General features: G+C 35.6%; 8 protein-coding genes, 1 long non-coding RNA gene and 3 pseudogenes across 17 annotated transcripts; 3 read left to right on the top strand and 9 right to left on the bottom strand.

Moving 5' to 3' along the window:
- Positions 1-28797: 28797 nt before the first annotated feature.
- Positions 28798-33974, bottom strand: LOC142549129 (uncharacterized). The gene is made up of 2 exons (XR_012821076.1): positions 33663-33974; positions 28798-29022 (listed from the first exon to the last, which is right to left on the bottom strand). It is a non-coding gene; the product is annotated as an uncharacterized LOC142549129 (long non-coding RNA).
- Positions 33975-34549: 575 nt separating this feature from the next.
- On the bottom strand, positions 34550-44783 carry LOC142550020 (glutamate receptor 2.2-like; annotated as a pseudogene).
- A 9591-nt stretch (positions 44784-54374) lies between these two features.
- On the bottom strand, positions 54375-55040 carry LOC142549128 (uncharacterized). The gene is made up of 3 exons (XM_075657918.1): positions 54996-55040; positions 54769-54891; positions 54375-54677 (listed from the first exon to the last, which is right to left on the bottom strand). Exons 1-3 carry the CDS (start codon positions 55035-55037, stop codon positions 54477-54479), a joined length of 366 nt encoding a protein of 121 aa, XP_075514033.1. The 5' UTR covers positions 55038-55040; the 3' UTR covers positions 54375-54476.
- A 21-nt stretch (positions 55041-55061) lies between these two features.
- On the bottom strand, positions 55062-101718 carry LOC142549125 (uncharacterized). 7 transcript variants are annotated; one of them, XM_075657910.1, is made up of 11 exons: positions 101440-101718; positions 100710-100768; positions 76950-77495; positions 75824-76105; positions 74803-74908; positions 74391-74723; positions 74110-74310; positions 72491-72613; positions 72223-72399; positions 71678-71742; positions 71128-71389 (listed from the first exon to the last, which is right to left on the bottom strand). In XM_075657910.1, exons 3-10 carry the CDS (start codon positions 77384-77386, stop codon positions 71689-71691), a joined length of 1713 nt encoding a protein of 570 aa, XP_075514025.1. In that variant the 5' UTR covers positions 77387-77495; positions 100710-100768; positions 101440-101718; the 3' UTR covers positions 71128-71389; positions 71678-71688. The 7 variants fall into 7 exon arrangements, 4 of the variants coding, with proteins under 4 accessions (XP_075514029.1, XP_075514028.1, XP_075514030.1 ...); XR_012821073.1 differs by lacking the exons at positions 71128-71389; positions 71678-71742; positions 72223-72399; positions 100710-100768; positions 101440-101718 and adding exons at positions 72776-72981; positions 73080-73186; positions 73276-73368; positions 78466-78524; positions 79195-79391 and having other exon boundaries at positions 72536-72613; XR_012821075.1 differs by lacking the exons at positions 71128-71389; positions 71678-71742; positions 72223-72399; positions 100710-100768; positions 101440-101718 and adding exons at positions 72776-72981; positions 73080-73183; positions 73276-73368; positions 78466-78524; positions 79195-79391 and having other exon boundaries at positions 72536-72613.
- LOC142549124 (uncharacterized) lies at positions 89371-91813 on the bottom strand. Of its 2 annotated transcripts, XM_075657908.1 has the most exons (7): positions 91660-91813; positions 91198-91415; positions 90932-91108; positions 90628-90852; positions 90304-90432; positions 89608-89828; positions 89371-89524 (listed from the first exon to the last, which is right to left on the bottom strand). In XM_075657908.1, the coding sequence occupies exons 1-7, from the start codon at positions 91781-91783 to the stop codon at positions 89452-89454; spliced, it is 1167 nt and encodes a 388-aa protein (XP_075514023.1). In that variant the 5' UTR covers positions 91784-91813; the 3' UTR covers positions 89371-89451. The 2 variants fall into 2 exon arrangements, with proteins under 2 accessions (XP_075514023.1, XP_075514024.1); XM_075657909.1 differs by having other exon boundaries at positions 89371-89828; positions 90300-90432.
- On the bottom strand, positions 94267-95443 carry LOC142549127 (uncharacterized). Its single transcript, XM_075657917.1, has 4 exons — positions 95314-95443; positions 95009-95214; positions 94724-94846; positions 94267-94631 (listed from the first exon to the last, which is right to left on the bottom strand). The coding sequence occupies exons 1-4, from the start codon at positions 95314-95316 to the stop codon at positions 94622-94624; spliced, it is 342 nt and encodes a 113-aa protein (XP_075514032.1). The 5' UTR covers positions 95317-95443; the 3' UTR covers positions 94267-94621.
- LOC142549126 (uncharacterized) lies at positions 96339-97093 on the bottom strand. Its single transcript, XM_075657916.1, has 3 exons — positions 97030-97093; positions 96630-96950; positions 96339-96550 (listed from the first exon to the last, which is right to left on the bottom strand). The coding sequence occupies exons 1-3, from the start codon at positions 97078-97080 to the stop codon at positions 96500-96502; spliced, it is 423 nt and encodes a 140-aa protein (XP_075514031.1). The 5' UTR covers positions 97081-97093; the 3' UTR covers positions 96339-96499.
- A 10690-nt stretch (positions 101719-112408) lies between the features above and the next one.
- Positions 112409-114514, top strand: LOC142548064 (uncharacterized). The gene is made up of 3 exons (XM_075656426.1): positions 112409-112523; positions 112752-112911; positions 113007-114514. Exon 3 carries the CDS (start codon positions 113312-113314, stop codon positions 114212-114214), a length of 903 nt encoding a protein of 300 aa, XP_075512541.1. The 5' UTR covers positions 112409-112523; positions 112752-112911; positions 113007-113311; the 3' UTR covers positions 114215-114514.
- A 66-nt stretch (positions 114515-114580) lies between these two features.
- On the top strand, positions 114581-115927 carry LOC142548062 (uncharacterized). The gene is made up of 3 exons (XM_075656425.1): positions 114581-115445; positions 115522-115557; positions 115659-115927. The coding sequence occupies exons 1-3, from the start codon at positions 114627-114629 to the stop codon at positions 115782-115784; spliced, it is 981 nt and encodes a 326-aa protein (XP_075512540.1). The 5' UTR covers positions 114581-114626; the 3' UTR covers positions 115785-115927.
- A 2363-nt stretch (positions 115928-118290) lies between these two features.
- On the top strand, positions 118291-128115 carry LOC142550018 (protein MANNAN SYNTHESIS-RELATED 1-like; annotated as a pseudogene).
- On the bottom strand, positions 118735-120363 carry LOC142549123 (transmembrane 9 superfamily member 11-like; annotated as a pseudogene).
- Positions 128116-129197: 1082 nt separating the features above from the next.
- LOC142549122 (GATA transcription factor 28-like) lies at positions 129198-133732 on the bottom strand. Of its 2 annotated transcripts, XR_012821072.1 has the most exons (9): positions 133537-133732; positions 132985-133419; positions 131640-131723; positions 131426-131559; positions 131190-131321; positions 130241-130346; positions 129592-129666; positions 129349-129514; positions 129198-129313 (listed from the first exon to the last, which is right to left on the bottom strand). XR_012821072.1 is itself a non-coding variant. In XM_075657907.1 (8 exons), exons 2-8 carry the CDS (start codon positions 133282-133284, stop codon positions 129443-129445), a joined length of 903 nt encoding a protein of 300 aa, XP_075514022.1. In that variant the 5' UTR covers positions 133285-133419; positions 133537-133732; the 3' UTR covers positions 129269-129442. The 2 variants fall into 2 exon arrangements, 1 of the variants encoding a protein (XP_075514022.1); XM_075657907.1 differs by having other exon boundaries at positions 129269-129514.
- Positions 133733-144179: the final 10447 nt, after the last annotated feature.

Genomic DNA, 144179 nt, shown 5'->3' with positions numbered 1-144179 from the left:
GCTTCGGAAATTCCGGGTTCTCACATCACACCCTCCTTATTGGAAGTTTCGTCCTCGAAACTTGGATCAGCTCCATGTTTTGAAGAGATGAGGATATTGTGTGCGCATCTTCTCTTCTAGTTCCCAAGTTGCTTCCCGTTCAGTATGATTTGACCACTATATTTTGACACATGGGATTGTTCGGTGTCTCAACACTTGTTTTTTGGTGTCTACTATTCGAATAGGGACTTCTTCATACTTCAGCTCTTCGTTCAAGTGTCCTTCGATCATCAGCGGTGCAACTTTAAGGATGTAACTTGGGTTTGGGATATATTTCCTTAGTTGTGATATGTAAAAAACGTTGTGAATTATGGACATATCTGGTGGCAAAGCCAGTCGGTAGGCTAGGGTTCCCACTTTCTCCAGTATTTCGAATGGTCCTAGATATATCGGATTTAGCTTTCCGAACTTGTTGAACCGAACCACTCCTTTCATAGGAGAGACTTTAACATACGTCTTTTCACAGATCTCAAACTCCAATAATCTTCTCTTCAAATCTGCCCAGCTCTTTTGTCTATCTTGAGCTGTCTTGAGTATTTCTCTGATTATGGCGACTTTGTCAATGGTTACTTTAATAACCTCAGGTCCAGTGATAGCCTTTTCTCCTACTTCATCCCAATACAGAGGTGATCTACACTTTCGACCATACAGCGCCTCATACGGAGCCATTTCAATACTGTTGTGATAACTGTTATTATAAGCAAACTCTATCGGAGGTAACTGCTCGCTCCAATTTCAATGAAAATCCAGAGCACACGCCCTCAACATGTCTTTGAGGGTTTGAATTGTTCTTTCAGTTTGGCCATCAGTCTGTGGATGATAGGCCGTGCTGAGAGTGACTTTGGTCCCCATAGCCTTTTGAAAACTTTTTCAAAATCGTGATACGAATCTTGGATCTCTGTCAGACAGCATACTCGCCTGAACTCTGTGTGATCTCACTATGTTGTCCATGTACAGGTTGGCTAATTTATCAAGTTTGTAATTCATTCGAACCGGTATGAAATATGCAGATTTGGTGAGTCTGTCAATGATTACCCAAATCCCATCGTGACCTTGCCTAGATTTTGGTAGCCCTACTACGAAGTCCATGGAGATGTTATCCCACTTTCATTTTGGTATTTCTAATGGTTGTAGGAGTCCTCCAGTCTGTTGTTGTTCTGCCTTGACTTGTTGACAGATTAAGCACTTGGAAACAAAGACAGCTATGTCTTTCTTCATTCCGTTCCACCAGTAATTATTTTTCAGATCTCCGAACATCTTAGTGCTTCCGGAATGGACTGAAAATGTCGACTTATGTGCTTCAGCCATCACTTCTTCCCGAATCCCATCGACGTCTGGCACACACAACCTCCCTTTCATCTAGAGAACACCATTTTCATTAGTCTGGAATTCTTGGCTTTTCCTTCTCGAATTTGTTTCTTAATTTTTGTGATAGAAGGATCTTGGCTTTGTTTTAATTTGATTGCTTCCCTAAGGCATGGTTGCGCTGATAGAGAAGATGCGGTTGATAAGGCAGTTCTTTAAATGTTATCTTCAATGAAGCTCTGGTGCAGATGAATTTGCAGGGGTATCAGTTAGAGCCAGTAGGAATCGCTCTTTTCAATTTTGCTGGTCATGTTGTTTATCCGAGGGGAGAGATCATTTTGCCCTTGACTCTGGGCACTCTGGAATTGTAGAAAACTGTTATGACCACTTTTACGATTGTGAATGCCCTTTCATCATATAATATTATTTTGGAGCGATCGGCTATGAAGAGTTGAAGGCTGTACCTCTAACTATCACCAAAAAATCAAGCTTCCAATCGGAAATCAGGTAGGAAAGGTTCGGGGAGATCAACCATCTTCTCGGAAATGCTATATAGAGAGTCCGGGTGGATCAGAAGAGAGCGAGGCGAGAGGAGAAGTGAGGGAATCGTGTCAAGGAAGTGGAGAAGATACCAGAAATTGGGGAGGTTCATTATGTAGCAGAGGAAGAGCAGGAGGTGGTGGAGATTGTGCTAGGAAAGGAGATCCGGGTGGCTCGAGATCTTGACTTATCCACCCGGATAAGTTTATTAAACTGTTTAAAAACTAACATTAATATTTTTTTCCTGGTCACAGCAGGAATTGGTTGAGATCTCACCCTTGATGGCTGAGTATCATCTGAATATCCTCCCGGTGTCTCATTCTGTTAAACAAAAGAGAAGACACTTTGGTCCAGAGAAGGACAGTGATTGATGTACAGGTCCGAGAATTGTTGCAAGCCGGCCACATTCGAGAAATACAGTTTCCTACGTGGCTCTCGAATGTAGTGTTGGTTCCAAAAGCTACTGGAAGTGGAGGATGCGTGTAGATTTCATGGATCTCAACAAGGCTTGTCCCAAAGATCATTATCCTCTGCTCCAGATTGATCAGTTAGTGGATTCCATCTCTAGCTATGAACTGCTCATTTTTATGGATGCTTACCAGAGGGTACCACCAAATTCCCCTGGCCAAGAATGAGCAAGACAAGACCAGTTTCATTACCTCGGGAAGTACATTTTGTTATGTAGATATGCCTTTTGGGTTAAAGAACGCTGGAGCTATATATCATCGTTTAATGAATAAAGTATTTGAGAAGCAGTTGGGAAGAAATGTGGAAGTATATGTTGATGATGTATTTGGTAAGTCTCGAGAAATTTCTTGTTTTATCTCTGATCTGGAAGAGACGTAACCTGACCAAGTGCATCTTTGGCGTGAAGAGTGGTAAGTTTTTGGGTTTTGTGGTAACTGATCGAGGGATCGAGGTAAACCTCGAAAAAGTCAAGTCAATATCGACTATGTCATCCCCTCGGTCCATCCAAGATGTACAGAAACTAATCGGTAGGATTGCTGCACTTTCCCGATTCATATCCAGATCTGCACAAAGAAGTTATCCATTCTTTCAGATCCTGCGGAAGGCACAACAATTTGGTTGGAATGAAAAGTGTGAACATGCTTTTAAAGATCTCAAGAGTCACTTAACAGAGCTTCCAGTTTTGGTAAAGCCCGAGCCCGGGGAGAAGTTATTTGTCTACTTATCCAATACAGAGTATGCCGTTGGCTCAGTGATTATACAAGAATAAGGCTCCGATCAGAAGCCTGTGTATTATGTCAGCTATGCTCTCAGGGGAGCTGAGCTATCATACAATGAAGTGGAGAAGATATCCATGTACCTGGTCATGACTGCTCGGAAATTGGCCTTATTTCCTTTCGCATCCGATTATTGTGCTCACCAACAATCCTCTTGGGAGGATCATGAGTCATTCAAAAGTTTCTGGAAGGGTGATAATGTAACGTACCGTACTTTTTACTACTTAAAATTTGCGGAAAAAATTAAAAATTTTCTAAATTATAAAATAACTCTCGATTTTGATTTAAAATAAACTGTACGTCTCGAAAGTAGATGCAACAAAAGATCTAAACAATAAAGTTTGACAAAAGTATTTGTTTAAAATCTCATAACCAGTAGCGTGAAATCAGAGTGTTGACATTTCATAAAAACTTAAAAACTTGGACGGTCCTCGGGTCTAGCCTCCTGCTCAGTCCAAGCCAGCTCCTTGGTCCCCACCTCTAGTCTCCTCAAAATCATCCTCACCTGCATCGATCAAGTCTAGTGAGTCTAAAGACTCAACACGTGTAAACTGGAAGTAACGAGTAATACATAATAAAATCACATGCAGCTTTAAAATAGAACATACATACTTGAACTTGAACTTGCAAAAATAAACTTGAACATACGTACATACATACATCGACGTGACATAACGTGAAAACTTCTCATAAACATGCTTGCATACTTGTACATACATAACTTCATCATTTTGCGTAGAGGCATGTTTCAAAGCAAGTGACCCATAACATAAATCGCCTGATCAGACTAAACCACTGTACTGGGCTGACAGGGATGAATCCACTGCCACATACATGAGATCCTCGTTCATGCTTTAACGAGTGGATTGGTCCCCGTTCATGCTTTAACGCTTTTCAATCCTGATCTAAACCCGTTCATGATTTAACGGGGTGGATTGGTCCCTGGTCATGCTTTACCGCTTTCCAATCCCATACATAAATTGGTCACAAGACATTTAGCATACCTCAAAAACTTGAAAGTATTTTCTTTGCACATCAAACATACTTACTTGGCGTTGAGGGATTCGTTGGATCTCGTTTGGGGCCGCTGCTGCAACATACTAACAAGAGTTCAAGCACTTAATTTCCATACTTAGACATAATGATCATGCTCACCACCCAAAATGGTAATTTTCTTATGACGTTCTAACTCGCTCGGGACTTGACCTCCTTTAATCATTGTACTAAGCCATGACATCAACTTCCGGAACAAATCCTAACATGATGTGTGAATATTTCCCAAAACATCGAAGACATTAGCCTAAAATAGTGATTTTAAAAAGTTATGGACGAGAACCTAGGCGCTGGACAGTACTGCGCTGCAGCACTGGCTAGCACCTAGACACTAGGAACTAGCGCCGTGGCGCTAGCAATGCGGTAGGCCAAGCACTGCGGTGCCACAAGGGCAGCACCGCGGCGCTTGGCTTGCTCAGAACGGGCGCTGCGGCGCTCCCTGGCGAGCGCTGCGGCGCTAATCCTGCGCACAACCAACCCAAAAATGACACATTTTGATGCAATTTTAAAAGTCACACTTAAACGACTCGAACCGATGCAACGAGACTCATCTTTGGATGCTATGACATGGATTCAACTCAAACAAATATCCCCAAAACAACGACACACAACAACTACGCAACAAAATCCGTAAACATGAATTTTCACACCAAAATACTTTATACGACTTCTAATATAACCAAGTGCCTATTGACACAAGACTAAGCACCGAAATTTATCTCAATGTCATACTTACAATACCCAAATTCAGCAGCGATCCACCAACGGTTCCCAACGAAGCTTGCAACTCAAAAACTTCAAGAAAGCGTCAATAACATAATTTTCAGAAAACGCAGTTTGAGAAATCCCACAAAAAACACCATAACTCACTCAATTTTTATCTAAATATTTCGAGTTTACTGTCAATCGAAGGTATCAAAAAGTTCTACGTTTTATATGGTGAAAGTTTTTCCAAGAAGTCGACCGAAAAGTCGCAGTATTTAATTGGACAGCAAAATTCGAGTTTTAGATCTAAAAATTATTTCAAAATCAATCCAACCATGTTTGCTCAAACTTCTTCATACGTGCCTTATGATGTTTAATGTTACCGAAATGACGACTCCGACGCGGGAAGGAAGCGAGGGAAGATCCGGGACGAACGTGGCGCGATTTCCTTGAATGAAAGTGACGAAAATTTGCTGAGAATTGTAGGGAAAGGGGGCGGCTACTCTATCCTCTAAGAACCCTAGGATTTTCTTCTCTCAAAAATAAAGCAAAACAATTGACATATGTGGGTGTGTGTGTGTGTCGGCTGTGTAGTGTGTGTGAAAGTGTGTGAGTGCATGCGTTTTGTGTTAACGTGTGTGTGTGTATAGTTAGGAGTAATTAGGGATAATAAAATGCTTAATTAAAAATAAAAGTGTTAATTAATTAAAAAGTTTACTCTCTCATTTTTCACAAATCCCCTAATTAACAAAATAAAACACACAAATGCTAACTTTAAAAGTTTTAAAATTCTAAAATCACTAAATAAATCAATTAGACTTTAAAATGCTTAAACTTAATAAATTATTTAAAATGCCCAAAACTTAACTTAAAATAAAATACCACATTTAAAAATTGCCAAACTCGTCACCGGTCTCTATTCCTCGATCTCGCCTCGAATAATCGCCTGAAACATGAAACTCGAAACACATTTTAACGTGCATCACATAAACATAAATAATTTAAAATAATGCATTTAAATAATTTATGCACCACTAAGACTCGTTTTAAAATAAAATAAATGCTTTAACAATTAAATAAATACATGAGATTTACGTGTACTGGTTTTGGGCTCTATAGATAAAGTGGACAGTCGAGCTTGGAGATTATGATATCGAATACAGGCCCCAGATTGCTATCAAAGCACAAGCCCTGTCAGACTTCCTTTCAGAAATGATTCAGCCGGACGAGGAAGAGGTATACAGAGTATTTGTGCATGGAGCATCGAGTATAGCCAGATGTGGAGTGAGAGTGGTGATAACAGCACCCTCGAGAGAAAAAATTAAGTAGGCTTTGAGAATTGACTTCCGGGTCACCAACAATGAAGCAGAATATGAATCTGTTCTCACCGGCATACGTTCTGCCCGGGAAATAGGAGCTTCCCGAATCATTCTATACTCCAATTCACAATTGGTCACTCAACAGATAAAAGGAGTTTATGAAGCTAAGGATGACAAAATGTTCAAGTATCTAAAGATCATTAAAGCCCAGACAGAGTCTTTTGTGGATTGGAGTATTGAGCAAATCCCCGAGGTGAGAATGGTGAAGCAGATGCCTTAGCTAAAATGTCCGCCTCCTTGTCAGAAGTCAATACTCGAGAAGTATTGCATGTTAATCGGCTAATTCTTTCTACCGAGGAGGAGGTGCTGCCAGCGCAAGAGGATTCATAGATGACACCTCTGATCAAATTCATTGCCCATAATGTATTACCTGAATATCGAGCTCAAGCCCAAACGATAAAATACAAGCTCCCAGGTCTGTTCTTTTAAATAACATCTTATACAGGAGATCATACCAGGGACCTTTGTTAAAATGCTTAGAGTATGTCCCCAGGAAATACATGAAGGACGTTGCGGGGAGCATCTCGGAGGAACTGTGTTGGCCCGAAAAGCAATGCTGGCTGGATTTTGGTGGCCGAGCATAAGCCAAGACTCTTCTAGGGTGGTTCGAGTCTGTGAAGGATGTCAACATCATTTTAACTTTCAGCACAGCCCGGCTACTCCTATGAAGCCTATTTGGGCATCTTGTTCCTTCGACCAGTGGGGTATGGATATTGTGGGACCTTTCTCAGTTGCTCGAGCTCAAAAGAAGTTTCTCCTGGTGGCAGTAGACTATTACTCCAAATGGATTGAGGGTGAACCTCTGGCGAGAGTCACTGAGAAGGAGGTGCTGAAGTTTCTGTGGAAAAACATTGTATGCTGATTCGGGGTTCCCAGGAGATTAATTTCAGCTAATGGAAGACATTTTCAAGGAAAGGAGATAACGTCCTTGGTGCCATGAAATGAAGATCACTCAGTCTTTCACCTCTGTTGCTTACCCTCAAGCAAATGGGTAGACAGAAGTAATAAACATGATTATTGTGCATGCTTTGAAAACTCGGCTGCAAGATAAAGGAAAAGACTCGGCGGAGGAGTTGCCTAGTGTTCTCTGGGCATACAGAACTACCCCACTGATCATTCACTCAAGAAACTCCTTTCAATTTGGTAAATGGTTCTGAAGCAATCCTACCTGTGGAAATTGGGCAATCCTACGCCCGCATAGAATCTTACCCGAATGACAATGATCAAAGTTGGGCAATGGAAATAGATCTGGTGGAGGAGAAGAGAGAGCATGCAACAATTCGGATGGAAGCCTATCGGGGCCTAGTTATGAAATCATATAACAAGCGAGTCCGGATCCGAGACTTTCATATAGGTGATCTGGTAATGAAAAAATCCAATCCAGCTGAAGATGTGGGCAAATTGGAGACTCGTTAGGAAGGACCTTACAAAATTATTCAGAAAGTTAGCTCTGGAGCCTTTTACTTGGAGGATGATCAGGTATGCGCTCTTAGGTGACCATGGAATATTTTTCACTTGAAAAATATTATACTTAAAATATATCTGTTATCTGAAGTGACAATGAAGCTCTTTTCTTCTCAAAAAAAAATTTGTGAAATATTATATCTAAACCCGGGAGGCATGAGGCCCCGGTTATCTATAAGTCCAGGGACTCGTACCCTGGCCCGGGGCTCCATACCCCGGTTATCTATAAGTCCAGGGACCCGTACCCTGGCCCGGAGCTCCGTACCCTGGTTATTTATTAAGCCTAGGGCTCCGTACCCTAGCTCGAGACTCCGAATCTCGACCATTCATTAAGTCCTGGGACTCGTACCTTGGTCCGGGGCTCCGTACCCTAGTTATTTATTAAGTCCGGGGCTCCGTACCTTGTCTCGGAACTCCGCACCTCGACCACTCATTAAGTCCAGGGATCCGTACCCTGGCTCGGGGCTCCGCACCTCGACCACTCATTAAGTTCAGGGATCCGTACCCTGGCCTGGGGCTCCGTACCCTGGCTCGAGGCTCCGCACCTCGATCACTCATTAAGTCCATGGATCCGTACCTTGGCCTGGACTCCGTACCCTGGCTATTCATTAAGCCCAAGAACACGTACCCCAACCATTTATTAAAATTATGAACTCATACCTTAGCTCCAAGGCATGAGTCCCCGGTCACTTGTTAAAAATACCAGTTATTTTCAACCACTTGGAAAGAAAAAATTTGAGATCTAACATTCAGAAAAAGTATACGAATTAGAAGAATCTAATAATTTCTAAGGCAGGGTACTTTGGAAATATTCTCATGCAATCTATGAAAGACACGATGGGTAAAAAGAAGAGTATTTTATTAAAGAAAGCTCGAAGGCAAAGATTACAACAAAAAAAAAAGAAAGAGAAAGAGATCAGGAGGACTTACAGAAAAGATCCGATTTGATCCCTCGAAGAGCTTAAAGGTCAGAAGGGAGCTCTTCAAATGTTCCTCCTCTGCAAGAAGAAGCATATGCCTTGACTCCGGTTGGAGTGGCTCCCTCCAAGAAGAGATTAGCTCGGGCTTCTGGCAGGCCGGATTGGATGGGCTCATTAAGTGGCTGATTTTGTAGAGGAGGGGTGGATTGGTTGCCCGGGAGGTTTCTTGATCTCCTCCTTTGTTGCTTTCCAGAAGAACAAGCTCCGAGCTTGCCACAGTTTTTCTCTTCCTCTGGAAAAGAGGAATGATCCGCTGAATCTTCCTGAGAATCAGCCTGAACCATTTCCCTCTCTTGCTGATGCTCCACCCGGGCAGAGTCCTCCATCCGGGCCACCTCTTCCTCGGATGCAGATAATTGGGTCCCGGAAAGCGTGGGCAACATCAGTTTTTTCTTCTCAGTAGTTGGTTTCCAGGATGCCAAATTTTTCTCCTTGGCCGCCTTCTCGGCCGCCCACTTCTTGGCGAAGGCCTCTTGTATTTCAGAATTGTCAAAGCTGAGTTATTGAAAATCAAGTATACAATAAAAAGAAGTAAAGGAAAAGTTCAGAGTTGGAAATTACCAGGTTGAACGCTCGAGCCAGCCACTTCATCTACAACCCGGTAGAGAGGGTCCTCTACCCATGCACTCAACCATAAGCAATCAGATTTTCCTCTGAAATGAGGGTAGAAGAGGAAAACTTTTGCCCCTCCACCAATTCTTGGCTTCGGAGGTAAGGCTCCTCAAATTTGTAAGATTTGGGAAGAGAAGGTTGTGAAGAAAGAGTGGGGAGGAAACCTGTCAAGCAGGGAAGAGAATCGCGAGGCGAATGAAAAAGAAACGTCATTTCCATCCCTTCTGGGTAGAAGGGATATCATCAAGAAATCGAGATTTTAGCCGGGCAGATAATGAGAAGGTATTATCTCCCATCCGGAAAACGAAAAAAGTAGTGGATAATAAGGGGGTTGATGAGTAAATTGTGCGTTTTAAAGACGATATAGGCTGAGGCCATATTCTAGAAAGATTTCGGGTAGAATTGGTTTACTGGTACACCAAAGAACTCGGCAACCTCAATATATAAAGCAGGAATGGGGAATCAAAGACCATTCTTAACCCAATCCCTGAAGAAATTTGTGAAGCCAGGCAGAGGATTATAGGCCCTCTCAGAGGGGCCGGGAATCAGAAGGGGGAAAGAAGGAGGAATAAAGCTGAGAGCCCTAAGTTCCTCGTCCGCTCGTGAGCGTAAAGTGCTGCTCATTGAAGCAAACCAAGGAGCTCTCGGATTTACAGGGGGATAAGGGCTGGAGGCTCAAGCTTTGTCCTTCCCTTGCCCTTTTTCAGAGCTCGGGACGGGCCAGCAGAGGAAATCTTTGATTTTAGTGTTTTGGTTTTTAGAGAAAGATGGGTGGAAAAACGTTTTGGGGGAGGAAAATAAGGTGAATCGGAGCGCATCGCGGTGGAATCGTAACTAAACGAGCCTCGCGCATTCGCTCCGGAGGTAGAAGAAGTGGAATGTGACATAATTAAAGATAAATGGAAGAAAGAACTTACGAGAATAAGTGATTGAAGGACTTGTTGGTTGGAAATCGCCGGAACGGAAGAGCGCGATACGCCGGAGATGCGAATGAAGTTTTGGAGAAAGCGAGGAACTGTAAAAGTGGCAAATGGAGTGGGTTTGTTGTTTTATATATGTGAGGAGAATGAATCTCAATCGTTGATCTAAGGATAAATCGGACGACCAGGAGGTGTCTCGGAAATTGTGCGGGTAGATGAAAGGACAGGCTCGAAGATCGAGGTATCTCAGACTGATATAATTCTCGGAATTCGAAGTGTTTAGGGCCATTCAAATTTTAGGGCATGCGTGGTCATGACATCAGCCATACCGCCTGGGAATATGAAACGACAAAAATGTTCTAAGCCCGGGAGACATGAGGCCCCGGCATCTTATTCTAAGCCCGGGAGACATGAGGCCCCGACACCTTATTTCATGTCCAAGAGGCATGAAGCTCCGATGCTTTTATAAGAATTGATTATCTTTTATTGAAGTCCAAGCATGACTGATCGGGACAACGAGTGAGACTCTAGCCTGAATATTTAAGGGAGGGGTGGTGATACCCCCAGAAAATCCCGGGTCATGGATGACCCGGGACATTAGATGGGTCGCCAGAATCGTGGTGAGTTTGCAGCAGGAGCTTATGAGTAGCCGGGCAGATGAATGCCCGAGACATCTCACCCCAGACTTCTAGAAACCCGGGCTTTCACAAAAGCTCCCGGGAGGCTTTCTACCCGAGCTACCTCGAAAGTAGCACCTCACTCGAGTGTATCAGTATGTAATACCTTATGCTTGACAATCATTATTGTCAGAATCACAGGGGTTTGGCTTGTCAGAAAATAGGGTATGGGCATACATCTTGCCCTAATTGGTAAGTAGATACTGGAAATAAGGTAATCATGGATTATTCATGGACACTCATACACACGCTTACGCAACCATTTTCATTTGCACCTGTTGACTTAAGCATCGGAGTGGCCATGCCGGACACCCCTCTGGTGCCCATTCACGAGTTCATATTCTTGTTTGCAGGACATAGTTGTAGCAGCCATATCACAGAGATATACTTTCTCTTCAAGATATACTTTCTTGCTCATTTTCCCTTAACAAAACTCTTATCTAATTCGGTGGATTGCCCCGACCCTGCTCACCCAATTCATTCGGATAACATCAAACGCCTTGCATATAAGAATCCACAACATGGGAATACGGTATTTTATACGATCCATGCATAGCCTTCACCCATCATTCTTGCTTCTTTTGATTTTAGGAAAAGTTTTGAAGCGAGATAATTTGAAACGTGCACCACAAATACCTCGTTTGCATATTTTTCATCTTATATAGCTCTTGCAGCAGAAAATCATGGGTTGCTGTGAGAGGGATGATGATTCTTTATGATACTCGAGCATTTACATATTGAAATAAGGCATTAGACAGAAATGGAACTATCACATTGCAATAATCCGAATCTTTGTATACGAGAACAACTTGATACCAGGGAAAATATCCAACTCTGGCAGCAATAGCACCTACTTGAGCTACGTCAGTCAGGCCTGTTTGAACTTTGAACAAAATATCGAGATCTCGGATGGAGAGAAGGACTTGTTAGCAGAGAAACAAATTATTGAAACATTTGCTCTATATCCAAGACCAATCACAAAGCTTGCTTGTGCAGATTTTTGAGGACCAATGATTGCGTCAACTTCAACATCCTTCAATAAACTCTGAGCTGATGCAAGATGATACGTCCGATGAGTAAACATCAATATATAAAATAACTAGAGGATAAAAATATTGGATGTGGCAAGTCGAGAATTGGAACCATCGATATCTGGGTAGTCCGCGGTGAAAATCGAACAGACTATTTTAGTATATCAGCGTATATAATCACAAACACACCCACATTATAAATATATTTATATAGACACCGAGACACACACAACACTCTCTGTAAAAATGGAAAGAATTTGCACAAGGTGTAAATGGTCATGTATTTACCTTTGGCTGCCACAGCAATGATTTGTCCCTTTGAGTTCATTAGATGAAGCACGAGTTTAGTAGTATAATTGGGGTTCGCTGCATAGAAATCGGCTATCACCAGAGATAAAGCTGGCCAGTCCTATACGCCCAGTACTGCATGTGTTTTCTTTCTTGATTTTCAAGGGACTATGAATGTAAATGTTATGCTATTTAATGGAGCAGTAATATGTACGTATATGCATGGTGAAAGCTCAAAAAAAATAAGATACTTTTATACAAATTGTTCCTTGCAAACTGTGATAATACTTACAAGACTACAAGTCATCTTTGAGGAAAAGTAATATCACAAAACAATTAGTTGAAATTATCCATCAAAGTTTAATTTATTCGGGAATAAACTGAATTGGTAATTGTTCAATTTTATAATAAAAAGTCTGAGGAAGACTTTACTCGTATTTCAAGCGAAGAATTCTATGGAAATTAAACCACATCGAAATTATTTCGGTAGAGGTGTTGAAATAAAGTAAAGTTGGGATAAAAATAAATAGTAATGAGTTTAATACAAAATTCTGATGATATTATTCCGTGTTCGATGACATACATTACTTTTATGCAACATGGTTAACATCCGGTGTTTAATGGAAAAATTAATTTAGGTCGTTCAATTTTAAGTTTTAATTTATTAAATGATCATACTTTCGTTTTGATAACTTTTAAATTTCACCTATTTCGGTCAAACTGCTTATGGGACACCAAACACGTTTACAATTTTCGGTGTCATGTCACAACTTTCTGATGTAACGTCAACACTCCGACAAAATAGAATTAGAAACAAAAAAAAATCGAATTTACTGAACTAAAACAAAACATTAAACGCTTAGTTGAACAAAACTCAAAATATAAAAAATTAATTGAAAAGTTATTTTCCCATATTTAATTTAGCATGTTTTTCATCCCCCACTTCTTTAATATCCAAGATGCAAGCTGTTACAATGATGAAGGATCCATATATCATATTCGTCGCGATCCATTTAGATCATGAATCTGACCCGTCAAAATAATTATACTTATAAAATATTTTGACATACTTAATATTTACTAGCACATATTAACAAAAAAATAAATGAAAATATTTAAGAATCAAGGTATTGTAATTTATAAATGCTTTGAAAAATTGGACTTTTATGTATTTATAAATATAGATTAAAAAGAACCCATAAAGAATGGGAGTTCATATGCTACAGAGGCAATAGACGAATAGAAAAAGACAGTAGGATGTGACCTTCCACATGTCCAAAGTGATGGTTCAATTAGTCTTCACGTGGTCAACGTTTATCCACGATCAAGAGTCACTTTGGTGCACTCTATTGTCATTTTTTACGCAATAAATTTGTTCAATTTTTTATCTCTTCCTTGGCTGTATTTTTTGTTTATTTAGGAACTTCTTTGAGCTAAAGTTTCGAGTTCCTGAGCTAGGTGTTTTCTACTCCGATCAGCAATATTTCGGTCTTTGTGGTTTTGCGACGTCTCAAGCTCCATTATGTTATGTGAAAGAATTGTTGTGCATAAACGTACAGAGAGTAAGTATATTAAAAAACTAGTTTATCAGAATTTTGTGTTGTGTCCGGTGTTGTCAACACTGTACATAACACGGCAACGGAAATTTATTATTTAACACAAATATAACTTTACTAAATAAACACTTGGATTAAATTTTGCACAAGTACAACGACTTGTGCGACGCCTCATGGCAAAAATTTCACAAAAAAAATTATGTAAATTGTTTACATCCTAAAACAATACTAGTGAAAGTAACAACACTAAATTTCTTGACACTCCAAGGAATTAACACGCATCAAACACTCAAAGTAAATACTAGATGCATGAAACAAAAAGCATGTTGCATAAAACCAAACGAAGTCCACTCCTCGATCAACACTCTGCGTCACTGTTGTTCTTGAGTTTTGGAAACACCGATCAACAACACAGTCACAAGGTAGACGGACCACCCTTGGTCCTTGTGCCAATCTTCAAGAACTAAAAATGCTTCACCAAAGCTCCTGCAGCCGTCCGAGTACTTTCCTCCGACTTCCACCCTTTTATTTGATAATTGATCCACTTTTATATAGTCCCTATTTGACCTAGATCTTCATAGATCTTTCCCACCTATAAACAAGGAAACTAGAGTTTAATAGGAATCAAATTCTTATTCAAAGCAAATATCTTATATCTTATAGATAAGTTTCTAACTTAATTAAATAATTCCTAATAATAGGATTCAGTATATCTTGGAAAAAAAATCTATTAAATTTGTCTAGAAGTACAAAATCGAAATAATATCTTAAATGAATTCGGAACACAATATTCCTTTCATTCTCTCTCTTTTTGCATTTCTGGACAAAACTTCCAAAAAAATGACAAATATAACACAACTCTCCCTGAGTTACGACTCCCCCTGAGTTGTAAGTTGCTTCTCCCCCTGAATTGAACAAGCTGGTTCAGTTAGTGCAACACATATCAAGACACGATAAGAGAAGACAAAGCTTATCATGAGTTCATTATTTCAACAGCATATATGGAACAAAAATAGAGAACAAAGTAAAAATAAAGCAAGAACAAAGCATAAGCCTAATCAGCTCGTTCATCAGTGTCTTCCTCATTATCACTGTCTTCCCGATTAGCATTCGAGGGACCAGCCTCCGATCCTGGTGCAGCATCTCCATATCCCCCTTTTTGGCCAGAATGTACGCCTACCTCGAGGAGCAGCCGATAATCCGCAATCAGTTTTTCATAATAGGAAATTGTGGCATTGGATTGGCTGATCTGCGTGTTTACATAGGCAATGGAATCCCGGGTCTGTTGAATCTGTTGAAGACCGAAAGCAATTTGTTCATGGACCTCGGGGACCATCAATACGATATAGTCTTCAGAGTCAGAGAGTGAAGAAGTGGTGGTGTTGCCAGCACCAGGGGCAACACCAGTAGCAGATGGAGGACCAGATGAGGGAGCAGGGGGGACAGTACGTGGTGTAGCACCTGTCGCAGACCAAGGAAGATCAACTACCATGTTTCCTTTAAAGTATGCTAGGGCAATTTTCAATGGTTCTCCTATGTCAATCAACTGATCCTCGGCATCAGAGACAAAACCTTGGGATTCCAGAATACCAAAAATCAAGGAAGAAAACGAGAGCTTCGTCGATTTCAAACCACCTTCTGCAAATTGAAGAACAGTGGTGAATACCAATTGTCCAAAATTGAAGTTGCGCCCTGTTCCAATAGTGAAGAGAGTAACTGCTTGTGGTCTAGTGACCACAGTGGTGTTGGAAGACGGAGTCCAATTTCGAATAGCAGTTTTGTGTAGGACAGAGTAAAATGAGGTCAGATTTGCCGCAGCAAGGCACTTGGGTAGACTAGGGAATTCAATGATGAGGCCCCCCGTTAGTTCAGCTGTAATATCGTCAATGTGCGGGAGGTCATCCTCATATTCAAGAGTGGGAGTGTTGTAGAACTCATTTATGGTGTAGGGAGAGAAATCATATATGGTGTCTCATACAAACACCCTCCCATACTTAGCAGATCTCCGATCACCAGCACTAGAGACCAAATTGCAGTAGAATTCGAGGATGGGTCTTCGTGTATAGGGCATCACTGAGTTAATAGTGGTACTCAATCTGTGGGACTGAAGGAAGGGAGTCAGATTGTATTTCCCGTATGCTTCGAAATCGATGTTGCGTTCCTCGATAAACTCTCTGTGAGCGCATAGATACCATTGAGCCACAACCGTCTTAGTGTAGAACTTCGAGAAGAAGGAGGATGCAAGATTGTAGTCATCCAAGTCAGTGTTGGCAGCACCTGGTTCAACACGTGGCTCAACACCGTCAGTATTCTCCTCAGTCCTACATCCTTGATCAGAACCATCCTCAAATTCTTCGGCTTCAGTCTCGGATTCTGATAGGCTATTCTCGAGGATCTCCGATTGAATATCGCCACCTTTATTCTCAGATTCTTGTTTCTTCTTTGATTCGCGCAAGCTGTTAAGAAAATTCTGCCAGCGCTTTTTCTTCATCAGATGAGAAACTGACCTCTGGAGGGTGGTCAGGAAATTTGGCAGGCGGAGCAGCAGGGGTAGAGGTGGAAGCAGAAATCTTTTTCGAGGGAGTGGGCTGCTTTCGAGCAACTAACTCAAAGTTTTCATCACTTGAGTCATCTCCTGATGAAAAATCTGGGTCGAGAGTAAAATAGGTGGCCATTCGTGGTTTCTTTGGTACATCGAAGTTTGGGCTATACCCTGCTTGTCGCTTTGATTGCCTTCGAAAAACTGGAGGTTGAGTGGGAAAAGCCCTTTGATAAATCTCGTTATCAATGGGGTTTTCAACATCCAATGGATTTCTAGGTTCTCCAGGGAGAATTTCGTCCAGTGGAGTCGGCTCAGGGGCAACATCCACTATCTGTAATGGATTCTCAAGAGGGCTTTCAGACGGTGGTGTTGTTGGTGGTGTTGTCTCTAGAGGAGAAACACCGCGACTTGCCGCCATTTCACTTCGTATATCCTAAGGATCCAAATGATGATCTACCATTTTTTTTTCAAGAAAGAGAGTATTAGACGATTAATTTGAAAAGCAAGTGTCGCAGATAAGGGAGGAAACAGGGAGCAGTAGTCAATATTGTGAAGTCAGAGAGAAGAGGGCAAAATGAAATTGTTCATGAATCAATGATTTGGTATAAAAACCCTCACAGTAACGGTAACAAATATTCTGATTCCGGAACGTTGCAAAGTAACGGTAAAAAAAAAATCTGGACTCAACGGTTATTTTTTTTTTTTTTTGAAATATACCACAATTTTACCCCTTACAATATATGGTAAAAGACAATTCCAGTCACATCAATTTCAAAGAACAGCCAAATCAACCCCACATCGAGTACACCTCATATCCATAAGAAGTCACTTCTTTTTCAACCTGGTCAATTAAGGTTTTTATCAACCATCATGAGTCAACACTGATATGTCACTGTACATGATGAATTCACGAAACAAAAAAAATCTATATGCATATCCTACATATGCCTCCAATATGATGAAGTTTCAAAATGTTAGGTAGTGTATAAATTGTGCAGCGTCTGAACTTGGTGTTGGCAACACCACTGAGTTTTATTCAAACGTCCATAAAATTTTATTTTGATTCAGAATTGGTAGCTCCCACACTAGAAGAACGGTCTTCAATAGACTCCCCTAGGTAGCTTTTTCCATTACTATTTTTACTTAGAAGTGGTAGCTCCCACACTAGAAGAACGGTCTTCAATGGACTCCTCTAGGTAGCTTTTTCCATTTTCTTCTAAACAAATTTTTTTTATTTACCTCTTTTCTGTTTTTCTCCTTATGCTCACATTTTCCAAGTCACTTTTTCACATTAGACAAAATCACGATTTCCATGAATATCCTGGACTCCTCTGGGTAGCTTTTTCCATTTTCTTCTAAACAAATTTTTTTTATTTACCTCTTTTCTGTTTTTCTCCTTATGCTCACATTTTCCAAGTCACTTTTTCACATTAGACAAAATCACGATTTCCATGAATATCCTCAACTACTCGATGCCTTGGATTGAGCATAATTTATTCCTCAACATTTGATTGGAAGTATGAACACTCAGAAGGTACCTTTCAGAAATTTTCCTACACTATTCAGTCATTGCACAAATAAATAGGATGATTATGAATATGCAGTATGCCTAATATCCTAATAATAGTCATGCACAATCGGATGTTGTCTCTGGTGTTGGCAACACCACTGACAACACTGAACAAATTTTTTTAAAGTAGACACATACTGAGAGATTTCCGAAGATTGGAAAATCTCTCAAAATCCAACGGTTTTGTGAAGATATCGGCCAGCTGGTTTTCAGTCCTGACAAATTTCAGTCGAATAATATCTTTTTCAACCAAGTCTTGAATAAAATGATGTCTTATATCTATGTGTTTAGTTCAAGAATGTTGAACAGGGTTCTTAGAAATGTCTATGGCATTTGATTTGTCAAAATACACAATCATTATGTCACTATGAAACCCATAATCATTAATCATTTGATTCATCCACATAAGTTGAAAACAACAATTGGCAGTTGCCACATATTCAGATTCAGCTGTGGACAGGGAGACACAGTTTTGTTTCTTGCTAGCCTATTATACAAGATAATTTCCTAAATAAAATCACCTTCCCGAGGTGCTTTTTCTGTCGTCTAAATCACCAGCCCAGTCAGAGTCAGAAAAACCTACCGGGATTTTGTTTGTGTCATGAGTGTACCACAAGCCAAATTCTAGCGTACTTGCAATGTATCTTAGTATACGTTTCACAGCTTTTAGGTGCGAAATTTTTGGATCTGCTTGGTATCTAGCACATAAGCACACACTTAACATAATATCGGGTCGAGTAGCAGTTAAGTACAAAAGACTCCTAATGGTGCTGCGATACATGGTGTTGTCAACACCTTCGGCAACACCATCCTTAGACAACTTTTCACTCGACCCCATAGGTGTTTTCACATGTTTTAAGCTGTCGGTAGAGAATTTTTTGATCAAATTTTTAGCATACTTGGACTGACACAAGAATATACCATCATGCAATTGCTTAACTTGTAATCCAAGAAAGAAATTTAGTTTTCCTACCATGCTCATTTCGAATTGAGACGACATGCAGTCCACAAACTTATTCACAAGTATTTGAGATGACGCACCGAAAACAATATCATCAACATATACTTGACATATCAAAATATCAATTTTTAGTTTTTGAATGAAGAGGATTTTGTCAACCTCACCTCGTTTGAACCCCAATTCTATCAGATAGTCAGCTAACCTGTCGTACCAAGCCCGTGGAGGCTGTTTCAATCCATACAGGGCTTTTTTTAGTTTGTAGACATGGTCCACGTGGTGAGGGTCTTCTAATCCCTTCGGTTGACAGACATGGGCTTTCTCATTTAAAATTCCATTCAAGAAAGCACTTTTCACATCCATTTGATACAATTTAATACTCATATGACATGCAACAACAAGTAACAATCGGACAGACTCTATTCGTGCCACAGGTGCGAAGGTTTCATCAAAATCCACCCCCTCAACCTGTGTATACCCTTGAGCTACCAATCGAGCCTTATTTCGAATAATGTTACCGGGTTCATCTGTTTTATTTTTAAATATCCATTTTGATCCAATAACATTGACGTTCAAAGGTCTGGGGACTAAGTCCCACACATCATTGCGGACAAATTGTTCTAGTTCTTCATGCATGGCATTGACCCAAAATTCATCTTTTAATGCATCATTAACGTTTTTGGGTTCAATCAAAGATATAAACACAAGAGTGACCTACTTGAGAAAACGTGGAGCTCATGCACACCAACCCGATCATTTTTCGGTAGTCAACATTCTCTTTTTTCCTTGTCTACATATCTTCATACACTTCGCCAATGATTTGTGATGATGGGTGATTCTTCTGAATTTTACTGGGAATCTCTTTCCCTCTGTTGATTAGTTCATCATCATCATCAATATCTTCATTTTCCATGACTTCAGTTCTGTTAGGAGTCGGTGTTGTCCCTGGTGTTGTTTCACTGGTCCCAACACCAGTTTCAACACCAGTAATGGTCATTTGCTCTCCTATTTCCAGTAGTCATTTGGTGTCATCCTCCTTTGTTTTTCCTGTTAGACCTGCAAGATCATAAAAAACAACATTAATAGATTCAATGGTTGTTCTTGTTCTTAAGTTAAACACACGATAAGCCCAACTATTCATTGAATATCCGATAAATAAGCACTTATCACTTTTGGAGTCGAATTTTGCAAGATGTTCTCGATCATTTAGAACGTGGCAAACACATCTGAAAACATGAAAGTATTTGAGGTTTGGTTTCCTCCCCATGATGTTTTCATAGGAGGTCATGGTGGAACCACTCCTTAGAAACACATGATTGGAAATGTGACAAGCTGTGTTCAAGGCTTCAAACCAAAACCTTTTTGACACACTCTTTGAACTTAGCATGACCCGTGCCATTTCTTGAAGAGTTCGATTCTTCCTTTCGGCTATTCCATTTTGTTGAGGAGTTTTAGGAGCAGAAAATTCATGAGAGATTCCTTTCTTTTCGCATAGGGAAGTAAAAAAAAAAATTCAAACACTTTACCATGATCAGTCCATATTTTAACTACCCTCACATCATGCAAATTAGTTATTCTGGCATGCAATTTCTCGAAGACATCAAAAGTATCTGATTTTTCTCTTATAAAGCTTACCCAAGTGAAACGAGAAAAATCAACACAAAAAAGTGAGTATTTCTTACCACCCAAGCTTTCAACATCCATTGGACCCATTAGATCCATGTGCAGAAGTTCAAAACATCGTGTTGTCCCAAAGTGTTGCAACACTGGGTGTGCAACACGGGTTTGTTTACCTTTTTGACACGGTCCACAGACATATGTATTACCTGAGCTCAGATTGGGTAAACCTCTCACAACATCAAACTTACACAAATTCTTCAAGGTCTTGAAACTCACATGTCCCAATTTTTGGTGCCATAAGTCCAGATCACTCACCTTGGCACTTCGGCACTTATCACCTTCTCCCACCAGATAGCAATTGTCAGCAGACTGAGTACCTGACATTACATAAACATTTGCATCATTAAGAACTTCAAAATTATTTTTGTTGAACTTAACATGTAAATCATCGTCACAAAGTTGACTTATGCTTATTAAGTTCGAATTAAGTCCTTCAACGTGCAGAACATTATGAAGTTCAGGAAGGCCATCAACATTCAGTGTTCCTTTGCCTATTATTCTTCCTTTGGCACCACCACCATAGGTCACACGCCCAGATTTTACTTTAACATAATCTGTGAGGTGTTCTTTGGATCCGGTCAAGTGGCGTGAGCACCCACTATCAAAGTATCATGCTCCTGGCAATGTTAGTTTTTAAAGAAGTATAAACGACATTGCATTGAATAACAGTTTTGAGTACCCATATTTTCCTTGTGGTAGATTTCTTGACTGATGTGTTGTGCTTGGTGTTGTGTAACACTTTGTGCAACACCCAATTTGATTGCCAATTCAGGTAGTCATCTCTGAGTTTGTAGCAGAAAGGTTTGATGTGCCCAGCCTTGTGACAATAGTGACAAATGAAGTGACGCTTTCGTTGCTTAGGTTGAGAGGTTGGCACAGTCTTCTTGACTTGAGGCTTTTTTGATGAATAAAGACCTTTTGAAGGTGAGAACACTGAACTAGGTGTTTTCAGCTTCTGTTCAGTGGTCATTTTTAAAATTGGGACATTTTTCATGGGTGGATCTAAAATTGAGGGGACAGAGTAGTCTTCTACACCTTTCACAAATATTGTATTCTTTGAACCAGCATTGGACGACTCATCGTGTTCATATATACTTTCAACATATCCAAGACCGGTTCTTCCATCCTTTCCCATAGTTAGCATTGCATTAAGTTTAGATGAGCTTGAATTGAATTTAGCAAGTGTCTTCGATGCCTTCTCAAGATCATCCTTGACTTTACATAGTTCAAGATCCTTCTTACTCAGCAAGACTTCAAGGCGAGATATACTATTTTTTAGATCAGTGTTTTCTTTTGAAAGCATTGTATTTGTTTTATTTCTCTTGAGCCAATCACCATACAGTTCTTCGTACATCATCTGCACAATCTCAATAGTGAGTTCTTCTTGGTCAAATTCCTGGATTTCTTCAACTTCAGGATTCTCCATTGATTTGGAATTAAGACACAGTGTTGCGGCCTGGTGTTGCAACACCAGTGGCAACACCAAAAGGATTGACCTGCAGTTTGCATATATCTTTCTGAATGACAGACAGTGAAGTGCAGTCATCTCCTTCCTTCAACTCGCGTTCTTCATCGGAGTCATCGTCACTTAAGGAGACTGCCATGTTTTTATTTTTTTGGAGTCGGTTTGCACAATCATTTGCATAATGGCCAAATCCAGAGCATTCTTGACATTGGACTGAATCAAGTTTGTTTGTTTCTGTTCGACCTGATGAATCATTTCTTGATCTGAAATTTCCTTGGGTTGGGGAGGTTATTTTATTCCTTTCAAAATGAACAAACTGTGGTCTTGATGTTGGTACAATCTTCTTCTTATCTCTCATTCTTTTTAGGTAGTCGCCGAACTTCTTTGTGATTAAGAAGATTGATTCCTCACCAAGATCAGAGTTCTTTGCCTCTTGAATTAGGCTATTCACAGAATCATCAGTGGTTTGTAAAGCAACAGCCTTCCCAGTATTTCTTTTCTGTAGGTCTAGATTCATCTCAAATGTTCTGAGAGAGCTAATTAGATCTTCCAAATTAAGTGTAGATGTGTCCTTGGATTCGTCAATAGCACAGATTTTGATATTATAATGCTCAGGAAGGGATCTCAGGACCTTGCTAACCAGTCTTTCATTTGACATAGGATCACCGAGACTAAATGCCTCATTTGCAATATCACGCAGTCTACGATCATATTCCACAATAGTCTCGTTCTCCTCCATCCTTAAGATTTCAAATTTAGAGGTTAACATCCTGAGTTTGGTTTTGCGAACACTTTTAGACCCTCAACAGTGCTTTTGAAGTATATCCCAGGCTTCTTTGGCAGAGACGCAGTTGGTAATTAGGCTGAACATATTGACGTCAACAGAGATGAATATAGCATTTAGTGCCTTCGAATTAAAGTTCGAGGTTTGGACTTCATCATTGGTCCATGTATTCTTCGAATTAAAGTTCGAGGTTTAGACTTCATCATTGGTCCATGTATTCTTTGGTTTACTTCTGCTATCACCATCATTGTCAACTGTCCTCGGCAGAGACCAACCATCTAAGACTCATTGCCAAGCCCTTTCTTCGATGGATTTGATGTACATTCTCATCTTAACTTTCCAGAGGGCATAGTTTGAACCCTCCAAGACTGGTGATCTAAAAGCAGTGTTTGATGCTAGCAAATCCATCGGGTTATTAGTGTATTACCCACCCTGTACGAATAGTAAAATAACATAATCAATCACTTTGTGTGTCAAGCATTGGCTCTGATACAATTCGAAAGAATTGTTGCGCATAAACGTACAGAGAGTAAATATATTAAAAAACTAGTTTATCAGAATTCTGTGTTGTGTCCGGTGTTGTCAACACAGTACACAACACGGCAGCGGAAATTTATTATTTAACACAAATATAACTTTACTAAATAAACACTTGGATTAAATTTTGCACAAGTACAACGACTTGTGCGACGCCTCATGGAAAAAATTTCACTAGAAAAATTATGTAAATTGTTTACACCCAAAACAATACTAGTGAAAGAAACAAAACTGTATTCCTTGGCACTCCAAGGAATTAACACGCATCAAGCACTCAAAGTAAATACTAGATGCATGAAACAAAAAGCGTTTTGCATAAAACCAAACGAATTCCACTCTTCGATCAACACTGTGCGTCAGTGTTGTTCTTGAGTGTTGGCAACACCGATCAACAACACAGTCACAAGGTAGACGGACCACCCTTGCTCCTTGTGCCAATCTTCAAGAACTGAAAATGCTTCAGCAAAGCTCCTGCAGTCGTCCGAGTACTTTCCTGCGACTTCCACTCTTTTATTTAATAATTGACCCACTTTTATATAGTCTCTCTTTGACCTAGATCTTCATAGATCCTTCCCACCTATAAACAAGGAAACTAGAGTTTAATAGAAATCAAACTCTTATTCAAAGCAAATACCTTATATCTTATAGATAAGTTTCCAACTTAATTAAATAATTCCTAATAATAGGATTCAGTATATCTTGGAAAAAAAATCTATTAAATTTGTCTAGAAGTACAAAATCAAAATAATATCTTAAATGAATTCGGAATACAATATTCCTTTCATTATGTTTTGCACATTTTGATCTGAAGTTTCAAGTACAATTATTGAGTATTTAATTTGACAAGCATGAGCTAAAATTCCCGAGGTTTATTGTTTGTGTGATTTGCTTCGAAAATCCGAGTCCTTACACTGTACGTCAATTTTAGGGTTCTTGTGGAATGAACTTCAATCCTTCTGACTTGGTTTTGTTGCTATAACCATCACGTGTTGAGATTTGACACACCAAAAATCCCCCATAAAAAATCCACCAAGGTTGGGACACTCTCAAGAAAGGAATAATTTGTTGTGCTCGTCCATTTCGGACAGCAACTAGGCGACATTCAGGCATTATTCGACCCGGGAATCCCATCCAAAACCTACTCGAGGAACTACCCAATTCACGCCCAAGTATTCCCAAGTTCGGCCAAAGTTTACCCAAAATATAAGCAAGTTCGAACCGCATTAGTTCGATCGTGTAGCTGCCATATTCCTAAGTTCCAGCAAGGATCGTGCAACATATATCAACATTCTAAGGTGTTGTTCTATCCGGAAAACATGTTCAAGTGCTACCCAAACCCTTGTCGAGTTCTGTCCGAAATTTGCTTAGGATCCATCAAAGTTTCGATCAAATTTATACCGAACGTTTGAAACAACGATAGATGTGCTTATGTATTGTTTTAAGGTTTATATATGATTTAAAATTCGATCGATTACTATACGTTTTGCTTTTCTATGCATTATTATATATTTGTTATTCATCTTTTGCTAAGTTCCGACTCATTCCGTCCATTTTGTTCCGATTTGGTCCGTTCGATCCGCCTCCTTCGATCCAAATGATAAGTTTATTTGATATGATTCAAATATTGGCACATAGGGAAAGTCTGTGAGAGAAAAGGCCCTAGATGAAGCCTGTCTATGGGAAAAAACCCTAGAGAGAGCCCGGATGCGGGAAAAGACCCTAGAGAGAGCCCGAGATCAAGGATAGTCCATGGTTATTATCATAAAATCTGTGTTCAGTATGTGATTCTAATTAGATAAGATTTTATTCTATTAAGATTAAGTTCTAGCTAGTTTATATGATCTGATCATTTGTGATCGACGATTTTCGTTGGGAATAATTCTAGCAAGCGGACTAGATCAAATAATAGTAATTGGATGATGATTCCAGGTATTGTACCAACATATATCGATGTTAAATACTAGAATATGAATTTTTTTTTCTAATTTAGGCTAATCAAATTCAAGTGAGATGAAATAAATTAATTAAAATTAAATTAAAAAATTTAAATAAATTAACTAAAGAAAAAATACAAACTATTAATTTAGACGAAAATTAAAATTCTTTAAAAATGACTAAAGCGCACAACGTTACCGAGACAAATTTATAATCTACATGTCAAATTCAAATTCAATAAATTAATTACTTAATTCACGACGAAATTCTAAAAATTAATATTATTAAATGATTTCTATAGTTAATAAACATAATTAAATCTAATAGTCGAATTATTCTTGACAAAAAATTTAATTAGATTCAACTGTATTAAGTCGCTGTGAAGTTTCAGTTTTTCAATCTAAAGTCGTACGCTGAAATCGAATATTATTTCTAGTCAGTTTAACCATGTTTTGATTGATGTAGTGAAGCAAATATTAATCTATCTTCTTCCAGTTTTAGATTGACAAACAAATATTCAATTTAATTTGTCATATTAAAAGAAAATATGATAAACGACATCAATCAATGAATTAAAATAAATAATAAAATCGAATCAAACTCAAAACATAAAAAACAACTTATCTCACGTGTCTTTAGTCTATAAAAATCTACTTTATAAATTCAAAACAAAAGAAAAAACTCATGTTTAAATTCATGGAAGAAAATATAATCAAAAAGAAATAAGAGGAATTCTCAGTGATTTTGGAGTGTTGAGGTTTTCCTCCGACTTCTGCCTCTATCTTCCTTTATGTTCTTCTTTTCCCTCTCTGTTGATGTCTTCTTCACTTTTATTCTTCTCAATTTATTCTCGTCTCCTCCCTTCTCTCCCCTCTTTCACGTATCATTTCTCTCTTCTTTTTCACTTCCGATGCACATGCTCTTTTTATATCTACTTAATGGGCCAAATCCTCTAAATATTTGAAATCCATGTCAAGTTCAAATTGTAGATAAAATTATATACATTTTATTTTTAAAATGTGAGGGTTCAACTCTATCAAGAACTGTCTAGATTTTTTTCTAAAACTTCAATATCGTCGATGTAATAAAATATAAGAATATTTTATTTATTTTCTTTTGATATTTTGCTGTCTTTGAAGTCTTGTACGATCATACTATCTTCAAAAATAGATTTTTTCCTCTTTTGTTCAAATCTAAAAATAAGATGAAATTAAATTAAATAAGCATATAATAATGGATAACAATTCCAGATAAACACAAATATTATAAAATTAAATATCTAAAATCTCTATAAGGTTTGATCTTATCACCATGATATACAGGGGTGTATTCAATCTAAACTTTTAATGACTTTTATGGAATTTTAAAATCCAGAGGTATTCAATCTAAACTTTTAATGACTCTATATATGTTTAGTGGTATTCAACATGGATTTTGGTAGAGTTTTAAAAAGTCATGTGGTATTCAAACTTGACTTTTTAAAACTCTCCATAAGTCAAGAGGTATCCAAAAAATCCATAGATTTTCAAGGATTCTTATTTTATTATTCATGTACAAACCTTGAAGCCTTATGTACAATTACAAAAAATCTAAAATATTCTTCCACCTATACCAAAGATTTTGATGGACTTTTTTTTTTGAAAAATACGCTATCTCTTCTATTTCAAGCTATCTTTAGGGTTCTTCACTCTCTCAAACAAATTTCTTCTATTCAAAGGTATGATTGGTATTCTTGAATTTATTATATTGCCAATATTTATGTGTAAAAATAGATGAATTGTTGTTTTTTTCTTGAATCATTATGATTATTGTATTTCATAAATTTTCTTTCATCTCATAAAAACGATGAATGATCCGACATGTGATGAATTGTCTTTTTTCTTGAATCATTATGATTATTGTATAGCAAAGGAGTGTCGATTTGAAATTCATCACATCGACATGATTACTTGACGTAAATGAACTTGTTCGGTAACACAATTCAAGGTATATATTTATTTCCTATATATTACATGACTATTTATATTTTTTGTAACTTTCAAAGATTATGTATATTATTCATTAGTTAATTAACTTTACAAATATGATTTGATAGGTAAATATTTTTTAGTGGATGGTGGATATCCAAATCAACGTCAATTCTTGGCTCCTTTTCGAGGTGTACGTTATCATCTTCAAGAATTCACAGGTCAAGGTCGTCACCCTGAAGATGTTAAAGAGTTGTTCAATCTTCGTCATGCTTCTTTGAGGAATGTGATAGAGCGGACATTTGGTATATTTAAATCACGGTTCAAAATATTCAAGATGGCCCCTCCATTTCCATATACGACCCAAACAGAGCTTGTATTGGCTTGTGCCGGATTACACAATTTTCTTCGAAAGGAGTGTCGATGTGATGAATTTCAAATTGAATCAGATAATGAAGCTCAATTGTCTTCATCGGCACAAGTTTATGGAGATGACAACTTTGATCAGTTATTTGATACTCAAGAACAACAACGAGCAAGAGCTAATGCATGGAGGGATACCATAGCCAATGGAATGTGGAGCGATGTTGATCAAATTGTCAATAATGATTAGATTTTTTTTTATGTAAAAGTCTACTTATTATTTTGATTGTTCATTTTAATAAAATTTTATTATGAACTTATAAAAATATTGTTCATTAATATGTTGAATTGACATAAAGAATTGAAATTTTGATTTCAATAAATTGGATAGTTCATTTGTCGTTTTTCACAAATTAAATTTATTTAACCTTTAAGTAAGTAAAATTCATTTACATTTTCATAAATAAAAAAAAATTTAAAATTGAATAGGTTATACATGTCCAATAATTATTTAAAAGAAATTAATAAAAAAATAAATCACAATTATAAAATTTTACAAAAGTCTACAAAAATCTTGAAAAAAAGTCTATAAAAGTCTATGAAATATGTTTTACAATTCCATGAGATTCTATAAAAGTCAATTAAAATCCATCAACTCCACAAAAGTCCACCTTTAAAAAAAAATCATTAAAAGTTTAGATTGAATACACCCCCCATAATATAAGTTTTGAACTTTGTCTGTTCTATTTCCGACTTTTGCTCTGAATAATGATCACTTTAAATATATGTATAAATTGTTATTTTGATATTCGATAGATTCTCACTTGTTGAGTATTTCCAAAATTCTCACCTCCTTAAGTCCTTCCTCAAATAATAATGAATAACAAGTAGAAAGAGATAGAACAAGAACAATTTTGAGGTTGACTAAAAGAATCCAATGTTATGAAAACCACATTCCTGAATTCATTATTATAGTTTATTCGTTTCCGCATTTCGTATTTTTTTTGTAAGAACAACTTCCGCATTATTCGTATTTCACATATGTAAACAAAATATTTTTTTATGAATTAGCCTATTTTTTACTATTTGCTACCTGGTTCATTGTTTTCAATGAAATTGTTAAACAATGTCGGATGTCATATACGCCTCGGTCTCAGAGAATGCATACAGCTTGTGCATTACATGACCACCATTTTGTAGGCATTGAATTAATAATAAGCAACTCATGCATCTCATCATTCATCACAGCTGAAAAACAAATGCAGTTTCTTTATTGTTACTGATATTTTGATCCAAACTTAAATGATCAAGCATGGTCTATACCAACACAGTTTGTAGGGAGGAAAAAAAAAAAGAAAAATATTTTTCGGTTTTAACAGTGATCGCCAATGAATGCTTCACCTCATTCAGAAGTATCTGTGCGCAGAGCTGCAAAAGTAAAATAAAGGTTTAGACTAGAATAGAAAACGAATAAATGTAAGAGGGTTAAAACAAACAATAGTAGACACAAAACTTGCGTCGGAATTAACAAAGAATGCAATTATTCGTCATTCAACCCACGGTGGTTTGTAACACTGAAGCAGAAAGAAGTTGGATCAACGAGAGAAAACTTCGCCAACCCAGAAAAAAACAACATTCGGTATGAAATTGTCTATAGTTTCTCTTTATTCTAATCTGCAATGGCTCAACCCAGGGAGCATCTTCTAATTTTATTAGACAATAGTTTTATTTTGAATTGCCATTTCAAACCAAGAAGCACATGTGTTGGGATTTGTTAACCACAGACTTTGTAAGACACCTGAGAGAACATACTTCGGATTAGTTGACTGTAGAGCCCAAAATCAGTACGTAAAACCAATGCATTTATTTAATTGTTAAATCCTTTATTTAAAATTAAAATGATTTTAGTGATGCATGATTTATTAAATTGTATTATTTTAAATTATATATGTTTATGTGATGCTACGTTAAAATGTTTTCTTAAGTTTCTTGTTTCAGACGAATATTCGATGCGGGATCGAGGAGATGAGACCGGAGACAATTTTTGGTAATTTTAAAAACGTGGTAATATATTTTAAATTAAGTTTGGGACATTTCATATAAGTTGTTAAGTTTCAGCATTATTAAAACCTGAGTTATTTATTTAGGAATTTTAGAGTTTTAAAACTTTTAAAGATTTATTACATGTGCACTTTATTTTAAATTAAAGAATTTTGCTAAAGTTAGATGTGGATTAGCATTTTTATTAGTTGTTAATTACTAATTAAGCAATTTATTTTCCTAATTAATATCCCTAATCCCCTCCTCACTGCCCAAAACGAGAGAGAAAACCTAGGGTTCTTGAGTATAGCAGTAGCCGCCCCTTTCTTTCAAATTTCCAGCAAGTTTTGGTGATTTTATTTCAAGAAAAACCGAGCCACAAGCGTTTCAGATCAACCTCGCATATTTCTCTACGTCGGTGTCGTCGTACCGGTATTTTTAATCATCAAAGGCACGTAAAATCTGTTATTTCTGCATCGATCTCGTCATATTATGCGTTGTGTTGTTATTTATGAGTAAAAGTACATGTGTGATGGGTAAAAGTTTGAGCAATGGCGTTTGGATCAATTTTGAAACGATTTTTGGATCACAAATCTCGATTTTTGCTATCATATTTAAAACTGCGATTTTTCGGTCGTGATTTTGAGAAACTTTCAGCATATAAAACGTAGAACTTTTCGATACCTTCGATTTGACAGTAAATTCGAATTATTTGGATAAAAATTGAGTGAGTTATGGTGTTTTTCGTGGGACTGCTCAAACTGCATTTTTCAGAAAATTATGTATTGATGTGTTCTTGAAATTTTATTGTTACAGGCTTCGTTGGGGATCGATGGGTGATCGTTGCTGCGTCTAGGTACGATTAGTACGATGTTGGGTTGGTATTTGGTATGTCGGTTAGTGTCGATAGGCACTTGAATTCATTAGAAGTCGTAAGAAAAGATTGATGTCAATTTCTGTGTTTATGAGGTTGTATTGTGTAAGGATGAGCGTCGTTGGTTCGGGGTGTTTGCACAGATTGTATCAATGTGATAGCACGTTAGGATGGGTCTCGAGGTGTCGGTTCATAGTCCGTACGATCGAGTTTAGAATGTTAAGCAACACATGTATTAAATTTTCGTGGATTCCAATTTGCGCAGGTACCCGGACCCCGGGACGGACCCTTACACGGGGTCCGTGCCTTCGTCTTCCTCTTGGTGTCATTTTTGCGAGCCAACATGGACCCCTACACGGACCAAGGCACGGGGTCCGTGCCTTCCCATTTCTTCACGACAAATTTCACCGCACCTACACGGATCCGGAGCCGGACCTGGGCACGGGGTCCGTGTCCCTTCTCCTTCCCGAGTATTTCTTTTGCGCACCTACACGAACCCATACACGGACTCAGGCACAGGGTCCGTGTACTTCATATTTTTGGGAAATTTTATTGTGTCTTGGTTAAATGAGGTCAAGTCCCGAGTGTTTTAGAATGTCTTAAGTTATTTATTGAATGCGATGGTGAGCACGTATACCTACGTCTAAGCTATGCAAGTTAAGTATTTAAAATTTATGTTAGTATGTGCAGCAGCGGCCCTAAATGAAATCCAACGAATCCCTCAACGCCAAGTAAGTATGTTGACGTGCAAGAAAATATTTTCAAGTTTTTGAGGTATGCTAAATGTCTTGTGACCAATGTATGTATGGGGTTGGAAAACGTTAAATCATGAACGGGGACCAACCCACCCCGTTAAAGCATGAATGGGTTTAGATTAGGATTGGAAAGCGTTAAATCATGAACTGGGACCAATCCGTCCGTTAAAGCATGAACGGGGATCTCATGTATGTGACAGTGGATTTTTCCTGTCAGCCCAGTACTGTTGTTTAGTCTGATCAGACGATTATGTTATGGGTCACTTTGCTTTGAAACATGCCTCTACGCAAAATGATGAAGTTTAAGTATGTTCAGGTATGTTCAAGTATGCAAGCACGTTTAAGAAATCTTTCATGTCATGGCACGTCTATGTATGTATGTACGTATGTTCAAGTTAATTTATGCAAGTTCAAGTTTCAGTATGTACTTCCTATTTTAAAGTTGCTTGTGATTTTATTACGTATTACTCGTTACTTCCAGTTTATACGTGTTAAGTCTTTAGACTCACTAGACTTGATCGGTGCAGGTGAGGATGTTTTCGAGGAGACAAGGGGTGGGGACCAAGGAGCAGGCTTGGACTGAGCAGGAGGCTAAACCCGAGGACTGCCCAAGTTTAAGCTTTTATGAAAATGTTCAAATACTTTTGTCAAACTTTATTTGCAAATCTTTTGTTGCAACAACTTTTGAGACATACAGTTTATTTTATCGAATTATTTAAGAAAATTTTTAATTTTTCCGCAAATTTTAAGTAGTAAAAGTACGGTACGTTACAATGCCCTCTAATAGTTGTGCCCTACAAAATCCAAGTTCACCAGTATCAAAACAATTAAAATCATAATCGGTATTTAGAAGATGACTATATGTGAAACTGGTGTTCCGAGGAAGAAGGGTTTTAACTTGGTGTAAATTTTGAATGTTGAAAGTGATTAAAACTTCATAACAATTGAGACATTGGTTCACTAAAATTATTAGGGATAGAACTAGAAATAAGCAAGGGCAAAGACAAGCAGTATACTGAGGGATAAGAGGTGGAGAGATGGGAATCACTCCCACAAACCAAACAGATTGACTTTGCCAAAGAATCCGCTTTAAAGATTTTTAACCCCTCTTACAATCCTTCCCACGTGGTCTTAAAAAGCATGAAAATGGTGCCAAAGTGTAAAGAGTGAACTTCTGTTGAGAAGACATAGTTGTGGCTCGTATGAGCACATGTTCATCACGGCCCTGTCAAACAGTCTCCAAACTATAGTTGTATTGTTAACAAAGAGAGAAAAATATGTCTATTGGTAAGCACTTTGCACATAGAACGTAAATGATCAGAAGTTACAGTAAATGTGATAAGGGAACCAAATTTGTTATCATAAAAAAAAGTTGAGATGATTCATTCCTGGAAGAATCGGAACCACGCAATCTAGTTGATAAATAGTTTTTTTTTAATAAAGCCCCATGCAAGAATCTAACAACAATACAAAGAACTTTTCCAACCATTTAAACAAGAAAAGGGAATTGAGTGCATCACAGAATATCAAAGAATATATCAACACATGCATTATCTATTTTCCACTTGCATGGCTAAACCATTTTACAGTTTCAAGCATAGCCAAGATATCTTTCTAAATCCACTCGATGACCAATCAACAACGTACCAATTTCTGAATAATCCCATAACCAAACCATTTTCAGAACAACTTATCATTTCACAGAAAGAATGTATTGTAAAGCTCATATCAGGACCAATCCATATCAGCATAAATAATAAATAGGGGAACTTGAAGAAAGCAACAAACATTAACACGGCCCAGTCAGTGAGGACTCAGGAGTACCACTAACCACAAGTCTCTATTCAAAAGACAGACATTGATCCAAAGTAATCACAAACAAAAACCCAAGTCTAGAGAAACTTCTATCAAGGAGTACCATACCCCTAAAGTCAACGTCACTCACATTTGATAAATTTAAACTTATTCAATGTGTCTGTAATACTCAATAAAGTGAATCATCAGTCATAACATAATTCACATTCAGTAAAAAATGATATAATTTTAGCAAAATACAACTGAAGCACTCATTTTTTTACATATTGTGTAGCTTCAAAATAGATTCCAGGATAAGTATAACCCTAAAACAGAACTTTTCTGATTTTAGATATCATGCTCCACAGCACATCATTATCCACAATTTTAATCCGGTTCAAGTCAACATAAAAATTAGCACACACTAAAGCTTCCAATCAATCAAAAGCACAAAGATCAATCTCACAATAACAAATAAAAACCTAAGCAATAAATGACAACTGATTCACGAAGAGACAGATAAATCATCGATACATTCACTGCACCAAAACATTAAGAAGAAAAATAAGAAAATCGAAATATATAAAATGAAAAAAAAAAATTACTTGGCTTCTGGGGTTTCCCGTCAACCCACTGGGAAACAGAGAAATGGACCTTCTCTCGGTTCAAAGCTTCAGATTTGTAAGGTTCTTTGAGACACTGTCTCACCAAATTAGCGCAGAGATTAGAGTAAGTGATGTAAGTCATCCCCGCAGATCTCCAAAACGGCACCGCCGCGTTCGACGCCATCCCTTCCTTCGCTCCTCTTTCTGTTCTCCTTGCCTGCTGCTATAGATCTTACCTCGTCGCACAGTTTGTCTGTGGGCCATTTTTTTGCACCATATTTCACTTTCTTTTGGGCTATCTTTTCTGGGCCTGTTGACTCGCATGTCCAATTACTGAATTTTCTTACTTCGTTGCCAAATTGTTAATTTTAGTCCTTTTTTCTTTAATTAATTATAGCATATTTATGTTTTTTGATCAACTTTAGTTTTTTGATCAATTTTATTGTTAAATTTTTGTAAGTACATGGTTAAAAAAAATTATCGAGATATACATGTGTATTTGACAATATAAATTTTAACAAAGATATTAGTCATTTATTTATATGATTTTGACTAAAATAATAAAATTGATCAAAAGAATATAGTTATAGACTATAATTTATTTAATGAAATATATAAGAGTAAAATTGTCACATACCAATATATAATGTATTAAAATTGATATTTTGCCTATTATTTATTGATATAAAAAAATAACATATCAACATGAACTATAAGAAGTATACTTAACAAACTTTATCACTGTATGCAATTTAGCAACAAAATATGTCATGAAAATATCAGTTTTTAGATTAGAATAGATTTTTAAAGTAGTAGTTAGTACATATATTTTAAGTAATCAAAAGTAAACCACAGAGCTCGCGATACAACCAAAAATTGCATTCCAGTTATAAAGTTCTGATCTTGGACTTGTTGAATCCCAAATGCTGTAAGTAGTACCCAACAAGGAAAGAACCATTGTGACATCCAATGTAGACTTCAGCTCGAATAAGTTTCATTCGCGTCAATAACAGGTTGTGAGAGCCTTTGAACTGTTAATCTTGCTGAAAGGCTTGCTGTATTGGTGGAACTCAATATGAGCACCAAGAGCATCCACACAACCACAAGCAACCGAGCTAAATTGGTCACTATTCTTTCACCATGTGCAACTACTAGTGACATGAAAAGAAGATAGAAGATCGTGCCTGCATGTTGAGCAACTGGACCTCTATAAGCATGGCTAAACCTATGTTCAAGAATCTAGAGTACGACACCGGTTAAAATGTTTAGTCATATAGCAGTTAACCAGAGTTCTTTATAAGGGGCTTCAAGAATTCCATTTGTTATTGGGGTCATCATGTTTGATTGGAACTTTAATGGAATGCCTACAGCATCATATGGCATAGTGAAGTCTACGTACTGCGATCTTTGGGACGTGATCGTGATGTCTCGCACAACTGCATCAAAATTCTGAAAAAAGAAATATAATCAAGAACACTTTTATAAATCAGGTGTTCAAGTAAATCTAGCTATTGAATCTTACCCCAAGATAAACTTGATGTGTGAGTTCATCATAAGTTCCTGCACTAGAATCGTCAGAATTTTCGAATGGAACATAGACGTATGAGACAGCGTACGACAATGCTTCCATGACAGTCTCAAATATGTCTATGTAACATTCACCAACTTTGAAAGCATTGGTTTCATCGTCTCTTTTCACTTCAACAAATTCCTTAAAACCAGATTATATTGGCACTCCAACTTTAAGCTTCTTACCACTTACTAGAACTTCCCATCCCCTTGGTACAACAATTGAGTCTTGACCGACGGTTTTGGTTCGATTCCACAGAGACTATATTGAATTACTATAATTTTTATCACTTAAATTAGCTACACAAAATAAATAAAAAAAAATGATATATGAATTATTAATCTAAACTATTAAATAAAATAATTGCAACAAAAAACAGAGAGATTCAAATTCAAATAAAGAACTAAGACACACAACGGCACCAAATTCTACTATGTTGATACGTGTTAAAATCCAATTAATTATTTAATTCTCGACAATAACGGTGAAATCCTCATTTTTATTTATTAAACGATTCCTCGAGTTAATAAACATATTTAAATCTAATAATCCAATTATTTCTAATTGAATTTAATTAGATCTAAATGCATTAAATTTTCGTGAAATTTCTGTTTTTACCTAAAACCGCACACTGGAACCGAATACTATTTCTAGACAGTTTAACCATGTGTTGATGACGTCTTTGTTGCTATATTTAACCAATCATCTTTCGATTCGTGGTTACTCAACAAACATGTAAATAGTTGATCAGACTATTAACAAGAAATATTAAACCAACATCAATCAATAATTAAAATCAAGAAAAATAATATATTGAAAATAAACCAAATATCAAACAAAGTATTGTTTGGCTCTATTATGGTCTTAGTCTAAAGGGAATTATTCCATAAATTCAAAATAAATGTGAAAAGTCGTGTTTAAATTCAATGAAAAAAACAAAATAAAGAAGGAATAAGAGGAATTCTATGTGATTTTTGACGTGTGTTGAGGAATTTCTCATGCTTCTGCCTCTGTCTTCCTCCCTGGAGTTGTCTTCCGTGTAGCTTTCTGTTCCTCCCTGTTCACTTCTGTTCTTCTCTCCTTTCTTCTCTTCTATCTATATGCTTCCGTCTTCTGTGCACATTTCTGCTCCCTTCTGTTCACTTCTCCTTTCTTTACGTGCCTCTCCTCTTCCTCCTTCTCTTCTCTCTCCTCTCTCTTATGTTCTTCTCTCTCCTTTCTTCCCTCTCCTCTTGTGTTCTACTCTCTACCGCGCTGCCTTTTTTTCTTTTTTTTTTTGCGCCTTCCCTCTCTGGTCACGTAAGCTGCCTTTTATATTTCTTCTTGGGCCTAATCCTCCAACTCCTTGAAGCTCATGTCAATTTCAAAATTTTTAGATAAGATTGTAGAGATTTTATTTATCAAGATCTGCACAGATTTTCTTCCAAAACTTCAATATTCTCAAGGTAATAAAATATAAAAATATTTTATTTTCTTTCTTTTGATATTTTGTTTCCTTTGAAGTTTTGTAAAATCATCTTATCTACCAAATTAGGCATTTTTCAACTTTTATTCAAATATACAAATATTATAAAATTAATTCAAATAAGCACAAAATTAGGGATAATAATTACAAATAAGAACAAATATTATAAAATTAAATCCCTAAAATCTTTATAAGATTTGGGCTTATCAATCCCCCCACACTTAATCTTTGTTCGTCCTCGAAAAAATTAGAGAATAAAGATATAACCGAGAAATATTCAATGATTTACCACAAAATTGACACAATCAACACTTTTCAACCTTCCAAATTCCGTCACATTCAATCAAAAGATCACACTTCGAAAATCATAAAATTCACTTTCGTTGCAACTTTAAAACTCAAGCATTCACTAGAAAAGATCCAAATAATGAGACGTGTGTAGTGTGGAAGTTAAAACTCATATTCCTCAAAAGTGTTTTAGTTCAAGGAGTCCTCAAAAGTGTTTTAGTTCAAGGAGTGCTCATGTTTTTTGATTTTTTTTAAAAAAAAACTCTCCGCAAGCTTATTTTCATACCTTTCTCCATTAAACGTTGGAGGAATATTACCCGGTCAATAGTCTTTTCAAGCTTATAACGTTAGACCATGGCTCACGACTACAATAAAGGTAGAGAGATTCAAAATGAGAGAAAATAAACAATTTAATCATACAACGCACTTCTTCATCTTTTATCTTTCTTCCCTTATTGAATTTCATCATTTCTCCACCTAACTTTTTTATCTTCCTTGTACTTTCATTCATATTCCCCCATATATAATTTTTTTCTCTTCCTCCAGCTTTTTTTTTTCAATTTTCAACATCTCCTTTTAGTTTTTTCAATCACCACATCATACAACATTCCTTCCTCATTTCCTTTTTCATTATATATTTTTTTTCATCAATCCCCTTCCTTTTCTTCATGATTTTTTTTCAAACTCCTCCAATTTTTCTTATCAATTATCAACACATGGGAGTATTAAAAATTTTAAAGTGCTAAAGGGGTTTATTTCTCTCAAAATTAAGGTAGATGAATAGTGTATGAGCTAAAATTGGATAGCTAATGTGGGATTTTGAAGGAATACGAATGGGGGCTAATTGTATATCTTTGACACACTCTATTAGATTTTTTATAGTCTCAAAATGAGATACTAGGGATATGAATGATGCATTGGGTAGGCTCGAAGTGCTCAAACGGTTCAAAGATCGCCAAAATCATTCCTAAGTCATTCTCCTCCGTATTTTCGCCTCGAAGGATAATCAGACGAGTTCTATATTGTTTATTTTCTTCTTTTTTATTAGCTCACCTCTTGTCAATTCACAATTAATTCATATAAGTATGACTTAAAGTGCATAGATTATGTCTCAAAATATGATATAAAACTAGTTTGTGCTCAAATCCTTCGGCTACAACTAAAGTTTATCTCAATCATTTCTATGTGTGATTCAATCTTTTGAGTGATAAAAAATCTAGAAAGTTAAGTGTAGTTTCCCAAAGAATAACCAGTAAAATTTTCATGCTCGATGATTAAACATTGAAGCACATGCTAATGTTGTGACGTGAAACCAAACAAAAATTTCCCCCCACACTTTATATTTACACTGTCCTCAGTGTCATGACATTTAAAAAGAATATAAAATTTGGATATAGAATAATAAGAGAACACTTTCCTGACAGTGTTGCTTTAAGTTCCATGGAGTGCTACTTGGGGATAGTAGAATTCCTCAGTGCTGGTAATTTTTTATTTCAACAGTTTAGCTTTTCCAGAATCTAAATCATCCTGCTTCATTTGTAAGAGAACATTTCCCTGACAGTGTTGCTTTAAGTTCCATGGAGTGCTACATGGGGATGGTAGAATTCCTCAGTTCTGGTAATCTTTTATTTCAACAGTTTAGCTTTTCCAGAATCTAAATCATCCTGCTTCATTCCAAAATTCCCTACACACCAAAATTACAGAGGATTAACCTAACAAAATGAAAAAAAACTAATAAAATAAAATTAAATAAAATAAATCACTGGGTTGCCTCCCAGCAAGCGCTAAATTTATTGTCTATAGCTTGACGATGGAGAAGCATCCTTCAAACAACGGCTTCCGCCCATAGTAAATATCATACAATATTACATATGTGTCTTGATTATGTGTGCCCTCAAGCTTGGCATGATATTGACATTGCACGCTCGTCGCTTCAGCAACACTCGACAAAAATTGATTATCAGGGGAAGAACAATATAATTCATGATAAAGCTCATAGAGGATGTAATATAAAGAATTTGCTGGTGGAATATATGTTAAGACCATATATGAGTTCAATTCCTTCGCCTTATGTTCATCTACATCCTCCAACTTCACTTCTGCCTCATCTTCGCATAGAGATTCCTCGAAAAATTCTTCTTCCTCCTGATTGGTCATTAATTTATCGACAAAAATCGCTTCATTCTCTTGGCGGATTTCCGAAACTGGTTGCATTAGAAGCTCAATCTGTTCATCTATGAAATGCAAAGAGTTGATGTGAATTTCCAAATATTTCTTACTTATCTCTGCTGAATCATTGACCATCTTCTCCCACTGGGCCATGATTTCATCTAAATTTGTACTACGCGGTAAGGTCCCGAAAATTTGAAAGTCCACGGGAATCACATGCATGCAACTTATTAAATTTCTTTGGTATTTTATTAAATTATTTTAAAGCAGTAAATGCATGTTTATTTTATTAATTTGTGTTTAATTATTTTATGAATTTTATGCATAATTCATGCATGATAGGATTTAATTCACGAAATTTTAAAAGTTCACGCATTAGAATTTCTAGGTGCATTTCACGTTCGAAAGAGGATCGGAGACCGGAGAATTTTCAGGAAAATTATTTTATTACACAATTTATTTTTATAAATTAATATAAGATGTTTTTAAGAGGATTTTTTTTTAAATGGGAATTTTTGGATATTTTTAACCGCAAGGTTTTAATTTTTAACGGTACGCTAATTTTATCAAATCGGGAGACTTTTTAAGGTTTCGGCTAATATTTTCAAGAACTTACCAACACGAAATATTTTTCGGGAGCGTGTTTGAATTTAACTGAGCCAACTTTTAAGACCATCGGGCTTAAATATTCTTTTAAACCTTTAATTGTCAAAATGAGAGTCCATTAACCTTTTTAATATTATATCACTAAACCTAATCACCCCTTAACCTCCCGTAACCCCCCACAGCCGACACTCATTCCATTCAAAATCCTCTCGGTTTCATCATATTCTAGCTGAAAGCTTCGGTCATCTCCTTTCTTGCAAGAAGATCATTCGGCGTTGCATTGTTGCTTCATTCTTCAACCGTCTTGCGTTTGCACATCCTAAGGCACGCATTTGTACCATTCTTTCTGCATCATACACGATTTATTATGCTGTAATATGGTTGTGTTTGTGAAACGTCCGATCCGAACGTGAGCTTAATGGTTTCCAATTTTCCATGTGTTTCCTGCATTCTCTTGTTGTCACTCACGTTTTTTCCTACAGATCGTGCAAGGGGCTGCCATATGGTGTGGTTTGGGGTCTGTCAACACCGTAATGGAGAGGGTTTGTGGTCTGGACGAGAGACCATGCAGCGGGTGTGAGGGTAGGACTACGGTTTTTGTTTCTTGGGTCGGTAATGGGTTTGGCGATGTATGGTGGATTCTGTTGTGCATGGGTTCGAACCCAGCCATGTTTCAGACCTTGTAGAGCCTAGTAAGATGTTAGGAAGGATTCATGTGTGTTTGGTTGAGGAAGGAGCTCGATCCTCGGAAGCTTGGTGTGAAGCGAGGGAGAAATGGTAGTTTCGGCTAGTTTTCTTCACGTGATTGTGCAGTGGCTTCTTGCTTGGGTTTAGCATAGTTTAGATGGGTCATTAAGGTCCTAATGATGAGTCTTAAGGGATGGACAAGTGGTGGTATAAGGGGGAGGACCGAAGGGTGTAAGGTTAAGGGCCATGTGTAGTTTGATGATTGTACAAATGGAGGTGGCCGAGAGTTTGTTATTTCCTGGAAGTTTCAACCGTGGGTTTAGGGGATTGGTTACATTGTTTTAGGACTTATAAGTGTTTATAAGATATGGTAAAAAGTTGGGAAAAATTTGGTTGAGTTTTGAGGTGATTCGGGTTAAAATCGGGATTCCTGTCCAAGTTTTAAAACGAATCGATTAAGTTAAATTTGGGCTCAAGTTTATGTCTAGGAATGCTTTTAATAATGTTTTGGAATATTTTAAGGATTTTGGTAAAGCTTCGGGTCAATTTTAGAGGTCCAGGGTTGAAAGGATAATTTTTGGGTTTCAAGGGGCAAAATGGCCATTTTGCACCCGGGGTGAGATTTTGGTCCTGGCAGCACCCTGAGCACAAATATATGATATTTTAAATGTTAATGCATCATTTTTACGATTTTACGCAATTATGATAAATACGTTGTATGTTTGTTTTAAAGGAAAAAGTTACGCATATTCATGTTTTTATTAAGTGATGAAAATGATGATATTTTTTAAAGGATGTGATTTGGTTGTGACTGACGATGTATATGTATACGATGACATGAGATATGATGAGCTGAGGCCCGGGCTCAGTGGGCGGGTAATGCTGTCGCTGATGTCCCCCGCCGCCGGGTATCACGGTTTTTATAGATGAATCCATCGATAGAGCTGATACGATAGAGCTGATACAAAAGTCACAACTAATGAACTGAATTCAATTAAAAGAAAATTTTTAAGTTTATGATGACACGATGAGCTGTTTTGACACGTATATGATGATATGAGATGACATGATTTGACACGACATGATTTTACACGACACGTTTACGAATATGATGATATGAGATGACATGCTTTGACACGATATGATTTTACACAACACGTTTACGTTATGATTTTAAGTTCATGAAATATATGTTGAGTATGATATTTTTCACTGCTGTGTGCTATGTATATGTACTTGTTATTTCTGGTATAGGTGTGTTACCTTAGACTCACTAGGCGTGTGTGATGCAGGTGAGCTTGATGGTGAGGGGACTGGAGGTGCCGAACTCTGAGTAGGCAGACCTGGTGCGGCGACACGACCCGAGGACCACATGTTTTCCTCATTACGATTTATACGATTGATAGGAGATGAAAAATTTTTAAACGTTGATGATTTTAAGATTTTACTCATTTATGTTTATGCATGATTTTGGGATGAGTTTGGTTAATTTAAACTGCATTGTTTTTACTGTCAAAAAATTACGATCATTTTTAAATGTTATTTCAAAACTGCGAGCTTTAAAAAAAAAAGATTTTCGCTACTTGTAAAATGAGTAGACGTTTCATATGCTCTTCTTGTTTCTCAAATGATTGGTTTACAAAATTGGGACAAAATTGTGGAGGATATTGGTGACTCCAACCCTGCAGTGAAGGATCACATGTCAGTGGTAGTCGAAATCTGCCATATCATCTAACAAGTGCATCGCATTGTTGTAATCTCTATTAAATAAGTGACTACCAGTTGCCAAAGCTCCATAATTTACCCAACTTCTTTTTGCCTCATCCAAACCAATATAGAAAACTCGAATAAGAGTGTAGTTTGACAAGTCATGATACCGAAATTTGTTTACCAAATCATTGAACCTCCCTCAAGTAGCATAGAATGGTTCCGAATATAGTTGGGCAAAATTCGTTAACACTCCCCGATGATCCATCTCGAAGTACCTCACAATAAAATAAAAATAAAAATAAATCAAATAAATTATAAAAAATAGACAATTTTTTTTGAAAAAAATGTCTGGTCTCAAGAAGCAATTTATTATAATATTAAATTAGTCCCCGACAACGGCGCAAAAAACTTGACCGACGATTTCGATTGGGAATAAATCTAGCAAGCGGACTAGGTCAGGTTATAGTAAATGGATGATGAGTCCAAATATCGATCCCACAGAGACTAATATTTAACTACTAGAATTTTTATCACTTAACTTAAGCTAGACAAAATAAATAAAAAGATGATATATGAATTATTAATCTAAACTATTAAATAAAATAATTGCAACTAAAAACGAGAGATTGAAATATCAAGGAGAGATTCAAATTAAAATAAAGAACTATGACACATAACGGTACCAAATTCTACTATGTTGATATGTGTTAAAATTCAATTAATTATTTAATTCTTGACAATCATGGTTAAATTCTCATTTTTATTTATTAAACGATTCCTCGTGTTAATAAACCTATTTAAATCTAATAGTCTAATTATTTCTAATTGAATTTAATTAGATCTAAATGCATTAAATTTTCGTGAAATTTCTGTTTTTACCTAAAACCGCACACTGAAACCGAATACTATTTCTAGACAGTTTAACCATGTGTTGATGACGTCTTTGTTGCTATATTTAACCAATCATCTTTCGATTCGTGGTTACTCAACAAACATGTAAATAGTTGATCAGACTATTAACAAGAAATATTAAACCAACGTCAATCAATAATTAAAATCAAGAAAAATAATATATTGAAAATAAACCAAATATCAAACAAAGTATTGTTTGGCTCTATTGTAGGTCTTAGTCTAAAGGAAATTATTCCATAAATTCAAAACAAATGTGAAAAGTCGTGTTTAAATTCAATGAAAAAAACAAAATAAAGAAGGAATAAGAGGAATTCTATGTGATTTTTGACGTGTGTTGAGGAATTTCTCATGCTTCTGCCTCTGTCTTCCTCCCTGGAGTTGTCTTCCGTGTAGCTTTCTGTTCCTCCCTGTTCACTTCTGTTCTCTCTCCTTTCTTCTCTTCTATCTATATGCTTCCGTCTTCTGTGCACATTTCTGCTCCCTTCTGTTCACTTCTCCTTTCTTTACGTGCCTCTCATCTTCCTCCTTCTCTTCTCTCTCCTCTCTCCTCTCTCCTCTCTCTTATGGTCTTCTCTCTCTTTTCTTCCCTCTCCTCTTGTGTTCTACTCTCTACCGCGCTGCCTTTTTTTCTTTTTTTTTTTGCGCCTTCCCTCTCTGGTCACGTAAGCTGCCTTTTATATTTCTTCTTGGGCCTAATCCTCCAACTCCTTGAAGCCCAAGTCAATTTCAAAACTTGTAAATAAGATTGTATAGATTTTATTTATCAAGATCTGCACATATTTTCTTCCAAAACTTCAATATTCTCAAGATAATAAAATATAAAAATATTTTATTTCCTTTCTTTTGGTATTTTGTTTCCTTTGAAGTTTCGTAAAATCATATTATCTCCCAAATTAGGCATTTTTCATCTTTTATTCAAATATAAAAATATTATAAAATTAATTCAAATAAGCACAAAATTAGGGATAATAATTACAAATAAGCACAAATATTATAAAATTAAATCCCTAAAATCTCTATAAGATTTGGGCTTATCAAGTCTCCAGGAAATATAATGCTTCTTAGTTTTTTTTTTTTTTTAAGAACTTGTATCTTTCAAATTTCTTCCGCTTAATAATCCATGAGAATGAGTCCATATTCCTACCTCCTTCTCTCCATTGCCAATTACATTCAATATATGGAAAGCTGATGACTCTAGTTGTCCTTCAACAAGATGGAACTTACCGCCTAGGCCGTGAAATGTAACCCCCAACATTGCTACAAGAATTTTTGGACCTGTTTTTGATATTTCATTACAGAAGAAGTTTGTATAATTAATAAAACTAGTGTTAATCTAAAAAGAAGCTGGCTCCTTAAATCTGACTCTTTCAGCAGCTATAGCCAAAGCCCACAAAGTATCATATGCCCACAGACCATGAAGGCTCATTTCAGCTTGTAAATTGTAGGGATTATCAGCAAGGAACTTTAGTTTCCACTTTTTAGCCAATGAATTTAGTTTTCTGGATCTTGGAATCAAAGGCTTCACTCTGAGAACAACTTGCATAGAATCCACAACATGTGAATCCAGAGAGTAAACTAAGTCCATCAGCCCACTTGTTATGATCCATGCATAGCATTCGCCCATCATTTTTGCTTCTTTTGCTTTTAGGAATATATTGGAAACTAGAGAGCTTGAAATGTGCACCACAAATACCCTCGTTTGCATGCTTTTCATCTTATATAGTTCTTGGAGCAGAAAATTATCAGTTGCTATGACAGGAACGATGCTTTTGAATAATACCCGAGTATTTACATCTTGAAATGCATTATTCAAATGGGGAACTATCCCACTACCATGATCAAAATCTTCGTATATCAGAACAACTTGATTCCACTGAAAGTATCCAACTATTGCAGCAATTGCACCTGCTTGAGCTGCATCAATCAGGCAGTTTGAACAAAGTACTGAGATATAAGATGGAGAGAAGGACTTGTAGCTGAAAGACAAATGATTGGAACATTTGCTCTGTCCTCGAGTCCAATCACAAAGTTTTCCTCTGAAGATTTTTGAGGACCGATTATTGCATCAACTTCTGCATCCTTTGATAAATCTAGAGCTGCCTCTATGCAAGAAAGTAAAATAAATGAATAAACGACAATAAATAAAATAAGCAAATGAATAAACTAAGCTATGTATATATGAAATGTGGAATTGGAGCCATGAATGTGTGGGGGAAGAAGGCGGTGAAGTTGAAACTGCCTATTTTAGTGTTCAAGTACGAGTAATCACAAACAAGTAAATGGTATACATAGCATTATTTGATGGTTCTTGATAAAAAAATGGAAATAATTTGCACAAGAAGGGGTACTATAAGTGTATACCATTAGCCGCCGCATCAATGATTTGTCCCTTTGAGTCCCTTAGATACAGCTTAAGTCTTGTAGTGTAATTGGTGTTAGCTTCATAGAAATCAGAAAGTGCCAGAGATAAGCTGGTCATGCCTATACGCCCAACCAAAGAATCAAAATCAAGAAGCACACCAACTCGTAATAATGTTCTATTGACAATTCCAGTTTGTGCATTGCACAAGGAGCCAGATAAAGCAAGCAGTAAGATAGATAAAATCGAGAATCACCTTTATTATTCGAGTAACAGAGACATGAAATATTCTTGACTGCATATATATGTAGGCTGAGGAGTTTATCCATGCAACGGAGCCAAACTTCTTCGCAGAGAAGGATCTTGAATTAGTAAAAATCCATTCTCATTGTTGTTTCTTTTTTTGTTAAAAAAAAGATAAAAAGTACAAGTTCAATCTCATTACATAATTTAATTTGCAGTCTCATTGCTACGTTATCAATAAAGTCATAATAGATCTTAGATTTCAGTGTTCGATGTCTCAATATGCTTGTGAGTTAATAAACTCAGGTGGGAATGGAATGAGCATTTTCTAATATATTGGATGATGATATCTAAGATCCAAGCTGGCTGGTTTCAATTTATTATTTAGTTGTCGAGACTCTTCAAAGTAAATCACAAATGACTAGCAGACAATGTTATTTAGTGGAATAGATATGCATAATCAAATCTCAAATGAGATACGCTTAAGTAAATTAGAGATAGCAGACAATGTTATTTAATGGAATAGATATGCATAATCAAATTTCAAATGAGATGCGCGTAAGTAAATTAGAGATAGTATCGTTTTTGCATGTTTTATTATGTTATTTTCAGTCTATTTGTGCATTAGTTTATTAGGTTGAGTCCGAATTTCACTCATTTTGTTAATAAATTATTCATATGGTCTTTTCTCACATTGTGTTGGTTGTTATGTAGGAAAAATATTGGAATATAGAAATTTTATGAAGAGGTCCCAGACAGAAGAGGGCGTGCTAGGGTTGTTTTTTACCGCCTCACTGTGCAAAGGAAAAATCTTAAAGCTTGGACAGGGGAACCTCGCATTATGGTGGTAATATATTACCGCCCCAGCGCACCAAGAAGACGTTTCAAGGATGCAGACAAAACATGTCGCTCTAGGATGGTAATTTCTGATCGCTTTGACATGACTTGATAAGAAAATTTTGTGTTTACTCTGATTTTTGACTTTTTTGGACTCTTAAGGGTACACCTATAAGTTTGGTAAACCTAGGGACAAAAAGAGGATCATACACACTTGATAGGAGTTGCTAGAGGTAGAACGACCAAATTCAAGGAAGCAAGTGAAGAACACAAGATTTCGCGCAAGATTTTCTCACTTCTTCATTTCTTTTAGTATTTTTACTTTAGAAACATTGTTAGATTATTGTTTTTGATATTTTCATTTAATGAATTTTAGTAACTAAGTTTATTTTTTGGGGATTTATGGGATCCAACCCCAAAACTTGGTTTAATTTAATTTACTTTTCGATTTTTGCTTTATGCTTGATTGTGTTACTAATTTTATTTGAATTGTTGAAGAGTAGGTAACTTCTACAATATTTTATATTTTGATTACATTTGAGAGAATATTTTGCAATACGAGAAAATAACATTATCCAGGGGTTTACAATTTAAATAGGATATGAAATTGAATACACATTGATAGTGATAGTCCAATAGGTCGAAAGCTAAGGGATTCCACAAATAACTCATGCAATCACCTTTGATTAATAATTAAAGAGCTTTAATTATTTCATTGTGTTGAATTAGTTTAGCATAATTGAAAGAGTATGTAAAAAATTTAGTGAATATTGTCAATATCATGAACAATTGTTGGAATTAATTATTTAAATCAACCAGTGGCAGATGAACTGAAATTCCCAAAAAAATTCATTCAAACTTGATTTTAATATTCTCCTTAAACTGATTTTATTTTCTCATTAATTTATATTTTTCTATTCATTCATAGTGAATTAATTAATCCCAATTTTGTTTAAACGTAGCTAAAGATTTAATTTTTGAACATAAAAATTGTGTGATACAGTCTCTGTGGAATGACACTTGTAATCATATATATACTATAATTTGATTCGTGCATTTGCAATTTATTCGATCATAAAAGTTTATTTTATTGTGGATTTTATATTGCAAGAAAAGCTGGATAAAGTTTTTTGGCGCTGCTGCTAGGGAGTGTTATTACATAATTTTATTTTCATTATTTACTTAGTTTTCTTGAAGCTAATATCCCTTTATATCGCCGATTCTTCTTATAGTGCATGCCACGATATGTTGACTTGAAGCTTGAACCATTTTATTCATAGATAGATAAAACTTTTCGCAAGAGAAGAAAACAACAAAAGCTTATGTCGAAAGATTGGAAGGACCAAGGCAAAACGAAGAAGTCGAAGGGAAAAATAGAGAAGGCAAAAGGTACAACAAAGTGTTGAGAGGCCTACACCTAGACCCATGATAGGTTGTGCCCAACCTTCTCTTGATCTGGCGTGCCCAAGCATAGTGAGACTAGTTATGAACAAACTAGTTCGAAATCAAGCGAGCTATAATCTAGAGTATTCAGAACTCAGTCCAGTTTGGGGGAACAACATTGGATGATCCCAACACTCATATAGAAACTTTTCTTGAAATTTGTGAACTTTTAAATATAATGGAGTTTCTGATGATGCTATTCATTTACGTCTAATTCCTTTTTCATTGAGAGATAAATCTAGAGCATGATTAAATTGTTTTCTTGTAGGTTCCATTGCCACTTGGGAAGATATGGCAAGGTGTTTCTTACTAAGAACTTCCCCCATAAAAAACAATGAATTTAAGAGCCGACATCACCACTTTTGCCCAATTCGAGCAAGAATCATTTCATTATATGAGGCATGGTAGCACTATGAAGATCTGTTACGAATGTGCCCACATCATGAACTGCCTTTGTGGCTTGTGGTGCAAACTTTTTACAATGGTTTAACTACTTCTAATCATACTATGATAGATGCAACAACATGTGGAAATCTCTTGTGGAAAATAGCATAATAAGGTTATAAATTAGTGGAGCATATAGCTTCTAGCAGTTTTCATCCTCAGTCTGAGAGGAACAATCAGAAAAGATCCATGGAAGTGCATCAGGTAGAAGAGTTTACTGCTATGCCTAAATAGTTTGAGGTTTTGAATAAGAAGATCGATAGTTTGAGTATGGGTAGCACTGTTATGCGCATTCAGGAGGTATGTCATAGTAATCAAAGTCTCCCAAAAGGAAACCAACAATATGGGAATCAGCCAGTTTTGAAGCTTTATCTGCAAGAAGAGAAGCCTAGTTTGGAGAAAATGATGACTAAATTTATTCTTGCCACAGAGACTAGACTACAGACTCAGAATGCTTGAATCCATATATTGGAAAACCAGATAGAACAGTTGGCAAAGATGATTGCAAATAGGGATCTTGGAACTTTTCGAAGCAGCACTGAATCAAATCTTAAAGAGAAAGTAAAGGCCATTGACTTGAGTAAGGAAATAGTGCTAGCATCCAAGGAAGATGAAGAAAAGATCAAGGACAATGATGGATAACCAGAAGCACCCAAAAGTAAGTTATATAACTCTACACGTGGACCCACTTCATAGTCTTGTATTTTTATTCCTTCTCCCTTTCCTGCAGCACTAAAGAAAGGAAATATAGATACACAGTTTGGTAAATTTTTTTTAAGTTTTTAAGAAGTTACATATTCATATTCATTTTGTTGATGCTTTGATACAAATACTTAGTTATGTGAAATTTTTGAAGGAAATCTTAGTAAACAATAGAAAGCTGAAAGATCACATGACTATGAACCTAACTAAAGTTGATGCTTTGATGCAAATGCATTTTTATTTTATTTTACTTGTGTTAGTTTATAATTTTTATGTATGAGATCGGTTGAGTCGTAAGAAAACTAGTTTGTGGTGATGAGATTGATAATCATTGGCCAAGAGGAATATGAAATGATGACATACAAGCTCACTGATTTTGGTCACTTTATTAGTTTAGGATACCCTTGTTGTTGAAGTATCAAATTTTTATGTGAATGACAAATATATTTAAGCATGCATGTTGGAATTAGAAAACTGTGTGAATAGTAGAGAAATTAAAATTTTTGTAAGGAATTTGAGAGGCCTGAGGTTTTTGTTGAACTTAAATATACTGTCATTTGAAACAACGTACTTACCAGCAGCATGAAAATGACTTAGGCAATTTTTCTTGAAATTTGAACTGAGATGAATCTACCTAAAAACATGAAATCATATGAAACCCATCCTTACATCGAGCCTCATAATTATACCCTTAAAAGAAATGAAACCAAAAGAAAAGTACATATATCCTAGGGAGTACATATGCAAATCAAATTTGCACTTGGAAAAGAAAATTTTCTTGCAAAAAAGAACTTTTGGAAAAAAGGTGACATAAGATGAAGAGAAACAAATAAAGTGATTAATCATATTTCTAGGCTAAAAAAAGCGGAATGCATGGAGTAGAAGAATATCAAATGCAAAATCTGATAGTGAATAATTTAAAATGAGAAATGTACTCCCTTACTTTTGATTATACTATATTTCTTTGGCAGCACTCACTTGAGTCATGATATACACCAATGAAGTCCTGGTGAAAATGATGCTTATATCAACATGTTGATCGAGTTAATTTGAAGTTTTTTAGAATGGATATACTTGAAATGCATGCTACTAGAAATAATATAGCACACACATGTCATGTTCAATGCAAAAAGGTAGTGTGAAAACTTCAAGGGATGTGTGATAATTTTTGTTGTAATTTGATTGATGGGCAGTATGTCAGAGATTCATTGAGGCATGAACATGAATCACGATATCGCCATTGAAATAATTTTAATTTTCATTTTTTTTGTTGTGTCTTGTGACATGTTTTGCTCGAAGGCGATCAAAGGTTAGTACGGGGAAGTTGATAGTTATTGTTTTTGCACTTTTTATTATGTCATTTTTAGTCTATTTGTGCATTAGTTTATTAGGTTGAGTCCGTATTTCACCCATTTTGTTAATAAATTATTCATGTGGTCTTTTCTCACCTTGTGTTGATTGTTGTGCAGGAAAAATATGGGAAAAGATGGAATCTAGGCATTTTATGAAGAAGTCCCTTAGAGATGAGGGCGTGCTAGGGCAGTTGTTTTTTACAGCACTAGCATGCAAAGGAAAAATCTTAAACCTTGGATAGGAGACCTCGCGCTAGGGCGGTAATATATTACCGCACAACTATGCCCAGAAGAAGTTTCAATGATGCGGACATAACATGTCGCGCTAGGGCGGTAATTTTTTACCATCCTAGAGCGACTCAACAAGGAAATTTTTTATTTACTCGGATTTTTGAATTTTGTGGACTCTTAAGGATACATGTAGTGCCCAAATTCAGTACACGTATAACCCATGCATGTATTTAATTGTTAAATATTTTATCTAAGTTTAAAATGATTTTAGTGATGCATGATTTATTTAAATTTCATTATTTTAATGTTTAAGTGATGCACGTTAAAATGTTTGTCAAGTTTCATGTTTCAGGCGATTACTCGGGGCGGGATCGAGGAAAAGACCGGTAACGATTTTGGCAATTTAAATTGTGGTATTTTATTTTAAGTTGAGGTTGGGGCATTTTAACTAATTTATTAAGTTGTTAGTATTTTAAAGTCTTATTTATGTATTTAGTGATTTAAGAGTTTAAAACTTTTAAAGTTAGCATTTTTGGAGTTTTATTGTGCTAATTAGAGAATTTTATAAAATTAGTGTTGATGTTTTTTAATTAGGAATTTTGTTAAAGTTAATTGAAGGTTGGCATTTTAATTAGTGGCTAATTATCATTAAGCCTAATTTATTTCCTAGATATTAAAACACACGCACACACACAATTTCACACACACTCTCACGTAAAAACACACTACACACATACACATTTTATTTTCAGATTTTAAAAGAGAGAAACCTAGGGTTCCATAGCATTCAGCAGCCGTCCCCTTCTCTTCGAATCTCCCAACAATTTTCGTGAGTGTTATTGCAAGAATTTAGTGCCACGTTCGTCCCGGAACAAGCCTCGCTCCGTCTCCGCTTTGGTATCGCCGGTTCGGTAAATTTTAAATATCAAAGGCACGTATATTCTGTTATTGCTGCATCGATCTCGTCATATTATGCGTTGTGTTATTTTTATGCGTAAAAATTCATGTGTGACGTTCGTCGTTTGAGCGAAAAATGGTTTGGATCAGTTTTGGAATAATTTTAGATCTGAAAATTCGTTTTTACTGTCTTTTTAAATACTGCGACTTGACAATAAATTCGAAATATTTGGATAAAAATTGAGTGAGTTATGATGTTTTTCGTGGGACTGCTCAAATTGCGTTTTTCAGAAAATTATGTATTGATGTGTTTTTGAGATTTTATTGTTGCAGGCTTCGTTGGAGATCGACGGGTGATCATTGCTGCATCTAGGTATGCTCAGTATGATGTTGGGATGTTATCTGATATGTCGTTTAATGTCGATAGGCACTCGAATGCATTAGAAGTCGTAGGAAGCGAGTTGGTGTCAATTGCCACGTTTTTGAGTTGTATGTGTCGTAGGGTGGACGTCGTTGTTTTGGGCGCTTGTATGAATTTGGTTAGATGTTATGGCATGTTAGGATGGGTCTCGTGGTGTCGGTTCATGGTCCTTACAATTGAGTCTAGGATGATAAGCATTGCATGTATTGGAATTTCGTGAGTTTGCAATTCCTGCAGGTACATGGACCCCCACACGGACCAGGGCACGGGGTCCGTGCCTTTGTTTTCTTCTCAATATCAATTTTCCGAGCCTACACGGACCCCCACACGGACTAGGGCACGGGGTCCGTGCCTTCCCCTTCTGCACAACACGTTTTACCGAGTCTATACGGACTCGGAGCCGGACCTGGGCACGGGGTTCGTGTCCTTCATATTTTGGGAAAATTTTATAGTATGCTTTGAGGTTCAATGTCATGGTGTAGTACAATGATTTACAAGGTCAAGTCATGGGGATTTTAGAACGTCCTAAGGAATCGGAATGAACTCGTAAGTAAGCATGATATTTACGTCTAAATTGCACAAGTTAAGAATTTATGTTAGTATGTGCAGCAACGGCCCCAATTGAAGTCCAACGAATCCCTCAACGCCAAGTAAGTATGTTGACGTGCAAGAAAAATATTTTCAAGTTTTTGAGGTATGCTAAATGTCTTGTGACCAATTTATGTATGGGGTTGGAAAGCGTTAAATCATGAACGGGGACCAACCCACCCCGTTAAATTATGAACGTTAAATTATGAACGGGTTTAGATCGTGATTGGAAAGCATTAAATCATGAACGATGACCAATCAGCCCGTTAAATTATGAACGGGGATCTCATGTATGTGGTAGTGGATACGTCCCTGTCATCACAGTACTGTGGTTTAGTCTGATCAGGCAATTATGTTATGGGTCACTTGCTTTGAAACATGCCTCTACGCAAAATGATGAAGTTATGTATGTTTAAGTATGTTCAAGTATGAAAGCATGTTTAAGAAAAGTTTATGTTGATGGTACGTCTTAGTATGTATGTACGTATGTTCAAGTTTCTATTATGCAAGTTCAAGTTTAAAGTATGTATGTCCTATTTTAAAGTTGCATGTGATCTTATTATGTAGTACTTGTTACTTCCAGTTTATACGTGTTGAGTCTTTAGACTCACTAGACGTGATCGATGCAAGTGAAGAGGTTTATGAGGAGACAGGAGGTGGGGACCAAGGAGCAGACTTGGACTGAGCGGGAGGCTAAACCTGAGGACCGTCATGTTTTTAAGTCTTTATGAAAATGTTCAAATACTTTTGTCAAACTCTATTTTTAGATCTTTGTTGAGACGTACAGTTTATTTTATCGAATTTTGAATGCTCACGTTTTTATTTAAGAAAATTTTTAGTTCTTCCGCAAATTTTAGTAGTAAAAAGTACAGGTACGTTACAATACACCTATAATTTTGGTAACCTTAGGAATGAAAAAATATCAGACGCACACTTGAGAGTGGTCGCCAGAGGGAGAACGACTAGAGTTCAATGAGAAAATGAAGAACACAAGATTTCGCAAAGTGTTTTCACACTTTTCATTTATTTTAGAAACATTGTTAGATTATCGTTTTTGATATTTTTCTATGATGAATTCTAGCTAAGTTTATTTTTGTTGGGATTTATGGGATCCTATCCCAAAACTTGGTTTATCTTAAATTACTACAACAAAAATGAATTTTCGCAGCATGCAAATTGGTTTTTCACAGCGCACGCTGCGCAGTTAAAAGCTGTTGAAAGTCGGAAATATTGACAGCGAACAATGCCCGCTTTGAATAATGATATTGACAGCGAGCATTGTACGTCGTGGATACAAGAATCGACAACGTGCATCGTACGTCGTGGATATACGAATCGACAGCGCGCACCGCATGCCGTGGATACAAGAATCGACAGCGCGCATCGCACCTCGTAGATATAGAATTAACAGCGCACACCGCGCACACCGCACGTTGTGGCTAGAAGAATTGACAGCACGCCGCACGCTTGCGAATAATGGTATCTATAGTTCGCTTTATATGTCGTGGATACAAGAATCGACAACGCGCACCCCACGTTGTGGATAAGCATATCCACGGCGTATGTTTGCACGCCGTTAAAATCAATATGTACAAAAAATTCAAATTCATTCATAGTAACGAGAAATCAAGTTTTTATAATAAATTTAATGCAAATTTAAGTATAATCGAGACACAAAATTAATAAAAGTTACCAAAACAGAAGATCTCAAGATTCAAAACAAGATACAAAATCTGTCGCAAAATAGCTAGAACATACCGATGATTAAATTTTAAATTCAAAAAATTATGTAGATTCTATATCAATCACACAATACTACAAATTTAGATAACCACGCGATCGTGCTTCCTATTGCATCATCGAGAAACTGCATTTCATCATTTGGTCGAATTAGATCACCTTCTCAACCAAAACCTTATCAACCCAAACTTTCCAACAAGATCTACCAAGAACAACATGATGCACTTTTGTGTTTGGACCTGTAGATGTAATTCGAGCTTCCGCAACAACTAATCCAGCAACAGACCAATGAAGCAACTTACATTTACTATTAGCATATATATCTCGACAACTCACATTCTTCAAATTTGACTGCAAATAAACAATACAAATTAATTAATTTTACGATTCCTATTTTGTAACAATCTTGTAGTTTAGAAACACATATTTTTAAGATAATTACCTGAGCTGTAGCAAGATGTTTTTTAACATTATCAAAATCACAACTTCTCTTTGCACCAATATTGATATCACTATTGCTACCAACTTCATTCCCAATACCGCTACCATTGCCACCACTAACAACCTAAGTTTACAAACAAATTGTGTCAAGCATGTCTTCATGATAAATTAAAAGCATTTAAATGTACAATATATCAAACTGATTTTATATGTTGTTTAATTACTAACATGTTCTTGTTGATTTTGTTGTCTCATGCTTTGTAAAAACATGGACTTCATATATTACAGTTTCTTGTTGAAGATTATGCATCATATCTTGAAGTTGTTTAACAGTGTCATTTTGTTGTACATAAGCTCCAACTTTTGATGGTGTAACTCCAAAGCCTATCCCACGCACTCTACCCCGAGCTTCCTTGTCAAATACAAGGCTAATTGCATCATCAGCATTGTTAGTTGTGTTTTGAGATTCAGTTGGACATTCTTGTATTTGTTTCTGCAAATAACAAAGATAATTTCCGAGAAAATAACAAATTTAGGTTGGTCATTTTTTTATTAGGATCTGATGCAAATAAAAAAGACATAATTCTATAACCATTTTCTCTCCAGTAGCTTGAGTATTAGGTTCCTCATTTTTTTCTTGTGCCCTTCAATCCAAACTTGCGATCTTGTAATTTTTGTATCTCCCTGAGTTGTCTTCTCCTAAAATATAGCATATATAAATTCAAAATATGTATATCTATACCATTACTTATTACTTAAATTAGAAAATATAAAAAAAATAATATTTACTTGCACTTCTTATCAACACTTCTTATTATTGATCGTCCATAACATCCCTTTTGATATGTAAGGATATTGAGTTGAGTGGCATACTTAGCACAACTGATTTCTCGAAAACTATTTGAGGATGAGTTTCAACGGCGTTTTCTGAAAAATTTTAAATTTTCGCTGCGTTTTATCTTTTTTTCGGGACAAACCCAACATTTGTATCAGAGCCATGTTTGTACTTTCATTCATATTTATGTTCAATAATTAATTTATAGATCGTTTCCAAAATTAATCGATTAACCGGATCGGAAAGGAATTTGGACAAATAAATTTTCATCATCGTAACCGCTAGCGGCAGCAGCCCAAAGCCGAGGTTGGACCTCTACCTGCACGCTGTTGTGAGCAACTGCTGGCCGAGCACGAGTAGCTCGGATGCTCTCCATACGATGGAGGGACATGACAGCTTCACGTCATGTAGACAACGTGAAGAAGATGACGGACATGGACACTGCATAGAGATGCAGCGAAGTAGATGAGAAATATGGTTTCATAATGATGAAAATTAACAATGAATTGAAACACTTTTTTCATGGATGTTGCATATTCACGTGAATATGCAAAGTGATGGGCAACAAATAATTTTTATTTGGCCAATTATTAAAACATGGTAATTGTTCATAAAAGACAGTTTTTTTAATGGAGGCCGCTTCATCTTTCGTGAAGATGATATTTTAAAATATAAACTAAATTTGTTTATGTCCATTTCTCGATTTTTAGAAATTTATTTTTCTGAAGAATTAATCATAATGCTTAATTTATTTAAAATTTGATTTTTAATTTATTAGGTGTAAAATAGAGATTTTACAATTAATTGGAAATTTGATTAATTAAATAAAATTGTTTTATTTAATTTATTAATCTTATTCTCAAGTAATATTATGATTCAAGGTAAAATATGATTTTACACAAAATTTAAAATTAATCAATTAGAAATAAATTTAATTTATTGATTTAATTTTGAATTGAAATATGATTCATGTAAACGATAGATTAAATTAGTTATATTAATTACATGTGATGTAATTAATAGTGATTTATCAATATTATTAATTACATGTGATGTAATTAATTAATATTATTGCATATATTGAGATATTTTCATAGTGGATGATTACGGGCCTTGACCAATGTATTTAGGTGAATGTTTAGGCATTCATTAAATATTAAAATTGTAATATTTAATTGGGCCTGCGAGCTCACTTTCTCTACTTTCTGATGTTACCCACCCCGGTTTGTATCCATATTCTACTGTCTTCACGAAGGTATAAATTAGAAGATGGAGCAGAGGAATGAAGACTTGTAAAATGGAAGCTGCAATGTAATGGGATTTCATTGCATACCTGCATTACCCTAGACAGATCAATGATCCACGATGTGGCTCACGTGGATCACATAGGAAAAGACCGTAATCATCTACATTTATTAATTATGCATGTGATGTATGATGAATGTTGGTTGTATATTTTATTTATACGTATAACATTGCATGAATAAAACATAGTTGCATGAATCCGGCAAACAAACAAACAAGTAAGACATGAGATTTTAAATGATGTGACAAATTTTCAAAAATTTAAATCCCTCATTTTGAATGAGATTCAAAATTTATATCAAGCTCATTAAAAGGAAAAATTAAAAGAAAGTTTAATATTTCCTTGTCTTTCATCAACGATGGTTGCATGATTAATGCTACCCCCAGTCAAACCTTGGCCTAGATAATAGGGAGTTATGGACGTCCTAAAGCTGTGACTTCCTCTGACATATTTGATGTGAACTACGTGGAACTCCCATGACATTGGCCTAGATAAAGGGGATCTCATGTTGACCGTCCACTAAGGTTAAATATTGATGGGTCGGGCTTGACATGTGAAGAGAAAGAGCACCTATAATGGGCTCTCATCAAACGTGAGGCAAAATTACGTAAGGGTTGCAAGTAGTTGCAATTGGGCTCTACCTTTTGAAAATTGTGATTTTCCAAGATAATTGGGATCATGATTTAGCAATTGGGCCTTACGTACTCACTAAAGACATTAGATTTCCCATTTTTCATCAGAGGGAGGTGAAAATATTAAAATAGTGGGAAGCAATTCGTAAAAATAAAAGTCCATTTTTTACGTCTTATAAAATATTTAAAATATTCATTAACTTTTATCTGTTTTCAATTTCAGTCTGTTTACGATGACGACACGAAATCCATTATTTGCGATTCTTGATCAAAACAAGTTAACCGGACCGAATTATCAAGACTGGCTAAGGAATTTAAAATTGTTTTAAATTATGAAAGATAGCATATATGCTCACTAAAGCTCCTCCAAAAGAGGCAGCAGCCAATGCACCTGTTGATGAATTGGCAAAGCTAGAGAAATGGTGAGACCATGACTTGAAAGCAAAGAGCTATATGCTAGCTTCGATGTCAAATGAATTACAGAGGCGGTTTGAGGATGCTCTAAATGCCACTAACATTTACACACACCTACAAGAGTTGTATGGTGCACAGACTCGTCTCTTGAGGCATGCAGCCATCAAGGAACTCATGACTACACGTTTGCGAGATGGGGCCTCGGTCCATGAGCATGGTGTGAGGATGATTGGGATCATCGAAAAATTGGTAGGACTAGAAATAGTCTTACCAAATGAGTTGTCTATAGACATCCTGTTACTGTCACTGCCAGCATTGTTTGATGGGTTTGTGGTAAATTTTAATATGAACAAGTTGGAGGCTAGCCTTGAAGAGCTAGTTAATATGATTACTACATATGAAGCCACCATAAAAAAAGAAAAACATGTTTTCTTAGTGGGTTCCTCGTCTGGCACGAAGAAAGGACCACAAATGAAGGGAAAGAAACGTTCTGCTCCTTCCAACAAAGTCAAACCCAAGAAGAAGCAAACTACGAACACTTCTAAGGGGCTTGCAAAGCCTAAAACAATAGAAGATGTTTGTTTCCACTAAAATAAGCCTGGACATTGGAAGCGCAATTGTTAGGAATAACTAGCTCATAAAGGTTCTGACAATGGTATGTTTTACATTGAAGTAAATATCTCGATTAACTCAACTTCTTGGGTATTAGATAATGGATGTGGTTCTCGTCTATGTAATGATTTGCAGGTGATGACAAGAAGTAAGAGGCTTAGGGATGGTGAGACCTTCCTAAGAATGAGCAATGGAGTAAGAGTTTCTGCTAGTGCTATAGGAGATATTTAATTGATGTTAGACAATAATTTTAAGTTGTTATTAAGAGATGTTTTATATGTTCCAGATTTGGTTAAAAACATTGATCAGTCAGACATAAACTCTCTTGAGACATGTGATTCCTGTCTGAAAGAAAAAAATGACCAAGGCCCCCTTTCCTAGGGAAAGTAGAGCGTGCACAAGATCTACTGGAATTAATCCATACAGATGTGTGTGGCCCGCAAAGTGTTAGCACAAGATATGGGCAATTGTACTTCATCACCTTTACTGATGACTTCTCGATATATGTGTATCAGTGTATGTAAATTTGATGAAATACAAATCTGAAACTTTTGAAAAGTTCAAAGAATTCAGAAATGAAGTAGAGAAACAATTAGAAAAAAGTATTAAAACACTTCGATCTGATCGATGTGGAGAATACTTAAGTACTGAGTTTCAAGACTATCTTAAAGAGAATGAGATTCTCTCACAGTGGACCCCACCTACCACACCACAGATTAATGGGGTGTCAAAATGTCGTAATCGTCCATTGATGGACATGGTTCGATCTATGATGGGATTCACTGAATTTCCGCCATCTTTTGGGGATTTGCGCTTGAAACAACGGCAATGTTGTTGAACAATGTTCATACAAAAGCATTGGATAAAACTTCATATGAGATTTGGATGGGAAAATCTCCCAAAAATTCTTTCTTAAGAATATGGGGATGTCCTGCTTATGTGAATCAGGCAGTGGGAGACAAATTAGATAGTAGAGCCAATTTGTGCTACTTTGTGGGATATCCAAGAAATTCTGCTGGATATTATTTCTTTGATTCCAAAGAAAAAAAAGTGTTTGTTTCAAGGAATGCTTCCTTCTTAGAGAAGGAGTTTCTATTCGATAGAAAAGGCGGGATGATAGAACTTGAAAAAATTCAAGATACACCCACTGCTGAAAATGTAGAACCTACACCCCAACAGCCAGTTGAAGAGACACAAGCTCCAAGGAGATCTGAAAGGGTCTCAAGGCCACCTAATAAGATGAGCCTGCTTCTTGAAGAGGCCCAAGATGAGTCTATTCCTGGATGTGATCCAAGGAACTTCAAATAAGCCTTATCAGATGCCGATTCATCTAAATGGCTTGAAGCCATGCAGTCCGAGATGGACTTCATGTATTCGAACCAAGTATGGTCCTTAATAAATCCACTCGAGGGAATTGTTCCCATATGAAGCAAATGGATTTATAAAAAGAAGCTTGGGGCGGATGTGAAGGTAATGACCTTCAAAGCTAGACTGGTAGCAAAAGGATATACTCAAAGACAAGGAATTGACTATGAGGAAACATTTTCTCCAGTCACAATGTTAAAGTCCATTAGGATATTACTAGCCATAGCAGCATGGTATGACTATGAAATATGGCAGATGGATGTGAAAACAGCGTTCCTTAATGGTGATATTAAGGAAGAGATTTACATGTCTCAACATGAGGGATTCAAATCAGTAGGAAATGAGCATAAAGTATGCAAACTTCAGAGATCCATTTATGGACTCAAACAGACATCAATGAATTGGAATCTAATATTTGACAACACTATCAAAGAGTTTGATTTTGTTAAGAATTCTGAGGAGTCTTGTGTATACAAGAAGGTTAATGAGAGTGTAGTGACATTCTTAGTACTTTATATTGATGACATACTAATAATTGGGAATGATGTAGGGATGTTACAGTCAACTAAAATATGGTTAGCTAGTAAATTCTTTATGAAAGATACGGGTGAAGCATCATATGTATTAGGAATACAGATCTACAGGGATAGATCAAAGAAGATGCTAGGGTTTATCCAATCCACTTATATTGATACCATACTGAGGAGACTCACTATGTAGGAGTCCAAGAGAGGATATCTCCCAATGTGTCATTGTATGAGTCTATCCAAGTCTATGTGCTCTAAGACTGATGATGAGATAAAATCCACTACCCGCATTCCATATGCATCCGCTATTGGCAGTATCATGTATGGTATGATATCTACTCGACCTGATATTGCTTTTACACTGAGTGTTGCAAGCAAATATTAGTCAAATCCCGGTCCATTGCATTGGAAAGCCGTGAAGGATATTCTTAAGTGCTTGAGAAGAACTAAGAATTTTTTCATGGTCTATGGGAATGGAGAATTAAAATTGGAAGGATATACTGATTCTAGTTTCCAATCGATGTGGATGATTCGAAATCAACCTCTGGATTTGTATTCAAGCTCAATGGTGGTGCTCTCTCTTGGAAGAGTTCCAAGCAAGACACCACAGCAGATTCGACCACTGAGGCAGAATACATAGCTGCAGCAAAGGAGACAGTTTGGATGAGGAATATTGTCCGAGAGTTGGGCGTTATACCTCAAGGAGTTGATCCAGTCCCGGTGTACTATTACAACACCGGTGCCATTGCACAAGCAAAGGAGCTGAAGTCTCATCAGCGATCCAAACATATACAGAGGATGTAATGTACCGTACTTTTAAACATACTTAAAATTTGCGGAAAAATTAAAAAAAATTTTAAATAAATCGAAATCATCAAATTGTGTTAACAAATATTTGATCGTCTAAAATGTTTGGAATAAAACACTACCACCAAAGTTTGCAAAAATGATTACAAATCTTCTCACGTTTATACCTATTTTGAAAGTTATTATTGTTTCATCTTCATATTATGATACATAACTTTAAGTATAGTGTCTCTAGGGCGTGAATATTTTATGTGAAGAGGTATCACTCCACCAACCTGTACGTGAAATTTCATATTGCAGTGCCGATAGTATTACCCAGGGAATGGGACGTTAAAACAATGGTTATGAGAGTCTCTAATTCGTTTTGTCTAGATGACTAATGAAGTGTCGACTCTCAATTGCATTCGGATCACCGCATATTCAGTTTGCTAATTTCTTGAATTTACTATCTTATAAATTCAACTCCTTGAATTTATTTTCTAAAAATTTAATTATCATAAATTAAACTCCTAGAATTTACTATATCATAATATAAATTCAACTCCTTGAATTTATTCTCTCAATGGGAACAAACGATCCAGTGCTTGTGTGACCCTCAATGGTTCAGGGATACAGCTAGCCGTGAGTTCACAACTCTTTGTGATTCAGGACATAATCCTTTATTCGGGCTTACCCTAATTTGCCTCATTCTATGCATCAACAATTGATCATAAGAATGTCAGAAATCATATTTCTGATTAAACTCATCGAACCATGGTAAGAGCATCTAGTAGCATCGCCCCATGATTTCCTAGGTATCACTGATAGCGCCTGCAAGAACCAGTCAATTATGATTAACGTACAGTACGGTCCCTTCATCTCATATATCCCGATCGAATCTGCAACCTTTGGTTCATCGAGGGTTGCATAATAATTCGATAACTATGTGATACATAAAAATAGTGGCATCGCATGTACCATTAGAGAACTCCTTCTCCAATGTACATCTCAACTCTGGCCAGAGATTCCACGCACTATTATTTCATCAGATCACATAGGATATCCACACTCTTAGGTGAGTGGTGAATCCCCGACTTCAATGTACTGGATCCTATATGTGTCGCAACTATACCAAACCTGATCACCACCTGATGACTCTCCTGGAGCCGGTAAATGAGTCAAAGCACAGCCCTAGTATATAGAGCCTCAGTGTTGTCCCGGGTCGTAAGGACTAATGGTGTACAATCATAACTACGGACTTCTCCTCTCGATGAATGATAACCACTTGAAAAGTCCGAGGGAGGGTTGTTCGGTGTAATCATCATATGACTATCCATCTGCATGTTTGGACATCTCTATGCCCTTACCAAGAAACGCAGTACATAACATCACAGATGCTAGTTTCGAGCTCAAGCGATCTTTATCCATGTTTTAGGCGGCTGAATCGACTAGGAACGAATTTAGATCATACAGTGTTTACAAATGAGTTTCAACATCGAATTATGATTCTTTTGTATTAAAGTATAAGCAAGGACTTTATCTATGCTGATTGCATGGGTATACGGATAAAGTAAAACAATACCATAAAAAATTAAATTATATTAAAATAAATATTGTTTATTTCACTCGAGTCATTAAATTTCTTAGCCAACCGTTGGCTTGCAGGGCATCTACTCTAACAGTTGTAGTGCATGGTCTTTGTTTTTTTGGGTTATGTTTAATCTATGAGTTGTTATGTACTATTTTGACATGTTATATTCTTATTTTCGTTGTATTCATGTTTATTGTGAGTTTTGTGTAATAATGAGATAATTTGACGTCCATGTTAATGTATTCAAAAAATCTGAAAATTGGTTTTAAAATCGAAGTATAAAAATATTTAATCTGAGTATCTATTAAAATAAATCAAGATTTGTATCTAGTACAGTTCCTTACGTACCAAAACGTTGTGTTTTACCTAATTTCAAGGCTTATCATCAAATTTTTTTTGAAGGATTTGAAAGTTTGTTAAGGGGATATGTTTCCAAAAACTTTCACAACGGATAAAATTTTAGTGTCGGGTGTTATTTGTAAACATTTTTTTTTAGTGTCGGGTGTTATCTAAGATTTATTTAGAATGTCGTCTGACAGTTTTTAGTTCAACATGCATTTCTAGGGCAGACAGATATCGTTATAATATGATAATGGTCGGTCTTGTTCAAAGTACTGGATATGCAAACTTTTTTGAAGCATAAAAAGTTGAGTTTTTTTGACAACTTTGAGATTCATTTATGGTCAAAAAATTAATGATCAAAAGAGTGAGATGAACATTGCGAAAAAAAAGAAAGGAAAGAAAATGAGAGGAAAGAGTTCAAGAAAAAAACGTATATGACCCAAAAAGGTGAGTTAAAGCAATTGATACACACACGTGAACCACTTGTGTTGATTCTTTACAAGGAGGTTCTCCTTAACACAAATGATATAGTCAGGTCCCTTCCGAGTATTGTTGTTTCACTTTTGCAACAATTTGATGATATATTTCCGGAGGAGCTACCTCAAGGGCTACCACCATTGAGGGGGATTGAGCATCAAATTGATTTTGTGCCCGGGAGTGCATTGCCGAATCGTCCAGCTTATAGGAGCAATCCGGAGGAGACTATGGAGCTTCAACGACATGTAAGTGAGTCGCTAGAGGATGGGATTCATTCACTTGCATTCTTGTTAGCACTACAAAAAGCTCCAGTCAAAACGCCACTACTACTTCTTGCTGTGCAGCCTTTCGCCGGGTTAGTAGAGTCGGGTTTCCCATTTACCCACAACGGAGGAGCCGCCCCCACCAGACAGACGGCCACGGGTCATAACGCACTCTTCGCACAACAAATCCACCTTGAAGTTGACTTATTTGCTCGACAAATCGTCGGAAGTGTGTGCTGGTCTTTCTACACCGCATATGATCCAATTAAATTACACCTAGTAATTTGTAAACGTCATGGCAGTGCAATTAAAATTGGTGGGAAGTAAGCATTTTATAAGTCAACTGAGAATTTAATTTATTAAACACAAACAGTACAGCCCCTAGATTCACCGTTTAAACCCTCAACATTTTCCTTTTCCTCATTCATAACATGTATCCTTTTATCATGATCATAAACATTTCCTTTTTATTGAATTCGGATCGTTAATTGTGACTTTCCTCATCCTCAAAAAGTCGATGGATCCATCTACATGTAACCACAGTACAAAGCGACGGGGACAACAGCGACAATCTCTCGTCAACTGAGCCTTGGCCTATCCTCATCGAATGGAAATACGATTGCCGGGCTCCCTCTGGGGCCTTCTCCCATAAATGGGATCCATCTGGGGTCTTTTCCCTCACAATATCCCATTCTTATCCTCATATCCTCAATAGTCACAATTACTTCATTTCCTTCAACGTTTTACATTTACATCACTTTATAAAAATCATGCATTGAATATCCTTTTCCTTTTAAAAACAAGCATGTAACATATCTTTTAACGTTATCGTTTTATCATAAAAATCCATAATCGTTTAAAATAAATATTTGAACATATTAAAAATCCATAACATTTAAAATAACATTTTAATATCATAAACCTTTAAAATAACATTTTGACATGTTAAATCATAAACGTTTAAAATAAGCATTTTGACATAAAAATACTAAACATGTAAAATTCCATAAACATTTAAAATAATCCTTTTAATATATAAAATTTCATAAACATCCATAACCATTGAAAGTAATCATATTATCACATAAAACAGCATTCAGGGCACTGGCATGACGTTTACAAATTACTAGGTATAAAAAAACTGTTTTACCCCTGGACGTAAAATTTCACGTTTTTTACTTTTTCTTAATTTCATTGACTCTAAGATGTCCCAAATAATTTTTTAAGCTTACATGAATTTTCTCATATTTTTATTTGGCATAAATCGATGACTTTAATTTAATCTTTAAATAAGACGTATTACTGTGTTTTAATCCCGAATTAAACCAGAAATTAATATAAAATTATCAAATTAAAAACTTAAACTTATAATATTTATTTAAGCTTAAATATAATTTTCTATAATTTTATTCCGCATAAAACTAGGCGTTTAAATTAATTCTTTAATTAGCGTTTCGTGCGGCGATTAAATCCCGGATAAATCCGAAACTCCATATTTTGATTCAAACCTTTAAACATTACATTTTTATTATTTATTCTACCCTTCTAAGTCATGAGCCACACCCATGGACCCATGGATTCAATTTTACCTTTATTATTTTTGTTTTTGACACCTAATCGAACACACCGAGCCATCTCCTAATTTACTCGAGCCACGCCCGAGCCACCTCAAGCCAAACTCAAGCCAACCCACCTAAGGACCCTACTAACCAAGCCCAGCCCTGGCCCGCTCAAAAACCTCCTGGAACTCGACCCAAATCTATGCGTGTGTGTGGCTGCGGACTTCTTGCACTTCTAGGACTCCTAACCCAACTAGGACCCTTCCAACCGAGCCCACCTGACCCTAACCTTCCCTGGACCACGCCCAGCCCCAGCCCAGACCAACCAAGCCCCTGGACGAGAGCAGTAAACCACTGAACAAGTGGCAGCAGCCTCGCGCGTAACATGCTGTCCATGCTTCATCATGTTCCTTCGAGCCACAGCGAACCCAAGCCGCACCAGCCCCTGCCCAGACCCTAGTGCACCCTCTTAGGACCCCTAGGACCCAGCCTAGCCCAGCCCCAAGCCCCCTAGCCGAGCCACTAACCCTGCGCAATCTGCACAGCTAGCTCCTGCACCCTTTGCATCTCGGGTGGATTCCTAGCTTGCTAGGACTCCTCCCCAGCCCCTGGTCTCGAGTCCTAGCCACCTCGAGTCCTAGCGTGGCTAAGACTCCTCCCATGACCCCTCACGGACCCTAGCCAAGCACTGGTCCCACCGAACCGAAGCCAAGCCCTGGAAATCATAAAATCGAGCCCCCTCAACTCCATGACAGAAAAGTGTTTCCAGCTTTGTGTTTCTGTTTTGTGCAGCGATTTTGTTGCTTTCAATGACTCTAAAACTTGTGTAAATCATCCTTGATCCTATCCTAGTCATGACAGCCCCTTTAACAATCATATAAACATGTTTTGGATCCAATAACAAGGGTTCAAACACAAGCATGTGCATAGTTACGAAAATTGTGAATTGTGTGACTTGTTTTCATGTAAAAATTCATTAAATAAAATACTATGGTATGATAGATGTTTGAAAGGAAAGAATATGACGTGTCTTTGGGTTTTAAACGCACGAGTAAACGTTGACAAATCGAAGAACGACGGCTTGAAGAACCCTTGAAACCTTGAAGGAGTTTGATGCTTTTTCCCTTGATTTTATTTAGGTGTGTGCCATGTAGAATTGTTGCAAGGGAGAGTTTGATTTCCTTGGGGAAAGAGGGCGTGGGATATTATAGGTGTGGGGAAGGGTTAATTGCATATTATATAGTTAATTACACATTAATCAAGCTTATGCCTATTAGGTATGTAAATTAGGCCCATTAATGCTTAATTAAAATATTAAAAAAAATTAAATAAGTTTTTGAATTTATTAGCCGGGTTGCCAAAACGTTCGAGTTTTTGTTGAAAATCCAACACCGATAAAAATTACGTCCCGGCGTATAAAATCACCTCAAAACCCCATATTTCAAAAATAAGAAAAAGCATCATCCATGTTTTAAATAATTAAAAACAATTAACCAATAAAAACATTTTCTATTTTTCAGCCATCGGTCTCCGTTCCTCGATCGCAACTCGAATAACATTTAAAAATACATTTTAATGCAACCATGTAGAAAAATATATTTTAAACATGTGAATATGCACAACATAATTAATTAATGAAATTAAAATACACAGGAATTTAATAACTCGTACATGTGGTTCGCGTGGACTTTTAAATTTTTGGGGCGTTACACTAGCACACGTTGATAAGTTATTATCTCATCATTTTGATGATCAAATTGTGCTTAGAATTTCTTCGTGAAATATTTGTAATTGAGAGTAAAAGTCTTACTGCTCAAAGAAGTTTAGATTGAAGTTTACTAAGAGTTCAGTTAGGCTGTGTTAAGTCTTACTGAAGTGGGTAATTTCAAATTGCTTGTAATTACCAAAGTCTTTTAGTGCAATCCTTCTATAAATAATAAGGGTTACAATAATGGACGTTGCATCAGAGCATTAAAGACAAAAACGTTTCACAAGGGCAGTCGAAAAGTCGAAACACAAAGTTCAAGAAACGAATTCAAGAGAGTGATAGTAACATCTTTTGAACACAAAATCTATATTAAAGTATATGGCCCAAGATATAAACCGCGGTGATCCGAATGCAATTGAAATTTGATAATTATTACTGTGAAGGCCCGAAAATCCTTGCTTGAAAATTTTGAGGAAAAGTAAAAAGTTTCTTTTTAAAGAACTTAAATTGCCTCATTCATAAAATCAACTGATGAATCAAGTTCAATGTTTAAAAATATAGCAGCGGAAGAAAATAAAGTTTGCCAAAAATAACATTTTAAGAATATCCAACAACTGGTAAAAATGTTTGAGCATGAAATGACAAGTGCTGAAACTGAGGTCCTCGGGTGCCACTACTGCCGACCCAAGCTGGCTCACTGGTCCCCGCCCTCGGCCCTGGCCTCATCAGTACCTACAACAATCAAGTCTAGTGAGCCTAAATACTCAGCATGCAAATATCGTAGGTAACGAGAAAATGTAATTTGCATGGATAAAATATCATGTCATGAGGCATACTTAAAATAACTTGTACTGAGCAATTATAATACGTGTATAACTGAACTGAAAGTCATAGTAAATAGAATGTTTGCTCCTTGGAGCCCTGTACTGAAATAACTGATAAAAATTTTCTGTTGAGATTATGGTCTACGCATGTGGCCCCTGCACTGAACTGAACTGATCGGTAACTGGCTACCGGGGAGTATCAAACTGAACTGAGCTGACCGGTCACTGGCGACCGGGTGGTACCAAACTGAACTGATCGGTCACTGGCGACCGTATAAAATAATGCTCCCATAATAGTGAATTGACCACAAGCAATATCGCATAAATCTCAAAAATAAGTATTTTCTATTTTCATGCACATAATATAATTAAATGGCATAATGAAAATATCCTGAATATTTTACCAACTGGATTGGATCGTTCCCAGGCTCGCTGCAACCTAAATATGCCATGAAAAATATGCAATAGCTTATACTTGACCAAACTATGCAATTAAGTTTGAAAATGCGACAATTACGTCTAACGACTTCGTATTTAATCATGACTCCGAACCAACCCGAACCGACACTGAACCGACGTATAGTCATGATTAAAATACGCTTAAAATTATGAACTAATGCTCCTAAAATGATGAGGGTCGAAATCTAGGTGAAATGGAGGCCAAAACAAGAAACGCTCTTTCGAGAGTCAATTTGGCACATCGCACCGTAAATTCTCGTACGACCTCAAAAATGATCCGAATCACAAACGGTCAAAAACACAACCTTCCTAACTTGATGAGGCACTGTCCAGTCCAAGGCCATAGGCTAAAAGCCAACCAAGAACTCAAACGAGCCTCCAAACCGTCACAGCAAGTTTCTGTCAAATTCCAGCAGCTGTGCAATCGCGTGTCTTGTGTTGTTTTCGAGACTACCGGCCATTGGGGCATGAACCACTGACCAGAGACTCTTACCAACATCCCAAGGAATGATTTGAACCATGGATAAGGGCTCTAGGCCAGCCACAATCCTCACCATTCCAGCAACCAACCAAAAGTTCTTACCGAGGGCCCTCATGCGTGCGTGTGTGGTGTTGTGCTTCGCTTGCTGTCTCGACTCGTTCCAATGGCCATTGATTGACCATGGCACGATCTAGACATCTAGGGGCATGGTATGAACCGTGGCTAAGGGCCATAGGCAACACAAGATCCATACCATTCCACAAAACTCGAACACACACATGCTGTCAAAAACCGAAGGGGCCGAGAAGGGAGGGGCTGTTCTTGTTGTTTTATGTAAAAACCGATTCACCATGGACCAAGCCACCAAAAGGGCGACTTATTCACATCTTAGAAATGCTAGGGAAGTGATCTAACCATGGCTATAGGCCCTTAGGGCAGCCAAGATCAGATCCTTTCGCTTGACCTCAAAACAGAATTTTCGAAAAACACAAATGGCTATGAATGAGAAGCTGCTGTCAATTTCGGTTTCTTTCATGCATGGGGCTGGTTTGAATGGACCATCATGGTCTTGACACACCCTAGTATGTGTCTAGATGTAGCCTAGTGAGCCTGGAGTCAAACCATAACCTGTAGCAACTGAAACAAAAGAAAACCGTGAAGAGCATCATGAAAGTCAAAAAAATTCTGCACATTCATTTCGAAAATGCTTGATGTAAATTTCGGTTTTCTTGTGTAAAAATCATGTAAAAGTGATGTTTAAAATAATAGTAGGACTTGATTGAGGTTTGAAAGAAATCTAGACATGCCTTGGTTTTCGTTTGAATGAAAAACGAAAGAATACGACGACTCGGCGCAGAGGAGGTGGAGCGCTTTGCTACCTAGCTCTTCACTCGATTTTTCCTTAATGAGCAATCGATTTTTCCTCACTAAACCCACGAAAATGCTCTGAAATCTCTCAAGATTTCGGTGGTGGGGGGAGGGGAAATGGTTAGGAGTGTGATGGAGATCCAAAAATAAAGGGATACCAAGGTATGACCAAGTCTCCTCTTTTGAAATTTGAATTTGGTTTGCTATCAAATCTTCTTGGATGGATCTAGAATGAGTGGCCGATTCCTCATGTTAATCTAGACTAGTATAATGCTTAATAATTAATTAATTAACGTTGATTAATAATTAAAAGGGTTAGCATGCTAAAATAACAAAGAATGGGTCAAAGGGTGAGTTGGCATATCAATGCTTAATCAACTAAGGGTGGCCGAAATTACACAATAAAAATGAAGGGGGAATGTTGTTTAGTTGATAAATTTTAATACCTTAAGAGCCTTACCTATCCCTTAATTAATTTAGTGAACTAACCCCTTAATTATGGAACTTAAATGAATTTATTTTCTACTCACCTCAAGTAGCTTAAATAATTCCTTAAACTTCTTTATTAACTTAAATTAACTTACTTTCTAGCTAAAATAAATCCTGAAAATATTTTCTAAATCTTAAATTTATCTCTAAACTCCAACTCCAGTCCGGCCTCACTGAAATAACTGAAAGAATAAAATTAAACTGCTGGCTAAAATAATTAACTTCAAAGAAAAACATTTAAATAATCATGCAATAAAGTCAATTAAATTCAAAATATTAGAATTATGCATGGCTCGTACGTGTCTGATTTACAGGTTCTACAATTACAATCATTCAACACAAATATCATAAAGTATGGTGATACATTACCCACATAAGTAAGCACTCAAGGTGATGAGAGCTTTACCTAGGGAATGGGACGTTAAAACAATGGTTAGGAGAGTCTCTAAAGATCTAAACAAGTTGGAGCTACTTGATTTGTTCGCTGACTTAAAAGCCTATGAGTTCGAACTGGAAGTAAGAAGCGGAGAAGAGCCCTCAACAAATCTACCAACCAAGGCTCTTGCTGCTACTGCTGTGGTTGTTCCACAAGCAGTACCTGCTACATCATTGAGAGCACTTCTGAAAAGACTGCTGAAAAGATTAGCAATGATGCTATGTCTCTCTTTGTCATGCACACATACAAACACAACAACAGCCGGATAACTCCGGTGAGAAATACATTCCCAGTATAAACAACGTATACATGCAATCATATAAACAGATATAAAAGCATGAAATAGATATCAATAACATGTATCATAATCTGAAGATGAAACAATAATTACATATCAGCAATCTGACCATGGAACCAAATAACATGTAATCTCAGGAACCAAATATGATGTTGGAGCATGTTGAACTAAAAGACATAATCCTTTATTCGGGCTTACACTTGTTCAATAGCCATTTACTTCAATACCCATATGTTTATATATTAAATAAACATATTTATATTATATTATACACATTACTTTTAAGGCAAGCTCGAATATATCCGTCTTGCGGTGGACACTTCCTGTGGATCACAGAGTGGTAAAGAATCACTGCAACAAAAGCAATAGAATTATCAAGTTCATGTCTATTAACATAAACTCGACACAATACAAGAACATGGAGACGAAAATGAAAAATAATAGTAACAAACCTTTTAAACTTTAGCTATAGCTTTAACTTCTATCAAGTTCATATAATAACATAAACTCGACACTATACAAGAACATGGACACGAAATGAAAAAATGATGGAAAAATAATAGGAACAACACTTTTAACTTTAATTACAACTTTAACAGTTATTAACTTCACAGCATCAGTTTCTGGGTTAGAGAGTACCATATGTGCCATCATCTTCCCTTCTCCAATAACGGCGTAGCAGCAAATCTCTTTGTTTCATTGCCCTGAAAATGGAAATGTGATTAATGATATCATTATATTACAAAATGTATTCTTGTTAGTTAGAAGACTGACCATGGTAACCAATGATTATATAGCTGTATGTGTATTATATCTGTATGACCATCAAGATGCTCAATCACACTTCCTCTGCATGCCCTACGATTTAAAGATTAAATTTATCTAGCAAAGGCATCCAACAATTACATGTTATTTGGTTCCATGATTGGTCTTGTTCAAAGCGACTATACCGCTTGTACAATAGGACATGTGAACCGTTCAACATTTTCAGGAATGTAAAAACAAGCGCATAAATATTCTCATTACATATCATCCTTATTTTATTTGGTTCCATGGTCGGTTTTAGAAATTCAGCTATATTTACACGTCTTATCTAGATAACCACGCGATCGTGCTTCCTATTGCATCATCGAGAAACTGCATTTCATCATTTGGTCGAATTAGATCACCTTCTCAACCAAAACCTTATCAACCCAAACTTTCCAACAAGATCTATCAAGAACAACATGATGCACTTTTGTGTTTGGATCTGTAGATGTAATTCGAGCTTCCGCAACAACTAATCCAGCAACAGACCAATGAAGCAACTTACATTTACTTTTAGCATCAATATCTCCACAACTCACATTCTTCAAATTTGACTGCAAATAAACAATACAAATTTATTAATTTTACGATTCCTATTTTGTAACAATCTTGTAGTTTAGAAACACATATTTTTAAGATAATTACCTGAGCTGTAGCAAGATGTTTTTTAACATTATCAAAATCACAACTTCTCTTTGCACCAATATTGATATCACTATTGCTACCAACTTCATTCCCAATACCGCTACCATTGCCACCACTAACAACCTAAGTTTACAAACAAATTGTGTCAAGCATGTCTTCATGATAAATCAAAAGCATTTAAATGTACAATATATCAAATTGATTTTATATGTTGTTTAATTACTAACCTGTTTTTGTTGATTTTGTTGTCTCATGCTTTGTAAAAACATGGACTTCATTTCTTACATTTCTTGTTGAAGATTATGCATCATATCTTGAAGTTGTTTAACAGCGTCATTTTGTTGTACATAAGCTCCAAATTTTGATGGTGTAACTCCAAAGCTCATCCCACGCACTCTACCCCGAGCTTCCTTGTCAAACACAAGGCTAATTGCATCATCAGCATTGTTAGTTGTGTTTTGAGATTCAGTTGGACATTCTTCTATTTGTTTCTGCAAATAACAAAGATAATTTTTGAGAAAATAACAAATTTAGGTTGGTCATTTTTTATTAGGATCTGATGCAAATAAAAAAGACATAATTCTATAACCATTTTCTCTCCAGTAGCTTGAGTATTAGGTTCCCCATTTTTTTTCTTGTGCCCTTCAATCCAAAGTTGCGATCTTGTAATTTTGTATCTCCCTGAGTTGTCTTCTCCTTAAATATAGCAATATATAAATTCAAAATATGTATATATATACCATTACTTATTACTTAAATTAGAAAATATAAAAAAAAATATTTACCATAATGTGAGTCAAATGAGCATAACCTCTACGGCTCATTGTGTGAATGTGGTCTTGTTTTACCCTCATTACTCTAAATCTTGCACTCTTTTCCTGAGATATAACATAACCAAGATATTAATTACAAGTATTATCATGTTAATTGCAACAAAAAGAAGCAATGTATAATATATGAAAGTGTATACTGGTAAGACCAAGTTGGAAAGCATAATATATTGTGTGGATACAAACTTGGAGATCTAGAGTTCTGTGAAGCAATGCTAGAATTTGAGTACACATATTGAAAATAAAGGATGAAGCAATGCTAAAATTCAAGTAGTGGCTTCAAACGATAGAGAATAAATGTGACAAGAGAGAGAAGCATCTAAACAACAACAACATACAAGATTATTTATCATAACAGTTCAATGAATTAGGTAAGCCGAAAGAGATCACAAGACACAAAACAGTAGCGACAACCCTCAACAAAATCGCTTGACAGAAAGAATGAATCGCACCATGCAGAAAGAATTTTCTACTGACAACCAAAAGTATGTTATAACATCGCATTTATTCCACTGCTAATATTTCTCACAGAAACTATTATGCATAAATATAGCTTCTACAGTAGATATAGCCTGTTATAACATCGCATCTATTTTCTAATTGTAGCAATTATGAAGGCATGTCAGTTAGCTTCTACAAATTGTCATATCATGAGACAAACAGGCATGAATAACGAGAATACGTCTTCCAACATCACAGGGTCAAATCTGCGAATCACACGAGCTCGGCTAAAAGCCTTAGGCTCTTTATATTATTTCATACCTATGAGAAATGTGAACTAATACTTACCTGAAAGGTAGGTGATAGTGTCCTCTTTAGAAACAAGTCCCACTGATTTTGGTCCATAAATTCAGGCTTCAAAAGATTGAGATTTCGTGAAGCCACTCGACTTGTATTAGCTTCTCGTATAAGTATTTGCAGTTTGGATTTTCTATCGCGCCACAATTTAGCTAACTTTTGAAAAATTGATTTTTTTTTTCCAATCCTCAACTTTATAAGTTATGTGGACATAGAAACACAAAAATATTTCTACAACTTGTAATAAAAATTGAAATGAAATATTAAGTTACTGAAGATATTACCTGAAGACAACTCCACATCTTATTCTTCACTTCTTCATCTATGTCATTCCATCCATCCAATGTATATGGCACAAATTCCTTTATCATGCAACCTAGAAAAGAAGCGTATTTGACTGAATTATCTCCAATCGACTGACCTAACTCATTACGCTCCACCTCTTTGTGCTTGTCTTGACCACTAATCATTTTCAACTTTGATGCTCCCCGACCTTTTTTCTTATCAGTTTTGTTGTCATCAATCGGTTCTTTATCATGAAAATCTTGGGATGAATTAGCTGAATTGTTAGAGTTCATTCCTGATAACCTACTAGCTACGTGTTCCTGTAAAACGACAAAAAGAGGTATTGAAATATACAAGTGTACTTTATTAAAATAAACGATGTAAAATAGAAGATATCACCTGAATTTCATTTGTAGATGCTTTGCTACGTTTTTTGCCCATTTTGCTCATCTTTTCAATGCCATGTAATGACCTGATCAAACATGTAGTATGACATGATACATAGCTGAAAATAAACAAGCAAAAATTTATTGCAACAGTAAATAAAGAGTTGTATAACTTGCAAAGAACATATATCAATCAAAATAAATAACTATAAAATCTACAGCTGAAAATTTCAGTCATGTCTCAGTCACATCAATTCCGTCACACTCATTCCTTGCATATGGTTCTTTCTCAGTAATGTTAATCTCAAGTCGGGATACATCAAGAGGTGTTGATGACGTTTAGGCATCCTTTTCAACCACATTCACGTTATGAATACCCCGAGGCGGTGCTTTTAGCAACACATACCAATTTGACTCATCATCGTCCCTAGAATAGAATACTTGCTTTGCTTGTGATACCAAATTGAAAGGATCGCTTTCAAAAGTTTTTAGTCCTTGGTGTAAGTTGAAGAGTGTAAAACCATCTTCAATTTTGACACCAGTTCCATGATTGACCCAATCACACCTAAAAACATGAACTTTGAAAGAATAGTAGTCTAGCAAAACAATATCTCGTATAACTCCATAGTATGATAGTCTTCCTACTGTATGTGAATAATCATCAGTATTAGATTGACAAATAGTATCGGCTTCAACTGAAACACCATTATCTTCTATCGACCTTCCAACATCAATTGTATGGAACCGATGTCCATTTATAATATAACATGTATAACTTGTAACATGCTTTCTTGGACCGTGAGCTAGCCATTGAATTCGGCCTGAAGAATTATCAAGAACATGTTTTGATAACCATTCAGCAAATGTTTCCATATGTTTCTTTTGTAACAACGTCTCATTACTTAACAAACGACAATCTATTTGTTTAAGCTCCTCAATGTGCATCCTATTTAAAATCATTGAAGGGAGATGTTAGAATATACGAGGTATGTAATAGATCGAGGATAATATAATCTGAAATTAACTATACTCACTGTAAGTAAGGTTCAACTTCTGCAGTATTGAACAACACATATCGATGTGCGGCTTGCAACACGTGGTCTTCTAAAATCTTTTCTTTCCCTTTAGAAATTGAGAGACCTTCCACTAATCCATTTTCCAAATCATCATTCCGATTAGAACGAACACCAATAATAGAAACCTTTTTTATGTAAGCACTACAAAATATCATTTGTTCTTCTGCGAGATAACACTCAGCTATGAAACCTTCTGGTCTTGCTCGGTTCTTCACAAACCCTTTCAGTGTTTTCATAAATCTAAAACACAAAGCAAAATTCACATGAAAGAAGTGTTGATAGGAAAATTTATACCGTTATATATATATAATCTGTCAAAAATATAAATCAATATTTATTACCTTCCAAATGGATACATCCAACGGAATTGGATTGGCCCACATAAGCGAGCCTCTCTTGCTAAATGAATTGACAAATGAACCGAGATGGTAAAGAAAGCGGGTGGAAAATATCTTTCTAACATGCATAGAATTTCAGCAATATTCATCTCGAGTTGTTCTAAACGGTTCCTATATAGCACTCTTTGACATAATTCATTGTAAAATGCACCCAACAAATATATAGCATTACACGGACCTTTCAGTAGAAGATTTCTCAATGCTACCGATAGCAATTGTTGCATTAGAACATGACAGTCATGAGATTTCAGCACAAAAATTTATGCTCTTCAAAAGAAACACAGTTACCAATATTTGAGCTATAGCCATCGGGTAACTTTATTTTATTTCACCTAGAGCAAAATAATTCATTTCTTTTTTAGACAATGTGTAGGGTGCAGCAGACAAGTGATATTTATTTTCTCCCTTTTTTTGAGGATGCAATTCTTCTCTAATTTTTAAATGCATCAAATCTTTGCGAGCATTCACACCATATTTGGATTTTTTCTTCAGGTTCAACAGTGTGCCTATGATATTCTCGCAGACATTCTTTTCAACATGCATCACATCTAAGTTTTGACGTAGTAGGAGCCCCTAAAAGTAACCATCAACACGTTTCATAGTGTTAGTTCAGAATATTTCTAACAATTTAAGATAAAAATAAAACATTTATATAAAAAATAATTAATAGAGTGCAAATAACTTACACTCCAATATGGCAAATCGAAAAAGATTGATTTTTTCTTCCACGTTTGTACTGGGTTAAGTAACTCTTTTGGAGTATTCTGCTTCTTCCTTTTTTTCTTGAAGTATTGACAGTGTCACTCTTTTTCTTTTTACCCCAGTCATTTTTAATATTTTTCATTGCATTGAGAATTTCTAACCCAGTCAAATGTCTCGCTTTTGTTCCCCTCTCTTTTTTCCCATTAAACCACTTCTTTTTCTCACGAAATGGATGATTAGGGGAAAGAAATCTCCTGTAGCCCAAGTATGTAAAATTTCTACTATACTTAAGCCACATTGAATATATGTCTTCACCACATATTAAGCAACCGAGTTTCCCTTTTGTGGCACATCCAGCTAAGTTTCCATAAGCTGGAAAATCATTGATTGTCCACATCAAAATAACCTTTAGATTGAACATTGATTTGCTAAATGCAGCATATGTCTCCACACATGTGTCCCAAAACTCCTTCAAATCTTCACAAGGGGTTCCAAGTATACATCTATATCATTTCCCGATTGCTTCGGACCTAGAATCAGTAATGTCAGCATAAGATTTTTCTTTGTCATGCACATCAATGGAGGAAGGTTATAATTGACCAAAGTAACGAGCCAACAACTATATCTGGAACTAAGGTCACCAAAAGGGTTGAATCCATCTGTTGCAAGACCAAGGCGGAGATTTCTAGGATCTGATGCAAAATTTGGCCACTTATGATTTATTGTATCCCAAGCTACTGAATCAACTGGATGACACATCATATGATCTTGACTATTGTGGTTGGAGTGCCAAATCATATCATATCTTCGGCCTTTTCTTTTTATTTAAACATATTTTTCAATCTTTGTATCACAGGAAAATAACGTAGCACCTTTTCAGGAACTCCTTTACGAACTTTTGTGGTGACTTTGTCTACCTTCCATCTTGAAGAACCACACTTTGGACACGAGTCAAGATATTTAAGATTCTTTCTAAATAGATAACAATCGTTTGGGCAAGCATGAATCTTCTCATATCCTAAGTCAAATGGTTTCAACAATTTTCTCATCGAGTAAACAGTTTCTGGAAGTGTATTTTTTTCTGGAATAATTTCAACTAAGATCTTCAGGAGCTCATTGAAAAATAGATATATGTATTCATTATATTACATGTTTTAGATGAAAAATCATATATTAATGGATTTACAAAATAGATATATATGTATTCATGATATGTTGTCTACCAACCGTATTCAAGTCAGTGCTCACTGCTGATGTGATATTCACTTAGTAAATATGATGAAACATATCAAAATATCACGTATTCTAGATGCATGTACGTAAGAACGATCTAAAATTTAATACCTAATCCATGCTACGACAAAATTACAACTGGTATAGCAAAAGGAATTGGATTACCAAAATGTCCATGTCAGTGATGTCACCATGTGTGTGGAAGTAGACTCGTGGAAAAATATTCAAAGCTATATTTCTTTAACTCACACAAAATTCAAAGCTCACCACGCTGCGTGAACCACAATATTAGAAGCCAGGGGAAACAGAAGTAGTCGAAGCCCAACCTGCAATTTATCAGTGTGGTGACTAATAAATCACAATACCAAGCACCAATTGCATTAGTACATAAATAAAGATCAGTATCACTCAAAGAATAACAAATGCCGATAATCCAACTCGTTCTTCGCTCACACTAGCACAAAAAACACTAAAACACAAACTTTTCCAAATTTCAAGCCTTACTACAGCCTATCCTTTTCAATTCCGACTATCATATTATAAATCCAATTAAAGGGAGAAATTAATACGGGCCGTCTCAATACCATCAGGGCAACAAATAATTTTCACGATTGATGAATCCAGTGGGACAAGTTCATCCCATGCTTTACAACATCATTATTATTTCCCATTTGAAATCATATCCATTCTTCAATAACTGGTTACCATCATAGCTCACCCTTAGCTTTTATGCTTCTGGAGCCAAGTCCAAAAGGAAAATATAATAGCCACAGTTGGTTAACAACTAAATCTATTCTTTGCTAGCTCACCGGGGATCCGGCCCTATGTTATTCACCCAAACCCTAAGATACAAACATATGACTTCACCATTCAATGACATAATGCAGTAGGGAAAAAAAAGAGAAAACTGAGCAAAACCGAAAAACATTATAAACCTAATAATATGTATGCATTCACAAAAATTATCGATTGAGTTATTGAGAAAAGAAACCATACTTGCGTGAAGCGAGAATCCACTGAGCGATTGAGTGAAGCGAGAAGATCGATTGAGTGAAGGGAAGACGATCGATTGAGTGATTCTGAGAAGCCACTGAGCGATTGAGTGAAGCGAGAAGATCAATTGAGTGAAGGGGAGACGATCGATTGAGTGATTCTGAGATACTGAGCGATTGAGTGAAGCGAGATGATCAATTGAGTGATTCTGAGATACTGAGCGATTGAGTGAAGCGAGATGATCAATTGAGTGAAGGGGCCGGAGACGATCGATTGAGCGATTAGGAGACGATCGATTGAGCGATTCACAAATAAAGGCGTGGAGGTGTGAAAGAAATTTGGGAAATAGAGAAGAGCGTGTGCGTAAAAAGAAAATAGAGTAAGGCTCAGAGATGTGAAAGAAATTTGAGAAATTGGCGCAATTTTATTTCACTATTATTAATAGCGGTCACACAACGCTGTAAAATAATACATTTCAACAACAAGCTTTTAGTTCGCTGTTAAAAAAATTATTTACACCGTGCTTTCATTGAACGTTATTGTTTGAGTGAGCTCTAATATTGTAATGCCCCGAAAATTTAAAGGTCCACGTAAACCACATGCATGCAAGCTATTAAATTCTCTTGTATTTTAATTTCATAAATTAATTATGTTGTGCATTCTGACATGTTTAAAATATATTTTTCTACATGGTTGCATTAAAATGTATTTTTAAAGGTTATTCGAGTTGAGATCGAGGAACGGAGACCGATGACTGAAAATAGAAAATATTTTTATTGGTTAATTGTTTTAATTATTTAAATTAAGGGTATTTTTTCTTATTTTTGAAAATAAGGGATTTTGACGTGATTTTATACGTCGGGACGTAAATTTTATCGGTGTTGGTTTTTCGACAAAAATACGAACGCTTTGGCAACCCGACTAATAAATTCACAAACTTTATTAAACAAAATAATTTTTATATTTTAATTAACCACTAATGGGTCTAATTAACTCCACTAATGGGCCTAAGCTTGTTTAGTGATTAATTAACTATATAATATTCAAAAACCCACATATTCTTCAAGAAGAAATTCGTAAGTTGCAAAGAAAATCAAGCCAAGGTCGTTCGTCACCGTTCTTCGCAATCGCCAACGTTTATTAGTGCGTAAATTACGCAAAGACACGCCATATTCTTTCCTTCAAACATCTATTACACATGGTATTTTATTTAATTGAGTTTTTGCATGAAAAACTAGTGCATCTTGAAACAATTTCGTTTTTGTGGCATATGTCAATTTTAAAGCTTGTATTTTCATCCAACATCATGTTTAATATGATCTAAAGGGGCTTCCATGATTAAATTAGGGTTGAGGGACGTTTTTACATGTTTTAGAGAGTCCTTAATCACCCCAATACGCTGCAAACTTGAACAGAACAAGCTGGAAAACAATCGGGTGTCATGGTGTTTGAGGGGTATGGTTTAAGGGCTAGGGGTGGTTGGGCTTGGGTTCGGCTGGGACTAGGGCTTGGCTAGTGTGGGGCCCCGGGTCCGATATCTAATACTAATAATTTTAATTGTATCAAACCAAACGATTTAATAAAATATATAATTTCTTGTTCACAAACTGACATAAACATCGTCAGAATAATTTAAATGTCTCAAATGTTTGAAATATAATTTTCAACATGTCAAAATAACTAGTGAACAAAAGTAATCCAAACATCATCAAATAGCTCCTAAGACCCGAGAATCCCACTCTAACTCGTATCTCCTCGCCTGGAACTGGACTCTGGCATCCCAAGCCTCGCCTCACCTACAGTCAAGCACATGAAAACAAGAGGTAGCCGACGTGCCGGTGAGTATAAACCCAGTATGATACAATCAATAACATATGAGAATTAAAATTTACAAATAGTTCATATGAGATTCATAAAGATGCAATATAATGCAATGCATGATCAGAAGCTGTGGGCTATCAATAAATTTCAAGATCAAGTGAATCATCTGGTCATAGGGTACCCAAGGAAAGAGAATCCCCCAGCAACATCCACCGACTCATCCGCTCGAGGTGGGGTGCTGTGTTCTACAATCCCAGACTATGGTGCGCCTATAGAGAGTGTTCAGGCCATAGCAGCGACCTCCGCATACACTATGCCAACTCAACTATAGCCCCATACGTCCAACAAATCAATATATCAAGGCGACCTCCGCCATATCAAATCTGAATCAAAAAGTGGCTCAATATGCAATGCAATGATGCATTTCAATCTCATCAAGTCAATATCATAATAAGCTCATCTCAAAAGATCAATCATCAAAAAAATCACAAATAATTCATCGAGCCATAGAATTTTCAATTTAAAAATAAAAAATGATACTTTTACCTCGTATGTTACCGACCGTAACATACCTTTCAAATATTACCAAAAGAAGATCGAAATGTGTAGATGAGAAGTCTTGAACCTTTGAAGTCTACTATAACTCAAGAACTCGGATCATTTATCAAAACAGAGCAGTTTATGTACAAAATTCATAATTAATTCAATACGGCTTAAAATCAATATCCGCAAAATCGGATGTGCAAGAAAACTCAAATCCCAACAATTCTTCTTCACAAACTTTTGTCAAATAAAGTCATTTACTCAGCCGTTCATAATCTGAAACATACAACATAATTTTCGAAATTCTGCATCCGCACCAATCTGACACATTTTAGTATTTGGAGCATAACTCCCTCAATACTCAATGGAATCAAGCCCAGTTTATATCATTTCGAAGACAAGACAATGTTCTATAACTTTTTTTTTTTGAATAACAAATTCAGAATCCCAACCGATTAATACCAGAATTCGAATAAACAAAAGCCATGGACACAAACTCGGGATTCTAAACCAGGTTTATTAAATATAGCATATCTCTTTCAATTCTTCATGGAATTGAGTGATTCTTGAACCAAATCGAAGCTAACTCAATGCTCTACAAGTTTGATGAAGACCATAACTCCAAAATCCAACCACAAATGTCCCATAAACAAGAAATACAGAAGGCGTGGAAATTGTTCTTCGTACATAAACAAGAAACCATTCTCATATCCCTTTTAAATTCAAACCAACACAAATACAACATCTCCAACATCTCAATATCTCAAATATCAACTCAAATATCAATTCTAAACTTCAACCCATTTCCAAACTTTAACAAAAATCGGAAAAAGTTACATCCTTGTGAAGCCCGTGACGAGAGGATCACAAATCTACCTTCATTTTATAATTTTCTTGAGCAAATCTCCCTTAATATTAGAAAGAAGTTTGAAAATGGAGAGGAAATAGATGAGGGTTCGATGGAGAAGAAGGGAAATGATTGGTGAAGGTGAAAGTTGACTCAAATAATGATTTTTCGTGTCTGTAGCGCCGCAGCGCCACTTTTTAGCGCCTCAGCGCCAAACCTTCGCAAAACTAGCGCCTAGGCGCCACTTTCTAGCGCCGCAGCTCTTGAATAGTAACCCGTGAACAGTACCCGTGAATAGTAATTTTTTTTTTATCGAAATTTTTTTTTTTTAAATTCGGGCATTACAGCTAGGGTCTTTTATGGGTCAAGGAAAGAGTCCTAGCCACGCTAGGACTCGAGACCAGGGCTGGGGAGGAGTCCTAGCAAGCTATTATATTGGACTGGCTAGGCTTTCTTAGGCTACATTATTTCCAGTGAGGGAGTTGAGGTTGATCCAAGCAAAGTGGAGGCAGTGAGAGGGTGGCCAGTACAGAAGAGTGTTACCGAGTTCTTCATAAAATGCCTAGATTCCATCTTTTCCCATATTTTTCCTGCACAACAACCAACACAAGGTGAGAAAAGACCACATGAGTAATTTATTAACAAAATGGGTGAAATACGGACTCAACCTAATAAACTAATGCACAAATAGACTAAAAATGACATAATAAAAAGTGCAAAAACAATAACTATCAACTGGAACCATACTAACCTTTGATCGCCTTCGAGCAAAACATGTCACAAGACACAAAAAAAAAACGAAAATTAAAATTATTTCAATGGCGATATCGTGATTCATGTTCATGCCTCAATGAATCTCTGACATACTACCCATCAATCAAATTACAACAAAAATTATCACACATCCCTTGAAGTTTTCACACTACCTTTTTGCATTGAACATGACATGTGTGTGCTATATTATTTCTAGTAGCATGCATTTCAAGTATATCCATTCTAAAAAATTTCAAATTAACTCGATCAACATGTTGATATAAGCATCATTTTCACCAGGACTTCGTTGGTGTATATCATAACTCAAGTGAGTGCTGCCAAATAAATATAGTATAATCAAAAGTAAGGGAGTACATTTCTCATTTTAAATTATGCACTATCAGATTTTGCATTTGATATTCTTCTACTCCATGCATTCCGCTCTTTTTAGCATAGAAATATGATTAATCACTTTATTTATTTCTCTTCATCTTATGTCACCTTTTTTCCAAAAGTTCTTTTTTGCAAGAAAATTTTCTTTTCCAAGTGCAAATTTGATTTGCATATGTACTCCCTAGGATATATGTACTTTTCTTTTGGTTTCATTTCTTTTAAGGGTATAATTATGAGGCTCGATGTAAGGATGAGTTTCATATGATTTCATGTTTTTAGGTAGATTCATCTCAATTCAAATTTCAAGAAAAATTGTCTAAGTCATTTTCATGCTGCTGGTAAGTACGTTGTTTCAAATGACATATATTTAAGTTCAACAAAAACCTCAGGCCTCTCAAATTCCTTACAAAAATTTTAATTTCTCTACTATTCACACAATTTTCTAATTCCAACATGCATGTTTAAATATATTCGTCATTCACATAAAAATTTCATACTTCAACAACAAGGGTATCCTAAACTAATAAAGTGACCAAAATCAGTGAGCATGCAAAGGAAAAATCTTAAACCTTGGATAGGAGACCTCGCGCTAGGGCGGTAATAGATTACCGCACAACTATGCCAAGAAGAAGTTTCAATGATGCGGACATAACATGTCACGCTAGGGCGGTAATTTTTTACCATCCTAGAGTTTATCAATAATGGATTTCTTTTTTTTTTCTTTTTATGAGAGATAAATGGGTCGTAGCATATAACTTAAAAATTACATAGATCTTCAACATCTTTTTTTTCAGGAAATATAATTTTTTTTCAAAATAAGAACTCAAGATCTAAACAAAAGATAGTCTCTCTGATGATCAATAAAGGCTCGCAAGCTGTTTTCTCAATCCTCTCTACTCACTCACAAAATATGTGTGAGTTTAAAAATTTTAGGTATTCTTATCAGGTATATCTTGGGTCATATACTTTAATAACTGATTTTACAACAATGGTTGATCATTCAAAAAGATTTCATAAATTGTATTTTTATAGCAACCAGAATATTAAAATTGACTTCTTTTTTCAAATAAAATTTTAAACATCCTTAGATAGATTAATACATTTTCTAATTTAAACCGTTCAAACAATGATATTTTTGCAAAAATGACTAAGATACAAACAATAAACATTGTTTTATTTTAAAATAATATTTTTAAATTAATTTTATTTTAAGTTTTTTTTATTAAGTTTTTTATTCCCCAATCAGAATATGACATTATCCCTAATGTCAAAATAATACGCAATCATAATGTGATCGTTATTCGGAATCAGAAACTGATGTACTTTGACTTTTTAATTAAATTGTATAAACAATTCTTTCATTATTTTTAGTGGATAAATATGTTAAATTTATTAAAATTAAATAGTAAAATTTAATGATTAATACGAATGTATTAATTCAACTTTCAATTTGGGTTTCGGGATTTTGTCAACATGCTATATATTTTTTTTTCTGATTTTTCTTTTATTTTAAAATATAAATTTTCAAATAGATGAAAAATGATTTTTTTCTCTACTACTTATGTAGAATATCAAGTATATATTCTACTCAAATGTCTTATAAATTCATATGATTTAGTAAAAAGTTATTTGCATAAACTTATTTGTTGGGCATAATAATTGATCATGTTGGGTAGAGTAATTGAAATGTTGCACTTGAGCTGTTGTACTATTTAAATGATTTGATTTGTACCGTTACCATAATCTATAGGTTTTGATAAAACGGTAAACGTTTGAGCCTACAATTGATATCAGAGCCAAGATCGTGATTTTGATTTTCATTGATTGCAATTTGTGCAATTATTAGGAGATAGATTTTTGGGTACAATAATTGTCCACGATGGATAGACGCTTGAGCTGTTGTATGATTTAAAGATTTAACTTGCATCGTTAGTATCAGTTATAACATTTAGTAAAGCGACAAATGCTCGATCCTACATTATTCGATTGTAAAGCTAGAAAAAACATGTTGCATCAACTTTTAGTTTTGAATTGATCCCTTACATGTTACTCTATTTTTAAATTTAAAAGCATTCTACAGTTCTCAAATATTATTATAGATTGAATTATAATTGATCCATTTCAAATTGGATAAATATAGAATAAAACTCATGTAAATATTATTAAAAAAACATTTAAATGAAATATTGGATTTGTCGATAATCAAAATAAGAAATAAACAAATTTTGATCCTTGAGTGAGAAATAAGACATTTAAATAAAGTTATAATTGACACAATGAAATAGTGCACCTACATGCGTTTATCGCTGTATTTTGCAACTAAAATGTCAAAAAAAGTTTCCACATATTATTTTTATATCATATTTAAAATAAATATGAATCCTAATTTTTATTATTTTGAGTTGGCTTTTGTTATGAAAACTCATTGTGAATAAATTGAATTTGAAAATTCTTATATCTATGTATATCACATATTAATATATCAACCTAAGTCCAAATAATAAAAAAACTACAAAATGAATTTATTCACCTTCAATGTACACAAATTATATAGTAAATATTTATGGCAATTAAGACAATGAAGTAGAATATATTTTTACATATAACAAAATATATAGACAAGAAAAACAATAAATAAAAATATTTTTCTAGATATAAATATTTTTTTAATAACTTTTTACAATGAGTTAGAGAAGATAAAAGAGAAAAAATATTAACTATTTTGGGTTACACAAAAAATAGAAATGGAAGAAGTGTTGTCATACAATGAATTCATTTTTCAAATTAAATGTATACTATAAAGTTATATTTACTATTCAAACTTTATAAATGCAATGAATTTTTCTCAAGATAATACCAATATGATATTAGTAATTTAATTGTGCTAATTATACTTATGAGTTATTATGAAATATTAAAATAAGTATAATAAGAGTCAGTAAAAAGATGATTTATTGTCAAAAATATTATTATTATAAATTACAAATAAATGACAACATTTAATCAATATTTTTTTAAATAAGTCTATCAGTACTTTTTATGTGATGATAGATTATTATAATAATGTATAGTTTATATGTTATCAAGTATAAGTATCTAATAAATTAAAGGTAACTAGGAAAGTAAAAGCATCCGGTTAAAATTGTAGTCAATTTACATTAAAGAGAATAATAATCAAATAACATTGTAAATAAAAAATTGCAGATCATTGATTGTCAAAAAATATTGTAATAATTGAATTTTGTAATAAAATATATGTATTATTGAGAGAATATGACAAAAAACAAAAGAAAAAATATGATAAAAAATATATGAGAAAATTTTAGTAGTCCAAATCTTTTTTTAAAATTAAAAAAATATGTTTTTTTCCTAATTAGTTATAAATGCTAATTAACACAAATTGTCAAAATTTACAATACTATTATCATTATCTTTTGTTGAGTTAACTAATTTTATTTCAAATTATAATTACTTCAACAAATGTTTCCCACGTGCAACGCACGTACATTATTTCTAGATATATACATATATATATATATATATATATATACACTTTTAAAAATAACCTAGCATCATTTAAAAATAAAACCATCAACTATATTTGAAAATCAAAGGAAATAATTTTAGAACATAAAATCATCAAACATTTGTAAATCCTAACTTAGCAATATTGCTAAAACTAACAACATCTCAAAAACCACTCAAAAGCATAATCAAAGTCGTAAATATATCTTTAACATAAACTTAAAATCATAAATCATAAACATAAGTGCGGAAAACTACTAGCGTTAGTCCTCGGATTATGTGCACTTTTAGTCCAGTTAGATCAACCATCAAGACCTCCACTACCATCGATATCATATTCACCTTGCATCGATCACACTTAGCGAGTCTAAAGACACAACATACCATATTCTTGATAACAAATAATACATATACAGATCACATGCAACAGTGAAAATACTTTTACTTAAAATAACATTTCATAATCATGCATAAACTTAAACATTTTCATATCATCGTAAATATATTAATATCCATCATAAACATATACGTATTCTTTTTTTTTTCGTTGAATTCAGAACGTTAATTGTGACTTTCGTATTCGTATTAGGGGTCAATAGATTCATCTACATGTAACCACAGTACTGGGCGGCGGGGACATCAGCGACACTCTCACCCGTCAACTGAACTTGGACCTTATGTATTCACATATCATCGTATTCGCATTAGTCACAATTACTTCACAACCTTCAACATGTCATATTTCCATCACTTTATAAAAATTAAGGCATGCATATATCATTTTTCTTTTAAAACCAAGCATGCAACATATCTTTTAGCGTCAACATTATATCATAAAAATTTAAAATAATCATTTTATCATATAAAACAGCATTCAGAGCACTGCCATGACATTTACTATTTTCTAGGTGTAAAATGACTGTTTTACCCATATACGTAAAATTCCTCGAATTTGACTTTTCCTTAATTTCATCGACTTTAGACCATCCCAATAATTATTTAAGCTTAGATTATATTTCCCATAATTTTATTTAGCTTAAATTCTAGACTTTCTAATTATTATTTAATTATTAATTTGCGGAGTGTTAAATTCCCGAATTAATTCAAACTGAAATATAAAATTACCAAATTTTAAACATAAACTTTTTATATTTAATTATCCGTCGTGACCCACTGATTTGACCTCCGTTGAACCATGTTTCAAACCCTAGCCAACTAAACCCTAGTTTCGAACCAACCTAGCATACCTCGAACCATCTTACGTTTTCATCGAGCCATGCCCGAACTAGCCCGAGCCATCTTCGGACCAGACATCCCTAGACCGTTATGAACCCACTGGACCCCTAGGACTCGACCCTAGCCCAAACCGAAGCCATCAATGTGAGCCATGCTCTGCGGCCGAGAATCATACAAGCACTAGGACTCTTCAAAACCTGCTAGGTCTCTAACCACCGAGCCAGCCCATGACCCAGACCCTTGTGCACCCTCTCAGGACCCTAGAGACCTAGCCTACCCATCCCTAATCCCCTGGCCGAGCCACAAGTCCCAAGCACAGCAGCTGCTCCTCGCGCGGCTTGTCTCGTAGGACTCCTTCCCAGCCACTGCTCTCGAGTCCTAGCATGGCTAGGACTCCTCTCCTGACCCAACCATAACACAGCACAGCCCTGGTTGCACCCAAGCCGAGCCACGCATGGTTAACCCTTGAAATCGAACCCTATGACATAAACGTGCACCAGCTTGGTTCTAGCGTGTTCTTATTTCATGTGCAGCATATTAAGTGCATCCTAGGACTCTTAACTCGTGTAAAAACATGGCCCTACGATCCTATAACATGGCAGACCCTTCATGTGTACATAAATCATGTTTTGGATCAAAAACCATGCTTCAAAACACTTGTTTATGCATAAAACAAAATAAATAAAAGAATAACTTGTTTTTCATGCAAAACATAATTAAATACATATTAGGGTGTAATAGATGAGAAAAGAAAGAATTATGACGTGCTTTTGCGTATATTACGCACGAAAAACGGTTTGCGATGAGAAGAACGTCGACAGGGAGACGAGGGATGCTGATTTTCTCTCAAAACCCAAGTGACCTTCCCTTGAATTTTCGTGTATGTCTGCTGTTGGTGGTTGCCAAGAGGAGTCCTTGTGTGTGAGGAGTGGTGTGCGTGAGTTGTGAGGTTAGTTTTAAAAGTTTAGAGCTCATTAGTCAAGTAATAATAGGTCCATTAAGCCTTTTAGTAAATATTTAAAATATTTTATTTAAGAAAGTTCGTGAAAATAATAAATGTGAAACAAGATTGTCTTTCATACATTCTGGTGGGGACAAAATACAGATCAGACATGTTCTTGGTATTATTCACACTATGAGACTCAATAAACGACAAACTCCAAGAGCAGCCATGATTCTGAAATGTCTCGAATATTCGCTCTGAAATTTCCTTTTCTGGAAAGGCGCACACACAATATCAACCATTCACATTCATAAGCACATTAAAGCATTCAGCCAAAACCCGTTACTTAGAAAACCTGTGCCGGTCATGGGCAGAAGAATAGTCGATATTTGGACCGTGAGGGATGATTCCAAATGGATTGATGGTCGGCTGGCTTCCATAATAATGCTTTTTAATGTGGGCCATGTGAACTGTGCCGCTGACTCCAGGGATTTGAAATATGTCTTTGGTGAAGTTGAAGATATTCGGATACTCTCGTAATAACTTCTTGTTGCATTTGAAGTGAACAGCATAGACCTGCAAAGGGAAAAACAGGATCATAACAGTGTCCTACTTCGATTCAAGGACTAAACCCAAGAAACATATTTCACCACTTTACTACAGTAAAATATATCAATGTACAGGAATTGAAACAAGACTACCATCAAGGCCACGCCTTTACTGAGTCTGGGTACGAGTGCAAGACCGAATCTTGCCACTGATAAACATATACATATTACAAGGAATTCACATTGTATCAAGCAGCTGTTGCTTTTCCGTTGTCATTGTTTCTATGCAAGTAAAATCAGAATGGAAGTACCATACATCCACTTATGATTCATGATTTCAAAGGAACATTTTACACGGTTAACGCAGCACATAGCCAAGACACTCTTCTATGAGGATCAATTGACTGGGATCATTGGCAGTTTCAATGATATCTAAGTAGAAGTATTTTAACGTCACTTGTTCATCTCCAAAAAGCAGTTTTTCTTGAAATCATAAGTCTTACCTCATCAAATCTTATGAGGGTCACAAACAAGCGTATATCTGCTTCGGTCAGTGCATCTCCACAGAGATATCGCTGCTTACTCAATATCTGCTCACATTTATCTAAAGCTTCATATAATTTCGTCACAGCCTGCAAAACAGTGAAGAGCGAGACAGAATTCAGACAATTCCCGAAAGAAGCGAGATTAATTTGGCCACAACAGAGGGAAGCATTTGTGGTGGAGCTGGTGTGGGTGGGTGTTTTGGGGTGGGGTGGGGTGTGTGGGGGGGTGGGGGGGGGGGGGGGTTGTGGGGACTCTTGATCACCATGCTTATGACAATTTACCACATCGTAAGGTTCCTGCTTCTTAGCAAATCCGCATTTATAGACCCCGTTATTAATCTCATCATATATCAAATCATTCACTTCATTGATTTGCGGTTGCAAGTGGGGAGGATAAAGGTCCAGCAATGCATTTTCAGCAATATCATTGAATTCTGTATTGAACATGCGGATTATCTCCGAGCTCTCATTGTTGACAATTGTCTTGAGTTTCTTATCCCAAAGAACCTGGCAGAATGTTACGTAATACTTGGATATAGGAGAGGGGTAGAAATAAAAATTTACCACCAAAAGTAGCAGCACTAACCGGGACCGTATATTTTCCCGAGTAATTCGTACTTGCAAGTTCATACAGATCTCTTATACTTTTTGCACCATTCAAAGGGTCTGGATCGGCTCCAGGTTCCTCGGAATTTGAAGCAGGAAAAAGCCATCCCATGTGCTCATCGGTATCCTTTGTCCTTCCCCACTGGGGTTTGACAGACTGGTAGAGAAGCATGAGGAGTCTATGAGGAAACAAAATGGAGAGTAACCCTTTTGGAAAGACTTTGAAAGTTGTCGGGGTAGACTTACCGTAAAAGAGATGGCTTTGTCAAGCCCTTTGATTTTCAGGCACGCAAGACACCTGGATGCCCAGGGACAGGCGTACGATACATACAAATGATACCTCCCGGCCTCTGCGGGAAAAGAGGAATTGGGATCCCTGCAAATGAAATTACGGAAAGCGGAAGGACTCCTCACAAACGCACCACTTGCAGACGTCTCATCCAGAGCAGAACGAGTCATCGGAACTGAGGATTGCATCGCACTTAAACATCAGTATTATTATGCACCCTTTTTAGTTACACCAATACAGCTTTCATATACAATTTCAACCAACAAGGGCAGGCAGGCAAGCAAGCACTGGCATATATCTAGTTTTCAATCATGAAATAACCATAAAAAAAAAAAAATAAGACAGTCAGAAACACGATCAAAGTGTTCGGATTGGTTACAAGAAATTAACACACTAAATGAAAAACAAAAAAACCCAACCTTGAAGGAAAATCGTCGGAGACAAAAATCGGATTAGTGGTGTGCGGCACTTCAAATATGAAGAGACTCTCTTGAGATCTTGGAGAATGGGCCAGTAAATTCCCGAAACACCCATTTTTAACATTTTAGATTTTAGATTTAGATTAGATTTGAAATGAAATGGCAGCCTTCCGTCCAATAAGAGGGTTACGTGACATTTACAATTTTGATAAGGCCCAACTTGGTTTTTAAGTATTTTTATTGTTTTATAGAATTTAAGGCTGCATGTAAAATAAATTAATAATTAGTATGTAAAATGATAAAAAAAAAATTGATTATGATAGAAATGTAATATATGATGTAAAATAATATTATGTTTGGTATGTTTTTTAAGTATGAGATAATTTAGAATTTTATGATTAAATAACAAAATTGTCTTTTTTTTTATTTTTTCTTCTTTACTCCGGCGGCGGGTGGTCGGCGGCGGCAGGGCAACGGCGGTGGTCCGACGGCCGGCGGATGGTCGACGGCGGCAGAGCATCGGCGGTTTTATCTTACTCACATAGTATTTCAGGGACTTCTTCATAAAATGCCTAGATTCCATCTTTTCCCATATTTTTCCTGCACAACAACCAACACAAGGTGAGAAAAGACCACATGAATAATTTATTAACAAAATGGGTGAAATACGGACTCAACCTAATAAACTAATGCACAAATAGACTAAAAATGACATAATAAAAAGTGCAAAAACAATAACTATCAACTGGAACCATACTAACCTTTGATCGCCTTCGAGCAAAACATGTCACAAGACACAACAAAAAAAACGAAAATTAAAATTATTTCAATGGCGATATCGTGATTCATGTTCATGCCTCAATGAATCTCTGACATACTTCCCATCAATCAAATTGCAACAAAAATTATCACACCCTTGAAGTTTTCACACTACCTTTTTGCATTGAACATGACATGTGTGTGCTATATTATTTCTAGTAGCATGCATTTCAAGTATATCCATTCTAAAAAATTTCAAATTGACTCGATCAACATGTTGATATAAGCATCATTTTCACCAGGACTTCATTGGTGTATATCATAACTCAAGTGAGTGCTGCCAAATAAATATAGTATAATTAAAAGTAAGGGAGTACATTTCTCATTTTAAATTATGCACTATCAGATTTTGCATTTGATATTATTCTTCTACTCCATGCATTCCGCTCTTTTTAGCATAGAAATATGATTAATCACTTTATTTGTTTCTCTTCATCTTATGTCACCTTTTTTCCAAAAGTTCTTTTTTGCAAGAAAATTTTCTTTTCCAAGTGCAAATTTGATTTGCATACGTACTCCCTAGGATATATGTACTTTTCTTTTGGTTTCATTTATTTTAAGGGTATAATTATGAGGCTCGATGTAAGGATGAGTTTCATATGATTTCATGTTTTTAGGTAGATTCATCTCAATTCAAATTTCAAGAAAAATTGTCTAAGTCATTTTCATGCTGCTGGTAAGTACGTTGTTTCAAATGACATATATTTAAGTTCAACAAAAACCTCAGGCCTCTCAAATTCCTTACAAAAATTTTAATTTCTCTACTATTCACACAATTTTCTAATTCCAACATGCATGCTTAAATATATTCGTCATTCACATAAAAATATCATACTTCAACAACAAGGGTATCCTAAACTAATAAAGTGACCAAAATCAGTGAGCATGCAAAGGAAAAATCTTAAACCTTGGATAGGAGACCTCGCGCTAGGGCGGTAATATATTACCGCACAACTATGCCCATAAGAAGTTTCAATGATGCGGACATAATATGTCGCGCTAGGGCGGTAATTTTTTACCATCCTAGAGCGACTCAACAAGGAAAATGAAGAACACAAGGTTTCGCAAAGTGTTTTCTCACTTTTCATTTATTTTAGAAACATTGTTAGATTATTGTTTTTGATATTTTTCTATGATGAATTCTAGCTAAGTTTATTTTTGTTGGGATTTATGGGATCCTATCCCAAAACTTGGTTTATCTTAAATTACTACAACAAATATGAATTTCCGCAGCATGCAAATTGGTTTTTCACAGCGCACAGCGCACGCTGCGCAGTTAAAAGCTGTTGAAAGTCAGAAATATTGACAGCGAACAATGCCCGCTTTGAATAATGATATTGACAGCGGGCACTGTACGTCGTGGATACAAGAATCGATAGCGTGCATCGTACGTCGTGGATATACGAATCGACAGCGCGCACCGCACGCCGTGGATACAAGAATCGACAGCGCGCAACGCACATCGTAGATATAGAATTAACAGCGCACACCGCGCGTTGTGGCTAGAAGAATTGACAGCGCGCCGCACGCTGCAAATAATGGTATCTATAGTTCGCTTTATATGTCGTGGATACAAGAATCGACAACGCGCACCCCACGTTGTGGATAAGCATATCCACGGCGTATGTTTGCACGCCGTTAAAATCAATATGTACAAAAAATTCAAATTCATTCATAGTAACGAGAAATCAAGTTTTTATAATAAATTTAATGCAAATTTAAGTATAATCGAGACACAAAATTAATAAAAGTTACCAAAACAGAAGATCTCAAGATTCAAAACAAGATACAAAATCTGCCACAAAATAGCTAGAACATACCGCTGTTTAAATTTTCAATCCACAAAAATATGTAGAATCTATATCAATCACACAATACTACAAATTTAGATAACCACGCGATCGTGCTTCCAATTGCATCATCGAGAAACTACATTTCATCATTTGGTCGAATTAGATCACCTTCTCAACCAAAACCTTATCAACCCAAACTTTCCAACAAGATCTAATAAGAACAACATGATGCACTTTTGTGTTTGGATCTGTAGATGTAATTCGAGCTTCCGCAACAACTAATCCAGCAACAGACCAATGAAGCAACTTACATTTACTATTAGCATATATATCTCCACAACTCACATTCTTCAAATTTGACTGCAAATAAACAATACAAATTTATTAGTTTTACTGATTCCTATTTTGTAACAATCTTGTAGTTTAGAAACACATATTTTTAAGATAATTACCTGAGCTGTAGCAAGATGTTTTTTAACATTATCAAAATCACAACTTCTCTTTGCACCAATATTGATATCACTATTGCTACCAACTTCATTCCCAATACCGCTACCATTGCCACCACTAACAACCTAAGTTTACAAACAAATTGTGTCAAGCATGTCTTCATGATAAATCAAAAGCATTTAAATGTACAATATATCAAACTGATTTTATATGTTGTTTAATTACTAACCTGTTCTTGTTGATTTTGTTGTCTCATGCTTTGTAAAAACATGGACTTCATTTCTTACATTTCTTGTTGAAGATTATGCATCATATCTTGAAGTTGTTTAACAGCGTCATTTTGTTGTACATAAGCTCCAACTTTTGATGGTGTAACTCCAAAGCCCATCCCACGCACTCTACCCCGAGCTTCCTTGTAAAACACAAGGCTAATTGCATCATCAGCATTGTTAGTTGTGTTTTGAGATTCAGTTGGACATTCTTGTATTTGTTTCTGCAAATAACAAAGATAATTTCTGAGAAAATAACAAATTTAGGTTGGTCATTTTTTTATTAGGATCTGATGCAAATAAAAAAGACATAATTCTATAACCATTTTCTCTCCAGTAGCTTGAGTATTAGGTTCCCCATTTTTTTTCTTGTGCCCTTCAATCCATACTTGCGATCTTGTAATTTTTGTATCTCCCTGAGTTGTCTTCTCCTTAAATATAGCAATATATAAATTCAAAATATGTATATATATACCATTACTTATTACTTAAATTAGAAAATATTAAAAAAATAATATTTATCATAATATGAGTCAAATGAGCATAATCTCTTCGGCTCATTGTGTGAATGTGGTCTTGTTTTACCCTCATTACTCTAAATCTTGCACTCTTTTCCTGAGATATAACATAACCAAGATATTAATTACAAGTATTATTATGTTAATTGCTACAAAAAGAAGCAATGTATAACATATGAAAGTGTATACTGGTAAGACCAAGTTGGAAAGCATAATATATTGTGTGGATACAAACTTGGAGATCTAGAGTTCTGTGAAGCAATGCTAGAATTTGAGTACACATATTGAAAATAAAGGATGAAGCAATGCTAAAATTCAAGTAGTGGTTTCAAACGATAGAGAATAAATGTGACAAGAGAGAGAAGCATCTAAACAACAACAACATACAAGATTATTTATCATTACAGTTCAATGAATTAGGTAAGCCGAAAGAGATCACAAGACACAAAACAGTAGCGACAACCCTCAACAAAATCGCTTGACAGAAAGAATGAATCGCACCACTGCAGAAAGAATTTTCTACTGACAACCAAAAGTATGTTATAACATCGCATTTTTCCACTGCTAATATTTCTCACAGAAACTATTATGCATAAATATAGCTTCTACAGTAGATATAGCCTGTTATAACATCGCATCTATTTTCTAATTGTAGCAATTATGAAAGCATGTCAGTTAGCTTCTACAAATTGTCATATCATGAGACAAACAGGCATGAATAACGAGAATACGTCTTCCCACATCACATGGTCAAATCTGCGAATCACACGAGCTCGGCTTAGGCTCTTTATATTATTTCATACCTATGAGAAAAGTGAATTAATACTTACTTGAAAGGTAGGTGATAGTGTCCTCTTTACAAACAAGTCCCACTGATTTTGGTCCATAAATTCAGGCTTCAAAAGACTGAGATTTCGTGAAGCCACTCGACTTGTATTAGCTTCTCGTATAAGTATTTGCATTTTGGATTTTCTATCGCGCCACAATTTAGCTAACTTTTGAAAAGTTGATTTTTTTTCCAATCCTCAACTTTATAAGTTATCTGGACATAGAAACACAAAAATATTTCTACAACTTGTAATAAAAATTGAAATGAAATATTAAGTTACTGAAGATATTACCTGAAGACAACTCCACATCTTATTCTTCACTTCTTCATCTATGTCATTCCATCCATCCAATGTATATGGCACAAATTCCTTTATCATGCAACCTAGAAAAGAAGCGTATTTGACTGAATTATCTCCAATCGACTGACCTAACTCATTACGCTCCACCTCTTTGTGCTTGTCTTGACCACTAATCATTTTCAACTTTGATGCTCCCCGACCTTTTTTCTTATCAGTTTTGTTGTCATCAATCGGTTCTTTATCATGCAAATCTTGGGATGAATTAGCTGAATTGTTAGAGTTCATTCTTGATAACTTACTAGCTACGTGTTCCTGTAAAACGACAAAAAGAGGTATTGAAATATACAAGTGTACTTTATTAAAATAAACGATGTAAAATAGAAGATATCACCTGAATTTCATTTGTAGATGCTTTGCTACGTTTTTTGCCCATTTTGCTCATCTTTTCAATGCCATGTAATGACGTGATCAAACATGTAGTATGACGTGATCAAACATGTAGTATGACATGATACGTAGCTGAAAATAAACAAGCAAAAATTTATTGCAACAGTAAATAAAGAGTTGTATAACTTGCAAAGAACATATATCAATCAAAATAAATAACTATAAAATCTACAGCTGAAAATTTCAGTCATGTCTCAGTCACATCAGTTCCGTCACACTCATTCCTTGCATATGGTTCTTTCTCAGTAATGTTAATCTCAAGTCGGGATACATCAAGAGGTGTTGATGATGTTTAGGCATCCTTTTCAACCACATTCACGTTATGAATACCCCGAGGCGGTGCTTTTAGCAACACATACCAATTTGACTCATCATCGTCCCTAGAATAGAATACTTGCTTTGCTTGTGATGCCAAAATGAAAGGATCGCTTTCAAAAGTTTTTAGTCCTTGGTGTAAGTTGACGAGTGTAAAACCATCTTCAATTTTGACACCGGTTCCATGATTGACCCAATCACACCTAAAAACATGAACTTTGAAAGGATAGTAGTCTAGCAAAACAGTATCTCGTATAACTCCATAGTATGATAGTCTTCCTACTGTATGTGAATAATCATCAGTATTAGATTGACAAATAGTATCGGCTTCAACTGAAACACCACTATCTTCTATCGACCTTCCAACATCAATTGTATGGAACCGATGTCCATTTATAATATAACATATATAACTTGTAACATGCTTTCTTGGACCGTGAGCTAGCCATTGAATTCGGCCTGAAGAATTATCAAGAACATGTTTTTATAACCATTCAGCAAATGTTTCCATATGTTGCTTTTGTAACAACGTCTCATTACTTAACAAACGACAATCTATTTGTTTAAGCTCCTCAATGTGCATCCTATTTAAAATCATTGAAGGGAGATGTTAGAATATACGAGGTATGTAATAGATCGAGGATAATATAATCTGAAATTAACTATACTCAATGTAAGTAAGGTTCAACTTCTGCAGTATTGAACAACACATATCGATGTGCGGCTTGCAACACGTGGTCTTCTAAAATCTTTTCTTTCCCTTTAGAAATTGAGAGACCTTCCACTAATCCATTTTCCAAATCATCATTCCGATTAGAACGAACACCAATAATAGAAACCTTTTTTATGTAAGCACTACAAAATATCATTTGTTCTTCTGCGAGATAACACTCAGCTATGAAACCTTCTGGTCTTGCTCGGTTCTTCACAAACCCTTTCAATGTTTTCATAAATCTAAAACACAAAGCAAAATTCACATGAAAGAAGTATTGATAGGAAATTTATACCGTTTTATATATATAATCTGTCAAAAATATAAATCAATATTTATTACCTTCCAAATGGATACATCCAACGGAATTGGATTGGCCCACATTAGCGAGCCTCTCTTGCTAAATGAATTGACAAATGAACCGAGATGGTAAAGAAAGCAGGGTGGAAAATATCTTGCTAACATGCATAGAATTTCAGCAATATTCATCTCGAGTTGTTCTAAACGGTTCCTATATAGCACTCTTTGACATAATTCATTGTAAAATGCACCCAACAGATATATAGCATTACGCGAACCTTTCAGTAGAAGATTTCTCAATGCTACCGATAGCAATTGTTGCATTAGAACATGACAGTCATGAGATTTCAGCCCAATAAGCTTATGCTCTTATAAAGAAACACAGTTACCAATATTTGAGCTATAGCCATCGGGTAACTTTATTTTATTCAACCTAGAGCAAAATACATTCATTTCTTTTTTATACAATGTGTAGGGTGCAGCAGACAAGTGATATTTATTTTCTCCCTTTTTTTGAGGATGCAATTCTTCTCTAATTTTTAAATGCATCAAATCTTTGCGAGCATTCACACCATATTTGGATTTTTTCTTCAGGTTCAACAGTGTGCCTATGATATTCTCGCAGACATTCTTTTCAACATGCATCACATCTAAGTTATGACGTAGTAGGAGCCCCTAAAAGTAACCATCAACACGTTTCACAGTATTAGTTCAGAATATTTCTAACAATTTAAGATAAAAATAAAACATTTATATAAAAAATAATTAATAGAGTGCAAATAACTTACACTCCAATATGGTAAATCGAAAAAGATTGATTTTTTCTTCCACGTTTGTACTGGGTTAACTCTTTTGGAATATTCTGCTTCTTCCTTTTTTTTTCTTGAAGTATTGACAGTGTCACTCTTTTTCTTTTTACCCCAGTCATTTTTAATATCTTTCATTGCATTGAGAATTTCTAACTCATTCAAATGTCTCGCTTTTGTTCCCCTATCTTTTTTCCCATTAAACCACTTCTTTTTCTCACGAAATGGATGATTAGGGGAAAGAAATCTCCTGTAGCCCAAGTATGTAAAATTTCTACTATACATAAGTCAGAACGTATGTCTTCACCACATATTAAGCAACCGAGTTTCCCTTTTGTGGCACATCCAGCTAAGTTTCCATAAGCTGGAAAATCATTGATTGTCCACATCAAAATAACCTTCAGATTGAACATTGATTTGCTAAATGCAGCATATGTCTCCACACGTGTCCCACAACTCCTTCAAATCCTCCACAGGGGGTTCCAAGTATACATCTATATCATTTCCCTGGTTGCTTCGGACCTAGAATCAGTAATGTCAGCATAAGATTTTCCTTTGTCATGCACATCAATGGAGGAAGGTTATAATTGACCAAAGTAACGGGCCAACAGTTGTATCTGGAACTAAGGTCACAAAAAGGGTTGAATCCATCTGTTGCAAGACCAAGGCGGAGATTTCTAGGATCTGATGCAAAATTTGGCCACTTATGATTTATTGTATCCCAAGCTACTGAATCAACTAGATGACACATCATATGATCTTGACTTTTGTGGTTGGAGTGCCAAATCATATCGTATCTTCGGCCTTTTCTTTTGATTTAAACATATTTTTCAATCTTGGTATCACAGGAAAATAACGTAGCACCTTTTCAGAACTCTTTTACGAACTTTTGTGGTGACTTTGTCTACCTTCCATCTTAAAGAACCACACTTTGGACACGAGTCAAGATCTTTAAGATTCTTTCTAAATAGATAACAATCGTTTGGGCAAGCATGAATCTTCTCATATCCTAAGTCAAATGGTTTCAACAATTTTCTCATCGAGTAAACAGTTTCTGGAAGTGTATTTTTTTCTGGAATCATGTCAACTAAGATCTTATGGAGCTCATTGAAAAATAGATATATGTATTCATTATATTACATGTTTTAGATGAAAAATCATATATTAATGGATTTACAAAATAGATATATATGTATTCATGATATGTTGTCTACCAACCGTATTCAAGTCAGTACTCACTGCTGATGTGATATTCACTTAGTAAATATGATGAAACATATCAAAATATCACGTATTCTAGATGCATGTACGTAAGAACGATCTAAAATTTAATACCTAATCCATGCTACGACAAAATTACAACTGGTATAGCAAAAGGAATTGGATGACCAAAATGTCCATGTCAGTGATGTCACCATGTGTGTGGAAGTAGACTCGTGGAAAAATATTCAAAGCTATATTTCTTTAACTCACACAAAATTCAAAGCTCACCACGCTGCGCGAACCACAATATTAGAAGCCAGGGGAAACAGAAGTAGTCGAAGCCCAATCTGCAATTTATCAGTGTGGTGAGTAATAAATCACAATACCAAGCACCAATCGCATTAGTACATAAATAAAGATCAGTATCACTCAAAGAATAACAAATGCCGATAATCCAACTCGTTCTTCGCTCACACTAGCACAAAAAACACTAAAACACAAACTCTTCCAAATTTCAAGCCATACTACAGCCTATCCTTTTCAATCCCGACTATCATATTATAAATCCAATTAAAGGGAGAAATTAATACAGGCCGTCTCAATACCATCAGAGCAACAAATAATTTTCACGATTGATGAATCCAATGGGAAAGTTCATCACATGCTTTACAACATCATTATTATTTCCCATTTGAAATCATATCCATTCTTCAATAACTGGTTACCATCATAGCTCATCCTTAGCTTTTATGCTTCTGGAGCCAAGTCCAAAAGGAAAATATAATAGCCACAGTTGGTTAACAACTAAATCTATTCTTTGCTATCTCACCGGGGATCCGGCCCTATGTTATTCACCCAAACCCTAAGATACAAACATATGACTTCACCATTCAATGACATAATGCAGTAGGGAAAAAAAAAAGAGAAAACTGAGCAAAACCGAAAAACAGTATAAACCTAATAATATGTATGCATTCACAAAAATTATCGATTGAGTTATTGAGAAAAGAAACCATACTTGCGTGATGCTAGAATCCACTGAGCGATTGAGTGAACGAGAAGATCGATTGAGTGAAGGAGAGACGGTCGATTGGGTGATTCTGAGAAGCCACTAAGCGATTGAGTGAAGCGAGAAGATCAATTGAGTGAAGGGGAGACGATCGATTGAGTGATTCTGAGATACTGAGCGATTGAGTGGAGCGAGATGATCAATTGAGTGAAGGGGCCGGAGACGATCGATTGAGCGATTCAAAAATAAAGGCGTGGAGGTGTGAAAGAAATTTGGGAAATAGAGAAGACCGTGTGCGTAAAAAAATAGAGTAAGGCTCAGAGATGTGAAAGAAATTTGAGAAATTGGCGCAATTTTATTTCACTTTATTAATAGCGGTCACACAACGCTGTAAATAATACATTTCAACAACAAGCTTTTAGTTCGCTGTTAAAAAAATTATTTACAGTGTGCTTTCATTGAACGCTATTGTTTGAGTGAGCTCTAATATTGTAATGCCCCGAAAATTTAAAGGTCCACGTAAACCACATGCATGCAAGCTATTAAATTCTCTTGTATTTTAATTAAATATTTTAATTTCATAAATTAATTATGTTGTTATTTTGACATGTTTAAAATATATTTTTCTACATGGTTGCATTAAAATGTATTTTTAAAGATTATTCGAGTTGAGATCGAGGAACGGAGACCGAAGGCTGAAAATAGAAAATATTTTTATTGGTTAATTGTTTTAATTATTTAAATTAAGGGTGATGTTTTTTCTTATTTTTGAAAATAAGGGATTTTGACGTGATTTTATACGTCGGGACGTAAATTTTATCGGTGTTGGTTTTTCGACAAAAATACGAACGCTTTGGCAACCCGACTAATAAATTCACAAACTTTATTAAAAAAAATAATTTTTATATTTTAATTAACCACTAATGGGTCTAATTAACTCCACTAATGGGCCTAAGCTTGTTTATGATTAATTAACTATATAATATTCTAAAACCCACATATTCTTCAAGGAAAAATTCGTAAGTTGCAAAGAAAATAAAGCCAAGGTCGTTTGTCGCCGTTCTTCGCAATCGTCAACATTTATTCGTGCGTAAATTACGCAAAGACACGCCATATTCTTTCCTTCAAACATCTATCACACGTGGTATTTTATTTAATTGAGTTTTTGCATGAAAAACTAGTGCATCTTGAAACAATTTCGTTTTTGTGGCATATGTCAATTTTAAAACTTGTATTTTCATCCAAAATCATGTTTAATATGATCTAAAGGGGCTTCCATGATTAAATTAGGGTTGAGGGATGTTTTTACATGTTTTAGAGAGTCCTTAATCACCCCAATACGCTGCAAACTTGAACAGAAAAAGCTGGAAAACAATCGGGTGTCATGGTGTTTGAGGGGCATGGTTTAAGGGCTAGGGTGGCTGGGCTTGGGTTCGGCTGGGACTAGGGCTTTGCTAGGGTTTTTTATGGGTCAAGGGAAGAGTCCTAGCCACGCTAGGACTCGAGACAAGGGCTGGAGAGGAGTCCTAGCAAGCTATTATATTGGCTTGGCTAGGCTTTCTTAGGCCACATTATTTCCAGTGAGGGAGTTGAAGTTGATCCAAGCAAAGTGGAGGCAGTGAGAGAGTGGCCAGTACAGAAGAGTGTTATCGAGATTCGCAGTTTCATGGGACTAGCTGGCTATTATCGCAAGCTTATTCAGGGATTCTCATCTATAATGGTACCCATGACCGCCTTGACAAAGAAGAATGCAAAGTTTGTATGGGGATCTGAGTGTCAAGATAGTTTTGACAAGTTGAAGCAAGCTTTGATATCAGCGCCAGTGTTATCTATGCCATCGGGGCAAGGAGAGTATGTTCTTTATACCGACGCTTCTGAACTTGATTTGGGTGCAGTTCTAATGCAAAATGATCGAGTTATAGCTTATGTGTCGAGACAGTTGAAAGTTCACGAGAAAAACTACCCTACTCATGATGTTGAGCTTGCAGCGATAGTTTTTGCATTGAAGATTTGAAGACATTACTTATATGGGGAGAAGTGCAAGATATTCACCGATTATAAAAGTTTGAAATACTTCTTCACCCGAAAGGAATTGAATATGAGACAGCGTAGATGGCTTGAGTTAGTGAAGGACTATGATTGTGACGTTAGCTACCATCCGAGAAAAGCTAATGTTGTGGCAGACGCATTGAGTCGAAAAGCAGCAATTATTACTCATTTATCTCTTCAAGGACCATTGCAGTCCGAGATACAGCGGTTTGAGCTTACAATATATACTAGGGGCGAGGCCCCTAATCTTGCCACCTTATCAGTACAGTCGAATTTGAGAGATAGAATTCGTGAGGGACAATCCACTGATGAGCAATTGCAAAAGTGGAGAGCAAGGGATGAAGCCAAGGGCCGGAAGTTATATTATGAAGTGGATGGTATAGTTCGTTATAGAGATTGTTTATGGATTCCTAGTGACGATTCTTTGAGAGATCTCATTATGAAGGAAGCCCACGACACACCATATTCCATTCATCCGAGAAGCACAAAGATATACAAAGATTTGCAGTTATTATATTGGTGGCCGGGTATGAAGAAAGACATTATGCGTTTTTTGACCGAGTGTTTGATATGTTAACAAGTCAAAGCAGAGCATCAAAGACCAGCGGGAAAACTTAAGCCACTTCCTATTCCCGAGTGGAAATGGGAAAATATCACTATGGACTTTATTGTGGGAATGCCAAGAACTATCAAGGGATTTAATGCTATATGGGTGATAGTTGATCGCCTTACGAAATCAGCTCATTTTCTACCTATTAAGATGACCTTCACCATGATTCAGTATGCCAAGTTGTATATTCAAGGGATAGTTTGTCTGCATGGGATTCCTGTATCTATTGTTTCTGACAGAGATCCGAGATTTACATCGTCATTTTGGAAGAGTCTGCATCCAACGATGAGGACCAAGTTATTATTCAATACATCATTCCATCCTAAAACCGATGGTCAGTCAAAAAGAGTTATACAAATTTTAGAAGATCTACTATGAGCTTGTGATATTGATTTCCAAGGCAGTTGAGAACCGAAATTACCTCTAGTGAAGTTCACCTACAATAATAGCTATCAATCATCAATTGGGATGGCTCCTTTTGAGGCACTTTATAGAAGAAAATGTAGATCTTATATTCATTGGGATGAGGTTGGTGAAAGAAAAGAGATTGTTCCGAATGTGATTGAAGAGACTGCCGAGCTTGTAGTCAAAATTCGTTAGAGAATGAAGACTGCACAAAGCCGACAAAAGAGTTATGCTGACAAGAGACGAAGAGACTTAGAGTTTGCAGTGGGAGACCATGTGTTTGTGAAAATAGCACCTATGAAGGGTGTTATGCGATTTGGTAAGAAAAACAAGCTTAGTCAAAGATTTATAGGTCCATTTGAGATTTTAGAGAGGATTAAAACACTAGCCTATAGAGTGGCATTGCCACCGATGCTTTCTGGAGTTCACAGTGTATTTCATATCTCCATGATGCGAAAGTACATGTCGAATCCATCACATGTACTAAATTATGAACCTCTACAATTTAACTCCAGACATGACTTATGAGGAAAGACCTGTCCAAATCTTAGGAAGGCAAAAAAGAAAACTGTGAAACAAAGTCATTCCAATGGTCAAGGTCAAGTGGCTGAATCACTCGGAAGAAGAATCTACTTGGGAAACCGAGAGGGACTTGAGGAGTCGTTGTCCAGAGCTATTCGGTAAGTTCTAATTTCGAGGATGAAATTTTATTTAAGGGGGAGATGAATTGTAAGGTCCAAAATTAAGACGACGTAATCCAACTGCGTGCAAATCTAGGGAATATGAAAAATGGTTAATTAAATGATTTTAATTGCTAAATTGATTATATGACATGTTTATATGATGTTTTAGTAATTTTTCTACTTACATGCATTAAAATGTAATTTTAAGGGTTATTCGAGTTGCGATTGAGGAACGGAGACCGATGGCTGAAAAATGTAAAATATTTTTACTAAATAATTGTTTTTAATTAATTAAAATATGATTGAAACTTTTTCTTATTTTTGTAAAATAAGGGGTTTTGAGATGATTTTATACACCGGGACGTAAATTTTAACGGTGTTGGTTTTTCAACAAAAATATGAACGTTTTTGCAACCCGACTAATAAATTCACAAACTTTTTACTCAAAATAATTTTTAATATTTTAATTAAACACTAATAGGCCTAATTAATCCGCTAATGGGCCTAAGCTTGTTTAGCGATTAATTAACTATATTTAAAACAAAAACTACCCTAAATCCCATTAAACCCCACGCCCACCCTCCTATCAAATTACAAACTCTCCCAACTCAATTTACACGACAGACACATCATACTATAGAGGAATTTTGAAGCTTTCAAAGGAAAAATCAAGCCAAGGCCCTCCTCGTCGTCGTTCTTCAATCGCCAACGTTAATTCGTGCGTAATATACGCAAAGGCACGACATCTTCTTCCTTCAAACATCTATCACACTATAGTAATTGTTTAAGAATATTTTGAATGAAAACATGGCACACAAGTTGTTATTTTTGTAGCTATACACATACATGTGATTAACTTGTGATTTTTGATTCCAAAAGCCAAGGATAGGATATTAATATGGGATGGTTTTACACGATACTAGGATCCTAGAACACCCACCAAAACGTCGGACAACAGGTAGAATGCAAGCTGGAAACCATCGGGTGTCATGTGATCATAGGGGCTCGGTTTTCACTACAAAAAAAGTGTTTCTAGAAGCGGTTTTTGAGGAGCACTTTTAAAACCACTCGTGCAAACTGAACAAAAAAATCGGTTTTACTTAAACCGTTTCTATTTCCTTACTTTTAGGAGTGGTCGCATAACCGCTTTAGTTGCACAATTTTTAGTACCGATTTTTATCAACCGCTGCTATAAATTGCTCCTATTGATTTAACTATTAGGACCATTCTGGAAACTACTCTAATTGAATATTTGTAACAGCGGTTTAGTACCGATTTGTATCAACCGCTGCTATAAATTGATCCTATTGATTTAGCTATTAGGACCATTCTGGAAACTACTCTAATTGAATATTTTTAACAGCGGTTTCACAAAACCGGTGTTGTGGACCGCCCTTATAGCTTTGTTTTTTTAGGATTGATTTGAAAATTGCACCTATTAAATACATTTAGTATTGGTCGTATAAACCGTTTCTATACATTGCTCTTATTGATATAATTATTAAGAGCATTCCGGAAATTGTTCATATTGAAGGCATGTAGCAGCCGTTTTCACATAACATGTGTCATGGACCGCCCTTATAGCTCTGTTTTTTAGGATTGAATTGAAAATTGCACCTATTAAATACATTTAGTATTGGTCGTATAAACCGTTTCTATACATTGCTCTTATTGATATAACTATTAAGAGCATTCCAGAAACTGCTCATATTGAAGATATCTATCCACAGTTTCACAGAACCGGTGTCGTTGCCCGCTTTTATTGCTCTATTTTTTTAGGATGGGTTTAGAAATTGTACCTATTAAATACTTTTAGTATTGGTCGTATAAAACGCTTTTATAAATTGCTCTTATTGATATAACTATTAGGAACATTCCGGAAACTGCTCATATTGAAGACATGTAACAACGGCTTTCACAAAAACGTCGTCGTGGACCGCTTTTATTGCTCTAATTTTTAGGATTGTTTCTAAAATATATCTATTGAATACTTTTTAGCTTTTGTTTTATATACATATAGTGCAAACTGCTCTTGCTGATATAAAGAGAATATTTTAAACTGCTCATATTATATATTTTTAGCATCGATTTTCTCAAAAGTGGTGATATGAACTGCTTTTGTGGCTCTATTTTATGATTAATTTGAAATTATACCTATTGAATATTTTTAGAACTTTTTTGTATAAATTGCTGCTACAAATTTCTCTTGTTAATATTATTATTAGCAGCATTATGAAAAACTGCTCATACTGAATATTTTTAACATCGGTTTTCACAAAATTGGTCCTATGAACCGTTGTTATTGCTCTATTCTTTTACGATTGGTTTGAAAATTATGTATTTTGAATATTTTTAGTATTGGCTACATGAACCACTATTATTATGTATTACACATGCTGAATACTTTTTAGTATTGGTTTTATAAACCGCTACTACAAACTGCTCATGTTGATATGACTATTAGGAACATTATGAAAACTGCTCCTATTGAATAATTTTAACAACGGTTTTTACAGAACTGGTATTGTTGACAGTTTTTATTGCACTGATTTTTTTAGGATTGGAAATTGCACCTATTGAATATATTTTTTTATTGGTTATATAAATCGTTGCTGCAAATTTCTCTTGTTGATATAACTATTAGGAGCATTATTAAAATTATTCATATTAAACATTTGTAACATTGATTTTCGTAGAAATGATGTTATTGAAAACTTTAACTATTTTATTTTTGTAGGGTTTGTTGGAAAATTGAACCTATTGAATAATTTAAGTACGGATTATATGATCAACTGCTACTAGGAGCATTCTAAGCACTGATCATATGTATAAATATTTTATATATACACATGTAAGCATACATGATGTATACATAAATATATATAATATATACACTTATATATATGTATATACATTACATGTCAACGATACATAAAGAAACAAAATAAAGAGGAAAAATAACACAAAACAAAAAAAAAAATAAAACAATCTCTTCAATGGGTGAGCTAAAAGCTCAGTTTAACTGAAATAATAGACCGGACCCAATTAAATAAGAAATTCTGTTCGATTTAATCAATAGTTTGGTTATTTTTTTAAAAAAAGTTATTGGTCAATTAGTTTATCAGTTTGGTATCTACTTTAAATTTAAAAAATCGGTTAAACTGGATGTAATTAAATCTTACAATTTCATATCTGAAAAAATTAGTACTCAAATTTCGTATATTATTACTGCATTTTTAATGTTTTGTATCGAATTTTATCTAAGAAAATAAATGTGGACTTAGAGAGTGCAAACATATTTTGTTGTAGATCAAATAGTTTAAATAAATAATTTTTTTGACAACGACTAACATGAATTTTTTGTTTAGATTTAGAGAGTGCATAGTAATTTACTCTTAACTATTCAATCCAAATTGATTAATCAATTAAAAAGACTATTTATCTACTTAATTAAAAATATGACAATTAGCAATGACCAAGTGTGAGAGATTTGAAGGACCGAGTCAAATTACGTGTACTACAGAAAAAAAATATTTTATGAAAATGATATAATAAATCTATAAAAACCAATCCTCAATATATAATCTGAAATTTTTGTAAGTTGATTAGATAATGATGTTGGTTTCTTTGATTTTTTTTATTTAACAGTATATTCAATTTCACAAATGCCAAAATTTTGGCGGTAGATCTTATAACATTTACCACCAAAATTTTCATTTAACCAATTGAATTATATTAAATAGGAAAATTTGTGCACACTTTCTTTGACAAAATATTTGACATTTTTAAAAATATTCGTTCGGGTGAAATATGTGAATGTAATAGCTCAAATCATACTATAAATAATTTCAGTTGACTAAAAACCAATTGATTTTTTTTTTATTTCCTTCTTGCTTGTCTTGATTCTTGTTCCACTGTCAAAATAATAAAAATATATATTTTTAAATTACAAAAATCTCTCCACAAAAAGTTCCATACTTTTTAAAAATTGTGGTGATAAATATAATCCACAAAAGTTTCTCCAATTAAAAAAATTCTGAAAAGATAAACATCCATTTAAAATTTTAAAATACCTTAATCTGAAACATTTCCCTCCATATTAAAGTTTAAAGTGTGATAATATGAAAAGATAAACATCCAACTCTTTTATCAAATTCTATCCTTCTTTCATCATTTACTTCTTTCTACGGAAGATTGCTTTTTCTTTTGGCATTTGGAGGTAATTTATTTTCTTGTATGTGATTATTTCTTGCACTACCAAAATTTGTAAAACCTTCCTTACATGCTTGTACGGTTTTCTTGAATATTGATCAATTGATAATTTTTAGATTAATGTAATTTGTTTCATACTTGGTTCGTCACGTGTATTTAGAAACACATGGGATTATCAGTCAGATCCAATTTTCTAGAACGATGGAAGGCTATACATATTTTTTTCTCCTTGAAATTTGAGTATGGTTTGCGGTGGGAGGCTTGTATAGGAACTCTTGGATGGTGTTTGCATTAAATGTTTCTTTTTATTAATTGAACGTCGATTTTGTTGGCAGTGTACCCCAATATTTGTTTTCTTTTCTTTTCCATCTAGAAATTAATGTGACATGCCTCGGTTGGTTGGTGGCGTAGGAGCCAATCAGTTCTTGAACTAAATTAAAAGATTAATCACTAAATTAAAAGATTCGCCAACGGAGCCAAATTACAGAGGAGTTTTAATTTTTTTTAATATTTTATAGTTTTTTATATTATAAATATTTATATTAAGAATTATAAATATTATTTATATAATAATATGATATTATTATATTAATTTAATAATTAGATATATTGAAATAATAGTATAATATTTATTATATTGTTTTAATAATTAGATAATATTTATTCGAGTTAATTTATTTTCCTGTATGTGATTACTTCTTGAACTACTAAAATTTGTAGAACCTTCCTTACATGGTTGTATGGTTTTCTTGAATCTTGATCAATTGAAAATTTTTAGATTAATGGAATTTGTTTCATACTTGGTTTTATAAATTTTGTGTAAATATTTCGTTTATGAAAAATATATATCAGTGAAATCAATTGCACTCAATTTTCGAGTGTCCTTCGGTGTGTGCGGTATGTTCATCTCCAAAGAAGTTTCTAATATAAAAAAATTACCATTTTGTTAATTACATACATTTAATAAATATTTTGTGCGATTTTTTTCATTATTTTTCAGGTTTGATATTAAATATGACAAATAAAAGAATGCGAAAGTTGCTCCAGAATATAAGTGGACGATCTCGTAGAGATGATACGGGTAATAGAGGACACGAAGATGAGCCCGACTCACAAATCACTTCATCAAATCCGTTATTAGACCCACGAAACAATGCAACACAAAACAATACAATGGAATCAAGACAAAACGAAGAACATAATCGAGGAGGTTAAAAATATTTTTTGAGTATAAATTGTTGATTATGTTTATCACTTGAAAAAATTAATTATATTTTGCATATTTTTTTAGGTCACAACGAGATCACACATTCATCCCAAAGCCCACGAAAGAAACGTGGGAAAACTATTATGAAGGATGTTCATTCTTTAGCACCCGGTGACCGTTTAGTAGTAACATTTAATGAAAGAGGTCAACCTTATAGAGAAATGCAGCCGACGCTTGCCAATTTTTTGGGCACCGTTGCTCGTAATGGAAATGTTTTGCCCCTTGATTTTTAAGATTGGAGAAAAATGCCTAAGCGTTTCTTGGATGATGCATGGGAACGTTTAACAGTAAGTTGATAAATATTTTAATTCATACTTAATTCAAAACATTATTATAACTTTTTCAATGTTCACAGGCAAGTTTTGATATCCTCGATCAACATAGAGCTAGTGTGATGCAGATGATGGGAGTTTCATGGAGGCGATGAAAGGCCCAAGTTAAAGCTACTTCTTATGATCCGAATATTCCATTAAGGGAACTTGTGTCAATTCGCCCCATTCCCCATGACCTTACGTCAGAAGTATGGCAAACTTTGTGTCATTACTGAAAGTCTAATGAGGGTGTTCTTATTTTGATTGATTTTTATATATATATTTTTTCTTATGGATAAATTTGATATAATTATATTTTTATAGAGCACTTCAAGAATAAATCGAGAATATTTTCTTAATAGCTTAATGTTAAGAACGACTCAATGTTTCGAAAATATTAAAAGAGATTATTCATGTCTTCTAAAATCTAACGTGATCCCAAGAATGTGATATATTTGAATGATCTATTTAACACTTGAGATATGTTGTTTATTCGCTAAAAAACTAAAAATGAAGAGAATAACCACGAAACCAGTGCAAAATGGGGACAACCGAGTTATTAATTCAAAGTCAAATTTCCATGCCTAAATACACGTAATTAATGCTTAATAGCGGCCATGTGCATGAATTGACGGCTTCACCGGACATTTGATAAGACTGCTTAATTATTCAACGTTTCTATTTACTAATGTTTTGATTTCTTATTTTCCTTACTATATAATCTTATGTTATATTTGATATTTTAAATCGTGTTATATTTTGCTTAAACAAATTTTGTTTATTATTAAAAATAAATGGACTAAAAACTATTCATGAGAAAAATAAAACAAATCACAGACAAAACATTCGTTCATCTATTTTTTTAATGAAAGAATTATTGTTTTAATTATTTGTCATGTTTGAGATATTAACGATTTCGTTAAAAAAAAATAGATGAGTCGAATGTTTTATTGATGATTAATTGTATTTTGTTTATATATATGTTTAGTAAGTTTAATTTTTAATAATTTATATAGATGAGACTTGTTTGAGCAAAGTGTAATACGATTTGGAACAACAAGTGTGGCAAATGATTTCATCACATCTTACGTGAGCATCATATGTGATCATTACATTTCACGTTTTGCTAAAGAGAGTATTGTTTTCGTATGAAAATAACATAAAAAAACACAACATTATATTACATGAGATAAATTTAGTTTTGCTAAAACAAATAAAGTTCTCACGTGATATCCTCACGTGATATCAAAATTTAAAGTTGGTAACGAGCTATGAAGTTCAAAATCGGCTAAATTCTCAGTTCAGTCCCAATTGTTTGGGGTAGTTCTCGAAGTAGTCCTAAACGAATTTAATGTGCCGATTTAGTCCCAGAAGTTGCCAAAGTTGTCGCAATCATATTTCTCCGTTAGTTTGCTGTCAAACTAAAGTAGAGTGATTTGTAAATCAAATTGAAAATTGGAAAAATCCCCAAAAAACTCATCCTCACTCTACGCTCTAAAAATCCCCAACCTCCTCCATCTCTCCATCTATCTCTGTCATCAAGTTAGCCACGCAAGGTATGTTCGCAATTTCTCATGGAAACAATTTCTTTATTTTCACGTAAATTCGAAGTTTTGTGAAACCAGTGATAGAGTTATTAGCTTGACTGTAAGCTGAATGGAATTACCGTAATTCTTGAAATTTTGATATCGTGAATTCTTAGAAATATAATAGCATCTGTATTTCTTCCCCCAATGCTTTTCTTTCAAGATTATTTTAATTGTTAAAATTTTTTATTTTCACAGTTAAGATGCTTGATGAGGATTTCTAGTTGAAGGAAGTCTTCATCCCCATCCTCACTCTCTCCTTCATCAGCCATTGACTTTCTCTATATGTCGTCACCTCAAGGTTAATAAATAATGGCTAAACGTAGTAATTCGACAATCGAGATTACTCCAAATTATGGTAATTTATTATATTTTCACTTTATTTTACTTAATTTTGTATCATTCATTTTTCAGTGAATAATTATATTGTTTTTTCCGTCTTGTTCTCTGTAGGTTTACTTGGAAAACCAGATCTGATTACTATTAAAATGCATTACAGTGGAAGGTTTAAATCTAAAGGCGAACACGATGAATACATTGGGGGAAGTTTTGAATATTTCGACTTTTTTGATCTTGATAAGCTAGCAATGGTTGAATTGTGGGGGTTTGCAGATGATCTTGGATTCAAAAATAAAGATGCTATTATGTTTTGGCACAAGATCGGGAATACGCTAAATAAAAGGAGATATCTACAAAATGATTCAGATGTGTTGGAAGTTAGAAAGAATATTCCAACAAACTATGAGGTATAAATTTATATGGAACACTTAGATGCCTATTCAATTGATGGTCCAAATGAACAAAGTGGAGTTGAAGCTGTAGGCGAATTTTTTGACATCGATGAAGATGTTGTCATGGATGATATGTTGTTCGATGCATTCATTGACCATGAAATTCAATCTACGAAGGGAAAGAATACGTTTTCTGTTGAGAGAGAAAATGCAGATAATCTGCAATTAGTGGTGCATGAGCTGAAGGATGATGATGGCGACGAAGAAGATGTTTGCGTAGACAATGAAGATTTGGATAGTATTCATGAGTCTGATGATGAGGAAGCAAAAAATTATCCAAAGTTTGATCCGAAGAGAGAATCTGAAAACCCGGACTTGAAGCTTGGTATGATTTTTTGCTCAAAGAAAGAAACGAAATTTGCGATTCAAACTCACTGCATTAGAAGAGAAATGGCAGTGAATTTTGTAAAGAATGATAATATTCGTCTTTGGGCGAAGTGCAACAATGATGATTGCCGCTGGATTATTCATGTTGCAAAGATGACTAATGACAGTTGTTGGCAAATAAGAACTTTTGATGACAAGCATAATAAATGTTTTCGAGAATTTAGCAACAAGAGCATCAACTCAACGTGGTTGGCAAAGACTTTTTCTAGGATAATTGCCGCAAATCCTAAAATGGGAACCGATGAGTTTAAGCAAGAGATTTGCAGGACATTGAATGTAAACATTTCGAGGAAGGTAGCTTATGTAGCTAAGAGAAAGGCACTAATGCTGGTGCAAGGGACTGCACAGGAGCAATATCGTCAATTAAGGATATATTGTGCTGAACTTAAAAGATCAGATTCTCGAGCTACAATAGTTTTGAAGTTGACAGAAGACGAAGAAGGGCCAAGGTTCCAAAGATTACGTTTGTTTTTCAGCGTGTAAGCAAGGATTTAAGGATGCATGTCGTCGTGTCATTGGTGTTGATGGATGCTTCTTAAAAGAACAACATGGTGGACAATTGCTAGTGGCTGTGGGTTTAGATCCGAATAACAACATATTCCCAATATGTTACGCGTTGGTTGAACGTGAAACAAAGGATAGTTGGACATGGTTTCTCTGGCTCTTAGATGAAGACCTTGGGATTAGTGGTGTTCAATATGACTTTACATTTATGTCAGATAAGCAAAAAGGTTTGATTCCAGCACTTGAATCTTTATTTCCTGATGCGGAGCATAGATTTTGTGTCCGACACTTACACAACAACATGAAATGTGCTGGATTCAAGAGTTTGGCTGTTAAGATCACCTTTTGGGCTGCCGCAAAAGCGACAAGAATTGAAGAATTTCGAGTTCAAATGAATGAGATGAAAGTTATTGATGAAAATGCATATGAATGGCTTGCTAAGAAGCATGAAAATCAATGGTCTAGAGCATATTTCAGCACCTCCCCTAAATCTGACATCTTATTGAACAACATGTGTGAAACTTTTAACAGCATTATATTAGATGCCAGGGAAAAGCCAGTGATAGATATGTTTGAAACACTACGGAATCTTTTGATGGCCAGATTTCAAGTTAATAGAGAGAAGGTAAGAAAATGGAAGGGTCGAATTTGTCCAAACATCAAAGATGTGTTGGCAAAGATCTATATGGAGGCTGTCAGGTATTTCCCAATGAAGTCCGATGAGATGCATTACCAGATATCAAGATCAGATGATATACGTGATCAACATTCAGTTGACCTGTCGATTAGGTCATGCAGTTGTAGGAGATATAATTTGACTGGCATTCCTTGCAAGCACGCTGTATGCGCCATTTGGTGCAAAAAAGAGGATCTAGAAATGTATGTCCATTCGTATTACCTGATCGAGACCTATAAAAGATGTTATGCAATGTCCATAATGCCTACCAATGGTCCATGTTTGTGGCCTGAATGTAATTTTCCTCCTCCATTGCCTCCAATTCACAAACAGAAACTTGGAAGACCAGCGAAAATGCGAAGAAGAGAACCAGATGAACCTCCCCCTTCTTCTCGAAATAAGTTGAAAGGTGTGAAAAAGTTCAATAAGTGCAAATTATGTGGTGGATCAGGACATAATCAAAGGACTTGTAAGGGGAATGAAGACATCCAACAAGAGACCGTGACAGAAAAAATAAGAAAAGAAAAACTACATGTAAACATATTTGGTTTATTTCATTGTTTTTGTGTTGTTTACGAAAATTCTTATATGTGTACCTATAAAAATACAGGTGAGAAGACCACAAGAAGTTGGTGTTCATATTCAAGTAAGCTTAAGTTTATTATCATTGATAAATGTAAATTATTTGTTATGTATATTTGTATAATATTTCTTCAGTAATAGGCAATAAATGTATGTTTTTTATAGGGTAATCGACCGGTGAATATCAACAAACCTGCTTTTGTAAAAGACGGCGTCAACTTCACAACTGTCTCACAACTACGATCGTCCATGAAGTCTACCTCGTCTCAAGGATCTAGCTGGAACAAGTGATTTTGTGGCTGGGATTTGTATTTTCTTTTTTGGCGTCCATGTTTTTCGGTAGTAGTCTTACTTTCATTAACAAGTCTACCTCTGTCATTGTTACTGTTATGTTGATATGAGGAAAAGTTGGTACTTTTGTAATTGGGGTGTGGTGAAATCTTGATCCTCAACTGTTGGTGAATTTTTTTCCATTTCTAAGATTCTGGTGTTCGGCTTTTCAGTGGAACATGGGTATTGACTGCTCACTTTTATCATCTTGTTCCTCGCTTGAATGCTTTCTCTTTTTCCCAGATTTAGAGTCCAATTTTGGTTTCTAAATGCAGATAAGAGCAGCTTCCATGGTATATAAACTTTTCCCACATGGGTATTGACTGCTCACTTTTATCATACTGTATTGGTATATAAACTTTTCCCACATTGTTTGCCATGATTTGAAGGTTCAAATGCAGTCCAGTAGCTTTGCTAGCTAGATAATGGGACCATAGCAGAAAACTGGAAAAAAAATTGCATTTGCCATTCATTAACAGTATCATTATAGTTATCCAAATTCAATTGCTTTACAGGTTAATTTTGGATCATACACATGGATTCTCCTCAATCAGTGGTGTCACAGTTCAAATGGGATAAAGTCTAGCACCTCAACTGTTAAAAAAATAAACTTTTGAAAACATTTGGACCAAACTTAATCTCAATACATTCCATTAAAAGTTTACAAAATAATATTGTGCACTCGATACAATCCATTAAAAGGTTACAAGATACTACAACATGCTCAACATAATCCATTAGTTGTCATCACCACTAATCTTTAGAGATTCGATTTGTTGTTTTATCTCCTCCGTTATCTTCACTAAATTTGATAACGTCCTCGTTCAATTTATCTAGTTTTCCAGCTTGAGTGGGTTTTGTACTTGCACTTGCATTTGAATTTGCGCTAGAAGTTGTGTTCGACGTTTCTTCGACAGTGTTGGTAGAGGAAGAATCTTGCACTAGAGCTTGCTTGTCCATATAAGAATCAAAAGCTTTTATAGCCCCCTCCCTACTCAAGAATGACCTATGGGATGCGCCGCTAAATTTATTGACTTGCTTTTGTGCCTCTTCCCAAGTCTAATATACTCCGGGTTTTCGTCCAATAAAAACTACATATGTTTTACCCTATATCACAACAAAAATATAAAAACAATTCAATATTTCACACAAGCAAACAACACAATATAATTTCACAAAAAAAATTTAAAAAAAATGAAGCTCACCATTTTGATCTCACATATGTTACTTTCGGCTGCTAATAAACAACAAACAATTAGCTTACAAAAAATGATAATTCCATGAAATATTTAACAAAAACACTTTCAAAAGCCTTTCAAAAGAAATGAAATATTTGACCAACTAATGTAAACTGGAATTGCCCATCATAAAATGGAATTGACCATCATCAATGAAAAAAAATATATAGCCCAATTTCAAGCTAATACAGATGCTATTATATTTCTAAAAATTCACTATATCAAAATTTCAAGAATTACGGTAATTCCATTCAACTTACATTCAAGCAAATAACTCTATCACTGGTTTCACAAAACTTCGAATTGACGTAAAAATAAAGAAATTGTTTCCATGAGAAATTGCGAACATACCTTGCGTGGCTAACTTGATGACAGAGAGCGATGGAGAAATGGATGAGGTTGGGGATTTTTAGAGCGTGTAGAGGGTATGGGTTTTTTGGGGATTTTTCCAATTTTCAATTTGATTTACAAATCACTCTACTCTGTTTAGTTTGACAGCAAACTAACGGAGAAATAGGATTGGGACGACTTTGGCAACTTTCTGGGACTAAATCGGCACATTAAATTCGTTTAGGACTACATCGGGAACTACCCCAAACAATTGGGACTGAACCGAGAATTTAGCCTTCAAAATCAGACTTATTAACTTTCAATTTGAAATCGACATATAATTTTGTTAGATGTGACACATTGATTAAATTAAGTTTTTGAGAGTTGTACATATGAATTTTAACAATCCATAATTTGAACTAGTTTTTGGGTTTGAATTAGACTCAGGCACATTCTTATCATGATACCAGAGCTTAAACTCATCGTTATGTCTTAGACTGTCTAATCAGCCAACCATTAATGTCTAATAAATTTCACGCTCCAATTGTTCAATTCTGGACATGATGAAGTGTGTTAGATGTCTCGCATCGATTGAATTAAGTCCAGTTATCCAGTTCATCTTTTAGTTGTCTATTCGTGATGAAGTGTGTTAGATGTCTCAAATCGACTGAATTATTATTAGATGTGTCAGGTCGGTTGAATTAAGTTCTTGAAAATATATACATTACAAAACTTCATTTAAGCTAATTTTTGGGTTAGGTTATCCCACAAAAAATAGATGAATAGAATTAAGCTCAGGTTTAAATCTTAACATACCTGTTTTTTTTTAAAAAAAAATTAATTAATTATTTTTGGATGTTCACTATATATATATATATTTCGAGAATAGACAGAGAATTATGTCGTCAACGTTTTCGGCAAAGTGTCGGTGCCTCTCGTCTTCCCGTATACTCACTCTACTACTCCGGAAAAAGCGCCAAAATACCACTGTTAAATCACTAATCTCTCTCTCTCTCTCAGGGCCTGGTTTGGAGAGAGATCCCAAGCAATGGCGTTTGATCCCAGACAACGTATTGGCAGCTGTGTTGACCTTCACCATGTTTGCGATGCTTGCCAACATGATTAAGCGCGATCATTTCGATTCTGTTCATGTAAGTTCTTCGTATCCAAACCTTTTTTCTTGTTCAATATACGTGGGATAATACCCATTTTCGTTTTTACCGCTTTTCTTATTTCAGTATCTCCTCATTTTTGACTGCTTAAATAATCATTCTAGTTTTCAAAATCTTCCCGAATTGGTCCCTATCGTTATCTTGACGTTAAGATTAACGTTGACCCACATCACGTGCCTCTCACATGATCATCGTTTATTTTTTAAGACAGTCAGTCGATTGCTCCTGTGCTATGACTACCCCATAATAAGAAATTCAAAGTTGTAAGAATGAGGAAAGCAATGCCGGGAAAGAAACAAGAAACTTTCCATGAGACTGAGATCCATCCCTTTGGGTCGCCAAAAGAGACAGTCTTCCATAGACGAACAGCAACATATCCAGCTGCGATTCCAAGAATCATGTAGAAAAACAGCATACCTGTGATCAATGTCCCGCGAGACGCCGGTGACATGAATCCGAGGGCAGCAAACATAATTGTCACAATTGCCATTCCGATAATCTGAACTCCATCTCCAACCCTCACACAAAAGAGGTGCACGAAAAACATCGCCGACAATGAGTTTCCAACCAGACAACTCCTCGTTCATCTGGGCTTGTGCTTCCTTGTCAAGCTCCTCATACCGAGTAAGATCCCGCCTAACAGTCCTTAAGAAGATCATAAGCACGATTCCAGCCAAGAAAATGATCACCATCAAAGAGTTCAGAATCGAGAACCAATGCACTTTCGCTCCCTCCATTTTTAGGTACGCATCCCATCTCGATGGCCACTTGAGGTCACTCTCAACAAATGAGACCTCATATGTAAAAGCCAGTGGCTCATTCTCTTTAATAGCCATGGAAATTGTGCTTGGATCACACTTAATCGAAGTCGGATATTTGTCATACATTTTCAAGTTCTTCCGGGAGTCTGCATTGTGCGTGACACTGCAAGCCACCACCTCAAAACCAACAACCATGTATCCAGGAACATCTGATCTTGAGTTTCCAACAGTTGAAATCATTTCAGACGCGACGCATCACCAGTACCCATAACTTGAGCCACATTGGTCTCCTCGTACTTATGAACTAGGACAGTGAACTTCAAGTGGTTAAACACAAAATACCCACCTTGCACCTTCGCCCCAACAGGATAACCTGTCCACCTCACCATAAGCCCATCCTTCTCGGTATACCGAATAGCAGGTAGATTATCAAGAATCACATTAACCTGATACATCTCATCAATCCTCTCTTTCAAAAGTTTAATATCCTCAGCCGACAAAGGCTTAGATTGGCACACAAAAATATCGAACTCATTCTCATACATCTTAAACCTATACGGAGAATTCTCTATCCTATCACCCATAAGCAGCTCGCCGAGATTCTCTGCACTGTCCTTAACGCCCTCTTTTGGTGTACAAAACGGCAAGCTATAATAGCTAAAGGGCATTTTAGTTTCAATTGAAGTCAGAGAATTGACCTTCACATTCAAGAAATCACCGATTCCATAGTTGTGAGGGTAACTACCAGGGAGATAAAACCCCTGCCCCTCGTGAACAAAAGCCACCAGAATAATCAAGACCCAGATCTTGAACATGAGAATGGATTCCATATTCGCGGTTTTATTGGCAGATCCGGATGGCCCAGAACAAGAAGTCAATGAAAAATGTCAAGAAAACCAGTTTCGCACAGGATATCAGTTAAGAAAAATGTCAAGAAAACCAGTTTCAAAATGGCAATGAAAAATGTCAAGAAAATCGAGTGAGAACGTTAATCTTAACGTCAAGATAACGATGATGACCAACTCGGGAAGATTTTGAAAACTTGAAGGAGTAATAAATAAATATGGACTGAAATGAGAAAAATGATAAACAATAAGGACGAAAATGGGTATTATCTCAATATACGTCCTGTTATGTTCTTTAAATTGGTAGTTTTTTTTTCTTCTAATTTTTTAAGCTTAGCGTGTGTAGAAATGTGAGATTTTGAATTGGCTGTCTTCTTTTGCGCGCAAGCTTCGGCCTTTACGTTGGATTTTGTGTCTTTAATTTATCAATCTGATGTCTACTTGAATCCAAATTGATTGTCCTTATGTGCTTTTTGGTATGGTACTGTAAGATCTAATGTTGGAACTTGGAAGCTTGCAGCCGCATCGACTTCTGGATATTTTTTTTTCTCATTTTGATTTCGTCGAAGCTGTGCTTCTGCCTTGTGGTTGAACTGACATTTGACGCTCACACAAGCTGGTCATCTGTCCCTCCTTTCTGAATATGCCAATTGTGAATGGCCGGGGTTTTATGATCTGTAACATCTGATCCAACTACAGTTTTACACTGCTTTATCTTTTTACCAATCTGCTTCAGTCGTTCTTGTTCTGGATCTGATTAAAAGTTAATGGATTGGGAAATTGTGTTTTGTTGTCGGCTCAAACACTTTTTTTTCTTGTTTCTGTTTATGAAGCCAACCGTTCATGAGACCAACAAGGCTTCTGATAACAGCCTTGCTAGTGTCACAAAAGGGGGTGATGGACCTTGGAAGGAGGACGGGGTCACTTTGAAGCCTTGTTGGGTGAAGCCAGTTTTGCGTTAGTAGAAGATAATTTCAGCTCTATTTTTGTATGTCTTAATTTTGGATTATCAGATAGTGTGTTTGTGTTATGTGATGTATCGGTAGCAGAGGAGACAGATGAGATGCATGGATATGCCACCTTCTCATTGACTAATGGCCCTGAATACCATGTCTCTCAGGTACAATGAATTATCACCTAGACTTCAATTTCGTAAAAGAAGTCAAATAAGATGTGTGTAGTAGTAATTACCTGTCTTGATTAATTTCATTTATCAAAGTTCGAATAGTTTTTGTATTGGCTTGTTTCTTCTGGTCTATTTCTTTCAAAAGCCGACTATGATGATGTCAAGATATATTAGTCCCTTACCTTCAGAATTCCCTAGAAGCAACAGTCCCTGCAGTGTTCATGGCAATGATGGTGTGAACCTTCTCAGACTACTTCAGAAAAGTTTATCTGTGCATTTCCCTAGCCAAAACTTGGATGAATTGCTAAATTTGTTACTTGTGCTTCTGATATACTGTAACGTACCGTAACGTACCGTAAATTTAAACTACTTTAAATTTGCGGAAAAATAAAAATTTTCTTAAATACCAAATAAACTTTCAATTTTTCGTTCATAAATTAATAGTTCAACCAAACATATTTGCGTTAAAAGAGGTCGTCAATAAATTTGCTAAAGAAATAAATACTTGTTTAAACATTGTAAACAAAATGTGAAATCAGAGTATTTTGAACATTTAATAAGAACTTAAAATATGGCAGTCCTCGGGTTTAGCCTCACGCTGAGTCCAAGCCAGCTCACTGGTCCCCACCTCTCGTCGCTTCAAACTCATCCTCACCTGCATCGATCAAGTTTAGTGAGTCTAAAGACTCAACATGTATAAACTGGAAGTAACGAGTACTACGTAATAAGATCACATGCAGCTTTAAAATAGAACGTACATACTGGAACTTGAACTTGAACTTGCGTAAATAAGATTGAGCATACGTACATACATACATAGATGTGCCATCAACATAAAACTTTTCTTAAACATACTTACATCGTACATACTTGAACATACATAAACTTCATCATTTTGCGTAGAGGCATGTTTCAAAGCAAGTGACCCATACATACATACGCCTGATCAGACTAAACCACAGTACTGGGCTGACAGGGAAGATCCACTGCCACATACATGAGATCTCCGTTCATAATTTAACGGGTGGATTGGTCCCTGGTCATACTTTACCGCTTTCCAATCCTGATCTAAACCCGTTCATAATTTAACGGGGTGGATTTGTCCCTGGTCATACTTTACCGCTTTCCAATCCCATACATAATTTGGTCACAAGACATTTAGCATACCTCAAAAACTTAAAAGTATTTTCTTTGCACGTCGAACATACTTACTTGGCGTTGAGGGATTCGTTGGATCTCGCTTGGGGCCACTGCTGCACATACTAACATGAATTTTAACACTTAACTTGCATAACTTAGACGTATGAATTCGTGCTTACTACCGAATTAAATAAATAGCTTATGACATTTTAGATCACTCGTGGCTTCACATCGTTTAATTATCGTACTAAACCATGACATCGAAACTCCAAACCAAACAACATAAATTTTTTTTGCCCAAAAATGGAGTACACGGACCCCGTGCCCAGGTCCGGCTACGGGTCCGTGTAGGCTCTGTAAAATTATACCCCGGAAGAAGTAAGGACACGGACCCCGTGTCAGGGTCCGTCGAAGGGTCCGTGTAGGCTATGTAAAATGACACTTCGAAGGAAACAAAGGCACGGACGCCATGCCAGGGTCCGAGTACCTGCGGGAGGAATAAACTAACGAAAATTTCTGTGCTTGTGACTTAATCTCCCTAACTCGATCATTCCGACCATGAATCGACACCTCGAGACCCATCCTAGGATACTATAACACTGACTCAAGCCTATAAAATTGCCCCAAAACAACCACGTATCACAAGTAACACAATAAACCCGCGAACACGACTTTTGACAACAAAACGATTTTTACGACTACTCATTCTCCCAAGTGCCTAACGACACGAAACGAAACGTCAATAACCATCCCAACATCATTAACAATAAACCTATATGCAGCAGCGATCACCCGTCGATCCCCAACGAAGCCTGCAACAATAAAACTTCAAGAACACGTCAATAGCATATATTTTCAAAAAACTGCAGTTTGAGCAGTCCCACAAAAACGGCCATAACTCACTCATTTATTATCCAAATATCTCAAATTTACTGTCAAATCGAAGGTATCGAAAAGTTTTACGTTTCATATGTTGAAAGTTTTTCCAAAAGGTCGACCGAAAAGTCGCAGTATTTAACATGACAATAAACTTCGAGTTTTGAGATCCAAAAACGTTTCAAAATCGATCCAACCATTTTTGCTCAAACTTTTACATAACATACACATGGTTTTCATACAATAAACATCAAAATATTTACTACGACGAGATCGATGCAGAAACGAAAGAATATACATGCCTTTTGATATTAAAATGTACCTAACCAACGATACCGAAGTGGGGATGATGCGAGGGTTGATCCGGGACGAACGTGGCACTAATTCCTTGAAGAAAAATGGACGAAAATCTGCTGGAAAAAGTCCAGAGGGAGGGGCGGCTGCTGATAGCTTAAGAACCCTAAGTTTTTCTCTAAAAAAAATGAAATGAAGGGCAAGAGAAAATTGTGTGTGTGTTGATAGCCGAAGTGTGTGTGTGTAAATGTGGGTGTGCGTGAGTTTAGATTTAGTTTAGGGAAAATTTGTGCTTAATTAGCTAATTATCATGCTAATTAAAATACTAACTAAATTATCAAATTAATTAAAATACTAACCCCTATAAATCTTGAATAAAATCTCCTAGCTTAAAAATGAAATATACAAGTGCTAAACCTTTAAAAGTTTGAAATCATAAAAATCACCTAATAAATAAATTAGGCTTTTAAAACGCTATAAACTAAATAAACCATTTAAAATGCCCCTTTCTAACTTAAAATAAAAATGACGCATTTTAAAATTGCTAACATCGTCGCCGGTTTCTAATTCTCGATCCCGCATCGAATAATCGCCTGAAACATGAAACTCAAAAAAACAGTTAACGTTCATCACATAAGCATAATTAATTTAAAATAATGCATTTGAATAAATCATTCATCGCTAAAAAATCCATTTTAAACTTAACTAAATAATTTAACAATTAAATAAATGCATGGATTTTACGTGTACTGATTTTGGGCTCTACATATACCAGAAGTTTACTTCAGTACGAGTCATCTTATTAATTTTCTGATTAATTGTCTTATTAATTTTCTGATTAGTTGCTTCATTATTTTTAATCTGACATCCGTCGTTTCATTGTAATTCATTAGATTGCTGATGCGGTGGTTGTGGCCAGGTATCTACGGGCTACCCTTATAATCCCAGATATCAGAGGAAGCAAACCTGGTGATAAGAGGTTAAAGCCAATTTCTTTAATTAGAACTTTTGTTTGCTTGTATGTATGTTTGCATGTGTACTTTCTTTTGGCGTTATCTGAGCTAGGGGTGGGTATGGTGCGGTTGGCGTTATCTGAGCTAGGGGTGGGTATGGTGCGGTATACCGTACGGAACTACGGTACCGTATATCGTACCGAAAATATCGGTATGGAATTTTTTCATACCGATACCGATACCGAAAATCGGTATACCGAATGTTCGGTATGGAAAAATTTCATACCGGTACCGTACCGACGTCGAAAATTTTGCCGGTATACCGACATTTTTTCGATATACCGAACTTAAATTTAAAAAAAAATAATAATAAAAAATTACCGAAATACCGAAAAAAAAATATTTCATACCGATACCGAAAATTTCGGTTCGGTATACCGATTTTTTCGGTAAGTTCGGTATTTTTTCGGTACGGTTTTTCGGTATTTCGGTATTTCAGTATTTTTTCCCACACCTAATCTGAGCTTCGCTTCTTGCTCTAATTTATCGATTTGGCATCAGTAAAGTTATCTGCTAAAATAAACCGCTGCACATTTATCTCAGAGCAGGAAAAAGAAAGATGCAATATGTGCATTTGGGTTTCATCATGTACCAGTGGTTCTCTCTCTCTCACTTTTTGCTTCATTTGGTGTGTATTTGACGCCTTTCAGCCATCAGCAGTTAGTGATATCATCGAGAATTACGTTCATTTACTGTATGCCAAAATTAGGGATGACCACTATTTTGTCCCATTTTGTTAGAATTTGCGTACACTTATCACTGCTGTATAGAGAATCTTCTTTATCGAGTAGACTTATGTGCAATAGTCTTTTGATTCTCGTCAGCATGGATATTTCTTTGAAATATTATCCTAAATGAATGACGTTGTTCAGCTTCTTTAGTGCCCATCTTGGATATCACACCGAAAAATGTATGAAAATTTCTGTAGTTGTCACTAAATGCATGTGAAGTACAGTGAATATTCTAGCTGTTAATGCAATTATCGACAAATTAATTTTTCGTGACTTTCAGGAGCTTTGAGGATGTCTATGATGTTGAAAAGTTCATAGCAAGCCTCAAGGGCGTGGTCAAAGTTGTTAAATCTCAGCCTTCTGATGTATCAGCTCATAATTTAGCAGTAGTGAAGGTTCTAATCGGGTTACTGAAGAGCACATTGCAGAAAATGTAGAACCAGTTTTCAGAACAAAGGGAAACGTAAGGATATCCACTTACTTCCCATCAGTGAACATGAAAAAGACAAAGGAAAAGACCAATACAGACTCTATTGCATGTCTGGCAATGTTTGGAACCTGGAGCCACAATCCGGGATTCGCAAAGAGTTGACTCAATGATTGACCGCCTAAAAACCGCAAGTCGGAAGTCAAATGGTCAGTTTGTGGCAGTTGACTTAAGAGTTGATATATTGGAGAAGAAGGGCTGTCACAAAGACAATGGTTCTCCGGGGTCCAAAAGCTGTTATGGTCCACAAGAGATAGCTCTCTTTTTGAGAAAGATTGGCTTCGACAAGGATACCACAGTGTATGTGAACAAGATGGGACAGCAGCATTGATGCTTTGAAGGACTTCTTCCCAAAAACTTATACAAAGGTAGAATTTTCATTGTCCTTTGTTTTCCTTGAAATAATGATGTTCCTTTTCTCTCCCGCTGGTCATCTTTTCTGAGATTAACTTTAGCTTTTTTCTTGCATGATAATCTCATTGAATGTTTCTTATCTCTTACGCCACTTTTTTTTTTTTCCATCAGAGGCTGATAATAGGGGTTGGGTAAATGAGGTAGCTCTCGAGCTCAAATTCATAATGAATGAGCCAAAAAAATTATTGTTGATCTGATGAAAATGGAGTTCAATGTAGGATATCACGCCTTATGTCATGAAGAAAAAATTTGGACCAATTTTTCATTAGTAAAGATGAATAAGTATTTATTATATTAAATGATTGTCATAGATCTTTAGTTTGTCCAATATTTTACAATATGTATTTATATAGTATATATACATATGGATATATAAATAAATAATAATTATAATAAATGCTTTCTCGTGGGTTTATGACTTCTTGATAACAATGTAAAAGCTCAAATTTGGAAATAATTGAGCTCGAGTAGAATAGATCCGAGTCAATTCAACTTAACTTATACTCTTTGGATGTGTTTGGTTGATGTGATTAAATAAGGATAGATGAATAATCACATACTTATCTAATGTTTGGTTAAAATTTTAAGATATATTAATAATCATTTTGATCCGGTTTAAGACTTAATTTTATGATTAATCATTTGATTATTAATTTAACAAATTAAGTGGATAAGTTATCAATACACCACAAATTATATTTTTATCATATTATCTCTTATGAAAATAAATATTTATTAAATTCTAATTTATTGTGTTTAATGATTACCGTAATATTTTCAAATATATTTCTAATAAATATATTTAAATTAATTTTAATAAACATAAATTATAATTATAAATATTTAACTATCTATTTAATTATTATAAGAATATTTGTAATTATTTAAAAAAACAATAATATTATAATATCACTAAACTTTATTTAACATTAAAATTAATATTCAAAATATTACTATTATTTTAATTATTAATTATAAGTATTTAATTATCTATCAAATTATTTTAAGAGTGTTTATAATTATTTTAAGAAAAGACAATAATATTATAATTATTACTAAAACTTTATTTAACATTAACATTCAAAATATTATTGCTATTTTAATTATTAAAATAAATACATATTTACAAATTTATTTCTAATAAATATATTTAAATTAATTTTAATAAATGTAAATTATAATTATAAATATTTAATTATCTATCCAATTATTTTAAGAATATATTTCATTAGCATTTGGGGCATTTTGGTCATTATAATAAAATTACAAAATTAATCCATCATTTTAAAATCATATCAAACACCATCTTATTTATCCCACCATACTATTAATCCATATATCTCATTTTTTAATCACTCTAATTATTAATCATTTACTTATCTATCACACGTACCAAACGGAGCCTTTGTAGATGATAAAAGTCTAAACTCGCTAACAGTTTTTGCTGCCTTCATAACTGTTCCAGGAGGCAATAATGCCTGTGGATAAAAAGGACGAATTTCTAGGCTCTAAAACTTCTGAATTTGAGAAGGTTATTGACTTCTACATTTCTTCCGAGAGCGATGTCTTTGTTCCGGCCATCTCAGGCCTATTTTATGCCAATGTTGCTGGAAGGAGAATCGCTTTTGGCAGAAGTCAGATACTTGTACCCGTAGATATTCCTGATTCTTCAGCTTCTTCTGAGGACTTCATATCACATTATGTTTCGAAGAAGAACCACTTTGCCTATTCATGTTTTTGCTAGCTCATTTGGTACGAAGGGAAACACAATACACGCGAGTTTGGGGTGTTGGAATCTATAATCAAGGAACTAAAAACATTGGCTTGGTCTTGTATTATATTGTGTGCGATTTTTTAAGAAGATATGTCTCTCTGTGTTTCTGCCAAGCCTACAAGGTTTTTGGTCGGAATGTAATAGTTACAGGTGTCTGTTTGCGTTGTAAGACGTTATGCTTCATGTTTCTTGTAAATAGTTTCATTCACTCTCATTGCCATGCATTTTCTGATGATTGTTCGAGCACAAATTTAATTGTTGGACCACTTCTCATGTATTCTTACTTTTCATTGAAGTGATTTCTAATGCAATCAAAACCATAGATCATAATCAAATCATGACGAGAAAAACATACACAATAATTTCATTTAATCCAAAAAAAATGTTTATACATATACAAAAAAATATGCTTATATTTACAGATAATTATAAGGAAAATGAAATCGAACTTCGATTTTTCGTAGGTCGATTTACTACCTTTCGTACAGTTCCGAATTTTTTGTAAATAAAAACTGTATGGCACTCGTTGATGCAAGGATAAAATCTTTGTTTATTTATTTATTTTTTTATGTTATCCAGCAAGCTGCTGAAACATTTTGTTTTCAGATTTGTACCAGATCAGCTAATTTCAGCTCCTCCAAGACTTGCATCTCTTTTGGTTGAAATATGCAGCTTCAACTTCTTTTATAAGCAAAAGTTATCAAGGTCATGGAGCTTTCCAATAGCCATGTTCGAGAATGTATTAATAAATTTAATAATAATTTTACATAATGCCATGTCAAAAGAGATTAAATGTCTTTACTCCTTAATATATCTCTACCTTAACATATAAAGACAAGCATGTGGCAGCAATAGTAATGATCATAACAAGAAGACTTGCTTCTTCGCTCTTTTAGCGTGCGATCTCCTTCCCCCTTTAAAAATCTCATTTTACTTGTAATATTACTTTATTACCGCCACCGACGCCATCATGCTTCTACGCTACATTATTCTCGTTCAAACTCTTTCATATTTCAACGTAGCATGCTTGAGTTTGCATGAACGGTCACAGCAAGAGCAATCTGCGTCTGTTTCTTTGGAGAATTATTACCAGAAAACTAAACCTCAGAGACCATTGCTAGCCTATCATTTTGTTAGTTTCTAACAGTGTCAACAATCATAACTCACATAGAATAGAGTACAAGCCAGATATCTGATTATGTCACATCCACTATCACAGACATGTAAATCAGTTTCTCCCTAGCTCTCGTCACAACTTCCACTACGAAATGGATTAGCTGAATTCGAGCCTATTTTATACGAAATGGATTAGCTGAATTCGAGCCTATTTTACACAAAGTTAAAACTCATTTCACCGAATTATCACAACCCAAAATGTATTGTACTGTATTATATATAATGTATAGTATAGATAATTATCAAGATGAATCATTAGCATTTCCAGGAACAGTAGCACTCAATACCATTTCATCCGCCTCCAAGTTACCATTCTGCATTATCAAAAACAAGCCAGGTCAATCTCAGATATCTATCTATACTCGGCACAATTTATATATAGCATATATACCTCCTCACTCCTGTTATGTAGGGGAGTCGTTCCCAGCGAGGTGGCCGTTGCCTTTGAAAGGTCCCGCAGAGTTCCCTAAAACATTCACATCTATGTTTGGCAAATCTTGTAAACTTACAAATGAATCAATCTAGCTACAAAAATAGTATACCCACTGCCAAAAATATTGGTCTAAAGGCAGACGCTTGGTAAACAAAACCAAACCGAAATAATAGAAAATATTTCCAGTTCCAGGGCTCGCTAGTAGTAACAACATGAAATTCATTGCATAGGGCGTAACAATAAGATGGAGGCAAAAGAAAGTAAAAACAATAGCAACTAACAGAAATCAAGAAAAGCCTGCCATCTTGCAACGACTATAAAATCACAAATGTTCACAAATGGCATCACAGATATATCATAAAATGTGGTTTACAGAGGCTTCACGATGATACTTGGCAATATGTAATGGTAGCCTTCTCAAACTTGGGGTTTTCAGGCTTAGAATATGAGCAGCATAAAAATATCAGAAAATGAATAATTCACCTGCTAACAGTCTGTGATTTGTGACTCTGGTGCATCTCATCAAGGTGAGCACACAGGACATGATCATATATCAATGATAGAAAGCAAACCAGAGAAAGAATAATTATATCAACCCCCAAAGTACCTTATTTGCCCACATGAGTCCACATGCATTACAGAGTGTCCTTGGTCCTTCTGGTCCCCGGCGCATCATTGGGGTAGATTTTTCATTAATACCACAATGCCGGCAGCTGGCAAATATGTTGTAAATAATAATCACAGTTAAAGTCTTTTAACCGATGCAATAACTCAACATATAAAGTGTTCATACATGCCTGCTCAATGACTAGTTAACAAGAAAGCTTCTCCCCACCTGAACAATCAAATTCTCAATACTAGACTTTATTTGATTTGAAGCATGCTCTGAAAAAAGCCACAGGGAAAGAGAACCATAAAGAATGATAGAGTGATCTCCCTCACTAAGTCCATTTTTTATATTCCAAGTTTTCCTTCTTCCAACAAACAATTATCAGTCAATTTTGATTTTTGAGCAATTAGCAGTAGTACAGTACTTCTGAATGATTTTGCACACTCATCTGGACTCCTATGAGCAGTCATGAGCGCCTACATGACTACATATGCCAGCTTTCATGCAAGTCATCTTCACAAAAATATGAACTATGATTAAACATTGTTCCTGCTTTCATGCAAGTCATCTTCACAAAACTATGAACTACAAGTAAACATTGTTCCAGCACAATATTTCCAATATATTTGTTAGCAATAACAGAGTCACAAATCAAAACTTAAAAGGAATGAATCATTTAGCCATATAAGATGAAGTTAACTTTAGGAATCCGAATCATTTTTTCATAAACAATCGGATAAAAACAAGAGCTGTAAATAGGTAGATATACAATGTCAAGAACCTGCAATAGCATAGCACAACTCTTTAGCACCAGTTATCAAAAGAGACAAAAGCTGACACACATCCCAAACTTCGGACCTTGGTGCCAAAGGCGCTATAAGCCATCAGCAACAGAAAGCAAAGTTCTGTGTTAAAATACAAAAAATGCACAGATGACAAAACTCACAAAGAATCTTGAGTTTGCGATCCATGGCCATCAATTGCCCAGCTTTGATTTGAGTCCCAACTCGATGCAGCTGATGCAGAATCGTCAAAATTGGGCTTCGAGGATGTAAACTGTCCTTTATTCCTTTGCATTCTATAAATGAATAAAAAAAATTCACCAACGAAATTGAAAAATCTCGAACATCAAAACTCATCTCAAATCAGACATAAAACTTGATTAAAAAAGGACTCCCGTACCTCAAAGCAACTTCCTTGCGAACAGTGTAACGTATTTTCTTGTCGAAATTTCGTTCTTTCCGCTTCTCACGAAATCTTACAAGTGAAGCCAATCTCTGAGGAACATTTAGCTTTTGTGGGGTACTGGATAAACCCTATTGGAAAAGTATCAAAAGGTGTCACCAAAAACAAAAAAATGTTATCATATCAGAGTCAAATACAGAGAGTAACGTACTCTGCTATTAGGAGTAGATATTGGAGCTGTAGGAATGATAGGGGCTACTTCACGCCCTCCCAATAGTAGAAGTACAGCTTGAACCTGAAAGACATAATCAAAACAAGTTGCCTAAATAGTCTAAAGGAAAACGGGGAAGACATTAAGAACCCCTAGAAAACTTAACAGATTAACCAAGAAAACTTATGTTCTGAAAATCACAGCACAGTATATCTTTTAGAATTAAAACTTTGAAAGCTTCAAAGTAAAACTCAGTATATTGACATAAAATTTTCATCATATTACATGTAAAAAGCCTTTCTTCATGATGCAGGTACATACAGTCTTGAATTACCTAAATTAAGCATCATCAATTCATAATTATGTAAAGGACAAGAATTGGATATTAAAATGATGTAATTTAAAGAACCCAAGATTTATCCATCTAGAGGATGGAGTGACTAAATGTTTTGTGGAGAAAAAAAGTATGAAGTCCAAAAAATTTCCTCAAAAATTGTACTGCTTTAAATGACCAAGTAAAAACCATACAGAAAAGACAGCTAAATAAGTCCAAGAGACCTGTATTAACATTACTTTGTGCCCGTTGGAAATAAATGGTGAGAACTCTCAAGGCAGATTCATAACGAGGAAATTGAAATAATATTGATAAACCAATTAAGATTATATGAATGGAACCTTAAACAAAGGTTGCCAAGTGCAAAATCAAAATAAGTTACCAGACCAGTACTCTATTCTAGGTCCAACTACAAATTTGAATGATTTGAAATGGGATAACTAAAAAGGGTAGCTTTCAAGATGACCTAAAAATAATAGAAAATTGAACCGTTCAAAGACATGTATGATTTGGCAAAATCAAAATAAGTTACCAGACCAGTACTCTATTCTAGGTCCAACTACAAATTTGAATGATTTGAAATGGGATAACTAAAAAGGGTAGCTTTCAAGATGACCTAAAAATAATAGAAAATTGAACCGTTCAAAGACATGTATGATTTTGTTAGTTGGGAGCATCACCACGATAGAAATCCAACTGAACAGTCATGCGTTGAAGATAAACAAACCAAGTGTAAAAGGTAAATAACACAATGCAGTCTTCATTCAACACTGAAACAAGTGAACTTTTTGCTTGTATTCAGACATATGATCTGATACCCTTTCATAAATAAAATCATTGGATTCATCATATGCTTGTTTCCTAGATGGTACACGTGAGTTATCTAGTCTTAAATAGTATTGGAAAGTACGTCATAATATGAAATCTACGAACTGACTCAAATAAAATAAAATGATTGCAATGCAAAAACAAGGATGGCATAAATTTCAGTTTATATGGGTATGAAGGAACCTTTTCTGGAGAGACAGAATCAAACACATAAACTTGACCCTGAAAGGACAGTGTGAGCTGATTATTGTTCTCACTATGCCGCACCAATGCGCCATGGTTTTCAACTCGATTTCCCATATCAGCTGAAACATCTCCATCAAGCACTTCATTCACCCCACTACTACTGCCAACATTATTATTGTCGCCATGCTCGTCTTGATCTAGTACACTCCCATTACTTATGTGATGATGCAACACGTTATGACGCTGATCTTGCAAGTAATGCATAATTCCCGATTCGGTTCCATCCATTCCATCCATCTTCAGCCTACACAGTAACACAGTCACCCGCACTCACACGCCGACCACTTCCATTCTTTCTTAAATTGGAATCGCATCCAGCAGCACCAGAAATCTACTTTGATCCCACACCGAACTTCTCTAATTCTGGCCCGCCTGAATTGTTTCAGCAACAATATAAACAATTAAGAAAAAAAATCAAGGTTAATTTTTTTAAAAAATGAATGAAGTGGGTGCTTTTAAACATTAAAAAGCCCCGTGCTGATTAATTACCACGAATATAAGAGATTAAAGATATTAGATACAAAAACAAGAATTCCAGAGGAAAAGATGGTGGTATGACGGAGGAGATCGGAGATGTGGGGCAATGAACGGCGGAGACTGGGGTGAGGTGCAGGGAAGATGAAGATCGGTGGTGGGCCGTCTTTGCGCTAGGGTTTGAGCGATGATTAGTAACGGACGGTGTTTTATTATTTTTATTTTAAGGAAAATTAGAAATAAATCACCAATCCCAACCTTAAATTTATTCTAACTCTTTATACCTCAAAAACTTTGCCCAAACTCTCTAAAATTCAAAAAGTGACAAAAACACCCTTGTATTCAATTGATTGATTTTCTGGGCCGAAAATTAGTATCAGAACCTAGGTAAAATTATTTCAAACATACAAATTTATTATTATAAGGTTATTAAATGTTTGAGAAGGAGAATTTTCTCAATTTACATGAATCCGAATCCATGTTCGAGATTAATTATTTACAGGATTTATTCCAGAAATCTGAATATTTGCAACAGAAGATCTAACCAAGGTTGGACATCAAGAAGGAACTTATCAAAGTCCTAAGGTAAACTTATGATTCAAAATAATAGGTTCCTAGAAATAGTACCAGATTCCTCTAAACTCTCTGGAGATCTTAGATAAATTCAAAATATGGTACAAAATTTGGCAATATGCTGTATTATGTACCACAAAATGTGGAGAAAATCCTTGAAAACTAGGAAGAAATTCTTGGAATATTAATAGGATATTCGAACAAGACTTCAAAAGCTAGAACAACAACCAAGTTCTAGTAAAAAGACTTAAGAAGAAAGGTTACCACCATCCTTTGGTACTGAACACTTATTACATCAAAGAGGGAAGGCCAAAGTGACGCCAAAACCTTTAACTAAAGAAGGAAAAATGATTAATCTAATCAAAACAGTCTCAGAAAAGAAATTAATCTGATGACGACTTTAGAAAGGATTGGTCTAGAAAATCTACAAGAGCTTGCAGAATCTTTTGCAAATCTTAAAGTGGTAGATCTGAAGATGAACACGACTGGGGGTGAACAACCTACCATAACCTGGTCATCTTCACAGGAAGCACCAAGAGAAAGTGTGGGATCTCAGAATATAAATATGAGAGAATCCCAAACAGACTTTTACACTGGTGGAGAAGCACACCCAACAGGAACAAGGTCAAGGAAAAATCCAATTCTTTTGCACCAAACACCCTATGAAAGATCTGTTTTAGAACATATACAACCTTATGGGGTTATGCTTAACCTAGATGTATTATATTTCAAAAACAGAGAAGATCTCATAGATGACCGGACGTCTGCTACGAGAATCGCAGCAGGTACAGTCGATCTCAATAGAGAAGGATTCATTAAACTTCTGGAAATGGGTCATATAGGATCAGTTAAAATTGCTTGGGACATGACTTTGGTAGAAACCAAAGAGTTAGTCCTAGCCAGAGAATCTCTTAGCGAGATAGCCAGAGGAATGGCTACCCTATTTAAAGCACAATTTATAGGGGTAGACTATTTTAATAGTCAAGATACAGAGAAGAAAAAGAAATATACTCAAGCTCTGTATATTCTTGAATTACATGACATATGTTTATTGGATGAGTACATTATGTTATTTACTAAATATAGACGGAATTCAGGGGTCGAATAAGATATTGCAATGCAGCTCTTCTTCGCCAAGATGCCAAGTCCCTGGAGACAAATTCTAATAATGAAATATGTCCCTGGCAATCCAGATACATTGGTCCGAAGAGCCTTTTTCCTTAAAGGAAAATTGGCAGAATGGTGTCATCTGACAGCATTACAAAAGAATTACAAACGTTTAAGGGGTATTAACAAACGTACTCCTTTGTGTTGTAAGGAAAATGATCTTCCAACAATTATTAGAAGTAAACCACAGAAGCATAAAATGAAAAATTTTAGGACTCATCTTTATGCTAGAAGTGGAAGAAGTTCTTGGAAACCAAGAACAGTTTGGTCTAGACAAAAGGCCAGATCTTATAAATCTGGGGAAAGAAGTGGACCATCAAGAAGTAGGATATCATCCCAAGCATCGAGTGCATCTCGAAGCACAGGAAGAACACCTACGAAGAAAACTTTCAGAAGAGCTCATACTCGGGCTAATGAAAGGTTTAAAGATTGTAATTGCTGGACATGTGGAGCAAGATGTCATATCTCAACCAATTGTCCAGAAAATGAAAAAAGAGGTATTAAACGCTTCGATCCAACCCCGGATATTGAAGAAGAAGTTTATTATCAAGATCTTATTCAGGTATACAGATTTGAGGATATTGCCTCAGATGAAAATATATATAAAGAAGAAGAAGTCTTGAGTCATGGAGAATCTGATGGAACTGAATCAGAATCTGACTGAAGACGAGGTGTTTCGACACGAAACACATGAAGATTTGTCTGGTTTCTTTAGCCAGACAATAATATCTCATAACATGGTCCAAAGGATCATGAGAGAAAATTCCAGTCTACAGAGATATCAAGAATTCTCTGTAGAACAGATAGAAAAGTTCTTAGGAAGTCTTGGCCTAAGAAACAAAAAAGCATCATCTAATCTATAAAGTTTCTAGAAGGGAAATTTCAATTCCTATGGAACTTACAGGAAATAAAATGGAGATTCAGCTAATTTCTTCTGAAGAAATTAAGGAGGAATTACAAAAACTCAAGATAGAAGTAGCACAGACCATGTCCTGGATTCATATCGGAGCAATCCAGATTATGATAAAATCTACTTTCAAAGAAGGAATAGATTCACCCATTGATATTGCTATATGCGATAAAAGAATGGGCAACCTTCAAGATTCACTACTGGGAACTATCTCAGGAAATCTCTGTGCAGGAAAAATTGTAGGAGTAATCTATTCGAGAATTGCCTACAACCTGGTAGATAGAGATTTCAGTCGAGCCTTGACATTACATCAGAATTTCAATGAAAAAAGATTGATGAAAGAAGGTAATATGCCATATTCTATTACCTATCAAATTTCATATGCTCTATCTAATACGCATCATTCAGAATTGTTTATTAGAAATGAGTTTTTTGAAATACCTGAGATATTTGGAAAAGTTGCTCAGACAATTTATCCAGAAAGGGTTGAGTTTCCTTTAATACAGGAAACAGACATCCAAATACAAGAGAAACCGATTCTACAAAGAAATCAAAGTCTTAGATTGAAATCAAGAAGACTATCTTTTCAAGGAGATAGAATTACAACTTACAGGTGGGGAAAAGCACCTGTCCAAGAAACACAACAGGAGCCAAAAAGCTTTTCTACAGTAGGAAAGCTTAGATGCCCAGAAGGGTGGAAGGAAGTAAAAATAGTATTTGATATTACAAAACAAAGGAATCAATTTCCTTGTAATACCATATACTATTTAGAACAACCTATGATAGGAACTTACCAAGGAATGACCAAGATCGGAGAATTGAAAGTTCATATCAAGGGAATTCCAGGGAAAGAATCAGATCGATTGGTTTTAGGACTAGAGTTTCTAGAGGAACACAAACCTTGAAAACGTCTAGAGTATGGAATGGAGTTTATGGCGGACGATAGGATATAGAAAATCCAATGACCACAAACCCATTCTCGATATACATTCCAGTAGGAATGTTATACAAACAATATAAGACAGAATATTTTTCTGCTTATATTGATTAATGTGCTGGAATCTGTACAGCAAAAAGAGGAGTTTTTCCAAACAATATGGAAGAAGAATTACCAAATATTATTGGAAGATATTTTTCCAGACGAATCTTAATCTTATGTAAGGGGATTAAGATGACAAAAATAGTAATCGAAAGTGCTGGACAAACACCTTGGTATAAGGTAAAAACATCACCGATTTATTTTCGTGATACAGGAGCTGACATTCTGCTAGGAAACAATTTTCTACAAATGTTCAAATTCTTTACACAAGAAAATGAGACTAGAAGATTAGTGTTTACAACACCTTGTGATCACAAAATCATAGTCCAGAGACTAAAAGAGACATTTTACAGAGAATTGTCAATCCAGTTTCGCGGCAAGCGTGGTGATGAAGGAAAACTTCTGAGCCCAAAAATGAAGGATTCTAGACGGTTTTGAGAAACAATGCTCCAACTAAGAGCAGATAAAGAGCTCCAACCAGAAAAAATAAAATGCCTTAAGATAGCTCTACATAAGAATGATGTAGAGTTTGAATCTAAGGTACCCTTAGAAGATGTCAAGAAAATGATAAAAGAAAATTACAATGAAGATCCCTTGGCATGGTGGGACAAAAATCAACTCAAAGCTTGCCTTAAAATTAAGGAAGGAAAAGAGTATGAATTTGTCCGATGTAAGCCTATCCCAATAAATATAATTGATCAAAGGGATATGCAAATTATAATCAAGGAACATGTGGACATTGGTTTAATCAAAGCAGGAATTTCACCATACAGTAGCCCAGGATTTCTTGTAAGAAATCATGGTGAAATAAAAAAGAACAAACCCAGACTAGTTATTTATTATCAAGAGATTGGAGTTTGATGGGTATTTTATACCGAGTAGAGAACATCTGATTAGTTGCATACTCATTGCAAAGATATTCTCTAAATTTGATTGTAAGTCCGGATTTTATCAGATTCGGATGCAGGAAGAAAGCAAGAAATTCACAGCTTTCTCCACACCACAAGGACACTATATCTGGGAGGTATTACCAATGAAATTGGCTAATTCACCATAGATATTTCAAAGGAAAATGGTCAATCTATTTAAAGATTATTTCAAATTTATGTTTGTCTATATTAGCGATGTGTTGATCGCATCTAAAAATATGGAAGAACATATTAAATATTTAGAGATTTTCTCTGATATTTGTAAAAAGGAAGGATTGATTCTATCAGAAAAGAAAGCAGTCATTGCCACAAGAAAAATTGAATTTCTAGGAATAGAAATCGATGAGTCTGGAATAATTTTGCAGGATCACATATTAGAGAAAGTGCAAATTTTTCCAAACGAATTAAAAGAAAAGAAACAACTTCAAAGCTTTCTGGGAGTTGTTAATTTTGCTTTGATGTTTATTAAAAACCTAGCAAAACATAGAAAAGTATTTAGTCCATTACTGAAAAAAGATTCAAAATTTATATGGACAAAAGAACACACACAGGACTTAGTCAACTAAAGGAGATTTGTAAAAATCTTCCTAAAATGGCTATTCCTCAAGATGAAGATGATTTGATATTATATACGAATGCTACTGATCATTGGTGGGCGGCAGTCTTAACAGAGTTCACTCCAGAAGGACAATAGCCATGTAGATATTGTATTAGACTATTCTCAGATGCAGAAGCCATAAGATGGCATATCAACGAAAAAGAATTTTATGCAAAAAAAATAGCTTTCGAAAAATTGCCATTATTTTTACTTGCAAAGAAATTCACTTTGAAAGTTGATAATACACATGTGAAAGCTTTCTTAAGAAATAGAATAGAATCTAGAAAGCAAGATTATTAAGATGACAAACATTATGTCAAAATTATATTTTTGATATTGTGATAATTAAATCTCATGAAAATATTCTTGCAGATTTTTTAACAAGAGATGGACAGCGGTGATATCGATGTCATCATCAAAATGCAGAAGAATTTGAGGAAACACCTTGAAATGCTTCAAAACGAGTTTAACAAACTGGCCTTAAACGCAGAAGTTGCGGGAAGGCTACAACAAGCAGATAAGAGAATTGTCTCTGATCGAATCACATGATGTTTACAAGCTTATACTCAGTTATGGTCTGTAATGCAACGACCTATCCTCCAAGGCATTGAGAAGCCACTGATTTCCCAAATGGAGTGTTTTCGAGTACATGACTCTATATCTGGAGTACGGGATTCAAATACCCCTAGCACAAGTGTTAAGTCGGGATCATCTCCAGATGAGTCGGCTGAAACAAAAATTGAGACTCCAAATCCTTATATCGAGTCCTCAAGTCAACCCTTCACCTCGGGGATTGCAGAGGGAAAGATCAACCTTAGACCTAATATTGACAAGGAAAAATCTAAGGTTGATATTAATGAAGCTGCAATTTCTCCATTTCAGGTTTACCGACAAAGCTGGGAGAAATTAAAAATGAGAGTAGGCATTAACCCAGCTACAAACAGGGTTGATGTTTCAGAGAAATATCCTAGGGTATAGATGAAACCAAATTCATATCCAAAGGAGGTCAAAGCGTGGTATGAATTCGGGGCTCTTGCATCAGTTTATACCACATCAGTCAGCTTCCCAGAAATTTCAGGGTTACCCAAATTGATCCAGGAAGCTGTTCATGAAAGGAGGGCAAATAATGACTATTTGTATAGAGGAGATATTCTGGAGTTATACTTCTTCAGTACAGCCCCAGAATTAGCAGGAAAAGGCTCACACGAAGCCTTTCATTTTATCGAGTCAAGGAGGCCAGATACAAATGTTCAGAAATTCATCAAAGATCCTGTGGGGCCCTTAACTCCTCATCGTTATTACAACACAATCTGATTAGGGTTAATTAATTACAGCGGAAAACGAGTTTAAATTTTCTTTACGATGAGCCCAAAACATCTTATTTGAATACTAAAAATAGTATTTCGTCTCACATCATAAAACTCGCCCACACATAATCAAATCCAAATACAGTCAAACAACTCATATCCTCGGGACATGCCCCGATATATAGATACATATATATATACTGGGAACAAAACATAAAACCTCAACTCAAACTGTGACTCCCTCCAGAAGTACCCTCTCCGGCCTCCTGATATCCTGGAGTATCTGCCATTGTCCACACACAAAGACAACAACAGCCCCCCCCTTGGGGGTGAGCAAAGCTCCGTATGGAACAACCATCATATATACCACAAGTATCTAAATAATGATATATGGTATGCAATGCATGTATGTCGTGGAGGTATCAGGTCAAATGCCCATCCACTGAGCACATGTCAGAATCAAACGAATCGCTATCAAATCAATGCTCGAGCTGGCACACCGGCCTCAATCAGGGATACTCGTATGATAGCGTCGACAAAGCGCCATCAAATCCCAAATCTCAATCAATCGTCGGGGCCACAAATGTCTATGTTTTAAGGGATATACCAAACATAGCATTGTGTTCAAAAACCCCAGAATCCAATCAAATCATATCAGGGTATCCAAGGATCATAGCTCAACGTGCATGTCATGTATCGATGTATGCATCAAACGATGAGTGTTAACAAAACATTTATTTTATACATCGATATTCAAATCACAATGTCATGTATGCCACGTTAAATCATCACATAAGGCATATAGACACATATTCTCAATCAAATCAATCAAACATATATCATATAATACAGATACCTGTCGTGTGTTACCCGGTCGCAACATACCTCAATTCTTCGTTCCAGTTGATGTAGCTTGAAGATATCAGTATAATAATCTATCTACATCAATAACATATTCATTCCAATCAATAACATGATCCAAAATCAATAATATAAGTTCCAAATATCTTTTGAAACTTTGAAAATTCATATCAAATCAAAATCATAACATAATTCAATTCCGACTTTCTAATACGAGTTTCTTGTCGGTTATTCTACCACATATAGGAATCTCGACTTCAAATACATGCTATTCCAGCACTTTCATATTTGGAGCTGCTGAAACTAGAAGAAATTTACCTCAAAAGAAAGATCTTAACGCGAAGATTCCGAATATATAATTTTTTTCACATTTGGACAACATTTCGAATTCGATTCGGACGAAAGAAATCGATTTCCCAACTTTCCCTCGAAGTTTGCTGAAAAAGAAATGAAGAAGGAAAGAAGAAAAAGCTCATTCTTATCCCCACCACTCTCGCGCTCGGGAGGTAGAATTCTCGCGCCCTGAGCGCGAGATGTTCTGCCCCCGAGTATCAATTGCACCGCGCTCGGGCGATCCAAAACTACCGCTCAGGGCGCGGAAAGTTCTGTCCGAGAAATAACATGTTCTACACTGGCGCTCAGGCGGTCATTTTCTACCGCTCGGGCACCACACGTTCTGTCCAAAATATTGATTTTGTATTGTTTTGGCGTCCGGCTTCTCCACTCAAGTTCTTACAACTTCAATTCATGTTAATTAATCAATATCTTATACGATATTTCATTATTAACATTATTTTCTCATTTTTCATTGTCATGATATACCTCATATACATAATTACATGACAATTTCATAAATTATCGATAATCAACATAGGATTACGATAATACGATACATGGTCCTTACATTTCTCCCCCACTTAAAAGATTTCGTCCTCGAAATATCAAATGTCTCTATATACATAACATTGGTAAACATATATATGTCACCAGTTATAGTACATATCAAAACTAAAATCAGTAAACGGATCAATATACATTGAATACAATGGAACAGATGGAAGAGAACCAAACAAATGCGGATATGAATCTCGCATCTTGCTTTCCAATTCCCACGTCGACTCTTCTACACCATGCCGTGTCCATTGCACTCGAACTAGCAGAATCGATTTATTTCGCAATATCTTTTCCTTTCGATCCATAATGCGAAGAGGTTGTTCAACGTAGGAAAGAGAAGGATCAAGTTCAACCTCATCAGGTGCAAGTACATGTGATGGATCTGGTTCATACTTTCTCAGCATAGAAACATGAAATACATCATGAATAGCAGATAAAGCTGGCGGTAATGGCAATCGATAAGCAAGATCCCCAACTCGATCAAGAATCTCGTATGGACCAACATATCGAGAAGATAATTTCCCTCGCATGCCAAATTGAACAGTGCCTCTAAAGGGAGATATTTTCAAAAACACTTTGTCACCTTTCTGGAATTCCAAGGGTCATCTTCGTTTATTCGCATAACTCATTTGACGATCCTGAGCAGCTTTCATTCGCTGTCGAATCAACTGAACCTTATCATTCATTTCTTGTATCATTTCAGGTCCAGTCAATTGTCTTTCACCAATTTCATCCCAGAATAATGGTGATCTAAATCATCTCCCATATAGAGCTTCAAACGATGCCATACCAATAGTCATTTGAAAGCTATTATTATAAGAAAATTCAACCAATGGTAAGGCATCTTGCCATCCCATTCTAAAATCCATCACAATCGCACGTAACATATCTTCCAACATTTGAATTGTACGCTCAGTCTGACCATCGGTTTGAGGATGATAGGCAGTACTTATAGCCAAACGCGTACCCATCGTTTCTTGGAAACTACCCCAGAATTTAGAAGCAAACCTGGGATCACGATCTGATACAATCGAGACTGGCACACCGTGCAGTCTCACAACATTCTCGATGTATAAACGGGCCATTCTCTTATAAGGATAAGTCCGCTCATACGGAATAAAATGTGCAGATTTCGAAATACGATCAATAATAACCCAAATAGCATCATAGCCCTTGGGCGAACGAGGTAAATGAGTCACAAATTCCATAGCAATATGTTCCCAATTCCATTTCGGGATTTCGAGACTATGGAGTAATCCTCCAGGTTTCATTCTCCCGGCTTTCACTTGCTGGCAGACAAGAAATTTTGAAATAAACTCAGCAATGTCCTTCTTCATACGTTTCCACCAGAATTGAGGTCTCAATGTCAAATACATCTTTCGACCTCCAGGGTGAATACTGTATTTGCTACAATGTGCTTCTCGAAGAAGGGCAGACTTCAAATCAGAATCATCAGGAACTACCAGCCGACTATTAAGTCGTAAAGAACCATTAGAAGAAATCTGAAATCCAGACTGATGTAGCGCATATACAAGTTCTTTCGACTTTTGGATCTGAGCATCGCTTTGTTGGACCTTTCGTATTTTCGATATCAAATTCGGCTCAATTTGCAATGCTGAGACAGTGAAATAATTCCAATTCGAGTGAAGAGTCCAACCAGAAGTACATATATCCTCATGTACCTTGGCGACACAAACATATGCTAACACAGAATCATGCACCTTACGACTAAGGGTATCCGCAGTAACATTCACCGATCCAAGGTGATATTGAATCTCACAATCAAAATCCTTCAGGAGATCCATCCACCTGCGTTGCCTCATATTCAAATTAGATTAAGAAAAGAGATATTTCAAACTTTTATGATCTGAATAGATAACAAACTTTTCTCCGTACAAATAATGGCGCCAGATCTTCAAAGCAAACACAATGGCAGCCAATTCAAGATCATGAACATGATAACGAGTTTCATGAGATTTCAATTGACGAGATGCATAAGCAATCACTTTGCCATGTTGCATCAGAACACAGCCCAAACCTTTACCAGACGCATTTGTGCACACAACAAATCCTCCGGTACCTGAGGGAATAGTAAGCACAGGTGCTGTGGCCAATCTCGTCTTCAATTCAAGAAAACTAGCTTCACATTCATCTGACCAAATGAATCGCTGATTCTTCTGTGTCAGTTGAGTAATAGGTTTAGCTATCTTCGAAAAACCTTCAATAAAGCGACGATAATATCCAGCTAACCCATGAAGCTACGGATCTCAGAAACATTCGTAGGTCTCGGCCAATTCAATACAGCTTCGACCTTAGTAGGATCAACAGATATGCCATGTCTCGAAATGACGTGGCCTAAAAATACCACTTTGTCCATCCA

The sequence above is a fragment of the Primulina tabacum genome, chromosome 6, assembly GCF_025594145.1.
Source record: "Primulina tabacum isolate GXHZ01 chromosome 6, ASM2559414v2, whole genome shotgun sequence".
Lineage (NCBI taxonomy): Eukaryota > Viridiplantae > Streptophyta > Magnoliopsida > Lamiales > Gesneriaceae > Primulina > Primulina tabacum.
This window is presented reverse-complemented; position numbering and strand designations above follow the sequence as displayed.

What these genes read in the sequence shown, in the direction of transcription:
- LOC142549128 (XM_075657918.1), bottom strand. Translation starts at nt 55,037, where the DNA reads ATGTTTTTACAAAGCATGAGACAACAAAATCAACAAGAACAT. An exon ending in AACAAAATCAACAAGAACAT is followed by an intron (nt 54,892 to 54,995) that starts GTTAGTAATTAA and finishes TTGTAAACTTAG; the next exon opens with GTTGTTAGTGGTGGCAATGG. An exon ending in AACATCTTGCTACAGCTCAG is followed by an intron (nt 54,678 to 54,768) that starts GTAATTATCTTA and finishes GTTTATTTGCAG; the next exon opens with TCAAATTTGAAGAATGTGAG.
- LOC142549125 (XM_075657910.1), bottom strand. Translation starts at nt 77,386, where the DNA reads ATGTTCAATCTAAAGGTTATTTTGATGTGGACAATCAATGATTTTCCA. An exon ending in GTCTTCAGGTAATATCTTCA is followed by an intron (nt 74,311 to 74,390) that starts GTAACTTAATAT and finishes TAACTTATAAAG; the next exon opens with TTGAGGATTGGAAAAAAAAA. An exon ending in AACATCTTGCTACAGCTCAG is followed by an intron (nt 72,400 to 72,490) that starts GTAATTATCTTA and finishes GTTTATTTGCAG; the next exon opens with TCAAATTTGAAGAATGTGAG.
- LOC142549124 (XM_075657908.1), bottom strand. Translation starts at nt 91,783, where the DNA reads ATGTTAAAAATGGGTGTTTCGGGAATTTACTGGCCCATTCTCCAAGAT. An exon ending in CGGGAAAATATACGGTCCCG is followed by an intron (nt 90,853 to 90,931) that starts GTTAGTGCTGCT and finishes ACATTCTGCCAG; the next exon opens with GTTCTTTGGGATAAGAAACT. An exon ending in AGCAGGAACCTTACGATGTG is followed by an intron (nt 90,433 to 90,627) that starts GTAAATTGTCAT and finishes ACTGTTTTGCAG; the next exon opens with GCTGTGACGAAATTATATGA.
- LOC142549127 (XM_075657917.1), bottom strand. An exon ending in CATAATCTTCAACAAGAAAT is followed by an intron (nt 94,847 to 95,008) that starts GTAAGAAATGAA and finishes TTGTAAACTTAG; the next exon opens with GTTGTTAGTGGTGGCAATGG.
- LOC142549126 (XM_075657916.1), bottom strand. Translation starts at nt 97,080, where the DNA reads ATGAGCAAAATGGGCAAAAAACGTAGCAAAGCATCTACAAATGAAATT. An exon ending in CATCTACAAATGAAATTCAG is followed by an intron (nt 96,951 to 97,029) that starts GTGATATCTTCT and finishes GTCGTTTTACAG; the next exon opens with GAACACGTAGCTAGTAAGTT. An exon ending in AGATGTGGAGTTGTCTTCAG is followed by an intron (nt 96,551 to 96,629) that starts GTAATATCTTCA and finishes TTCTATGTCCAG; the next exon opens with ATAACTTATAAAGTTGAGGA.
- LOC142548064 (XM_075656426.1), top strand. Translation starts at nt 113,312, where the DNA reads ATGGAACACTTAGATGCCTATTCAATTGATGGTCCAAATGAACAAAGT.
- LOC142548062 (XM_075656425.1), top strand. Translation starts at nt 114,627, where the DNA reads ATGAATGAGATGAAAGTTATTGATGAAAATGCATATGAATGGCTTGCT. An exon ending in TAAGAAAAGAAAAACTACAT is followed by an intron (nt 115,446 to 115,521) that starts GTAAACATATTT and finishes ATAAAAATACAG; the next exon opens with GTGAGAAGACCACAAGAAGT. An exon ending in AAGTTGGTGTTCATATTCAA is followed by an intron (nt 115,558 to 115,658) that starts GTAAGCTTAAGT and finishes TGTTTTTTATAG; the next exon opens with GGTAATCGACCGGTGAATAT.
- LOC142549122 (XM_075657907.1), bottom strand. Translation starts at nt 133,284, where the DNA reads ATGGATGGAATGGATGGAACCGAATCGGGAATTATGCATTACTTGCAA. An exon ending in TATCTACTCCTAATAGCAGA is followed by an intron (nt 131,560 to 131,639) that starts GTACGTTACTCT and finishes CTTTTCCAATAG; the next exon opens with GGTTTATCCAGTACCCCACA. An exon ending in TACATAACAGGAGTGAGGAG is followed by an intron (nt 129,515 to 129,591) that starts GTATATATGCTA and finishes TTGATAATGCAG; the next exon opens with AATGGTAACTTGGAGGCGGA.